Source organism: Megalops cyprinoides, chromosome 15 (genome assembly GCF_013368585.1).
Source record: "Megalops cyprinoides isolate fMegCyp1 chromosome 15, fMegCyp1.pri, whole genome shotgun sequence".
Taxonomy (NCBI): Eukaryota; Metazoa; Chordata; class Actinopteri; order Elopiformes; family Megalopidae; genus Megalops; species Megalops cyprinoides.
In genome coordinates, this window is record NC_050597.1 from 18,350,775 (window position 1) to 18,494,953 (window position 144,179).

Consider the following 144,179-nt stretch of genomic DNA (forward strand, 5'->3'; position numbering starts at 1 on the left):
GCTCATTGTTACATTAATTAACATTGGTAATCCCTCAAATGATTGTTGATGTGGTGACATGGCATTTTTAATGCAGTGGAACTGGCTTTGTGAAAAGGAGCATGAAGATGAAACTTATTCATGTGTCGATTTTAGTAAAGTGGTGGTTTCCAAGTCCTTTTCCAATAACTGACAAACTGTTGAACTGTAATTTCTTCCCGAGTCTTCCCACAGTCACCTCCTGAAATTGGTGATCGTGAACACTTGAAATATGAGGAGCAGTGCTGTAACTTAGTACATGGCCTGCAGGTGTTGTTCTCTTCATAAACAGGTGGGTCCTTTCTTTCGTTTTCGTTCCCGATTTCCTGATTTCCTGATTTCCTGACCAGGCTTGACATTCAGCTGATTAAATGACCTCAACGCTTGTGCCCAATCACAACTCACAACACTGTGGTGAATATCTGAAATTGGTGTGCTTTAGATATACAATCTGCATGAAATTTGTAAACTGTGCATGCATACATACATGCCTATATCTAAGCTGATTCTATACATTTCCTTTGAGTGGACAACTATTGTGAACATTATGTTGTTGAATGTTAAAGGTAAATAGACATAGCAAAATAATTCTCTGGACATTTACTAAAAAATGTGTAGATCCATCAAACAAAATGAGTATCTGCTACATTCTTGTCATGTAGCAGATACTCTTATCAAACAGGACACCTCTAACACCACTTACATGAAACGCCTAAGTACACCTTCACATACATAATTACCCAGAAAAAGGGTGAAACATCATGGAAGAAAGCTTGTTCCATCACACAGAGGCCAAGACTATGAGAGGTTATCAGTCGAGGGGACAGCCAAGCACCCTGAGGTGGATGTGTGCAGTAGCCTGGCCGGTGTGTATGGTAGGACAGTTAGTTGAAGAAAAGAGGGAACCATTCCTCTCATTTCTCAGTAGTCTAACACCAGGGGTTTGAAGCAGACACAAGCTGTTTTGGGGACATTCGAAAACATGTTGATCCAGCAGTGTAACTATAACTCTTTGACTAGCGTGCTGGCACAAAGCAAGGATCACATGTAGATTGCTCAGGCTTAAATTGGGTTTTCGTTTATTCCAGAATGATTATTGACATTAGGTGAAATCTAATTATTACTCCATGTGAGTCTCTAAAACCACCCAGTCTACAGTGCCAAGGGAAATGTGTGTTTCCACTTTCCACTTTTATCAATATCACTTTTATCAATAGTGCTGTCGTAAATTGCTGTGCTTTTTAAATTGTTTCTTGTTGCTGCCTTTACCCTGACGCTCATTGCGCCATTTGAAGTTGTTGAAGTTTGCCGTTTGAAGGTGTATCGTATTAGTTGCCATATAGGCTGTAATTGTACAAATCTGATAGTACTGTGTCCTCAAACAGACCTTGCTCTCAGCTGAGAACTGTCTCATTGTGGAACTGTACACATCCTGCTCCCGTAGTGTCGCTATACTTGCTGTATGCACTTTTGTAAGTCGCTTTGGATAAAAGCGTCTGCTAAATAAATAAATGTAATGTAAATGTAAATCAATAGTATTTAATGAATTCTCCATGATGCTAGCAAAATGCTAAGTAATATATTAAGAAACTCATCACACATGTTTTATAGGTATCAATACTTTGAAATTAATTAATTTTGAACAGATAAATAATAGCCTTTATTAGCTTCTGTTCTGCATGTAGTATCCTACACATACTCATTCATATGGTTGCTGAACCACTCCAATGGAAAACGTAGTTTTGCAATTATGTTTATAATCGCCGCTAGATGGCACCAAACGCTCAGTTTAGTGCAAATATACTGGAAGAACTGAGCACAAAAGCTGTTCTCTGAGCCTAAGTACAGTAGTTTATTATTTATTAAACAAAGAATGTGCTCTAATGTTGTGCTTCCTCTGTCATAAGAGGGTCTTAAGAGCAGTAATGCCCTAAATTTTCACAACCATTTGGATTCCTGTCTCCAGACTCTTTTTGATGGTGATTTCAGATGAAAGACAGGTCTGTTCAAATATCTTCATCATTTATGGGATCTTTATCTGATGTAGAGGGAGGCTGAATTCTGATAATGCTCTTTCCATAAAATATTTCTTTATTTGTGTATTCAAACTTCTATAAAAGCAAAGCAAACATATCCACAAATTGTACATTTTCATATTACTAGTGTAATAGCACAGGTGAATAACATATTTTTTCTAACAAAATAGCCAACACTGCACAATACAAATTAAAAAAAGCAGGACGCATACTGTACAAACTGAAAATGCTACGATACCACACACAAAATCCCAATAACCAAGCATACTGTATACTGGACTTATTTTGGTTGATGGTTTTTATGGTTGGCAGTGGTCACCACTGGCAGCCAATATTGGCCCACTTTCAGGTACAAAACAATTTACCAACAAACATGCATTATCAGTACCTAATGATGGCAAACTTGATTAACTGGTCCTCCCTAATAATTTATCATCAGTAATTAATCTCTGAACCTGACCTACCTAAAGTTTTTTTTTTCTCCAACAACTGTCAGAACCAATGAAACCAAACTTGGTTGAAATTGTGTGCCATCTAGTGAGGTCATTTCTTAATGTGCGTGTTGGACGTGTTTAATCAGCCCAAAGGGACAGTGTTCCTGCAGTCGGGACAGCAGCTTCAGACAGAGTTGGAGACATTATCCGCTGATGTTTTCATTGTTTTCAGGCAGTTTCATCAGCCAGCATGTTGGTGGTTAGTCAAGATCAAGATCAGGTTAAAGGTGAATCTACGTGGCAGGAAAACGTGACCACATTGTTACCATTTATTACCACCTTATTCCAAGCTGTAAAGCGCCACCAACATGCAAAAAAAAAAAAAGCTCAGCCGAGATCAAATAAAAATTAATTTATATTTCTCTGTTCAATACACAATAATGTGCATATATTAATTTTCATATGATATTCAAGCATAAACACATTCAGAAATAAGGAGCGAAAATGTATATTTATGTATTACTTGCTTGAATACACATGGATAATTTAACTAAAGCTATTCAATACCTTGCTCAAGGATATGAGTTTACGTAAGCTCCCTATCTATACTATAACCCCTCCAGCCTGCATGCAATCAAACATTCATTACTTTGGACTAATAACCAGGATTATCAATCGCACAGAAGAGGCTGAAGCTTGACCCTCTCTCCCTCTGCAGCTGTTATTTTTTTGTGTTCTGCAATTGTGAGATTGCTGGGAAGGTCGGAGCAGATCTGGAGAAAATAAGTCAGGTTGAGAACAGTATTAAGGAGAAATCCATAGTGAGCTTCGCTGTGGGCTTGTGGGATTGAGAGAGCGAGGTGGCATGGCTGGTGGAAGGCTGCCAGCAGCTGAGGGAAAACATTGTTTTTGGATTGGCTCTCGGTTTGCCAATCTGCAGGAGGTGGGTACGGTGCCAGAGGACATTCCTGGACATGGCACGGGCACAGAAAATCAATCTGCGGGGATGGAGTGGATACAGGAGCATCAGCCACAGGAAATTTTACATGAACCTTACCTTATGAGCATGTTTTCTAAAAATAATAAAACATTACTGGACAGCATCTGGGTGTTTCTCCCAAAGGAAAGAGGGAGGGTAGACGGACCTGACATGTTTTTACAGACATAAACATCCTGTAATCAGTCTTTCACTTTCATAGTGCCGAGGCTTTATTCTTAAAATGAGTGCCGGAACTCTGCCAGTAAGAAGAGTACTGAGGTTTTGCTGTTTTCATGTTATGCCGTCTCATGAAATTTCAACTTGGAATTACAATATAAATGTACAGTATCATTTTCATCCATAACTTGGGCACCATCAACGGGGCATGCAGTTGTGACCATGTTGTCATAATATAAGCTGATGTCTTTTGTTTCATTTCGAAAGTGGCAAACAAATGGGTGTACGGACCGCCAAACCAGGTTCTGATGTGTCTGGGGTATTTCCTCCTTCTTCATAATCCTGTTGTGCTGGCAGTCTGTTTATGTTGTACCTGCTACTAAGGTTGAAAACTGTAAGCAGGGTGCTGTGATCCACATTAGAACTCTATGGAACAGTACTGAGAAAATAACTCATGAACCAGAGTTCATATCGGTCTGTCTACAATAATCTCTTTGCTATGGTATTCTAAAGGCGGCTATCCAGTACACAGTGTTGGTGGGGACATCTCAAATCTGCTGTGGACAGAGGGAGCAGAGTTCTAACATGGATCAATGCACTCTACTTACAGTTATTTTTAAAGAATGTGTCATTCTTTATCAAATGGTGGAAGTACCCCAAATATTAGTGAGCCTTGGCTAGTGGCCCTTACACCTATTAGCATGTTTACCCCTTTTAAACTGTAACAAAAGACAGCTTAGTGGTGGAAATAGTGGTGCTTAGGATGAGGAAGGCCAAATTTGGGGAGGAAAGACAACACTGCTTTGATGTATTCAGGCTGGATAACCCAGTAGGAAAAAAAACACAGAGTAATCCTTATGAAAATGTTTTCTGTCATACTGGATGAAGCCAAAATGACCACAGCCAGCTTCAAGCAGAGCTGTTGAAGAGGCAGGGGAACCAGTACTATGTCAGACAGATGCATGGATCTACTAGACGAGGTGAGAGAAGGCAAAAACAAAGCATGAAGAGGATGCTAACCAATGCTACTAACAAATGCAAAATGCTGAGTTCTGCGCTATGACTGGGTCTTTGTTTAACTCCATAATCTGCCAAGGACAGGGTGCATTCTGAGTTAGAACACTGGAATGGGGTGAACCCTTACTTCACCGTGCACTACATGGTACGCTTTAGAAATTAGAATTTTGTAATAAAATATATTTTTTGTTGAAAATGTTAATGTTCTAAAAAAAGCTGAGGTCCAGAGGATTCTAAAAGTTCACACATCTGTGATTTTTATGCAATTAATGCAGTGTCCTTTCTTAGTGCCCCACTTTTTAAAGTGGCAAATCGTTCAGTAGAACTAACTGCAGATTTGGGAGGGGACAGTCCAGGAAGAACGCTCCTTCAGGATGATGTAATCACCCACACAAAATTCCTGGGCAAAAAGGTCCCATTATGATTAAAGTTCCCTAGCAGATTATTGCCCAAACTGTCCTCCACAACATGGGTGTGTGTGTGTATGTGTGGGTGTGTGTATATGCGTGTGTGTGCATGCGTTTGTGCACATGCAGGTATGTATGTGTTTAGAGTATGTATGTGTGTACACCTGCATGCATGAGTTAGTTTATATATATCCATGCGTGCATGAATGTGAGTGCAGGAATGTGTGCATTAGTGTTTGTGTGACTTTGTGTTCCTATTTTACACTTCACGTTCTATGCTATCTCTGTCTTAGTGCTGTACAAACCAGTGTCATGAAGACCTCTCCAACTGTATTCCTGTATTCAGTATCTAAACATTTCTCTTTTTAATGTTTTTAACATTTCTGTTTTTAACTCTGTTTTATCTCTGATGTGCTTACTGTTCTCCACTCTCACTCCTCTCTCCGTTCATCTCTCCAGCGTGTCCTCACACTCTCCACAGTCCTCTCTCCACTCTCACTCCCAACAGTCCTCCTTCTACTCTCGCTCTCCACAGACACCCCCCCGCCCCCCGACAGGTGCTCATCTGTCCCGTTTGAGCGTGAATATAAATATTCCTGTTTTGACAGAATCCTCTCAAAGTAAACTGGGTGTTTTCTCTTTCATAGCACTGCGATTCAAAAACTCTTTCTCCCATGTTGATAAAAAGGTCAGTTTAATATGCAATTTCATTTCAAAACATATAATTAGTGCCAGAATGCTGTTGTTATTGTGGGTTTAATTAGTATGTTTATTCAGCTGCTATATCTAATGCCAATTGCAAAAAAATCCCCCTAATTTCACAAGCAGATAGGGATGTACGCTATATGGCCAAAAGTATGTGGACACACTTACCATCACACCTATATGAGCTTATTGGACATCCCATTCCAAAACCATGGGCATTAATATGGAGTTACCCCCCCCACTCTTGCAGCTATAACAGCCTCCACTCTTCTGGGAAGGCTTTCCACAAAATTGAGTGTGTCTGTGGGAATTTGTGTCCGTTCAGCCAAAAGAGCATGTGTGAGGTCAGGCACTGATGTTGGACGAGAATGCCTGGCTTGCAATCAGTGTTCTAATTCATCCCAAAGTTGTTCAGTGAGGTTGAGGTCAGGGCTCTGTGAAGACCACTGGAGTTCCTCCACACCAAGCTCATCAATCCATGTCTTTATAGACGTGGCTTTTTGTACAGGGGCACAGTCATGCTGGAACAGGAAAGGACCTTCCCCAACTGTTGCCACAAAGTTGGAAGCATACGATTGTCGAAAATGTCTTTGTATGCCATAGCATTAATGTTACTGGAACTAAGGGGCCTAGCCCAAACCTTGAAAAACAGCCCCAGACCATTATCCCTCCTCCACCAAGCTTTACAGTAGGCACTGTGGCATTGCGCATAGTGATGTTAGGCTTGTGTGCAGCTGCTCGGCCATGGAAACCCATTTCATGAAGCTCCCGATGCACAGTTCTTGTGCTGATGTTGCAGCCAGAGACAGCTGGAACTCTGTAGTGACTGATTCACCAGAGGATAGGCGGTTTTTATCTGTTACGCACTTCAGCACTCAGCGGCCCCGCTCTGTAAGTTTGCGTGGTCTACTGCTTCTTGGCTGAGCTGTTGTTCCTCCTAGATGCTTCCACTTGACAATAATAGCACTTACAGTTGACCGGGGCAGATCTAGCAGGGCAGGAATTTCGCGAACTGACTTGTGGCAAACATGGCATCCTATGACACATTTAAAGTCACAGAGCTTTCCAGTATGACCCATTCTACTTCCAAGGTTTGAAGATTGCATGCCTATGTGCTTGATTTTATGCACCTGTTAACAACTGGTGTCGCTGCAACACCTGAACTCAATAATTAGGAGGGGTGTCCACATACTTTTGGCCATATGGTGTATTTCAAAACAACAAATCCTAGTCACATCACCTCAAGGTCAGATCTGGAATTTTGCAAACACCCTTTGCACAGCACATATTTCTCTAATTTATATTAATTGGTTCCACCATATTAGGTTTTCACAATTTTGAATAATGAATATATTAGCAATACAGCATCTCCTGAAGAGCATATGTGCTCTGTATAATATCTTATTACAGGACATTACTGTAAAATATCACTTGAACCAGTTAAATGGAATATGATATGTGCAGCCCGCTGAGACAATTATTTTTTCAGGAGTACCATATACAACTGCATTTGATTGATTTACTTTGATTGCTGATTATAAATAAAGGCTTGAGTCCCATTGATAAATGATTGTGTAAGATGTTGCACTGATTATTGATTTGATTGATAGCCTGACAGGCTGTACCGGTTATTGACACCTTGTTAAAAAGTGTGTCATAACTAGATTTTATTTTTTTCTTGAAAGCAGCTGTGAAAAGTTGAGTTTCTACACCAAAAGATGCTCTCATTTTGTGGAGCTGAAACTCACATTTCAATGAGCATGAATCGTGGGTATGCTATGTAGTGAATTATGAATGAGATAACTCAAATGACATCTCTGATTTAATTAGCGCTTAAGGGGTTTTCCTACTGTAAAAAATAAGTGATGTCACACAAGTAATGGCAAATGAATAGAAGGGTTTTTTTTCTCCGCGATGTATCTTCGGAATACCTCTCCCTCGCGGATAGAGACGGACCGTACTGCGCGTGGCCTAGGCGCCGCGTTTCCAGCTTCACCCGAGGGTCGAGCCGCGTTGACTGTCCACCGCGCGATTAATATCGCTCATCATGGCATGGTGCACCTGTGGAGGAGCCGCTCCCAGAGACCATCTGTTGTTTAGTGTTGTAAAATGAAGATGTATTAGTCAAGATGGGAAGAAACCATCTGATTTGCCTTTTGGCACCAGCTTTAAACTTTTCGAAACTGGATCAAACAGCAAAATGTTCTGTGGCTGGCCACCTGTTTTCTGGGAGCCATTTAGGATACTTTTTAACATGGTCAATACTGTATATCAGTCGGTGCAAGTTTTTAAAGTAGTCTGAATGATGGTCAGATGGCATCATTCTATTATATCAGCATCTTCGGGTGGGTAAAATGGGAATCGTAAATTAAAGTGATTTGTCGGCTAGTACTATTGCCCACATTTAGCATGAAAAATATTCATTTATTTAAAGCTGTATATTAAACAAACTTTAATGAAGATGGATTACACTCACATTTCACTTTGAGCTAGTGGTTCACTCCAGCCTTAGCTGGGGTATTTTGCACAGGAATGCCATAGTTAATTGTATCACTTCCACTCATGAGGAATGCCCTGAATAGGTAAGACAGGAACTGTTTATCTAAAGCTGATTATATTTGTGGTACTCATGTAACTCTTCCATTGTTGCATTTCAATGATTCAAGAAAAAAGGAAATATTAATTTAGTTTTAAAAAGCACATTGATTTGTGCTGTTTTAAATTACTTTCTGGAGATTTACATATATACTTGCTTTTTAATTGTGAAAGGTCCTTGTGGACTTAACAGTGGCATCCCTGCAATGATGAAGGCAGAGTTCTACCATGAGGAATTTTCCAGATGGTGTCAAGGGTAGCATGACTGATGACCTGACCCAGGGGGTGACCTTTCGTCTTCCGCTGTAACAATAACAGTTTGTTGATTGAAGCATGGATGGATGTATTGTAGATCAAGAAACTCAGAATAATGTAACAGCCTCTCCCTCCTGAAATCATCCTGGCCTAATTGTGACTTCAATCAAAGAAAAATATTTGGGACAGCAAAAATTTTCCCCCATTCATGCTCGACTCTTTAAGTAAACCAGACACGCTGAATGGGGTACTGAGAACAGTGAACAGAGCACATGCAGACACCACCAGCACAACTGCATTAATGCTGAGGTGAAGTGCACTTACAGTACAATACGGTACAGTAATTACTAACAGATGAATGAGAAAGCCAGAGTGTTCTCTTCACAGCAGCGCTGGCTCTCTGGCCTGCATTATTGATTCCTGATGGTGCTTTACAGCCGTTAATTCCCTTCCTGATTACTGTCCAATCTGTGGGAACTCTTCTAGGAAAACCACATCTGTTGCATCCAGGACTTCTGCCTCAGCAGAGCATCGTCTGCATATTTGAAATGCCCATTTGAACATACTTTTCTGGCTCAAAGTGCGTGTGCGTGCATCGTGTGTGTGTGTGTGTGTGTGTGTGTGTGTGTGTGTGTGTGTGTGTGTGTGTGTGTGTGTGTGTGTGCGTGCGTGCATGCTCATGTATGTGTGTATGTATGTGTGTGTTTGTGGGTGCATCTTCTCTATCAGGGTTGATTAACCTGAACACTCCCACCTGATCCAGAGCAGGTGCTGAAGCCCACTGAATCCCACTTCCTTGCCTGCATTTGTGCTGCTGGCCATGAAACGGTAAAAGCTTACCCTTTCAAATGTTGCACTTTTGTTTTCTGGACAAATGGAATGAGGTGGGTGGCCATGGCAACTGAACCAAATGTGAACAGAAGGGCAGAGAGGACCCCAGCTCCACATGCTTCCCACAATCAGGCCATTACTAACATTTGAACAGCTCTTTCTTTTTATCACCTCGCCTCTGGAAATATGACTGTTGCAAATGGCTGTTCACAGACTTCATGGAAACAGGTACCAGGATGCATTTGTCCAATCACCCTACCATCTCCCCTCAACTGAATAAATTGTAAATAGCTTCAGCAGTGTTACTACCCACCCCAAATGGACTTACTGTTAATGATATTATTTAGATCTGTCATAAGCCCTTATTGAATCACTTTGACGAGTAATGTAAATTTCCAGCTGCCACTCTTCTTTCATAGGTAATTTTAGAATACTTTTAATAGCACACTCCTGTTTCCACCATGAATTGTGATTCGATTGCTAGCCAGTATTAGGGTAGAAGGATTTAGAATTTAATTTTCATGCTACACATTTGCAGCTTACATTAAGTAGCACCACATTAGACACATTTTCAAAACATCTAAAGGTCTCCCAGCCAAAGTCTGCAGTTTTCAAGTGTGTCTGCACTTGATGGCTTGATCTAACCATAATTTCAATGTGAGTTAGTTACAAATCTATGTAAATGTTTCCTCTTTTTGTTTCCCTCAGTGCCTGCTAAACCCTGATGCGCTCACTCCTGGGTAATATGTTATTATGCCATTACTGCCTTGTGTAGGCCCAGTTTGTGGAGAGCATGAATAAAAGCATGTGTTTGACACAGTCACCAATCACAAAATACAAACCAACACAAGTGAAAGAGCAGTTTGAACACACACACCAGCACTTTGTCTAGCTATAGTGGGGCAGAGGGCTGTTTCTGTAGTTGGCAGAGGGGAGTTTCACCCTGGTGAGCATGCAGCCAATGTAGTGTCTGGTTGTGTCAAGGAGACATAACATCTCATGCTGACCCTCAATTTTCTCATGTGGTGATTAGGTCTATCTTAACTATCCTTAATTACATGTTGATTACTGTTAATGTAAGAAAATGAGCTTATGTGAGGAATATGAAGATGAAAATGAATACATTCAGAGAGCATAAAGAAAAAAAGGCTTGATTTTGTCCTTAAAAGCTGTAATTAATGTAACCACAGAGGGACGATTGGAAGATGGACAACAGAATGAAACTGGGACAGTGTGCAGTGAATGAGAAATGTCTTTGGAACCGACTGCCTATGTCTACCTGTTAATTTGAATCCAAAATTCACACAGAACATGTTATTCATTTTGGCAGTACAGAGCTCTTTCATTTAATTCAAAAGGGGTCAGGTTAGCTCTTGATTTCATAACGAGTAGGTGGCCTCTTTTTGAAATAAACAGCAATATTCTCATACACTTATGTGTTCACATAAATTCATGGGCACACATTCATTCATATCCAAACATATACATAATACATACACATGTTGAGATACTTCACAAGTAAGCCAAAAACCCCAGTTGATCTCTGTATGTTTGAGATGATTGACAGCTATGCTCATTTACAAAGAGATCTGTGACAGGAAATGTAAAATTGGAGTACTTTTAATATAAACAACAGCACAGGCGGTGTGTGTCTTGGTGTTACTGTCATTGCTGCATCAACTGAAAGACTTGAAAAGGACGCTGTTCATTGACAGATAGTCATCTGAGCATCTGCCAAAGACATTGAATTTTTTTAATTTTCTTTACTCGGCAGGCAGGCATGTCAGAGCTAGTCTCCCCCCCTGTGCACATATCACATGGTAGAAGTAGACCCTGTTCACACTGCATTAACATGGTCCCACATGGGCAGGGACAGATGAAAACCATGCTAACATTACTGATCTCATTTATGATGAGTCAAAGGGGAAGAAAGCCACACCTGCCTAATTAAACCATTCATTATCCCACAGCTGGAAATTCATTTGATTTGGGGGTATTCAACTGACAGGTCAGACTAAGGACTCCATCTCAATGAACCTAATCAGCATCAATGGAAACAAGGTCGGGTAACAGCCAACGCCTGCAAATATAATCAGTACTTTTTTGTTTGTTTTCTTTTTAGTAATACAATTTTCCAATTACAAATATTGAATTTCAATGAACAGTAAGCTGGAAGAGAAAATTGTACTTGTTTTTTAATTGATCAAGACCAGAGCTAACTAAAAGTCAGAAATGTTTTGCTTTTAATAATTATGATAGAGTCTTTCGACTTCCTACAGTAATTACTGCACAGTAAAACTGTTGCCTTGAGTAGAATGGATTGGAACATTGCCCTTTTCTGTCTTTTTCAATACTCAGATATATTGATAAACCAGATTGATTAATACAATTGAGATTGATGCCACTTCTCTTCTCATGTGAGTTGCTGTTGTTATTAAACGGCAGTGCTAATCACACAAAGCAGCTGTACGAGTAGAAATGTTTTTAATATGAGGGAAAAAATGAATCTGAAATGAATCTGAAGAATCTGAGTACATCATTTGTGTACCTCAATGTGAACAAGGTGGAATTTATTCATCCAAAACCAGACTGCTCTGCTTGTTCTCTGACAAAATCTTCCTTCCTATCCATTACCTTTCCTGTGCATGGTACTGTGTGCTTCTGGTGCGAATGATAAAACTAGAGCCATTCCAACCGCCCGGTGTTCCTGAATCTGTCCTGTTGCTTATGTGTAATGCATTGACTATACTCAGCAGTTTGTACAGAACTAAATTACTTTTGATTTGACAGCTTGGGGTTCTCATTTTCCTGCCTGCCAGTAAGTGTGAAAGGGACAGTTAAAAAGAGAGCATGGCATTTCTACATCTTATACCTCAGCTAATTTTCACATACAAATGGTGGAGAGAAAGATTCTGAATCCATGTATTCTTACTTCAAGAGGTGCACTGCATGTTTTAAAACTAGTAATGGAACCCTGCTTTCTCTACCCAAGTTCCATACTCACGTTCTTCCAGATTTCCTAAAGGAACAGAATGTGCTATGCAGATTCAGGAGACAAGTTATCAGAAGCTAAAAACATAGTGGTTTCACTGTGTTCAGTGGTACTCCTTATATTGCTTTTTGCTTGTCTTGTACTCTGCCTCACTTCTAAGTCGCTTTGGATAAAAGTATCTACAAAATGAATAAATGTAAATGTAAATGTTTCACATACCTCCAAAAAGTTAACCTGCTGCACTTTATGATAACTGTAATTTCCACATTGTGTGTCCAGACCAGACTTTCCATGTGATTTTGGTATGGGCTTGTGGATTTGTCTGGCAATTTGAAAATACACAAAACTATGTGACCCCATATGATGGAGATTCAAAAGAAAGTGCCTTCTTTAACCTGCCCACACACAGTGAAAGATGCTGGAGGGTAAATTTGTTTGCCTTTCTGACGAAAATCTCTCATGTTTCTCTATATTCTGCTGCACAGCTGGGTCACTGCTGACTCACAGATTCTCTCTGTATTCAGTTAAGGTCACACTCATTTGGCAACTCTTTAATACATAGCCAAGTTGTGAATCCTGCACTGCCCCTCTCTTCCTCTGTATCTCTTCTTCCCTTTTCTCTGTTGCCATGTCTCTCTGTCTCCTTATCACCCTCTGTCTCCCTTTCTCCTTCCACATCTCTGTCCCTAACTGTCTCTAAACTCTCCCTCTCTGTCATAATCCCTTCTTCTCCTGCACGTGAAGTTGTCAGAGGTGTCTGCAGGAAAGGCTAGCCATTGACGTTCACCTTAAACTTCCCCCAATTCCATGTAAAAAACAAAGCAAGTGGTGCAAATGGAGAATTGACTAAGCTGCTTATCACTCATTTCCTGGGAAAAAGAACCCGTGACATTTTCTGTTGAGCTAAGCATGTCTGAGCTGTTAGCTCTTTGAAAGGTTAAGTCAAAGTGAATGTAATGCTCCCGTCCCTGTGGGTGGACAGGTTGTGTGATGACCATTGTGTCACGAACAAGGAGTTGTTTTTAGGTCTGTGGATTTCCAAGTCATTAAGGTATATATATACCTGACTAAAGAATACATAGTCCAGTTACAACAACATACTGTAGCCTTCATATTTATTAATACCCCTGATTAAACATGGACAAAACTGCTATAAAAGCTAAACATGTGCTTCTTAAACACTTCTTTAAATGTTGTAAGGGAGGGAAATGTTCATAGGATGGCCTAACCCTCATATCAGAGAACATGTGTAGATAAAAAATGCGACAGGCTTCAGAATATATTCATTATATTAACTTACATTACATTACATTACATTACATTACATTACATTATTCAATGCTTTCATTGCAGAAGTAGGTTTTACTGAAGAAGAAGGAACTGGCTGACATGCATGCAAATATCTCTCCTGCAAGCTAGCATGTGTCTGAATACCGCTCAATATGGGGGCACACATGCACAGATCTGGCAGATGACGTTTAGTGTATAATCCATTAGAAACAGCTTCCTACAACAAGATAGAAAAAAATCTTACAATGTTATACTTGAATCTTGTTAGCATTTCACAGAGCAAATTCAAATGCATTTCAATCTAGAAAGCATTAGGGTTATATTCACACCATTCACACCTTTCACACATTCACACATTCACACCTTTAGGTAATCCCACCAAACACCAATATTATATCTATATATAATATATCTACACCAACATTATTTTTATTAGATATTTAGTGGAAACGTCTTGAACTACACAGAGACATATTATGTAATGCAATTTTTAAGCAGAGAACATATCCAATATGTACATTTTTCTTTCCCAGGATGTCTTTATTCCTGTTTTGTCAGGGGTATGAATAAATATGGAGTGCATTTATATATGAGCTTCCACCTTTAATAAAAGAGAAAGATACTTCTATATTTCTGTTATGGAAAGGTACTAGTAGGTACCTTTCTGTTATCTAACTGTTCTTGGTACTGGATAAATACCAGATCTGACAATGAAGATGGATCATTGGCAGTAATGAAATAAAATCTTTGGACTCATGAGCTTAGACCAATGGATCTGGATATATGTAGGAACAAAACTGTATCTGTGTATGATTTTTTAAAAAGGAAAAATATTCAGGCACAAACTGAATGCTGAAGTTGTGCTTTCTGCTTCTTGGCAGCACGTCTCTTTCATCCCTCCAGGGGGTGCTAGCCTTTAACGTCCCTCTCCTCTGCCACCATCAGTGGTGGGGTGGAGGGTGGGGGTGGTAGGAACTTCTCTGGCCATCTCATGTGGTTATTAAGAGAGGAGTATTTCAATGGAACTGTTTTAACAATGACAAGATGGGAAAGGAGGTGTGTGTGTGTGTGTGTGTGTGAGTGCTGGGGGGAGGGCGGACATTAATACCAAAGACATCTGAATATGAAAGGGCCCTGCAGCAATGTATCAACAAAATGAGATGAAAATGAATAAGGTCATGAACCCCTTCCCCGCCCCTCCTTTTTATGCTTAAAAGGTCCAGGTAGTTGTAGGAAATTAATCCTGTGAATTTCCAGGTTGATATCTTGCATTCAGTGAGACATGAAGAATTTACTCACCTCTTTCATGTTTTCAGGTTCTATAAGATTGGCTACAATGATTTTCACTCAAATTACATTTCCTTGTTTGGTTTGTAAGATTAACCAGTTTGACTTGTAATTGTTAAGCTTTTTAATTTGTTCTTCAGTGGTACATCCCCCAGCCCGACCAAAAAAATCATAATTAGGGGTGGGCACAACATCTAAATGTAAAATGTATAAGGCTTTAGTTTTACTTGAATAGACAGTTAAGTTCCAGTAATTACATCAACACATAGCATGATTGCAGAATTAGATGACTGTAAATATACATGATTGTATACCTTTGCTTTGAAAATGAGGTTCACAGTGTGCTCATAACAGAGATGTGTTCACATCCTGAGAAGTGAACGCATGGAAAAAAAACAACAACACATGTTAAAGGTCACATCTGGCCAGTCTGTGGCAGATCAAAACTTGATTTCCCTCCAAGTTCCATTAATGATTTATATCCATTCATTTCATGACAAATGATATCATGCTTCATGACATACAGAATTCATTCTAATACATTGCTTCCACATATTTCTATAACTGGCAAGGCATGACTTTAAATGAATGACTGTCAAGCAACATCAGTCATTATGAAGGCATGGATTTTTGTAGTCGTCTTACAGAAGCAAGTCCTATGATGTTACCATGTTATTATACAAAAGATGCGAGGACAAGGTCAGGATGAAGTTGCTACATGCACCACTTTTGATGTGTTTTACAATACTGCTGAGAGGTACTTTATGCTTTAACTGCAGCAATCACAGTCATTTTATTGAAAAAAGGATAACTTCACTCAAATATGTGATGTATAATATATGTAAATAATGGTGCTACTTTTCTTCACTGCTTATCGAATCATTAATTCCTCCATTGTTGGAGTTGCGCTGTCTGGAATACACACAGTCAGTGTGTCCAGGATGGCCTACTGCCATTCACTGTCTTTAAAAGATTCACACTGTCCATGCCTACTTTACAGGTCTTCCCGGTCTGTGGTTTGAGTAATCCTGCGTATCCAAGCTGTCAGCAATTGGCTCGCTGTGTAATGATCTATGGCAGCGCTGAACTGGGGCGTTAAATAGCATTCTCATTAACTCCTGGGCAGGCATCCACCGGAGTGACTTTTTTCTCTGTACCGTTCCCTTGGTGAGATATTATATTTGCACAGGAAAGAAACTCATGCAGCCATGCTTATTACACACACCGTCTGAGATGCACATGGAGAGAGCTATCGACAAGGTTATCTCAGTTCAGTATTACATTTCATTTATCTGCCTCTGTCCCGCCGAATATTAATGTCATCTGGCCTGAAATTTCCATTGTGTGCTTAACTGGTGTTCTGCATTTTGCACACCTCACTCCATTAAGGTTTTACTGGACTATCTCTCTTAACGCTATAGGAATAACAGAAAGGAATTTCTCATGTCTCAAACTGTTTCCTATTAAACTATAAAAAAATGTAATCTAATGGATTAACACACTCATTATCTCTACCAGATAGCTTGTAGCTTGTCTGGCTAACCATTGAAACCTGGTCATGCAGTGCTTTTAATATTGTTGACACCTTATGGTTTTTTGCCTGTGTTGTACTCTGCCTCACTTTGGATAAATGCGTCTGCCAAATGAATTGATGTAAATGTAACTTTCTTTTCCTTATCAGTGAGTCTTTAAACTTGTCATTCAATTTCTGTGAAGCATGCTGCGGCTTGCTGTTAGTGTGAAGGGGTATGAGCAAGAAAAGTGTCACTGACTCTGCTGCCATATGTAACTTCCAGTGAAAAGCTGATTCTGTGTTTGACCTGAACAACAGAAGATGTGGACCATAAGAACAAACCCTTTGGAATTAAGCAGGGCACTATGGTAGGAGCACTCTTTGAGGAACCTGTATTCTGTGTCACATTTGGACCCTTCAGCCACTTAAATTCTTTGATTAAAGCTGACTGTCCTTGTGTGGTGCCAGTCTATTCATTGTGTGTACTGCTGTGTGAAACCAAACACTGGGAGTAGAACATGTCAAAGGTGTGAAAAGAATGGATAGCACTGTACAAACACCTCTGTAACTAAGAATCACAAGTAGATGGTTGTGGGAGAAAGATAAAGCGTTAATGTTTTTTTTTATGCTTTGCTTTTAAGAGTTTCCAAGATAACAACTTGAGAGCATCAAAAGATCTGCTCAGCTCATGGTGTTAACCTTTTCTGGAGTATAATGCAACATATATATGAATACAAACATACACACATACATACATATACGTATACATATATGTATGTATATGTATGTACATATATGTAAGCGATCTCTTGAGATCTCTTGTATGAAATAACAAAGGAGAAAGGGATATCTAACTCTGTTTCCAAATTCTAACAGAAAAAATGTTAACTCAGTAATAACAGAAAAATAATTGATGAAGCAGTGCACTGTGTTCTTGCCTTCTGTCTTGGAGTGTTCCTGCATTCCGTCTGTCATTTGCCTGCGTGTCATGAATTTCATTTTGCAATTTGATGAGGGAGAGAGTGTATGACCACCAGTGCAGTCCAAGAGCGGATAGGTCTGCTTAAAATACAGGACACCTGTGCAGTTGTGTCTGTACTCTCGATTCAGGCTAGTATTGTGGTGTGACTGTGCATAATTATGTCCAGGAGGCTCAATACATGATATCCACATCAAAATTTCTCCATACAGACTTCTTTCACGTGTGATCGGAAGGAATATAAGTCAGGATTCACGGCCTCTTTCTGATTGGAAGTGGCCCTGTTTCTGCATGGTGGAGGTGGTTTCATGAGTGCGCTCAAGGCGAGGCGCCCGTCGTCCTCCAAAGATATGATGCAGTGTCACAAAGGTCCTGCTTCACTCTGGTTCAAAAGAGATGCTGAAAACCTTGGAGACTTAGGAGAAGTTGACCTAAATAGAAAGCAGAACATAAACTGAAAAATGGAGCAAATACATTTACATCCAGTATTTCCTATGCAGTCAGTGGTGTGTGGTGCCATGCACATCATTCTAAGGGGGAGAACGAGAGTTGCACTTTTAAAAACGGAGATACCTGCACAATCTGTAGACAGAATGATATCCTCATATTCTGTTCAGGGCTGATGTTGGTCCATCCACTTGATTGGAATTTCCTTTGACATCCAGTCAAAGTCCTGAAGTTCAGCTTGTCCCAGACAGGATGCTCGTTTATTGAAGATCTCTGGGAAGAGAAGCATGAAAAATGCATACCGTATTCTCCCATGGGCCTCCTGAGAACAATGCTGGTTCTCATAGTCTCAGTCTGGCACCACTTAACAGTTGTTGAACTGCCACTGAACAGTTGACCGTACATCAGAAGGATTAAATGAAGCTATTGCAGGTGCATGTGTAATCCAGTCGTTTTGACCTTATAGTGGCAAACAAAGGCGATTCCAGAAGCTGGTCAGGGGCGCAGTCATGCTACTTAGGCCAATTCTCTTTCACTCTGATAATAATGTATACAGTAGTAAACACTAGCACAAAGCAGCACAAACTCCACTGACTATAAAAACTGCTCCACAAAAGCCGCTGTTAATTTAATACTGACAGTTAGAAAATATGTCCTTTGAAATGAATTCAGATACGTTTTTTCAAGGGTGGATGTCTTTTTCTTGAGAATCTGGTACTGCAACTGATTAACACTAATGGCAAAAGGTTGTCTGTCCTTCTCCATGCATTCTATCACCTCTGTATTACGCATTCCCTTCCAGTTCCAAGCGTTGGCTCAAAGGACTAAAACAGCAAATTTTACAGGTCACTGGCTCTGCTGGTGCCTCCAAACAAGCCTTCATGTCAGTCCAGTCCATCTCCTTCCCACAGCATCCCAGTTAGGCCCCACTAATCCTTCACCAACACTGCCAACCGAATGTGTTACACCAGTTTAATGGAACGAAACGAGAGAGGACAGGTGGAGTAAAAAGAAAAATTCTTTGAAATGAATCCCAGGCAAAGTTTTTGGCCAGACGTACTAATAGCAATAGCTCACATGAGCCTCACATGTTGAAAATAAATAATGATTGCTGAGTATATCCAACCAGAACACTTTCCCTGTGATATCATGATCATCACTATCAGTGATTAAGTCCACATAAATGGGAAGCAATAAGTAACTGGACACTCCTCAATGCTGCGCGCTTTGGCCAAAGATAAGCACAGATGACTTTCGCAGATTCACACAATTAAGCCAAAAGAGATTTGTTAATCAAAAATGAGGTAAAACACCTTAAGAATCCATGCAGCTCTTTAAAACCCTATCTACAGAAGGTAAGTGAAACATTTTAAAACTGTCACTAATATTTCAAAATAGTCTATTTGTTCAGACAACATTGTTTTGACATAAATGGCTTTAAAATTTCTTTACATTACCACAGGAGGGGAGTTAAGAATCTTGGCTTGTAAATGGAAGGTTGAAGGCAGAATTTGGCTTTTTTATTTCCTAGTATAAGCTACTTTATCTGAATTACTTAAATTTCAATATTTACCTGTATAAATTGATACATAAATGACTCTGGACAAATGTCTCTGCTATACTAATGAGTACAAAAGCAGATACAAATCTGAAGTGCACAGAGGATGACCAAAAAAGAAGTACAAATTAAGTGACCAATTTATTTTTCCTTCTAGTAGGGTAAGTTTAGCTTTTTAGTTTTGTGGAACTTCTATTAGTTTACTCCAATTTGATGTATTAATAACTCCTCAAACTTAATTTAGTCCTTACATGTATAAATCATGATGTGCACTCCTTTTTGGTAGCACAGATATATTACATACATTTATTCATGAGCAATATGGATATAATATTAAGATGTATTACTTGAAAAATAGATAACACTAATCAGCCTGACCTGTTTTTGACCAAAGGGAGAAAATGTTTCATTTCTTTGGGGATGTTTCAATGATCTAAATGGCTTTTTGATTGAAAGGCCAACACGGTCAAGATTTATGTGAGATCTGCAATTTGAAATTGGTCTTTATCTGATGTCAGGGCATTTTTATGGTTGTCATTCGGAACAGAGCTCAAGGAAAAATCAAACATCATTACTTCCTTACATTTAACCTACATTTCACTACAGAGGTCATAATTCATTTCTGATTTGCAGAGGAAACTGGCTGGAGACACGTAAGGAAATGGAACGTGAAGGACTGTACAGCCAATGAACTGCACAGGTCAATGGCACTGCAAGACTGGGAATGCTGATTCATTGTGTTGTTTTGTTTTTGTTACTATACCTCAGTGCTATTTCCATCTCAATGTTGTAAGGAGAGTGGGAACTTTTACTGACCAGAGTGAAAGAGATCTTGATTTACTTCTTGACAAAAAAAAAAAAAAAAAAAAAAAATACAAGCTGGGATCTCTTGCATCTCTGTATCCCTGCAACTGCTACAAAATGATTCCGTGAACCTAATCTTTGGTGTGCAGTGTTGGTACTGTGCTCTACAGAAGGGCGTTGCTGTTGTGCCTCTGAGTCAGGAGATTAAGGGTGCATTACACGTCAGGGTGTCTTGAACCAATCTGTAATGCTATCGTTCAAAATACCATTCTTATTCTCAGGGAGCTTAAAATCCATCGAGAAACGTAAATGAATAACCTGAGAGGTTAGTTTCAGTAAGGTCTGGTAATTTGAGTAATGCATAATGAGTAAGAATTTCACCCCTTTAAGTCCATTAGATCAGCAACCTTTTAAGCAGGAGACATCAGTCTGTCATTAGTGATGGGAAAATGCCCTCTGTTGTTATCACCAACACCAGGACCCCACAGGAATGTATTGTCAACTTCTTCATGTACATTCTAAATATAATAGTAACAGATAGTAAGCAGTAATAGTAGGCGTTCATAATAGTGAGCTGCTACTCTTGCACTTGCTGTTTACACAACCTCAGCCTCTCACTTTCAGAGTGGTATGGGCATGCATCTTTTATTTTAATAACATTTATTTTGCTTTTTAAATATTACTCCTTTTAGTATACTCTAACTAACTCCTGCAACCAAACAGTATCACAGAGATTCTGCTCACATAAGCCAATATCTACTATATTTCAGTAGATATTTCTAACCAAAACTAAAAATTTAATATATACTTGACTCCCAATATGGATGATGTCTGATCTTAAAGTCTGGGCTTTCCTGTGTAAAGTCTGTTGTATCTTTTCTGGTTTGGAGAACCCTATATACCCTAAATACCCTATAGCCTATATGTTTGGAAAGAAAACCTTCAGTGTTATATGTGAAGCTGCATCTGTAGCAAATATTTCTGCTTCTGCATACATTGTTCTATTCGTAAAAAACCTCATGAAAGAAAAGTGAAAGTGTTTTGTTTTTCTTTGTCTCACCAAGACCATAATAATGAATGATACTGTGGTACAGTAGGGTGTCCTATTGTAGTATCACCCTATTGTACTGTATGGCTGGCTTGCACATGTGCAGCAACCCACCATTAATTCATTACCTACACTATATCATTTCTCAACCAGCTGCAGAACAAAATCCTCATTCAAAGACAATAATGTAATGAATCTAGTACAATATTTCAGCAATGGCAATGATGGCTTGTTTACCAGTAGAGTAATTAGCTCTGTACTGTACAGTTCAGACTTTAACAGACATACTTGTAACAACATACACTTGAATGCAGCAAGTGGAACAGTGCCTCAGTAATGCTGTGTCTCACAGCTGTAGAACATGAGCTCTTTCAAACTTTTAAAGGTTGTGTCTAATACCAGCCAACAAGTCATAGAAGCCCAGAGAGCAATCTGAGGCAATAAATCTTCATTTTAGTTGTACCGTACAAAGGAGTGACAAGGCGGCTGGCACTAATTGCTGGATCAAAGAGTAAGCAGTGCTGATTTTTCATAGGTGGAGTGTAAACGTCACCCTGGAATGGGGAAAAAAAAGTCCAAATAGGACAGCATTTTCTCCTTCAGCTAAAAATACCAGTAATACATCATTTGGAGGGTGTCATTTTACAATACTACAGCATATACAGTTCCCCTAACATCTGTATAAGGGACAACACTGCTTCATACTGCCATGCTGGATAGGGCCATTTGAAATTCAACAAGGTATATGCAATACTTGTGTTTCACAGTTCTCTAATGGGCATTTAGTAGGCTACACAACACTGTAAAGCTATAGTATTCGGCTAGTGTGATAAAGATATTGTTTTAGTTTTTTTTTTTATTGTTGTTATAAAAAAAAATCTGAAGTTAACTTCAGTTAACTATTTTCAAGTCTCCGTTTATCTGCTTATTTATTTAGATGAGAGATGTTCTGCAGATGTTCACACACCTAAGAAAAAATCCTGCATGAATTTTACTTGTTTGGACATATACTTATGGTCCTATAATTACACATAATTTAACTGCATCTCTCTTCGAATCTGGTAAGCATGCGGTACACAGAGACTCAAACTGGCTGCTCTTTCATAACTGATACCAATGAAATTTATACTTCTCCCACTCGAAACAATCTAAACGCAAATCTAAGAGCAGTGTAAAACTGATATTGCTGTAAACCAACCCTAGTATTGCCAAGTTGCCACTGCTTGAAACGTCCATCAACAGATAAACAAAGAATACTGTGTACCTTATTTTATATATAAAATGCAAATAAATGAAAACGAGGGTGGGGCTTATGAAAAAGGATTGTTCATTGAAATAGATGTTTATTAAACTGTAATACCAGTGATTTAAATACGTTCGATTCAGAATGTGCGTTACAGCATTCGCTTTGTGCATTTTACTTCAAGAGCACCGTGGACTTGTAGCGAGGAAAAGGGTCCCCAAAGTTGTCACATTGGAGGATGAGCGTCTCTTGGCAGGGGCTGTAAGATGTTGATGTTCCTTATCTATGTGGAAATGGTCAAAACATCATATCAGAGTTCGCCCAACATGAATCAATGATCAAACTACAATTGCTACGAGATTTACCGTACCACCGGGCGCCAGACAATATAAATGACCTGATGTATATCACAAAGAAATTCACTTGGTTGCCCAGCTTTTCAGCACCTAAGCCATGCAGCAATCCTTTCGAAGTGACTACGGGAATATCGCGATCTCCAGTCGACTTTACTAGTCGCATACTGCTGTCCGAAACATTTTCGGAGTGATCGATAGGCTACAGCGAAGCCGCTGGGAACGGGAGATTCGGTACAGAATTACACGTGCACGCTCATACTTATGCGACTATTTTAACAAAGCGGTTTAGGCGCGGTAATTTCCTAAGAGAAGGCTGGCTCAGAGAGTTACAGCAAATGCAGCGGTCATATACACACACATCAGTCCGGGTTGTCCCACAGAAAAGTTATCTCACAAATATCTCACAACTGCAACACTGCTGGTATGGAAAAGCGCGCAAGGCTGCTGGTAACATTGCGGCTCGTCTGTGCAGCTGTCATGGACGTTGGAGATGCCACATGTTCTGCGCATGACACAGGTAGAAAATGAGAAGTCTACAGTTGACTGGTCCTCGAGGGCAGGACCACTGCTGGAGCAGTTACGTCCAGTGATATATAAAGCATCTCGCATGCAAAATGCTGCTCAGCAGTGGACCCTTTAGTAGCTTGGATGCGGCTACTGGCGGAAGGAGATGCGGAGACCGCGCGTTTACCACACCTCATATTTTCAAGATAAAATTGCGTCTTTCTAAGCCATGGATCATGAGCTGGTGTGTTTACAGAATTGGACCGTCTTCTTTTAAATTGACCAGAACAACTGGATTAAGAACTCCAATTTAGTAAAAACAATAATAAAAAAAACGGTTATAGATGAACAAGTTTGAACATTTTCAACGAAAATAGTAGTATTTTATGCAGTAAAAGTATTAGTATATCAGTTATGAATTCTGGTAAAGATGTTTGCGCATGCTGTCTTAGAGAAGAGTGGATTCTCGAGATATTAAGAATGGTGTCCTACGGGAACAGCGTAGTTCCTTTGAGCGGGTCGACTTAAGGAATGCTATAGCTTATCCGATTGAAATACGTGATAGTTTTTTGGAAGTATACACAAATTTTAGAACTTCTTAATTCCAGACCCTGTTTGAGGAATGGATTCGATTAGTCTGTCTGTGAATGGTGTTGCGTTCACCGAAGCTGCTGAGCTCCTGAAACCAGAAGATCCCTTCTCAGGTCCGCTCAAGTCCGTCGCTCCTTGGAACTATAAGATCTTGGCTGGTTTGATGTTCATTATAACGTCTTTGTCTCTGACTGAGAATTTCACTGTAATGCTGGTCACGTTTAAGTTCAAGCAGCTGAGACAGCCCCTGAACTACATCATTGTTAATTTGTCGATTGCTGACTTTCTTGTGTCACTTATCGGGGGAACAATAAGTTTTCTGACCAATGCCACTGGGTACTTCTTTTTGGGAAAGTGGGCGTGCGTTTTGGAGGGATTTGCAGTGACTTTTTTTGGTAAGTTTAAACGTTGACCGTTGAACATCTTGTCAATTTAGACGGGTTCACTTAAATGTGCTGTTTGAGGAAACATTGCTTTGAACTAACTCTACTGAGCTTTGTCAATAGGTTCCGCCATGTAGTTTAAGTAGAATCTACACGGACGATGTAGCCGATATAAAACTGTAAACAGTTTGATTATCGTACAACCGTAAGCGCACACGTGGTAAATGTACAAATCATATTTTCTGTGGTTTTCTTATTTTATTTCAGAAGCCTATCATGCACAATCAACCGTGACTTTTTTTCTTTTAAAGACAATGCAAATGTATAGACTACCTCTGACAGGTCCTCTGTACGTAGGCTAATAAACAGCACAGATAACCGTAATCAATGAGTCGTACTGAATCGAGTGTATGCGCTACACGTGTGCTACAACTTTAATAGAGAAAAAGTGAATTTCCAGTCTTTCGAGTCGTATCCTCAGGAGCAGCTCTTGGAAAGATCAGTTCAAAGCAAGTGCCATCCCATAACACTCCGCTGTGGATAGGAGGAAAACCTGTGCTCAGTATCAGAAAATAACAGTAAACCACCAATATCTCATAGCCTTTGACAGCAAAGGTGGATCCTGTTTCTTTTATGTTGGTTAATTAGTTCTGATTACCTTGGGAAAATGCTGGTGCTTCAAGATGCTGAGTGAATGAGAGTATCGATCCTCCTGTTTCTTTCCCTTTGTTTCTCACGACAAATACCTGCTTTGTTACTGAGTTTTTTTCTGGCAGCCTTAATAATCATTTACATAAACAGCAGGGTAAAAATAACCAGAATGCAGCACACAATTGTATGCAGTTAGTGTTTAAAGTGGAAAAGCTCACCAGGTGAATGTACATCAAAGTGTGTTAGCACATGCTGTCAACATCTCAGCTGTTCCCCTATTAAACCCCAAACTTAGTGTCCTTTAACGAATGACACTAAATTGTACAATAGGGTTAGTAGTGTGGTGTGGCTAGCTTGTCAGCAGCACTACCACTCTGAAGCCTTCAGTACCAAACAACCGAAGCTCAGTGGGCTCGATTAGTACTTTGATAAAAGACCTCCTAGGAAAACAAGGTTACTGCTTGAAGTGGTGTGAGTGGTCCACTCAGGGGTAGTTATTTCCTCCGATCCAAGTATATGTAGAGCCCCAGTGTGGCGCTATGCTGCTGTCCTTTGCATTAAACTAAGGTCTTGAATCACTGCTGTATTTTAGACCCTGTGGCAGGGGTGCAGGGGCATAAACAAATCTTTGGTCCATTTTCAGCAATCAGCACCTTTCACCTCTTATGCAGTCATCCTGAAGCCACTAGGGGAGGTTACAATTGTCGCAGGAAATTGTTTTGGAGGCCACGCGGTGATTTACAGTATCTTAATCTAAAGACCCCAATGTTCTGCTAATGACTGATACGCTGTACTCTCCCTACTAAAAATATGTACATGTACAATGAGGCTGGGAACACACAGACAGCTGGATGCAGGGAGGTACAGAGCAGGTGCTAAAATTTCAACTGTCCCAGTGCCACTTGCGCTCACCGCCTAGGACAGCCAATCAGATGAGAGTGAAAGATATTTAGCTTTAAAATGCTGGTAGATACCATGCATTAGGTACAGTGGGTACAGTAATATCTGTATGTTTTATGATTGATGTATGAGGCTTCCTCAAAAGTTGGTCCCTGATGAGTAACGTTTAATTTAGTGACAGAATTATTTCATCATTAGAGAGACCTGCATTTCTAAAGCTGATAGCTCTGCCTTCATTTCGGGGGTAATTAATGAGGTCCTGAAGATATTAGGGTTAGAAGAGTTATTGCTGTCATTATACCATACTTATAAACCAGCCATGGGAAGAGTGTAACACAGCTTCTAAAATCAAGGAAAAACGTATCTTAAAATAGTCAGTGAAGCTTGAACTCTACAGCCATGAAGGATTAAACCTTATTGCTAATATGTCCATATCTCTTTTAGCTAAGAGTGATTTATGGATATTATCTCTGCATAGTCCACAGGTAGTGCTGAGGCAGGTTGGTATGGTGAAGTTTTATAACTGAAGTCAGAAAGCAGTGGTTTGTTGTCATCTTCATGGCAACAGATTTGAAACCAGGACAGGACACCCCTATTGTATTTTTATGTGCAGTCCTTCACATGGATCGTCCTGGTTAAAATGTTCTGGGCTGTTTAGAATTGTAATGCTCTGTGTGAGTAGATCTGGGTGAAGGGATTCCCACATGTTCTTCCCTGGCAGGAATTGTGGCTCTGTGGTCCCTGGCTGTCCTGGCATTCGAGCGCTTCTTTGTAATCTGTCGCCCGCTGGGGAACGTTCGTTTGAGAGGGAAGCATGCCGCACTCGGCCTGGTGTTCGTCTGGACCTTCTCCTTCATCTGGACCATCCCTCCAGTGCTGGGCTGGAACAGCTACACCACCAGTAAAATCGGCACCACCTGTGAACCTAACTGGTGAGTTGCATCCACAACACATATTCACACATACACACACACACATACATACACATGCACACACACACGTGCATACATGCGCACACACACACACACACACACACACACACAGACATGGGACCAAATACATGCTGCGACAAATTTGCATTATTTCTATTTGACAGAGCGATACAGTAGCATGCTATGTCTTTATCTCAGGGATAGATAAGGGTAGACTGTAACTGTTTTTCTGTAGTCTCATAACCTGGCCCTTTGTTGTGCAGCATAATACAGGCTCAAGATTTAAAATTTGCATTTGAAAAGTATTCAATGAAATAAAATGATTGTTCTTCACTCAGTAATGGCCAATGCTGAAAGATTAGATGATTCATCATTACATTTAAGGTTTTAAAAAAAGATGCACTGTTGGGAGAATTGAGATTGGTGCTCAAATTGATCCTCCACACGTCAGTAATTCAGGGAGCAGTGGCCTCGCTCAGACCCTGACTTGGCTTTTCTGATGGCTCATTGTTTCTCACAGAACACACCCCCAGCCTCATCTGCTTTTCGGGTCCTGGGTAGAACAGTCTGGCTGTCGGAGCTGATATCATGCAGTATCTGGGTCCCAATGAGAATGAGACTGAAAGCAAAAACGAAAATGCAAACCAAGATCAGTGCAGAGTGTCCAGGAGAGAGGAGTGACGTATATGGGTTGACCTACTGAGCCTTAAAGCCCTACTCCTACCATGTGTTTGTGCAGGGGGAGGTGGTGGTAGTGAGCTGGGGGCAGAGATGGGGGGCATGCAGAGGAGACATCTGATTAAAGCAGCACAGGCAGGCTCGTGTCACTGTGACATCTAGGCTTGCTGCTTTCAAATAAATAGATTACATGTCATCAGCATAAAATTGGTTTACCTTTGTTTAAGGGTGCAGGGGTGTGAGTCTCACTGCCCAGCACTGTTGATTATTCTTCAATGACAGGCTATTGATCCAAGCAAGACAGCTATGAGCAGGCAGGCCTAGACACATTCACACTGTGTTTAGATACAGACAGTTTTCACAGACAGCTATCTGCAACTAATGCACATACAATGACATCTGTGAGTATTTATTACCATTTCTCACATTGTCATTACATTACAGCCCTTGGCCGTGTTTTGGTGTTATAGTGGAATGGCACACTGTTGTACTTTGCTCTGGATATGAGCGCCTACTAAGAGACAAAATGTAAATGTACGCACACACACAAACAAAAAAAACACAGACACACACATACACACACAAAGATGCATTCACATTTATTCTCAATCGTTAGGGGGCATTGTGTAACAGGTGCTATTGCTGCTTCCATGTCTCTTTACTCCAACTACTTCATAAAGTCTAAAAGACAGCACTGCGGCTCACTTAATGTGCTTGCAGTGCTTTTCTTGTCAGGGAAATATTGAGATGATAAAACAATGAGGGCTACCTCAGTCATGGCCAGGCATTTGAAAAGAAGTAACCCACTGGCAGAAAGTGACGTCGTTTAGCATTTATCTTTGTCCCTCCTTCTGTTGCAGGTATTCGGGAGCCTACTCCGACCACAGCTACATCATCACCTTCTTCTTCACCTGTTTCATTCTGCCGCTTGCCGTCATCATTGTGTCATACGGGAAGCTGATGAGGAAGCTCAGGAAGGTGAGTGTCAGCAGTGGTTGGCAATATTTGGGACTGGCTCCCGAATAGTTCCACAGGAAGGTGCCCGTCTTGAGTGTAGGACTCAAAACCGGTCGTATCACCTGCCAACAATGGCTGGGGGCCGGCAAATTGTCTTCATTCATCTGGAACTTGCGATTTTTGGGCACCTGCAAGGTGTCTAGATCCCAATGGAGTAGCGCCTATTCTGCAATTAGAAACAACTTCACTTTTGTGCACCGTTGTGGGAAAAAGAGTCATTTTGGTGTTCAGTTGTCTTGGAGGATGGCAATTACCTAACCCTGTACTCCTATGACTGCGTACGTTGTCATGGTGAGACTAAAGTAAATTAGCATGATTGGTGATCACAAAAAAGGTATGGGAGAAAATGGAAAAAATGCAAAAAAAAAAAAAGGGAATTAGTTGTGGCCACTGTTAAGCAGTATAATCACATTCTCAATGATGTTCTCAGATCTCTGCTACCTGTGGGTGAAGTGAAGTAGGTCTGCAGCACAGCAAATAAACATTAATGGGGACAAAGAAGAGGCTGAGGGCAGGCCTGCAGAACCGCAGTAACGATTCACAGATAAGCTGGGTGATTATAAACCAATCAAACCTAGCGCTGGAACAAAACACGGGGCGTCATTGAGCCAAGCTGGGAAGACAGTGATCAAAAACATAGATCACTTCTCCTTGTGGTGGTCCCTTCGAGAGCCTGTCCTATAAGGTGAACAGTTTTACCATAGGATCTTAATTTTCCTATGCTTTGTATTGTATTGAATTTTGCAATATTTGGTTTTAGACTAAAAAGGGTTAGTTAAGACACTGCACTTCTCTACAAACTACACTGTTTACAGAGCTATTATTGATGTATAATGCTATAGAAACAGAGAGTTAAGTTTGTTCGCGCAATTGATATTGGACCATTATAACTTTGACATGGTGAGCCGTTTAATTTAGGAGGAACGACTGGCCAGAGTTTACTTTCTATTTTCCATATAGGAATCTCCACTGAATGCCATTTACCCCTAAGCTGATTGTGAAACTGGGTGAATTATATGTTTATATACCTTTTTGTGAAGGTGTCCAACACGCACGGCCGCCTGGGTAATGCCAGGAAGCCGGACCGTCAGGTGACACGCATGGTCGTGGTCATGATCGTGGCCTACATGGTCGGCTGGACACCCTACGCAGCTTTCTCCATCACTGTCACGGCCTGTCCCACGATCCACCTGGACCCGCTGCTGGCTGCTATTCCTGCCTTCTTTGCCAAAACCGCCGCCGTTTACAACCCAGTGATCTACGTCTTCATGAACAAACAAGTAATTTAAAAACTGCTGCAACACACTCATATAAATCCTCATAACCACATCTCAAAACTGCTAGTGTGCACTGTTAAATTAGATACCACACAAGAAAAACAGGTCATCTCAAATCTGCCTGGTTTGTCTTTCAGGGCTCATCCCAGTTTAATCACTCAGATCTGCTTTGTTGTCACAAAAAGACCTTTATGTCCAGGTCAAGCAAACATTTAAAATGAAGAGTGATGTTAGACTGATGTTATGGTTACGTTTTCTGTCCCGGCGGGATCCCTTGAGTAGCATAAACAGTCAGAAAATGGTTTTTACCAATGATGTGGCAAACATCCATGAATGAATGACACACTTGGGCAATAAATACGATCCATACTTCACCATGAATTCCAAAGGTGTTTTATTACACGCAGTGTTTCTGAATTGATAAATACTTGTGTTAAAAGAGGAAAACAGTCAAGGAGAAGTTTATCTTACAGCGCCTTAGTATGTTGTGCTACAAGCTTTTATGTAATGCATTTCTGACAGTAACAGAATGGTATATTTGATTCCAGTCTTTGGTTATCTAGTTTCTGTAAAGATTAATTAGTGATCTGAAAATAGTCATAAGAAAATAGAAAATAATCATAAGATGTACTGTAAGCTTCACCTTGTATCGTGGCTGTTGATAGAAGGGATATGCCAAGTTTCATGTCCAGATCTTATTGAACTCCACTTGGTTAGTCTTTTGACCCCCCCCCCCCCCCTTTGTCAATCTCAGTGTTTAAGTGCTGGCAGGCAACAGAATGGCAGCTTCTGAGGAAACCTTTTCAGACAGAATTTGTTGTCGGGTGTTAGCTGTTTTTCAATTATGGTGTATGAATAAATAAAATGCACAGAAAGTGCCATAGTCCTAGCAGACATGTTTTAAAAATATATTGGCTCTCAACTGTGTGTTTTCTGTAATGAGATAGGCGTAAGCTCAGTGCTATTATATAGATATTGACCAAATTGATTTGACTTTCCTGTTTCTCACCATGTCAAATATGGACCTCAAGGGGAATGCTATGAACAGGTGTTTTATAACAGACCTCTGGATAGCCATACAAATAGAGCCACACATACTTGGATGATTACTTTTAAATTATGGCTTAACCACCAAGACGTGTGTGATTTATGGTGCCTTAAGCTTGGTGAGGTTTTATTTGACAGCTCTGAAAATGTGGTAATGCGTGGGTTTGTGTTGTATAAATAAAGCTCAGCATGCATAAATAAAGCTTGGCACACCCTAGCTGTAATTTTACTAATCACGCACCCAGTTGCACAAGGGGCAGTCCAGAGCATTGCTCAGCTGAAAATCATTAGCTTCATCATTGTTTGGGCAGTTTATCTTCAATTAGCATAGAGGATTACATTACACTGGAGCATAGAGTTCATTACAACTGAATTAATCTGGTCACTATTAAAAAGTACCAAATTAAATTCACATTTAAAATTAATTACATTTTTTTCACTTTACAACTGGAGGCATAACTGACTTTGCCGTGGTATGAAGTTGGGAGTTAACAAATGCAGTGTAATAAAAAGATTAAGGGAAAAATGATTTAAGGATCATTTCATGTCAAGGAATCACATAGTTCAGTAATATCCCAAAGAGAGGCAGAGCCTTAAAGCATTTCCTGTGAAATTGTTGAGCCATACCTAAAAAGCCACTAAACATCAGAAAACCAAAAAATGATTAAAATCAGAAAAAAGAGTGTTGAAAGCACAAAAAGGGTCAGTAACCTTGAACAGCATCGATGCTTTCTGCTAAAAAGCTGAAGTGTAAAAGAAAAAAAAGAAAGCGTATTTTCAAATATTCAATACTCTTTCAGCCTTTTCTAGAGCTGAAGGGGGTTTGTGCTATGATGCATGAGGTCTGATAAGGCTTGCTTGAGAATGACCGGCAGGAGTTCTAGGGTACGCTAGGGGAAAGCGTGTGGTTGAGTGTGTCACTGTGATCCTTACTTTGTTCACTTGACAGCTACTCCATTTTCACTGGTTACACTGACCAGAATCTCTCTACTATCAGATAAGCTCAGTGTGCCGCACAGCTGGGGCTAGAGTTTCAGAGGTTCTGCAGAACATTTTTGAATGTGCACCACTCCTCTTGTGTCATTTTGTGGGCGAGGTGGCTTGTTGTATTAGCAATCATTCTCTTCGAAGATCCCTCACTGCACAATTAGACTCTGTTGTCTGGAGGCTCCCGAGAGCTTGGCACTGATAAGCTGATGAGCTTTAGGCTTAAATTGGCTCTTTGTGCTGCTCTATTGCTGTTAGTCGAATTACATCTTAAATCAAATCTATAAAACTGCAACAGCTTTGCCTGTGGAAATACAAGTAATTCAAGATTGGATGCATTTTGTGTATCAATATTCCTCTACCTTTTTTCCCCAATAGTTTTTATTCCATAGATTTCTGAGGAGGTAGAGAGCTTTCTTGCCTGAGCTGGGAAGTGAACCCTGATCTCCCACTCCAGACTATGGCAACCTTACCACATTATCAACATACAAGGCCAGGCCTCAGAGAATGTGCTGCTACCAATCTATTCCTATTAATGCCACCCTGTCTGACAGGTGTGAGCACTACATTATCACCAATTATTTGCTTTGCAGGTGCCTATTTCTAAGAGGACTTATATAGTTTACATATTTAAACGTTACCCATTTGCACAGCTGAATGTTTACCAAAACAGTCTAGGTTAAGTACCTTGTGAAGGGGAACAGCCTAAGGGGTTCAAACCTATGACCCTTAGCTCATGGTCTCAAATCTGGAACACTAATTACAGTTCCATACAGTTCCATAACCAAAGTATTGTTGCCCTGTGCAGAGATAGATGTGAATGGATTCCCAGCACTCTGTGACAGTGTTGCAAAGGGCCATATACCAAATAAAAGTTGCTTGATTGATTGGGATTCAGGGCCCCTCTGCCAGCTGAGAGTGTTTGCAGAAATAGATGTAGCAGAAGGTGAGACACTCACATAGAGGACACCTCTCAGCAGTGCCAATGAATGCTGGAGGTTTGGAGTATCCAGGAGAAATGTGGTTTTCAATATGCCCCCCCCCTCCCAAAAAAACTTGATCCACTTGTTTAACTGGGTTACACTATGTGCATTTGTCAGCCCTGGATGGAAGAGTGAGTTACATTAGCTAATGACTGTAAAAAGGGGAGCTTGTGGGTCTCTTTTACTTTGAAAATGAACCAAAGGGTTGCTGGTTCAGTTCCCCGTACTGCTGTTATACCCTTGGGGAAGGTACTTAACCCAGAATTGCCTCAGTAACTATCTACTATAAATGGATAAAGATTGTGACCTGTGTAAGTCTCTCTGGATAAAAGTGTCTGCTAAATGCCAGTAATGTAATGTAATGAAAACAAACTGTGACGTAAGTAAGCCTACTGTGTGTTGCAGTGACAGAAATGTTGTGTGTCTTAGTGTAGTGTAGACAAAAACACTGCTGAAGAATGATTTTATATCAAAACACTTACATAATGTCAGCATGCTGGCAATGATTTAGGGTCAGCTTTTGAGACAGTTTTAGGTAGAGTTTTAGACTTCTTTTTGATGACCCTTTGATGAGAAGTTTTCCCTTTGATCTTTCAAAGTCACTTTGGGCTGAAACAAACTCGTGCAAGAGAATCTGAATGCAGGGCTTACTCAAGGACCAGAAATGTCTGAATCACTGAATCAATGATAGATTATGAAAAAGGAAGCCTTGTGCTGAGCATGGAACAGCTTAACATACCAGAAGCAGCTCATCTGAGAGTTCCTGTCTACATGCGGCTGAAAGGGGGAAAGAGTACCGATTGTTAGCTCACCGTGTTTATATGTCATGACACACCCCTGCTTTGGGAACATGTGCACTGCAGCATCAGTCTTTATTTATGTGTTATAGTGAAACAGATGTTGAGATTTCTCTCTGCATCTCATTTAGCAGGGCTGGTCAGGGATGGGTGCCATTACGTTGAAGCTGTTGTTCCTTACATTCTTAATGGGTGTGAAGTTGAATGGAGTGGTCTGGTGGGCAAAGCAATGATGCCGAATTTGACAGAAAAGTACGCATCATAGAAATGTCAATGTAATATTTTGATTGCAGAAATGTAGTTACTGTTGTAGACTTTCAGTTAACACAATATATTTTGTATAATACTGTCCATAAAGCATTCCTTATGTGATTGGAAGTATTCTTCTTGTCTCTCTTTCTCTCTCTCTCTCTCTCTCTCTCTCTCCTTGAGTACAGCTGGCCCACTCCTGCTGTGCAGGGCAGGTGGTGGTTACTGCATAGTTATATTTTAGAAAATCATTCTGCACAGATGCTGGCAGATTCTCATATCCCTATGTTGTGCGGCTGGGCTGAGGAGCTTTAAATAGGATGAGGGACCTGGGTGATTTAAAGATCAGTTAACCCACATAGTATGACACTCACTAACTCACCGTTGTGTGCAGTGTGGGGGTGTGGCACAGGGATATGATGCTTTGATGAGCAGGCTCTCAGAGGCAGCAGGCTTATGCCCAGTTCCACATCAGCTATAACAGCAATGCAGGACTGCCTCAGGTCAGATGGGTGGTGCTCTTCAGATCCAACTTCACCAACTGCCCCTCACAATGAGCTCCAAGCGCGGTCCATTTTCACTTTGCAAATAACAATGGAAGCGGTGTGTGTGCTGGGTTCATGTTTGCGTGTGTTCTCCTATGACACTCATGTGATTGAAATGGTGACCACAGGAATGGATATAAAAATGCAATGAAATGAGAAATTCAAATACTGTATCATTTTATCGTTTGAGTTCAGGGAGAAAAAAAATTGTGGGTAACTCTCAGTTGACAGAAAGTCTCTCACAGCTGGAAAGGGCTATAATGAGAGAGCATGTGTGGACGGTCTGGAGGGGCTGTGGAGATTGTGCTGTTTATAAACACAGTCTTTTTCTTGCTTGGAATACACTCAGGTAATGTAATGTGAAATTTTCAGCTGTGCGTCTTCAGTACATCTTCAGCACTGAGATGAAATGTCAGTAAGAAAAATTGCCTGTTCATTTCGATGGATCAGGGAAAGCCCGCTCAATCTTTGGTTTGCAAACCAAATAGAAAAACTGTGTGTGTGTGTGTGTGTATGTATGTATGTATGTGTTTTGGGGAGTCTAGTTATCATTTGGAAAAAAAGAGCAAAATGAATTAATGAAAGAGAAGCATGTTTCATTCCTGAAGTTGAAGGATAGAGAGAAAGGTGAATGCAAGTTGTGTGGTGCTGCCTTTTTGGGCCGCAGTAGTGGAAAATGGATAAGCAGGTCATTCATGCCATGCTTTGGGCCAGAGGGGAGCTGAATGATGTGGAAAGAATTGACGATTTTCTCAGCCCTTAATTAGTTCACTCTAATAAACAAGGTCCGCTCTGAAACAGGGGACACAGAAAGAGTGAGCTTTGGCACGCTTTCCTGAGTATGGTGGAACAAAGACCTTTTTTAACATTTGCCACATTTTATTTAATGTCCATGTCTCAGCAGAAATACCTTTCTGAAAACCAATATGATGCCTTTGGGTGTTTTTTTTTTTTGGTAAAGGAAAGAAAAAGTCTAGTGTGGTGGCAATTTCATTCCAAATAAAACAGAGTTCAAAGAAGTTTGAGTGTGTGCCAAAAACACCTGACTGAAAAACAGAGATGTAGCTATCCCTAGGTACAAGTAATTTCAGAAAAACATTTATAATATTTCATGAATGTGAAGTAAGTAAATCTAAGTAAATCTTTTTACCCAGGCCATAAATGAATTAAGTCATATCGAAGGACCGAGTAATAAAACATAGCATAGCGTATAACACGTCCTAAATCTGCCCCCTGAGTGCAGCATCAAAGAAAGAAAAGGATTGTGAGATCTTCCACAGAGCCATCTCTTGAGGAGGGTTGAACTTGTTTCTTCTTCGAACGTTTTAAAATCACTTTAAAATCATATTGGGCTGTAAAATTGAGTTACTTTTCTGTAGTGTCTTTGTGTCGAATTAGAATTTGAAGACCACGTATAACATTTTCACATGGTCTGTGAGTTTTGAATGCATGTTTATAATGGTGGTAATGCTTTGTAAGCAACTACAACTATATCAAAGTAAAGTAACTGTATTGAGGCTATACAACAGCTACTCAACCAAATCGACTGTGTTTGATTGTATATTGTTTGATGTAAGATAATGATGTAACTTAGGGTCATTTTTTGTTCCCTCTTGTGTTGATAATGGCTTTCTTCTCAGCACACGCTTATGCTTACACTTTGTTAGTAGGTACATGTTAAGTGAAAACATTTTTGAGTGACCTGTTTTTTTATTAGTTTATTAGTCTGATCAGAAAGTAAATGACCCACTGTTAGGACTTTATTGTTTGCATGCATATTGTTGTGTGCCCCACATGTTATCAACAGTCAAAATGTGTACCTCCTGTAAATACTGCTGTGTACTTTTTTGGAGTATAGGATAGTCAGTCACACCTGGCTGTTTCAAATGGTTTTGGGTCATTACTCAATCCCCTTTATGTAACATCCTGAAAATGTTAAGAAAATTAGCCTTATCCATAACATTTAACATTGTAATGATAGTGCAACAGTCCCTTTGTTTAACTGACTCCATGGCCCTCTTACCCCAGTTCAGGAAGTGCCTGATTCAGCTGTTCAGCTGCAACGGCGCTACCCTGGACTCCACCTTGAACCAGACCACAGACCGAGCTGGCGTGACCGCAGAGAGCAACACAGGCGAGATGTCGGCCATCGCGGCCCGGATCCCCGTCGCTGGGAACGCGGTGCAGACCCAGGAGGATGAGACCAGTGAGGGTAGCACCTTTGGTCAGCTGCCTATCCCTGAGAACAAAGTCTGTCCCATGTAATACAGCACTCTTCTCTCGAGCTCCTGCTTCCTTACCTTGGCCTACACCCACCTGGCCTTATCTGCCAGCACCCCCTCACTCCCCTATCCTCCATCCCTTGCCCCACACACACATGCATGCATGTACTACTGCTGCACTACCCCATTTAGAGAAACTCCACACTTCCTTGCATTCCTCCAAGAAAAAAGCAGCACCCTCTCACAAATGAAAAACTAATGGAAACAATATTGAGTATAAATATTATGTTCTTTATCCTTCAACCTTTTTTTTTTACCTTCAGTAAGCACTTGCCAACTTGTGAACATATACTTTGAATCCTCTCCACACAAAGACAACGGCAACGACAACAAAGTCCCTAAATGAGATTCACGGCCTGAGTGAAGTACGAACCTGAACATAGTAGGTTGGGGTGGGGCTGGGCAGGGTGGAGGATTTTTTCTAAGATTCCAAATGCACAGCTGTCAAATCCCTGGTCCTCGCTCTCTTTGAAGTCATGACACTGTGACGACTGAGGAGTATTTTTTTGTGTCGTTTCAGGAGACGTTCTCATGCACCATGTTTATTCATTTGCACACCTTTCAGGATGACCCTGCCTCAGATCCACCTCCTAGCAGGCTTGGAAGAGCAAGGACTGCACTGCAGGACAAATCCTTAGCACTAGATGGGCTGAGAGCTCCCCAGATTGCCTTCTATAAGACCATGGCATTGACTGTATATTCACAGTGATGGTCAAACTCATGTGACTCTGTCTATATGTCTGTCTATAGCTTTTTTTGTTGATAAACCAAGTCCTGAGTAGTTCCAGTGCGTTAAAATAACCAGATGTTCTGTGAGATGATTCATTCTGCTGTATAGCTACCAATACAGAGAAGGTCTGGGCCCTTTTTCATCAAGCATGCTTCAGAGTCCTGCTAAAAGCACTTGTAGTATTAAAAAACGTCCTAACCCAGAGTAGAAGATGGGAGTTATTTATGAAGCTTCCTACTGCTACTCTCAGAGTAAGACCATTTCCTACAAGCAGATCTCAGCTGATATTTACGACATATGAAGTTCTGCAAATGAACAAATGAACAGACATTTTTCATAGTTTTTCCCAGAGAAAACGCTCAATAAATGCAATCATTAAAAGCAGTAGTGTTATCATAGTGGTGCAGTACCAGCAAATCAGCATGGATGGTTTCCAGTCTTAACTTGAAAGCAACAAACATAATTAATTAAAATAGTTTTGTAATTATTCACAATAATAAAATATTTGTCAAGACTATTTCATTTTATCTTTTCATAATCGTTCATTTTTAATTTCCAGTTTCCCTTTATAATAATAAGCTAGAAATTGCAGACATGCCAAAATGTGTTTGCAGCTTGCAGATATTATGCAGAAATGTGCAAACTATTATTATGTAGCTGTCTTTTTCAATGTTATTGCTAGATTTATTCATGGATAATGTGAAATCTCCTGTTACAACTGTTTAGTTCCCATCTCCACAACACTACATATGATCTTTTGAACCCTATAAATGACATAAATGTTATGTCAAAGTCATTTATGGATTTTGGACATAGCCATCCCTTATCACGAAGTATGCAACATCCTAGCAACGCACAATTGTTTTCAGATAAAAACGTCTCTTTCAAACAAAGTTTAAATTGATTTCATTAAAGCACTTAGAGGAGATATTCCTCTCACAGAGTGAATTACAATGTCTCTGATGAGGGCAGTGACAAATAAAATACACTCCTTTTCTGATGGATATCTTTTTAACAGCTCTGTTTTGTCATATGTATGCAAAACAAAAAACGTGCATATTACCATGATGTAGCCAAACTGTTTAGGATAGCTTGCCAGGACTCAAAAACCCACTGATGTAGGAGCACTTCTAAGTCTAAAGAATCTTTATGAATCACTTTTACTCTCAGAAGTTAAAGTAGGACCAAACTGATATCACTCTCAGAATTTTCAAGCAAATTAGGACCTATTTTCTACTCTGAGATGCTTGTTGAATACAGGCCCAGATATCATAGCATTCAGCCTATTCTTAAATACAGGAAACGTGAAAAGCAAACAAACAACCAGCAATAGATGAACAGAATGACACTGTCTTGAATTGTTTGAGCTCAGCAGATGTGGCGCTTGTGTTTTGTGGTCCATCTCATAAGGATGTACACATTTATTTTTAGTAGAGAAACGGTTTTAACTGCAGAAATGAAGAACTAGTACTGAAGCCTTTGCCTGTCAGTCCCTAAACATTCATATGGTCTTTGTGCGAAAAACAGACTGTTATCTACTGATCATCATGCAGTCTTTCAACCATGTATAATGAGAAAGTCATGGCATGTGTTGCTGATGCCTGTTTAAATCATACCTCATTGCTTTTGTGCCACTGACAGCTTTTTTCCCCCCAAAACATTCAGCTCCCTCAGTAAAATTCTCAGGACACGCACCCCTAACCTCATCCTCAACACCCCATATTTTGTAGTTCTCGTCTGCGTCCCCCTTCCCATCATGCACTGCAGCAGTTCTTGCACATTTTGTTCAGGCCTAGGCTACATCTCAGTCTGCACTTTGGTTGACTTGCCCCAAGCACTAAAAATATTGTCGAGTCAAGTGGTCAAGGATGTACCGATCCACAACAGAAACTTTTGCTTGCCCTCAGTTGCTCAGGGTCTGAGATTACGAAGGTGTCTTTATGTAGATTTTGTGACAGTTCCATGTGACTACAGTGGCACCAAGAAACCCCCAATTTTAAATAAAATTAATCACAAATGGTGTTCAATTTTGTGGAGAGACTACATTTTTCACACGCATTCGCAAATCGTGGTAATATTGGGCCAAATAATTCCAGGGCTTGTAATGGAAGTAAACAGAAACTGTGGCATTTACATTTAAATTCATTTATTTAGTAGATGCATTTATCTTGAATGACTTCTTGTTATTCCTGCTGTCCCTCAATTTCCAAATAGTAAATAATGGGGAAGATCAGCGTGGGAAAGGACAGAATTTTTTTTTTTTTAAATGTCTTTAAACCCACTTTAAAATTTGTATTTGATCGGCATTGTTAGCATTATGATTCTGACTTTATTTCCAATGTCCATGATTTTGTATGGAGTCATGCTTTTTTTTTTTGAGCTACTCTTGATTTGTCATGAACCACGGCTCTGCAATGATGACAGTGGACTGAGTTCCAAATGCACTCCAAGGTAACACCATTCCCCTCTCTCCTTAAGCTTGCACCTGTATGACACTGGATGAAGTATGGACTCGTTCACTTGCCTCTCTCACTCACTGACTCAGATGATTAGGTGACGGTGCGAGCTCATTTTTCTGCTGTCATTTCTTTGTCAGTCTTTCTTTTCCTGCCTGGGCTATCATGTTGTAACAAGTGGGAATCCTACATGTCCATCATCAGTCCTGGGTGTTTCAGGCCGTGACGGGAGGAGTGGCCCTAGAAACTGTCTGGGAGTATGGTTCCCTCAACAGCTTTTTATCGCCAAAGGACAGGAAGGCCTGTGAAGTGGTCACAGCTGTTGAACTGTGTCATTTCATTTCTTGTTTTCAGGGCTGTGGCTGGACACTTACTTCACTCTTGTTGATGGGACAGCACCAGAGTTCAGCCTCTGGGCCAGACTGAGAGACTGAAGTTCTGTTTCAGCTTATATGCTGTACTGACATTTCTGAGCACAGCCTGTGGTTGGAGTTGGCAGAGGGAATACTCTAGTCATAGCAGGTATTACTTAATGACATCACAACAATAGCCAGATTGTGGTCATTGTGAATTTCTCCCACTGTTAAAAAGAAAGACTTAGAGGAAACCAAACTGCTTGAGTTCACAGAGAAGACTGTGCCACTTCCACATCTCTGTACTCAGATTGCCTAAAATGGGAGGGACTATCGCCCTGACTCCAAAAAAACTGATCTCTCCACTTTCCTGTCCTCAACACAACAGCCAATGTTTACTTATGAGATGCCATTGAGTGTATGTGAAATGTTTTTTTCTGTGTTCTTAGACAATCCCTGTATAAATGTGCAGGAACAGCAACTGTTTCTGTTGTCATTTGAAATAATAACTGCTCCCAGTTCTCTGGTCCTGTGGTGGAGTTCTGCTGAAAAGGGAGGCTCTTTGCTGTTCCGGCTCACCTTCAGATTGCCTGGGTATTCCATGGCATACTAATGGATAAGGGGTATGAGAGACTGTCAGAGTGGAAATTGTGACACAGATTTCAGACTCTTAAAGTTTGTGTCAGCGTGCAGCTCCTGGCACAGACTCAGACACTGAGAGACTGTGTGTTAAGAGTTCTACTCCTGGCAAAGACTCAGATATTGACAGACTGTGATATTACCATACCATACCCTTCTCTTACAAGGGCTTATGATAATGCAAAACAAACCAGTGCATGTCATTGTCTCATAGGTGTTGGCTTATCATTATCTGTTTGGCTGGGAGTTGTTAGCCTCGCTTAAGTGTTGTAACATTCAAAGAGACAGTGACCTGAAGCATTGTCAATACTCTTCTGCAATGCTATTTCTGTACAAAAAAATTAAGATACAGGTAAGTGAAACACTGAGTGTATGAAAGCCAATTGATGAACAAACAATGGATCAGGTGATAACAGCCTGTTCTGACGAGAAGTAATAAAGCAAAATCCTCTCCAACAGAATCAATCAGTCTGGATACACAGGAATATTTATCTGCAAGACCTTTCCTGAGTTGTTTGTGAGTAAATATAACAGGAGCACTGATGCTCATCATTATATAATGGGATTGGGAACATGTTTAGCATGCTGATTGGTTGGAACTGTATCAGTGTTTCATGTTTTAACTTAGATCATATGAGGACTTTCATTTTGCATCACACTGAGGTCCTTGTCTTGCCGCATTTGATTGGTCATGTCTGTACAGTATAACCGCTCTCTCACATGAATAACAGTGGATGGTATTTATTATTAGCATGTTAAATAACATTTTTGTCTTTTCTCTGCAGCTTTGTCTATTGTGTTTGGATTATTTATCTTGGGATTATGAAACAGACACCGGCTGGAAATAAAAGTCTGTATTTTCATGGAAATAAAATCTATTTTTAAAAGCAGAGTATGTCTGTGCAGATGTGGGATTTTTAACATGGGTGCAGATCACTGATGTTTCTATTTTTCATCTCCCATGAAAATGTAGTGTAAAATGACAGACTGTTGGCACCATACAGACTGCTAACTAGAGGAATTCTCTTTCCAGAACCTCCACAGAGTCCTGCAGAAGATACTGTCATAGGAAATGTCCTAGCAGCTTCAGGGCAAACTAATAAAACTTTCTGATGTGAAGCTGGTTTAATAGATTGTCAGGTTACTTATGTTGAATGCTGTCTCTGGGGCTAACAAGAGAACATAAAATATCTGTGCATGTTTTTCATATGCATTTGCTTACAGGGCAATTTCTAGAGTCATTTATGAAATTTATATCCTACCCATTCTTTAACCCATTATATTGCTGGATTTTATAGGAGCCATTTATTTAGATCTTTACCACACTGCTGAGGAATTGACCTTTTCAGAAGTGAAGCAGTTTGAGGTTGTTTTTATTTATGTTATTTCTGGACAGAGAAAAGCGCTGGTACAAAATGCACCAGCTTCTCTGGGGAGCATTAGTATCACCAGCTCTAATAACATTTGACGGTGGCGTCCATCATCCCTGTCTGATCTCTTTGTCTTTCTCCCTCTTTCTAGTCATCTTCTCTCCCTCTTCTAGCTCCGTTTTCTCACAGCCTCCTCTATACGCAAGAAGTTACTTAACACACCAAAGTCAAGCTTCTTGATCTCTCAGTTTGGTGGTCAGACTCTGAGATCAATGTTCTGGCTGGCTAGCTAGCTAATACGTCTTGCTTGAACAGATAAATGATTTGTAATTATCAACAATTTGTTGTAAATTAGGGTGTTACCACTCTTCTGGAAAAACAGATTATTTCAGCAGCAATCCACAGATAATGTGTGCTGTTAATTAACCAAGGAATTCTAAGATAAAAGTGAATGTTTTGACCAACACTGCACAAGCTTTCAACTAAGCAGCATTGAAGTATATGAAATATTCATTGCAATTACCCACACAAATGAAAATGTTACCATATTGTCAGATGGGTTGCATTGATAGATGCACACTAGTATTTTAGTTTCATCTTGAATTTGACAGGCAAAGTTTAAACAGGAAAGAAACAAATGTGGTAACCAAACAATACTAAAAAACATTTTTCATCACAGTGCTTTTGATTATAATCAATTCATGTGATATACCTTCATTTTTCACAATGCGCCTCAATTCACAATGCAGCTCTGCCTCCAACCCCCCCCCCCCCCCCCCCATCTCGGCCATCCCTACTTCCCCACAATGTGTAAAAGCCTGGCCATGCTAGGCCTTTGGCTTCCATTGTCATTTCTGTACTGTTCACATTGGGATGATTGTATTTAACACACTGTAATGTGAAGGAGGAAAATAGGGGTGGTATGAGACCAATAACTCAATCTCTATTGTTCCAGGCATAATAGGTAGAGTCCATGATCCAGCAAAACAGCACAGTGCCTTTTGTGCCGTTCAGTTTTAATAATTCACAAAGTGATCCTTGTTCACCTCTACATAAATCTTTCAGGACACTGGTGCTTCATTGACTCAAAACATGACAGCGGCAGTCCATCACTGGGCTCATTAATCGCTTCTGAGGGGAGAGCGAACTGCAAACTGGGCTTTGTGAAAAAAAAGTTTGTCGAATTACAAACCGACTCTGTAAGTGGCCATGAGAGAACAGCCCTCCCCAGCCCTCGTGGGTAACGCTTGGAAATGAGTGTCCCTGTATTGTGGGAGAGACTATGACACCCAGGTCCCCATAACCATATACTCCTGTCCTTTTAAAGATCCATTTGGGAAAACAACCACTACACTACATCACACCAACATGCTGGACAATCCTTTCGCCCCCCCATGCATTTTCCAAAACACCTGAACAGGTTTTCAATTCTTTAATACCAACCCAGTAGGTATGAATTTCAATACTATAAGAAGTGTTTCTGTTGGTAAGAGTATATGAATACTGATCTTTGGCTTGGAGTCCAAGGAATGGGTCACATCTGGGGCTGTGGGCTATAGTTATTTCACCCATTGTTTTGACATCATACACAGGAGTACAAAAAACTGAGGAGATGACATGGAGGAGGTATACCCTTAACAGCTGACACAAAGTGATGACTGGGTTTTTCATACTTTCATGGGGCGGGTTTGCTTATTGCGTAGGGATCATCTAAAAAACTTTGGAATCTTTGTTTTGAACTTCAGTGTGAATGTCATTTAGAATAGCGCCGCTCACCATAAATTGTTACAAAATGTTTTTGGGGAAAAAACTGAAGCTTGTCATTGAAATAAGTCACAGGAAATTGTAATTCATCTCTACAGCAGACAATTTTTAAAGGAAACATTCTTTTACCGGGATTGCTCCAGGAAAAATTGACTGGATCCAGGCAAACAGGTGACAGAATGTGTAAGATATAAAGCAGACTTGATTAAAGTATTGACTACACCAGATACCTCTTGGCTGTTACATAACATTTCAAATCAATCTTTGTATGCTTAAACAGAGAATATGATATGATATGTACTCAGAAAACACAGAAGAAGGAATATCAGGTGGGAAATGCAAACCCAAGAAAAACACATTCAACATAGGAGGAAACAGAACAGAGCTGAACATAAAATAGAAATATAAATACAAAATAGATTCTTGCATTCTGCCAGCTCATAATACAAATAAAAAATATCAGTGAATTGAACCTTACTCATCAATTCATGACAGACAGTGTTATTATCTGATTTTAAATTTCACTGTTCACTTACTGTCTTTCAAGGGCATTGTTGAAGAAGGACATTGTTCAGATCAATATGAGACAGCCGCAATGCACACACAAGAACAATAACAAGTATAAACAGGAGCAATTTCATGACAACAATGCCGTCTTTGCACATATTGGCCTCATTACTTAGCTCTCAAATGTAAGGTGTTGGAGGAGCAATGATTGTCAATGCTACAAGTTAAATCTTTAACAAAATATTGCAATTAGTGACAGAAGGAATAACAAATTGCAGTTAGTTAACAGGGATTCTGTTACGCTGTGGGAGAATAGAAGATACAGCTATGAATTTACTGAGAAACTAGGCAGCCTGCATAGTACATTGAGTCATTGCTGTGCATCTGTGGTTTAGCATTGTGCTGGCTAGAGGAGAATTCATTAATGACAGTCAACCTATACTATTGTAACGTTTCCACCGATAGCACCGATTTCCCATTTACATTTGATGGGCTGTACAGCTTTTACTAGATTTTTTTAGATAAATCTAAAAGCGCCTCAAATGTGCTGACTGTCAGGATACCTCTCTCTGTGAGATCTCTGTCTGCTCAACAAAAATGCACAAGGCACGTGATAAAACCTCACAAGAGGGTTTTGCACTTGAAGGTGTTATGCTGTGTTCACTTGTTGTTGTGGACATACATGCCATGTATGCTATGATTACCCATATTGTTGACTGGCTACAACAATCAAAGACAAATAGTTTTAAATAACAACTCTGCCACACCACCTAAACTCTTCCGTTACACAACATTTGAAATAGGACCTTGCTTTGTGAAAAAAGTTCGAAGTACAGTTCGTTTCTAATTAAAGCATGGTGTCTCGTGCAAGAAAAATACACCAGCCAATTTGATAGTAAGCGAAGGAGTTTATTATTGGAATTACCGTGGTGACATGATTTCCCCAATGATAAAGGCATAAGCAGCTTTCCTTGTGTTGAGCTACATTTGGCCTACTAATGAATGTGAACATATGATTACTTCTGAATCTCTGCTGGGTGCACCTTGTCTGAACAGAGGTGTCAGGACTCATTGTCAGACTGACCCATTTCCTTATCGTATCCTTGAACACGTCTTGTTTCTGGTTCTCTCAGGGGAAGAATTGCACAGGCCAATATTAATGTAGCTCCTCTCTCAACTGGATGCCCTTCCATGCCCAATACCTCTTGTATCAAATTTTGGTTGTTACACTGAGCTCAGGCGTAGACAGACAGAGTCTGGAGGAGAGGATGGGGAGGCTGCTTAAACTATAAGAGAATGCTAAATCTGCAGTAAAGAAACATCAGACAAACATGGAAACCACCCAAGGTACATATGACAGGAACTGGCTTTGAACACAGCATTCACGTATGCAGACATTACATCAAGAACACACACACACACACACACACACGCACACACACACACACAGACACACACACAAACACGCACACACACACACACACACACACACACACACACACACACACACACACACACACACACACACACACACACACACAGACACAGGCGTGCATACAGACAAATTAAACATTGTGACATTTTTGTAATGCTTTGTGTCTTCCTTGATTACCAGGCTCTTTTATGAAAAGAATGAAAGTGTTGTTTGCAGACACTGCACGTGTCATTAGGCTGTCAGAGGTAATGTGTCCTATCGTTAAATGGGTGAACAATGATGCGCGCACTGACAGCTTTGCATGTCGTGGGTGGAAATAAAGAGCGGGGCGTCCGCAGGTTGTCACAGTTAATCTCCAGACCCGTCATGAGTCACCTCGGTGTGTCTGGAAGCCGCCTTCTTCTCCCCTTTGGGTTCTGGGATGGCGGAATCGAGTGGGAGGCCCACAGATCATACAGTAGGCAGGACAGGAAGTGCCTAATGGGATGGGTCACTGGCATCTCATTTCTCTGCCTCCATTTGTCCTCAATTGACACTCTGAGGCTCTGTTCTAAATGCCTCTCCTCTACCTGGTTGATCTTGAGCTAATGCCCCACACAGGTTGTTCTTTATGTCCTCTTGTTGAGGTTGCTTTGAAGGACATCCTGGGGTCAGGCTATGGTTAAGGTCAGAGTTCAGAGGTCAGATAAAAATTTTAGAAAATACAATGTCTCCATTAATGATCTAATGGAGCTTATTTGATTGAGTTAATAATGTTCTCTGTGTGTTAAGGCAGAACATAACAGACTATAGATACTGTGGATACTTGAGGTGGGGTGTAGCTGATCATGATAGTAATGTATTACCTGGTTAATTCAGGGAGTACATAACTGTGTTAATAATTTACTCAGTGTTTAATGCAGGCCATAACTGAATATGATTTAGTAATGAATCCAAAGCAGGCTGTAAGCGAATGAATTTCCTCAGCCTTTGAAGCAGGGTGAAATTGGCTGTGTCAGTAATGTACTGAGTGTTTAAAACAGCAGATATCACTGTGTTAGAAATGCACTTGGTGATTAATGCAGGTCATAATAGACTGTGCCTGCACTGAACTTAACACAGTCTGTAACTGACTGCCAGTAGTGTACTGAGTCTTTAAACCCAGGTGCAATTTATTGTTATTAATGCACTCAGTGTTTGATATAGGGTGTAATTGACTGTGTTAGTAATGTCATGTAAGCGACTCTGTTTTGGTGCTGTTCCCAGTTTTTAGAGCACAGAGTCACCTGGCAGCCAGTGGCCTTGTTCTCTCTCTCTGGTTGTCATAAATCTCTGTCTGGGACAGTGAGAGCTTTCTCGCTGCTCCTCAAAAAGGTTCCTTTATTACACAAAACCACTAAAAAGCCAGAACATTGAAAGTAGAAATAATACACAGCAATAATGATAAACTGGATAAAATTAGATACAAATAATTTATGCGTATATCAGAATTAAATAGGAATCACCATCAGAAGAGCTGAATGTATTCAAGTGTGACTGAAATGCTGGATCAACCAGATGGAAAACCATCACGGACAATGGGGATGGATAATCATGGTGTCTGGTCTCAGGTCTCCCTCCCTCTGGAGATCACATTGCTTAACCTGTCCACCCCAGCTACTTTACTCTGAATCTGTTACAGTGAGAGAATGGAGGACATTGGTTCAACAAGACCCCAACACAACATGCTATACACACCAGTTCTAATGGGGGGCTGTGCTCAGCTGGTGTGAGCTGAGGTGCCTGTTACAGACAGTGGTAATACAACAAAACTACACTACAGTCTTTGTTTAGCAGAAGATGATGTCAATATATGTCATTTTGTTGGTGTGACTGCTGAAGATTGAACCCACTACTCACGACTAGGACATACACTCTTTTATATATATATATATATATCAGCAAGAGCTGATAAAAAGACTTTCTGTGCTTTTATTTCTTCATGTATGCCTTTGGGTAATATTATTTTACATTTATAAATGTCGTTATATCTGCTGGGGGAAAATGACAACCTTTGCCTCTTGTTAAAGGACTAAGGGGCATTAGTTCATAAGTTAGCCTTTAAAAATAGATCTCACTTCACTTTAAAAAGTGGGTCATGAAGATGTGGATATTCTTTGGGATGAAATGATGCCTGATGTCTAGTTTTCTCATAGGTGATAGTTCTAACATTTCTGTGAAATGTAATACTCAATTTGACAGCATGCATCTTCAAATTTAAATGTTTTCAAAAAGTCTGGAAAACAAATTAAAAAGTAACCTTAACTTAAGTACTTAACCTGTGCCCTAAAACTATCTGACTCATTAACACGGTACATTAATTACCTTAATTACACTTTTTGTTTATGGGATTTTTTGTGAGCATGTGGTTGTTGGGCCCTTCAGAAAAAATCTAGCAAGAGAGTAGCTTACCGATTTGGCAGCTCTCTGCTGCAGCTCCTCCATGGTGAGCGGCTTCAGTTCTTCCTCATCACACTCATCCTCACTGTCAAGAAGTGGGCTGAAAGAAAGAAGGGAGAATTAACGACGAGGAAATGCTGCTGGAGTCCGTGCGAGAGCTGACAACACAAGGAGAGGAACCACACTGAAGGGACTCAGAGTGAATAGCCAGCTCGTATCAGACATAGAGAAACCTTGTTAAGGGTGTCATTTCCTTTCATTTGCCATTTGCCACCTTTGAGGGGATAATGGATCTCTGATAGATGGACAACATACACTGATGTGCACTGGTGAACATGTACTATTGAACATGCACTGATGAAATGGCGTGAACAAGCCATAAAGGTTACACATTTCTCAGATAGGAGAAGGGGAAGGAGAAAATAGGTCCTTCTTTGTGTTCTGTGCTGCAGCTGCCCTGAGGCCAGCCCAGCCCCCACCACTGAGGAGGAAGCAGCCTGAAACTGTTAAACACTCTCACCCTCCACAAAAAAAACTATTGAGAGGAGAGTGAGGCTTCATGAACCACATAATGGGTGGGGCTACTGCATGATGTCAGTACTACAGAGGAAATATGTATTCTTTTATTATCACTGCTCAGTGTTTATCTGTGCCCTTGCCTCATTTGTACAGAATGATGTGAATATGAGCGTCCACAATATCTGGTAGAATGGAGCTGAACGGTTGCTTGCTTTCATCACCTGGTGTGTGTATGTCCAGGGGACGGTGGTGTGGGGCAGTGGACCATTACAGTGTGCCTGTCTATGTCACCTGGCATAGGGGAGCTGAGTCTTGAAGTCAGGGAGCTTCAGGGAGCTTTCCAGGATGGGATGAATTTGCATGATCTTCCCAGCAGTCCTGGCAGCGTCCTATGTGGAGATCATAAAGAGATGACCGGACATTCTGCCTCTCTACATCTCTCTCCTTCTATCTCTCTGTCCTTTCCCCTCCTTGTTTTCACCCTTTCCTCTGTTCCCTTCTCCTCCTCATCCTCGTCCTCCTCCTCCTCCTCCTCTTTCTCCCTTTCATCTCCTTTTCTCTCTTTGGTTCTCTATGGGCTGCATGAGTGTCTCTCAGTTTCTCACCTGGGATGCCAGATAGGAGCGCACAGCCAGCATGTCTGTGATTCTCTGCTCCATTTGTCCCAGGAGGGAGATGGTCATCCTGGTGGCAGCATCGTCCATCCAATCCACAGAGCCCTCATGCTGGGCGGGGTCGACGCCCAGCTGAACTGCCATGTCCTTAATGCCTGCATATTTAATGTGCCAATAATAGAGCTGGTAACTGGCACACTACCACGACAGCATGATTAAACACCTGTCACACCTGTCAGTAATTTCCTTCTGTTACAGTTTTTTTGTTGGCTCAGCTGGCATCAAGAACATTATCTTGCCTGGCGAGCTAAGCGTTGAATGTGTTCCAGCTGCCCGTTTAGTGGTCTTTACTGAACTTGCGTCAGACATTCAGCGGTTATTTCCGAAGACCTCATATATCTTTGCAGTACACTCAAACAGATGCACGGCTATCTATGTCTCCATAATGTACAGTAACAATTCCCCCAAAACAAGAAAAACTCAGAATGAAGAATGAAGAATGAAGAATGAATGTTGCAGTAAAAATAAATAAATGAATAAATCACATTTTCATGCTATGGTCTAAAGATTAAGAAGTGCAATCCCCTGCCACACTTACGCTCTTTAGCCAGCAACTATTTTTGCACAAGTCCCACAGTGCACCACAGGAGGGCAAACATCGAATGGAGATGTTTTGACATGTTTTATTTTGACAATGTTTTGACATCAATGAGTGCAACACTCACTGATGTCACCCGAAGAATTCACAGAAACTTGATGAGTCACTATTGACAGGTCACTATTTTATTGCATATAAGTGTTTTTACGTACTTCTGAACCAAGACATGCTTAATTGTAACTTACTTAAATAATGTATGTATTACATATTGGATAATTTTTTTCATACAACAGGTCTGGGTTTTACATCACTGTTAGATGTCAATTTCAAATCTAATTTCAATTATCAGGGAAAAGGCTGTAAGAGTCATGACAAAGTTTGCATAATTTATGTGACAAGATGCAGTGATATTGCAGATATATTGCAGTGTGTCCTAATGCCTCAATAAGGTCATAGATCATTTGCCCACAATCACTTGCTAATCAAAAGTAAGCAGTGCATGAGATGACTGCAAATAAAAAGGCCACATTTCTCTTTTGTGGAAGGAAATCTCGAATCACCTCTCTCCCATTGCAGCGTGAACGTACTGCACCTCACTACTCTGGGAGGGCCTGGGTTACCTTGCCTTATCCCTGTCTTGGTAACCAAAATGCCTAAGGGCATTTGGAATATATCCTCAAATTTGCACAAAAACACACATGCACACATATTCATGCGTACACAAACAAGCCCACACAAATATGCCTTTACACTCACACACACACACAACTGCACAATGTGAACATATACTAATTACGCAGTTTCCAGCCAACCAGAGGGAACCAGTGAGGCTTGTACGTGTAGTAATTAGGACATGATATGGTGTGTGGGCAGAAAAACTCAGGAGGAGAACCATGAGAGCAGGAGGACCATTGCGAGATACAGAAACAGCTCTGTTTGGCATGTAATATCACACCATAGATTTACCCAGAGCCCCAAGAGCACCCAGCCACTCTGCTCATTTGCAGCAGCTACAGATGAATGTTTTATGCAAAAGCTGCAATAAACATATTCATTGAACACTGGAGCAAAGGTGAACAGTAAGGTACAGAGTACAGGGAAAGATCATTGATATTATTTTCAGCAATGGCTGGCTATTGACCTTCATAATCCTTTCACTCCGAGCAATCAGTCTGTGCTTTCATTGTAAGCATTGAAGATCAATTCTAAACCTAGCAGTGGAACTGAATTCACTGATTTACCATTTATATGCCACGTGTAATATAATCACATTTAACCGTATTGCCTGGTGCAGGTTCGTAGACAGATTCGTATATAGCAGCTTCAAGGAACTCATGTGAGAGAGGCTGCGGGGAGGACTGGGGAGTTAATCTCCCCTCTTGGACTAGGATTTCTGTCAAGTGAATGGCTGGGACATGGAGATGGGGCAGGACCTCCTGCTGCAGGACTGGGGCTTATTTTTAAACTGTTTCTTCCGTCTACAAAGGGGATTGTGTTGCAATCACCCAGAGCCCCTCCTGTCATGCTCTCAATTCACACTCGCTTTTGGAAGCTTTTAAGTACCTCCTGGAAAATCCTGGGTCACAACCAGCTCAGCTAGCTGGGCCAACTCTGCCATAAACTCCAACAGACTGCTCAAAGCCGCTGACCTGGGATCGGGGAAGTGTGTTTACAGAGAGCTTTTATGGGCTGTAAAATCCTGGAATGAAACCTTTATGTTATTTGTTTTTTGTTTTTTTTTTGCTGTGATATTTTGTAAGCAGTGACATGTACCTTTTTTGATAAGGCTTAGTATCTTCTGTTGCTTTTCAGCATCTGTTTGTAATTTGCTGGATGCTTCAGCGACCTCTCTCCGGGTCTCCTCCAGTGCTCTCATCCTGTCCCCACGCTCCTGGGTCACCCTGGCATCCTGCTCCTCCAGCAGCTTCATACTGTACTTAAGCTGAAACAGGAAAGACGGGACACTTGGTTTAAGTATTTGTTACTGCAGTGCCCACACTGACAGAAATGGTAAGGTGATGAAACTTCTTATCACCCACAACACCTTTAAACTCCTGTGTCCTTCAGCCTGCTGTGCAGACAGTCACACAGGTCCTGGAGGAGCAGACACAGCCTTGACATAGATCTAAAAAGTCATTAGCCAAAATAACACCTCTCTGCACATGCTGATTTGAAACAAACACGTGGGTGATGGAACACCGGATACATCATACTGTTGATCGCTGAATATAGTGACTTCTTTAACCTTAATAACTACAAGTGTGCTTACACACACCCACATAAAGACACACACACAGAGTGTCCAGGATGTCCGGCTCTGATACATTAAGTTTGTTTAATATTATGTAGAGTTTCTTTATGTAAGATTTATGGTATCGATTTACACGGTGCTGTATAATGCTGACTCCACAGTATGTTTAGCTGGTACTATCTGAAATCCACTCAGCCATTTAATTGCATTAATTAAACATATGTCTCGACTGCAGCAGGGAGAAGAGATGTGGAGCGGTGATGAGCGAGACAGTGCAGCCAGGGGATAAGTGATTAATGAGCTCTGGAGGGGACAGAAATGGCCAGGTTTGTTTTCGATTGTTCCTGGCCCTGTCCCGTACCCGTTCGCCATTCAAATAAAATAAGATCATATTGAATTTACTGCATAATCTGCTGTTCTGACTCCATACATGCAAGCAAATCCAGCCACAGGCCAGTGGTATCTTGACATAAAGAAGCACATTTGTGTTTTTTTTTTGCTTGTGGAAACCCAGGTTCTGGGCCACACTCTCTTGTTTCGATCATCCGTCATGAATATTGCAACGGACCAATAAAACTGACATCCGAGAGGAGTGGACGTACAATGCGTCTCTCTCTGTCCTCCAAATACCTGCTGGATGTCTTTGGTAAGGTCCTCCATCTCGCTGGTCTGCTCACATACATAATTGAAGAGGGAAAAGTTCACATCTTCTCCTGCAGTGGGAGAAAACAAAACAATCCATGCTGCTGGACACCGAAGCACACCCTTGGCCAAACCAGAATGAGGCGGGAAGCCTTGAGCTGACATATCAACACATTAAAAATGTATAGCTCGAAAATGCCATGTCCTCAGAAAAAACAGACAGTATGTGAACAGCTGCATGTGGAAAAATACATTTAGTGTGAGGACAAATGCGCATAGTATGTGTTATTGTGTTTCGTTATTTTTGAATGTAACAAGCAAAAGGTGACTGAGGTTTCTGACGAATGAGGGCAACCTGCACCTGTCTAGAATTTCAACCAAACAACCAAAAGTCTGACAAACAGCACAGATAATGGTGCACTTATCGCTGCCCAAACAACCGAGGCTGGGGTCCTGAAGGGTGCTCACAGAGACTGAGCAGTCTGCAGTGTGGAGGTGTGCACGTACTCTCCATGTAGACATTATAGAAGAGCTCTGCATCGAACTCAGGGCTGCTTCCCTCCAGCAGCTGCTGCTGCTCCAGCGCTTTCCTTGCCAGCTCCTTCAGCCGCTCCTGCTCCTCCAGAGACGCCCCCAGCAGCAGGGTGGAGCGCCTCCGGTGCTCCGTCAGCCTGCGACCCCTCCGCTCTGCATCCCCATCCCCCGCCGCGGCCTCCCGGAACATCGGTAAAACCAGGGTGGATCGCCTCCTGCTGACTGGAGAACAGAATGCAAAAGAACTTATCAAGCGTGTTCCTCACTGCAAAAAGCCTCATGCCATTTCTAACAACATGTTAAAAACTGTCTCATGATCTTAGCATGATCTGGATGCATAGAAGACATTTGTTTGGAAAATGCATGGAAACAGGCATGAAGGACCATTGTACATTCACCAGCTCTAGCCATCAGCAGCAGCCCAATGGTAGAAATGCTCTTCCTGACACCGGCTGGTCATGGGTTCTTGGGTCCTTAACTGTGGTGTGCTAAAGATTGAACACCCTGTAATGGTGCCCATCTGCAGCTTCCCTACCAGAACTTTGTGTTGGACCTTTTCTGTTTATCACATTCAGGGGACTGGGATGCATTTTTTTATTTCTTGCACTGTGAAGCTGTAATGAGATGAGGCACGGAATGAGTTATAGGACAACCTGTAAAAGTAACACTGACTAATGGAATGATCATAAAAAAGGAATAAAGTGGCCAAACTACAGGGTGGGCAGAAGAAACAGTGCTTAACATCCTTAATTCAACTGCAGAAATGTGGGATACATACATACATACAAAGAGGAAAAAAGGTCAAACAGATGAATGTCACCCACCCAAAGAGAGAAGTGACCCACAGGAAACAGGAAGAAGGATGCAGGAAAGAGGGAGAGCACAGGAAGAGAAGGTTCCTTGAAATTATCTGTCTCATAAAGCTGATGCCTTTAATACTTTGCCAGGGTCTATTGCCACACTGAATTATGAACTCAAAGAGTTATTGTCATCATCATTCATATATAATTCACCAGTACTCTGTCTGAAATGGCTGTAGTTAGGGTTATTGCAGCTGAAAAAACTGAGGTGAAGACCTGTCCCAAACCCACAGAAACAGTGTTCCATCTGATATGTGAGTCCACAGAGTTCTACTCTTGAGCTCAAACCTCATTTCCCATAAACGCCACCCTCAACACCGCTTAAAATTCATGACAAGTCTACTAAAATATGGTCTGGTTTCCTGAAGGATGGCATAAGTAACTGTGTCACACAAAGGAGTGACAAAACCAGCTGTGAAACAGAACAGACCCTTAGCAGGAAATGTTGCATTCTGGGAGATCTGGTAGCACTGAGATTTCTCAGGCACAATTACTGTCCTGATGCAAATCCTCCAGGAAAAGAACCTGTCAAGTGCAATAAATCAAAATATTACAATACACAGTTGTATTGCTCTCTGCTGATTGACATATAGATGGAATCCAAATAACAATCCAAGGATGAGACTAACAAAAAGTATCTATCCCACCCCCCAAAACACATCATTATAGACTGGATGTATAACAGCATCTGTCTGTTTAATTGGCCCAGCTGCACTCCCCCTGTAATTGTCTACTGACTCGATGTGAGTGTATATATGTATGCACACATACACACACACACACACACACACACACACACGTACATACACACCCATATAGATATACATATACATATAATATTTCTGTTGAAATGTCCATTTCTTTTTTGCTTTTTGCTTTATAAGGTTTTGTCAAATAAGAGGCCCCCTATTCAACCTGTGCCTGATCTGGTTTTCCTGTCCTTAAGGCTATTTAATTACCATGCAAAGTGGATTTTGTCCAATCTTTCCTTTCATGGGAAAATCAGCCAAATCAATACTCCCTGCTCATGTCTCTCTGCAGTGGAGGGTTGTTGGGGTGGGGTGCACTGTAATGTCCTGAGGGGCCCATCAGGTCCCAGCTGTCCCTCTCATGAGCGCAAGGCAGGGGGCTCATCATACCAGACTCCCACAACGGGCGTTTCCGCTCCTCCTCGCTCGCAGCACTGGTGCGGTGGTCCGCTGCATGGCTCCGCCGGTGGCCGCCAAGGACGGGCCTCTTCGCGGTCCGGTCCAGGATCTCACTGATCTTCTCCACTGCCTCCTCATACTGATTCAACAGCACCTTCTGCTCCACTCTGTGCTCACGTTCCCGTGCCTCTGTGTCGACAAGAAAAAGGGGGAGGTGAACTGGCGCAATTAAACAGACAGGGGTTGTCAGAAAGGGCAGGGAGAATTCAGGAGGGGAAAACACAGATGAATAATTGGAGTTGAGAGCAGACACCACTTGCACACCACTTGCTGTAAAGTGGTAACAACACAGGTTTTTCCCTGAGGTTTCTATACCATTATAGTTCTGCTCAGGTGCCCCTCTAACACAATAATGCTCTAATGCTATCAGGACACTGTAGGATGTGCTAAATTTAATCTGTATATGCATGTACTATACGAGACTCTACCTTAGTAACTCATATGCAATCATTAAAGAGTGGTGGTAATGCCATGATATGATAGAGAAATATGAAAGGGGTGACAGAGTGGAGTCCTGGTTAGGGAACTTATTACCAGAAGGTTGTAGACTTGAATCCTGTGTGGGGCATTTTTGTAGCACAGTTCCAAGGTCCTTAGCCAGACTTTTTCAATAAATGTTCTGCTGCGTACATGGATTGTGTGAGAAACGTAATGTGGGGCAGTGAAATGCTGAAGACAGTACAACAGTACAACAGGAGACCTCTCTGTTCCCCAGCAGACTGACACAGATGCTCCAATTTGTTTCTGCCTCTCTGAGCACCAAAAAAGAAATTACCCTGGCCATACATGCCCACCCTCTTTGTTTGGGGTTAACAGGGAGCTCACTAGAAGGAGGCCCTGAGAATTGTACTATTTCAGCTGTGCTCCAATTTTTTTCACAGGGAGCTGTCCATCTGTCATTGGCAGTGTACAACTAGGCTGTCTCTAATCCAGCTGCCGAATGCTGAGAGCTGCACACCTGTGGAGATAGAGGAAGGGACAGAATGTGCTAACGAGAACCTTTACCTGTCCCCAAAGCAGCTTATTTTAGCTGTCTTTGTTTGTAACATGCTAATTCTATTTTCAACAGTGTTAACTGTTTCTGCGTATTGGAGGGTCTTCTGTGCTCATGACCTCCCATTTACTATTTCCAAATGATAGATCTACATTCCATCAATTCCATCTCTAGCAACTAGCTTGTACCTTGTATTGAAACTTGGTCATCCAGCACTTCTAATATTGCTGACTCTTTATATGGCTTTTTGTGTGTGTTGTACTCTGCCTCACTTGAAAGTCGCTTTGGATAAACACACCTGCCAAATAAATAAATGTAAATGTAAATTTTGTTTAAAACATGATACTTGTTCATGGTATGGTATGTGGGAGCCAGCCATTGGCTGTTGAGCACCACCTGCCTGATTGAAGGTGTATAGCTGGGAGGCTGGAAAGCAGGGTTGGTTTGGCTGCGCCTGCTCTGACTGGTTCCTGCGTTTTCCTGAATTTTAAAATAAACCGTTTGCTACTGTCAACATTTCTCCTCCTGCTGTTTCATGTGCGGTGCATCAGGCGGCACAGTGACAGGCTGATACACCCTGCACACAGCCAGCGCAAGCCTTACTGTGACAATCAAGTGAAAAACAAACCAGGGAACGGGAAGCAGATGGAGTCAGGGGCGGGTCGGAGAGGACCTCAGGTGTCAATGATGATGAATGCCAGCAATAGCCAAAAATGAATTGTTAAGGTAATAATGCAAAACAATTGCAAATAGAGGCAGGCAAGACTTGGGACAAAAGAAGAAACATGAATGTAAATGTTTTCTTTTGTTGTACTATGTAGCCACAATTTCTCTAAAATTGACATCCAAATCTTTAAAAACATAGAAATAACCTATAGTTTTATTTTTATGGGTGCAAAGTGAGATGACGTGACAATAAAATGACAAATTTGTGAGGCGAACAGGATAATGTTAAATTGGTGTATCCTGGTTAATCTCCTGTCTGCAATATTGTGTCCTACGCATTATCCTTCTTTTAAGTGTATGGCCTCAAAAGCAATACTGTGTATTCTGTTGAGAAATACATGACCTAAATTCACAGACATTGTGCCCCAACTAAAATATCAATGTGCAGTGTGTCAATGTGCCTCTGTCTAATTCCCAATATTAGAAAGGAGGTTAGAATTAACATAATATCCAGTTCAGGTTATGGGTTCTGGCTTCTCAGGCATACATCATATTTGCAGGCTTATGAAAAAATACATCTTGTTTTCTGGGAGCAGGGGTGGGTAGCTGAGGGGAGGATTCGCCATATCCCCACTGAATGTTTGACTGAGGGATGCAGTTTATCTGCTGCTGTGGAGTCCTTCGCCGTACAGAATTAGCACAATGAAGTCAGTAAAAACCTAGGCTGAGCGCCAGGGAAAGACGTGTCCTCAGGCCTGGCTTGTGCTGCGAATCGGGTGATATACCGCAGACAGCAGCGGGAGAATCACCTCTCTTCTCCTCGGCGCTGAGAAAATTCCGGTCACGCTCCCGTTCCTTGGTCTTCTCCTGCAGGAACTGCTCCACTTTCCCAGCGTGGCTCAGCTCCCTCTGAATCTCTCTCACTTCGCTGTTGTGATGCTCGGAGTCTTTTGCTTGCTGGTCATGAGCGCGGAGTGTTCTGGCCTGGGCCTCTTCCCTGACAAGGTGAAGCGTGATGTAGAGTCACCTTCAACATGAGTATTCATATGAGACCCCCTGTGCCAAGCTCGAAAAGTACGACAGCGGGTATAAGCGCAGTTTAACCTTAGTGGAATGTAAGCCTTGATAGGTACCCCATCCATTTTCATAGCAAGTGTGTGTGGAAGTGTACTTGTGTGTGTGTGTGTGTGTGTGTATGTGTGTGTGTGTGTGTGTGTGTGCGTGTGTGTGCGTGTGTGTGCGCATGTATGTGTGTATGTGTGTGTGTGTGTGTATGTGTGTGTATGTGTTTGTGTGTGTGCATGTGTGTGCATGTGTGCATACTTGCATGCATACTTGTATGAGGGGGTTGCTGAAAATGTTTGATTGCCACATACATTACAGCAGTAACCTGGACGGTGAACCAATGAAATACCTCATGTGAATACACTCATTAGCCTCATCCAGAACATTCCCCACCTCCTTCTGAACAGTCTGCAGCTCCTGTGAAGTTAGAAGTTAGTCTGTTAGAGTGTATTTGACAGACACTTGAAAGTCAACACATTTACTCACAATCCATCAACACATTGACAAAACATTAATATTTATTAATTATGTTTGACTTTTGATTTTTGAGACAGTTAATAACAGGTAATACGATTTACACTATGATTACCTCTGGAGACATGAGAACATTTTAAAAATGTATTTATAGTTCATTAGTTTATTTCTCATTTACAACCAGCTCACTATCTGTGTGATACCTGCTTAAAAAATAACTGATAATTGAGTGGTGATGTATTCATCAATTGTTATCTCAAGGTATAAATAAGCCCTTGAAATAAAGTGAATAAATATAAATATATATATATATGTTGAATGTGTTTTAATCTAAAAAAATATGTAAAAAACACAAGCCATTGGTGAAGACTGAGGGTGTGGTGTGAAGGCATAGCTCCAACCTTGTGCAGTTTGTTGCGTATTAGCAGAAACTTGTCTTTCTCTCCTCTCATGGTCTGAATTTCCTGGCGGAGTGTGGAGTTGGTGGACACTAAAGAGCCAAACTTGCCATTTGCCTAGAAGACTCAGAAAGAAAAGTCTGTAAGCAAAGTGATTTCTCTCTCATTCACATACAAGCCAATAAAAAACTGTGTGAGTACAACTGGGCTTTGTGCTGAGAAACAGAACAGATATCGATTTCGTTTCAAGATTAATAAATAAGGACGGAACGAAATGGACAAGTGAGCGGCTGATTGAGTGAAGGAAAGAATGAAAAAATAAATAAATGAAAGAAAGGGTGAACGTCTGCATGTACTACACAGGCAATTAGTAGATTTCAGACATTTTTTCTTCCAAAATGTCAGATCTCAATAATTCTATTTCTTGCCCGTTAGGCACAGGGGGAGCTGACCCCTAAGTGATCCTGAATAAAGCACAAGAGTCAGATTTTTTTCCACCAGGATATGCTAAGCGGTACCTGGTCTGAATTCATGCTCTTTGTGTGCTGCAACAAAATATCCTCCTGAACCACAGTGCTGTCTGTACCTGCATTGTTATGGGTTGCAGTGCTACCTGTGAAAACTTTACTGGCTTGGCCCAACAACAGAGAAGGTACATGACTGATCAGAAAGAGAGCCAGCAGCAGTACAGAATGGATGAAGCATTAAAGAGAGGGGAACCTGCACAGCGCATTGAACTACTGAACCTCCGGGCCTTTGGAGCAGTTTGACAGAAAGGTCCCCCCCTGGACACCAGTCAATGGAATGACTAATGAGTACTGAAACACTGTGGGTGGCTCTTAACGGAGGCAGTTACATTGTGACATCATCCCTGTGCACAGCATTGTGGCATAGTGAAGGGAACACACTACTAAATTTTGGGTACAGAGGTTATAAGTTTTAATCCTGAATATATCTGTATCCTGCAATTCTCTCCTCTCTGAGCACGACACTTTTCTTTGTTCCCAGCTGCTCCAAGCAAAATCTGGCTGTGCAAAGTATATGGGTTTTGGTATGTGTGATAAATAAAAGTGATAGCTCTATTTGTAGCTCTCGATAAAAACAAAATATAACAAGTGTAACACAGATCTAATTCAGCCTAGATCCCAGAGGGCCACAGTGTATTCAGACTTTTGTTCCAGCTGGACACTTTCCTTCAACACCACCTCATTCCACTTATCATTGTTTTGACTGACGTGGATTTTTTTGGTTAATTTATAAATGCTGGACTGCTGTGCTCCAGGACCAGGACAAAGTGATACTGACACAGAGCCTGCTGCTTTAACAGACCTCAGGGCAGGCCAGAGGTGCTGGAACTGGCAGCATTCCACTGAGGGAAAATACAAAAAGTCACCAGAAAGCCTTGTTTTGTTATAACAGAAAGACAGACATGGATCCCTTGGTTTCTACTCCATTCACATGTTCTCCGGCAAAGATTCGTAATAAAGGCAGAAGTCTATAATGACTGGAAAAGGTCAATTCGCAGTTGTTGACTGTGGGCTCCGATCAATGGGCTGTGTTTATTTGCAGGCCACTGTGGCTGACATTTGGCCTGTTGCTGATGGAGCTTGCCATGCTTCCAATGCATTCTGGGTCTGTGTAATATTCTAGAGGAGGAAGTTGATGCAAACATGTGAATATCACCATTTCTTGAACAAATAGAGAATGATCACATCTCAGAGAGAAATAAAGGACGCCTCCCCATGTCCCTGAAGGGTGGACGGGTTCCATGTAAATATGGAGGGTGAATGAGACATCTGTCTTCAATTCTATGCAGAATTCACGCCACTGCTTTCATTAACATAAGGAATTTGATGAGACGCTCAACAAACATTTAATTAGGTTGTGCAAAGGTAATTAACCTGTGAGTAATCTGCCATTTACAAACCCGGTCAAACCCCCTCCACTACGTGAAGATGACAATTTAAACCGCATTACCACACAGTAAGCAATAATGCACAGCACTACTCAGGATCAGGTCCTGAGAGCTGAGCTGCAAGGAATTTAAGAGGAGGATAAGGAAGAGCATGACAAAGAAGCACAGTGCAATACTGTCATTAGGGTTCTGATCTTGCAAAGTGATAAGTTGCAACATCAAATTTTGAGCAGGGCAAAGCTGTTGAACCCTTGAGTAAAGTAGTTAATATGAAATGTTTGCATAAATATCCAGACAGTGTGGAAAAAAGTAAGCTATATAAGTTCTGGAAGAAAGACAATATATAAGGACAAATAAATAAAAGATAGATAAATGAAAGGTCATGATGATGATGATGATGATGATGGTGATGATGATGGTAATGACAACAACGATAATATGAACCTGTGCGATTTGATTGGTCAGTCTCTGAATTTTCCTGGTGGGGTTTTCTTTGGAGGGCAAAGGTTTTCTTTCTTTGTCAATCTTTCTCTGAAGATCATGGATCTGCAAAGAGAGAATCAGAGTGCCTTCTTTTGTAGGATCAGATTATTATTTATTTCACTAACAGGCAACCCCATTCAAGATGCAAGATACACTTTATATAGTACTGTGTCCATCCGCATATTTAACTGATGCTGAGCACAATGTGGTTGTCTACTAATTCAATATTTTACGAGTGATACATCATGTGATGGCAACATGCTTGAATATCCTGTACAAGACTCAAACACAGTGGATAAAGCAATGAGTGAAGGTCAGAATTCTGCTAAATTGTGACCTTTTCCACAGGCGATTCCACAGTTTGGCTTTCTTCTGAGCTGAACCTGCCATAATCAATAATGCCTAAAGGGTAAACTTTTCAAAAATGCATTCTCTTTTAGAACTCTGAGGGGAAAATATAATGATTTATAACCTACAAAATTTCAATTAGAATTTGTAAACAGAATCCCGAGCCACTCTTGTGACAGAGTCTTTATATAGATTACAGCACAAAGTCACTCACACACCTGAGGAATACTAATACACTGCAATCAAACAGGCACGCACATCTGGCCGTGCGAGTTACTGTATGTGTTCAGTCATTAATGTTTTCAAACACACGCTGATTCAATTCTAGGTATATACAACTGCAAAATCCATCCAACTATGCATTAGTTGACATACCCTATAATCTTTAATTGTTGGCTTGTTGTTCTTTTTCTTTTTTCATGAATAAAAAAACTTGAATATTACTTTTTATGGGTTTATTGCTGCTATGATAACCTCTAATAATTTCTAAAAAACTTTGATCAGGACAATGAGATTAATAAATACCCCATTGATAAACTACAAATGGCAGACATTTTATCATTCACAACACAGAAAATAAGTAAATAATCTTAACTCTCCATCTCATCTAGTTTCTAATCTATGCTTTGAGATGGTACTCGGCCCCAACATCTCTCCTAGAAAGAAGAGAGGTGTCTCATTTGTGCCCTACAGTGAAGAAAGTCCATTCTCCCTCAAAGTAAGATGTTTCTGGGATGACTCTCAAAGGAACAGTTAGTCAGATAATGAAGAGAATAAGGGATTTGTCCCTTGAGAACATAACATTTCCCTTTCGCAGTAGATTCTGGCATTTAACGTTCCAGTTTAGGCACATTAAAGCATCTTGTAATTACATTTTTATCAGCATGAATAGTAGGATTATTGTTAGGGAATGTGATGCTAAAACCCATAAAATTCTGGCAGTCATGCTTTTAGGAATCTGAACCAAAAAATTTTTAATTTCGGATTTTCTGAAATAACGCTGATACCTTGAGAACAATCCCACAGGCACACAGAGGCACAGTCTTAAATCAAATTTTCAACTGGCCCAACCAAGGCAATTTCCCAGCTTTCCCTCTCTTCTGGTTTGCGTTGCTGTTTTTCACAAATTTTATTTTCCTTATTTCGCTAGGACATAATCATGAAGTAGAAGAAGAGTACATTTGTTAACCTCCATGCGGTAATTTGATAACATGCATAGGGTAAATTGTTCATTTTCAGTATCCATGGGTATAGAGTATGAAGTGCATTAGAGAGTGTAGCATCATTAGTTTTAGAACATGTCATTGAATACAGTTGAGTGCAGAAATATCTGAAGATACAGCTCTTCTGCACTCACCTGATCACCTGAATCGCCACCACCTAAAGAAATTTTTTGACCTAAACTCTGCTTTCCTTTAAAAAAACTATTGAAACTTGGTCATGCAAAGCTTCTAATATTGTGACTCCGTATATGACTTTCGCTTGTGTGGTAATCTGCCTCACTTCTAAATCGCTTTGGATAAAAGCATGTGCCAAACTAATACATGTGAATAAATACATGTATAGAATACTGAGTCTCTCTTAATACTCTTGGTCTAGCAACACACCTCTCTGTCAAGACTCAAAAGCTTGTCATTTTCCCTGGCAATGAGGTCATCGATGTCATTGCCTCTCTGAAGAAGAGTGTGAAAAGATTGGGTGACATGGGCCTCAGTGCCCCCTGTCCCCCTCAGACTGAGCAGCAGCCCCTCCCTCTCCTCTCTCAGGGATCCAATCAGCTGCCTGAAAAACACAGCAAAACACTTTGTTTCAATTAAAACAGGAAGTTCGCCACATCCACATCTGACCTTATGAGGAAGACTCAGATGGTGTCGCTGATATGAAGGTGGCCGTCCCTCAGAGAGACTGAGTGCAGAGGAAGTGCAGGCCGATCAATCTGAAAGTCAATGGAGGAGAAGCACACCATCACATGCCCGAGCGGGCCTCCTGGCCTTGAATCGCAAAACAGCCCAAAAAACAAGCAGCGTTTCAAAGGCAGCATAAATCAAGTGTGCCTGTCAGCTCCTCCACTCCTGCTGTGCTTACCCAAAACAGGGAGTGCCTTGAAGAAAACCGAAACACCATCGAGCTCTCCTGTAAAACTCTGGCACTGTCCTGTTAGCTGTTGTTAGTCCGTGTAACGTACTGTGTAGTAATCAGTGTTAACCTGTGTTCTTGTTGTGTTAGCTAGTGCTAGTCAGGGTAAGGTGTGAGTAAGTGCTAATGTGTGAGTCTGTGTTGCTGTAATGTGTATTAGCTGGTGTTAGGGCTATGTTCTAGTAATGTGTTAATTGGCTTAAGTTTATGTTAATTACTGTCTGTTATCTGATGTTTGTCTGTACTCTTGTAATGTGTTAGCTGGTTTTAGTCTATGTTCATGTGACAGCCCTTGGTAAACCTTTCCTTGCAGTATTCACATCTGTTGCTGTTCAGCTTCTTTAATTGAATCACTTCTACTTGTGAATTCTATGGGCTTTGCCTTCTTTGGTAACTTCCCAATTAGAAAGAATATCCAGACAATATTTCACTATCCATAATACCCTCATTTACCATGCTTATTACAAATATGGCCAGGCTTTGTATAATCAATGACTCCATGCTCTTCACCATTGGTCACTGGTAAAACTCAGAGAACAAACACTGCTACAACAGATATTTCCATCAACACTACTGCTGTCTCTATCGTGTAATGCAATGTAATAATGTGATACTTCAGCAAATATATATTTGGCTGATGTCTTAACCCAGGCCAATACAACAAGTGTGTCATTGCAAACCTGTACTGCTGCCTCTACTTTAGGAAACAAAACACAGAGATTACAGAAAAACTCTGGGAGACAGGACATTTCAATGCTGCAAACAGCAAATACCGTTCCCTTAAGTGACTAAGAGACCAGCAGGAGAGTATGAAAGCAGCCTGTGGGAGAGCAGGGCTTTTCTGAGCTTACAAATCCCCACAGTTCTGGGAAAGGCACTGTGAGGAATGTTGATGTTACCATGTTATTCCATGCCGGAGAACCCTGCTGCATATACTTAAATGAGCAGCAGAGATTAATTCAGCCCACGTGTTACAGTAGATTTACTCAGCCAGCAATCTAACAGAGTTGAGGTTATAAAGGAGGCAATGGAGAAATCTTCCTAGGGGAAAATGACTTGGAGTTATAAATTCAGGTGATAAAAGGCTGTGATTACCCATGACACAGTGATCACAACTGGCCACTATAAGAAAAAAAAGCTATATTTACTGATACTCAGAAAAGTGTGTGAGTGGGCTGCAAAAGGTAAAATCATCCTAACCTCAAGACAAGAGTAGGCCTGGCTTCCTGAGCTAGGAACCTGGGTGTTAAAACCTGGGTGTTAAAACTGTACCCTATGTTAAGTCACTCTGAATAAGAGTATCTGCTAAATGATAATAATGTAAATGACAATAATGCAATGTTTAAGTCATCCAGCCAATCGTATAGCATTCAACAGGATGATCGCCAGGCCAAACCTCTGTCTGCGGATGGTCTCCTGGGCCTCTCGCTCCTGTGTTCGCCTCGCCCTGTCCAGCTGGAAGCAGGCACGCTGCAGGGTGAGCACTTCAGTCTCACCTGTGTGGAGAGCAGAGAAACCGCATGACATCAGCTCCTGTCCTACAGGGCTACGGTTACACCGGTATGTCTCTTAAGGAACCTGTATGAGCTCAGGTTGTTACAAGACGTGTACACCTGGAACGAATATCTCAAGGACAGCATGGTGCTCCTGTCGCACACCTAAATAATACTGTTTTTTAATCGCTTGCAAATAAAGCACAAATATCTCAGGTCCTCATTTATTTTTAATGAGGAGTTAATTAATAAGCTGTGGGACACATGAGGAGTTTGCCAGCTCCAATTACTGTTTCAATGATTGGATGAGGGATGCCTTTTGTCCAAAACTAGCAAAAAAAAAAACCCAATCCAAACCAAACCTAAACAAACAAACAACATACACTCCACAAATAGCATGTAAGCCCAGAGCTTATTTGTGTCTAACTAGCACCAGCAAACGGGATCTCTTGCACATGCCTTAAGGATGTGATAGATTTTGGTGCAGTTTAAAAACCAAAGGTAAAGAGGGTTGTGTTGTTCACATTGCTTATGAATCTGTGGCATTTCTAGGACTCTTCTTAAGTGGGTTTCTTTTCATAATAAAAGCTAAAAATAAGAAGGCCGAGTCCACCCGAGTAGAATAAACATAATTAGTCTTTCAGGAATTCAAAAGGGCAATTTATAAATAAGCCAATAAATAAAATACTGCAACAAAACCATCACTAATAACCATACAACTGCATAAATGCATAAAACCTTTTTCTTCTTACAGTGCACTCAGTCATTATGGAATGACCAGCTGAAAAAGGCTAAGCTCAATACAGTCAATGTCTGTCTTACACGTAATAAGGCAACAAGACATCTCGATACATGCTGGTATATCTACTGTACATCTAAGCAGACATCAGCGCATAAGAATAATGTTACTGTGTTTATTGTGACTGGATTCTCATTAGCAGTTGACTTTCACAGGAAGTTGATTTACACAAGTGGTATATTCTTTTAAGCAACAAATTATCAACAGCAGGACATCCCTACAAGCGATAAGTATAGTATTTTGTCTTGGTCGTATTAGCTTGAAGTGATCATAAAAGTGATTGATTATTTTATTGATAGTTCCTTGGAGAGGGATGTGTTGTATTCAGTTCATGACATTTTGAAAGATCTCGCGTGTGTATTTGATAGGATTGTGGTGTGACTGTTCTTCGACTCTATTTTCAGATTGTGTGAGCTCTTCAGTGACAATGACAGAGACTGCACCAGGGATCCGCAGCCCAGATCTGCTTCCACAAGATGCCGCACAGACCATCTGTCCCGATGACGCCATCAATCAGAGTTAATCTTCCATACTCGATATCGGCCTTCATCAGCAATTGGCAGATTCACTTCAAAGTTCTATGCAAGCTAAGCTCACATCTGTGTATGTGTTGCAAGTTGTGTGATACTAAAATATGGAATATCCATTTAAATGTAAAGTGCAACATTTGGACTTCTCCTCAGAGCAAAGCAACGGAACAGATACAGTAAAACAGTAAACAATAAGAGGCAGTAAATAAATGATTAAAGCTTTTATCTGATGCCTCACAAACAGTGTAGGTGTTGCCTCAAAGTAAATAAGTACAGCATGCACCAGCCCTCTGTAAGACCACAGGAGCTGAGCATGGCTGGTCAGGACTTGAGTGGTGATCCTCTGAAGGAAACCAGCTTGTAACTGGAAGTGATACCAGTAGGGGTCAGTGTTCCATTAGAGTCAATTCTGTTAGTGTTGCCAAGTCAAAGTCGAAGGGGCAAGATCGTTACTCTTTATGATCATTCAAGATCCCTTCCTTCTATGGTCATTGAAGACCACAAAGCATTCCTCAGAGAAAGTGCATTTAGGTAGGAATGGAAAAGGGTGCCCTGCCAAAATATCAAATTCGTATCCCTTTGTCTGGTCACAAGGTAGAACTATCCCCCAGTCTAACCAACAAATCCTTAATTCTCCATGGGAATATATGTATTAGAACTATTCTGGTATGTACTAAATGCCACACACCAATTAGGTGGGAACTAAATTTGTCAGTGATCAGGGCAACATTGGGGGCTACATGTCAGTGAGGTGTACATGTTTGTGAAGGCTACACGTGAAAGGGGATATATCTCAGAGAGATATATGACATAAGTGGTGGGGCTAACTTATAGAGGCTACATATCAGTGAGGGCTATATAACAAAGGGGGTAAAATATCTCTTCACACACAAATAATAAAATAACTCCATATGCCTTCTGTTGACCCATCTACTTGTCTGAGACTATGTGTCTCCTAAATAAAGGTTAAATATGCAGTTTTGTCCCCTACAGTAAGATTTCAGACTAGAGTGAGAATAGCATGCATTCATAACTGGACTGTTTGGGGCTATTCTATGATATAAGAGGCTTTAGTGGGTGACTCTATATTTCCTAAAGTGCAGGCCCTGCTGCTAGCCACAATTTGCCAAGAGGGAATGTTGTTTATTTGAAAAGCAACCATCAAAAAAATATTTTACACATCTCAGTGCAAGAAAGAATGTTGTGTTTGTCCACAGAAATCTATCTTACTGTGCTCTTTAGAAGGATGACTGAGGCATTTTAGTGCTTGAGTAATTGCATCTATAAACACAGCTTAATTTTTTTTTTATTTTACTGCTGTTATACAACAACAGTGTCAGCTGACTTGTAATGGTTTGTTCCTGGCTATAGCTCCCAATAGCTCTGGTGAATGCACTGGGTGTATGGCCATGCAATGTACACGCTGGCCTGTACCTTCATTCTCGCTGTCCGCCTCATTAGCGCTCTGTCCTGTTTTGGGATGTGTTCGCTTCTTAGATGAGCCTTCAGTAAAAACAAACATTAAGTGTAAACAGTTAAACAAGCACTCGTTATTTAATACTAATGGATTTAACACAGTTTATACCTCCAGTTAGCCCTCCCTGAGTAGAAATATTATTCACACACCACAAGCCAAGAAGCCAAGAAGGAAATTATTTACCAATTAGAAATCCTATGATTAAAGGCAGCCAAATTTAACAGCAAACATTGGGATATTGAGGATTAACAGCTTAAATGCAAAATTCTCATTTCACTGCCTACCCTGTGATAACAAAGTGTCCAAATTAGAATTCACAAATTAGATACATGTACTTTTTTTAATTTACATAAAAGGAAAACTTAGACAGTAGCAACTGACATCTTAAGGTCAACTGCTGTCAGAAGTGCAGATATGATCAATCAAGCATAATTCGACCACCCCCAAAAATCAATAAAATAAATAATACTCTATAATTTGCATAAATACATACTTCATTGACATCTCCTGCAAGGGCAACACACAACTAGAAACAGCTTTCAATGTGTTTTGATAAGCAGATACATACATACATACATACATAACTACATTAATAAGGATAAACATGAGGACATACTGTACCTGCTTTTGGTGGAGAGGAGTCTCTCCGATTTTTAGATTTCACCATGGCTTTTGGTCAAGGTATATATTTCCTCTCTATGACAGACACCATTCACCCAACTCTTCTGTCAAGAGATGACTTCTAGCTGGGTATCCTAACAGATGACAGAGCTCATAGTCTAGACAGAAATGTATATGAACAACAGGTCTCCATGCAGCAATGCTGTCCTCACTCTGGTGAAAGATACGTCTTCTCTATGGCAAGAATCAAATGCTTGGAAACCAGATAAGCACTTAGCAAGCTACTGTAGCAAGCTAAATAAATACAGAAGCCTTAACAACCGTTATCAGCCAAACTGCACAAATACAATGCTAACACTGAAGATCTACAGAGAACACACACACACACACACACACACACACACACACACAAAACACTATGATGAAAAAAGACTGAAAAAGACTGTTTTTAAAAATAGATTTTAAAATGTTTTACTCAATTATTACGCTAATATAAAAGGAAAATGTTGAAATCAAGAAACATTTTCTAAATCTTGGCATTGAACACACCTCTTGCTCCAATAGATCTTTTTTGTGGTCTTGTACCATTCTGAGTCAGTACAGAGCAACAGAGGTTGTTCTCTGAGTGATAATACCATTGTGCTAATACCATTACCACATACCTCATGAGAGCTTAAGTGGAAAAAGTGATGTGAGCAATCGAAAACTAAACCCAGAGAAAGTGTTTCAGCATAAGAAGCACACAATGATTAGACATTTGCTACGAGGCTAATTTGTAAATGCTGGACAAGTCTAACCAAACACTGTCCCTGGATTTACTGTTTAGAAAACGACTCTGTGTTCCCCTTAACAAAACATAACCCCATCAGAGGAATGGAGTGGAGAGATGCACTGAGAGGGGCTTGAGGCACTTTTGAAGTACCCTCTGTAACACTACCATTTTAGTTGGTGTCTGATGAATTCACACCTGAAGCAGCTTTAACATGTAACTGTGCTGTGATAAAGTGTGTGTCGCTAGTGATGGATGAGGTGTGTGTTGTTTGGTGTGCCAGGCAACACACTGTGAGTCAACAGACAGACACGGCTAAAACCTTTTCCTCAGGATGGAATCAAAGCATCATGAGACTGCTGGACATTTCAGAACAACACAAGACTATTTCTAGCCGGGGGATTACTATTTTTATTGAGCATCATTAAGTTATTCGGTTTGATAGCTGTGAACTGGAGTGCAGTAAGAGACTGAACATTAGCCCTGAAACCCAGTGAGGTCCATCTTGTTGGAAAGCACTCCAGCCAGCCACGCCACATACTCTGGCGCCAGACGAATTAGGGAGCTTATTTCTGCAGAGGGCAATAAAACAAATGGAAAAAAAAATACACTGGAGCACAGAACAAAATATTATATTTAGTTTATTGAAACCAAATGCTGACAACTGTGAAATATTCTTAAGAAACAAATATTACAGTTGCACAACAGTTAAACTCCAAGAAAACTGGTTCGGTAATCAATTCTGCAGAAACATCGCATGTTCATTTCAGCATCTTCCTGATTGAACTATTAAAAGGTGAGTTAAAGCAGGTCATGTGATGACTAAATTGGGCAACCCGTAAATTACGTAGTTGAAAGCGGAGGGTGGAGTGACTCTTTTCTGTATCTCAGAGCACTTGTGTCCTTCTGTCACCTCAGGAGGCCTAGGAGGTACAGACCCTACAGAGACAGAAAGAGACCATGAAACATGTCACAGATGCACACACACACACAAACACACACACACACACCGGTGGTGGGAGACTGACCCCATACCTTTATGGCCGACCTCGCTGACCTGCCCCGCCCCGTCCTCTGACTCCGAGCTCTGGGCGCCGCCCCGCTGCAGTGCATGGACGGCCTGGCCAGACGTCATGCCCACCTTTAGGAGACCTGCGTTAAAACAGAGCCCCACAGTCACAGTACGTCCCCATGCCACACCTGCACAACTGGGTCTGCTGTGGCACAGTGAGCATGGTACAGAGGAGGGTGCAGTATGTACAGTCCATGGTGTCAGGAACACACTGAATTAAAAAAGCTGGGAAAACCATGCCACTGTGTTTCAGCCCCTGCCCTGTTGCTGGGCAGGCGGTGAATGTGAGGGATGTGTGTGTGATATGTGGAGCACCTACTCTCCAAGAGGGCATCCATGTTGCGGGTGTTCCTCTGGAGGGTGCTGTGCCACTGATTGAGCATGACGCAGCGGACTCCACTCAGACTCAGGAGTATGGCGGTTTCCAGGGGCCCCTCCAGAGCCAGCTGTCCCGCGCTGGAACAGGGGGGTGGAAGCACGGTTAGAAAGGATGGCCAAGAAGCCCCACGATTTTGACTCCATAACACAACACAAAGGCTACCCCAGGTTCATGTTTATCTATGCCATTGCCTCATGCACTAAATCCCCTAAAGGTAACAAACAAATACCGGCCCTGCACATGGATAACTTACTCTGCAGAACTCGGAATGTGTCTGTGGGGACGTCAGTGTGGAGGAGTGCTAACCTTCTGCTCTTATCCAGGAAACAGGAACCGAATTATTTACCTTTTCTGCACATCCAGCTTTGACTGCCTGAGTGCACTGACGCTGGTCTGAGCAAGGTCAAAGAGGATGACCATCTGGCATTCTGAAAGGGACAGCACACAACATGCTGGCAATGGGAGTCTTTTGGAAAGGCATATTATTGTCTTAAACTCGTTACACTATATTCTGTCCTTTACTGCTGCTAATAGTTAGGGTGGTCACATGACTGAGACAGATCGAGTAGTGACTTAACTGCACAAAGTATCACACAGGCTCATGCTAATGCTACCTGGGCTTGATGAAAACAGAATAGCAATCTCTGTCCGTTAGATATGTACCAAACAATATATGGTTATTTATCAACTAATAAGGAGTTGGACTTTGTGAAGCACATGACATAAAGGTTTTGTTGAGACTTGGTCAAAGTGGGGTAGAGTTAGTTTTTTTGGTAATTTTGAGGCTGCTGTTTTGTGGTTTTTAGAAACTATCCTGCTTAGTATATACCCATCCCTTTTGGTGAGGTTCAACTTGCAATAACGGTCCCTCTTTCCTGATGTATGACGGTTCCCCTTGACGCATTAAATAATTTTTGCTCTTTCTGTGACTGTTACAACTGCAATTTGGGCACAAACTATTTGACCTCTTTCAAAATCTATATATCTATAAATTTTCAGCTATATAACTTGAATACTGACCCACTTTCAGGTTCAGATGTATTTTTTATATGATCTACATATTACAACATAACAGCCCTACATCTATATATGAAATAACCTGCTTTCGGATCCCTGAAGAAACATGCCTAAATATAATTTTCAATGTCATTAATAATCAATGTGTTTAAAAAGCTAATGCCAGTTGCTCTCTCTTCAGCTTATACAGTAAGACAAGCAACCCTGTCTTTCTATCATGGGCACTTCTCTGGGGAAGTCTGTGAGCTACTCTGAAACATTCTCTCGTAGATGAAATAGAACATATCAGTGCGTAATAATGCTACTCTGCAGAACTCTGCCTTTCCACAACAATAAGCCGAACTCAGTGATAACTCGAAGTCTACCACTTCAACTGTAGTGCTCTATGAATAACTTTTAATATTCCAGGAAAAGATACAGTGCATGACATTATTTCCCTGGGTTAACAGGTAGATTTGTGGACTGAAGTAAATGTTTTCTGACAGGCAGGCTTACTTGGGGATTTGGTGCATTCTTGTGAGTTAATATATTTTCTCAGGTTGCAATAAAACAAGGTTTTTATTGACTAGGCATTCATATAAAATAGGTGTGTATTGATATGAAACAGGTTCAAAGGTACTGCTATTCCAATAATGCCGTTTTTGCAGTTGTACAAGGGCTTGGCTATTTTTACATCTTGTGCCCAACACAATGTCTGGAAAGACATTGTGCCCAACACCATGTTTCCAGTTTAAAAGATAAAACGTGTATAGTGTATGATCTGTTTTGTATTTGGTACTGTTTGTTTGCTATTCTCAGATATACTTTTTTGGAATGATACTCAGTGTAACTGCATGGGGGCAAAATGCAACACATTATCTACCTGAAAGTTTCAGAGAAGCTATCTTGGAGGGTGGGATGTTTCCCAGGAAACGCTCTGTTCCGTTGAAGATGAAAGCACTGCAGTTAGTCAACAGGTGCTCAAGTTCAGCCAGACTGAAAAACAAGGACCAGTCACATGCCTACAACACTGCATCACTGTCATGTCGAAATTGCTTCACACTATACCTATACTGGACCAATGCTGTGCCAATAATGATCCAATATTAAGTCAGCATTACTCCAAAACAGTATCAACATTGAGCCAAGACTAAACCAGCATGTGCACCAACTACAAGCCAAAATCGATTCAGCACTGTACTAGAGGGACACCAATAGCGAGGCAATATTACCCAAGCACTGCAAAACTGCACAGTAGAGCAACATCCTTAGAGGGGATTCATAAAATGCTGGATGCCCCAAATTTATCACTCCAAAAATAATGTCTAACACACACAAAAAGAATAATAAGAATTCCTCTTCCTGTAGAGCCAGAGCCAGCTCCTGTTTACATCCACATCCAGGTCATGTGGAGGGGAGCGTAACCCTGACCTGGGGATGTTCTCGGTGCCCAGGACCCCATCCCAGAAAGGGGTCATCTGCTGTCCATATGCCTCCAAGATTCGCCTCATTCCATCCACTGGACTGCCCCAACCTGATGCAGCGAAAAACACACAGTAACAGACAGCACATTCAGCCAATCTCAGCAGGACAGTAAAATTTCTGTTGAAAAATTTCTGTTGAAGCAAATGAACAGATTTTATTCATTTATTTATTTTCCAATGAGATTTTGTTTTAGTCTTGTCCATGTCACAGGGATGTGGCTGGGGCTTTCTCCCACTGTATCCTGGGATAGCAGGGAGTGCTCAAGACCCCCTGTTCACCTGTGTGGAGGCAGGATAAGCTGGCCACCATAACCATCCTATAGCTCACCATCCCATAACATCCTCTATCTTACTGTAACTGAATTACAGATGGGCTACACATGCAGGAAAACTGAAAAAGGAAATGCTAAAAGCAGACTAAAATAATAGATATTCTTGTCAAAGTGGACACTTGTTAAATGTGGGCGGGGTGAAGCGGGACAGTGCAGGCAGGGACACTCCGCACCCAGATGCAGTTTGGAAAACAGAACATTAATCACTGAGAAACTCTCCCTGCTCAACTCTCCAAGGTCCTCTCACAAAAAAAGAAAAACAACATTAAAAAACACCCCTCTGAGCTTTGCTTTCAGGCGTTTACAAAATGATATGAAGGTATTTCATTTCTATTCATAGTGATTTTTTTAAGTGAGAAAACAAACATACATAAAAATAGAGGAACCATAGCTGGTAGTCTGAAATACAATGGTTTTGTGTACCTAAATTTTATACATAAGATCAAAAGAGATTGCTTTGTGGTGTATATACTTGAATGTTGTAGTCTGGGAGGAAATAACCCAAGGTATCCACTGTAAGAGAACGGCAGCTGATTATATCTATATAACTGAGACCAGAGTGCGTCAAGAGCATGTTTTATCTAGGAGAGTGCTGCTGCTTATCTAGAGAGAGAGGACATGATAACAAACAGAAATTTTCTGAGCTTAAAAAAGCTGTGCAATGTGCAAGCACCAGCTTATTTTTTTGTGCATAAACCCAATTGAAATCACATAAAAGTTGTTTCCACAAGGCCACAACAAAAGTCATGTATATTTTAGGTGCTGATATAGTTACACATTTTCCTTCTGTTTACTTAAATAGCATGACATCATTAGACATACTCATTTAAGCAGACATATTGGTATCTTGTCTTTTACAGTAAAATGTAGCAATTGATCTAACCCACACATTGACTACAGTCCCATATATTGACCAGAACATAAAATCAGTTACTGGTCTCAGAGCCACCCCATTGTATGTATTTTACCATTTTCTCCTGCTTCATTGTAAGGGTCTATAACATCTGCAGAGCTGCATATAGGAATGTGTTTTGGATGAAAAATTACTGGCATTTCTTCCAAACCTTGCCCACTAGTTCCTGATTAGTTATTTACTTCATAAACCTGAAACTCACTGCTCTCAAAGACAGTGTGTCTCATGAGCCACAGAGTGACTTCCATTGCCCTGGCCTAGATTTACCAAGCAGTTTTAAGCTGTTCCTTATTTAGGATCTGCTTTTACACCTATCACAAGAACTTTAAAAAGGGTCTGTAAAATGTCAAAACACTGTCAGAAGTTACAGACTTAAGTACACTGAAAAGAGTTAAGCACGTTGAAAATACTGTACAACCTGCCACGGCAAAGCTAAGAGGATGTCTAATTTGTTTGAAAAGATAGTTGTAAATGTGTTATCTTCTGAATGAATGGTTGAAGGATACATCTGAAGCCGTGTGTGTCCACAGGGAGGGAGTCTGGAGGTAGCACACGGTTCACGGGGACCTGGGTAACCAAACAAAACAGAGTTAGTGAATCACTGCCATGCTAAAATACACACGGTACCTATGAACACACAGACACACCCGAAACAGAGTTATTGCATCTCTGCCACGCTAACACACACGGTACCTATAAACACACAGATGCGTCCAGGAACACATATACATGCATTAAAGAGCAGGGAGGGAGGGACAACAAAAAAGGAGAGAGAGAGAGGGCTCTGGCAGTAAATTTGAAAAAAGAAAAAGACAAAGTTTTACAAAATCCAAAATCTCAGGGAGTCAGATACTGCTTCAGTCCACAAAACACCATCCTAGAACACACACTGACATAACTTAGACTGAAAATCAGTGTGCCAAGGAGCTTTGGTCTGGCAGTGAATGCATTAAAACAAAAAGTCTGCAGAGCTTTCTATACAATAAAAAGATTATATAAAATATTTTGAATCAATAAAATAATTAAAATCAGTACTTAATCTCTATATGCTTTGGTTTAGATATAGTTGTTCTTTACATGTTATATTTTTCATTTCAATGTATATTGTGTAACATGCTTTGGCAATATTTGCAAAATGTATTTAATGCCAACAAAGCAAATTGAAATTGAACCGAATTGACAGAGAGAGAGAGAGAAAGCAGAAGAGAAACAGACAGAAGCAAAGAGAGAAAGCACAACAGAGAGTCAGAGAGCAAGCCAGAGGGAGAGATGTAAATATTATTTGAACTCCAAATGCAGAATAATTATGACCACAGATGATGTCAGTGATTGAAAAACTGCAGTTAAAAGGCTGGAAAGAGGAGTTAAATAATTGAGGTGCTATATCTCATAGGCCCAGATGAACATGCGGAACTTACCACTTTGAAGGCTTTGCTCTGATCTCCCCTCGCCCTCCCTCCTTTCGCTCCTCTGAGCTCTTTTCTGGTATCACTTTCAACTGGAACAAACAGGACCGACATTTTAACTGGAACCCAAGTTCTGGGATTTCAATGACACAGCAGAAATTAAAAAATAAAAACACATTAAAATATAATCTTCAGACTCACCTGCAAGCTCAATGACATTTGATGAATGTCCCAACTTAATTATACTGGATTAATTATATAACTTTCCAAATTTCAATCTGTCCTGCAAAATGTGCCACCCATTTGCAAACTTGGAAATGCCAAAGTTAAAAGAAAGACCCTGTGACATACACTGACCCATTCGATCTGAATGCACAAAAAGCCTTACCTTCAGGATAAACCATGGTGAAAGAGCTTAAATGAGAAACTAACAAAAACAAAGGCAAATACTCATTTCCTTCTTGCGGAAGAAAAAAAAATCACTATGTCCGGCTCATATTCATCCTATGCATGTTCCATGCAAAGTGCTGCTTAGAATAACAAATTGCACGTCTCCAGAAGGGCTGAGGCCCTAAATCTTCTTGACACAATGGTAAACTAGAGATGTCAAAATTATGCTAATGCAGGGTTTCAGGTGAGGAAAGTAAATGCAATTTCTGTGAATTCTGGGTAATTCTGTAAATTCTTCCTTCTTCTCTGACTGCTTCCCTTAGGAAGTGGGGGCCGTTCATTTGGCTTTAACCTTTATATATCTAAAGCGACACAAGAATGGGCTTAAGCTTTTTAAAGTTCTGTCTCAATAAGCAGTGTGAGAGATTCCCATATACTGCATATGCTTGTGTTGCTGGATGGTCCACAGCAAAGCTCCACAGTAAGTCCCACAGCCTTATACAACCCCAACTGTGAAATGCCTGAATAAACAGCTATTTGGTATCATTTGCACAAGCATTCAAACAAAGGCATTAACAGGAAAACCTCTGAAAGCACAGGGCGAGGTTACAGTTGCTGAAAAAATCCAATATTTGCTGAAAATCAAATACAACCTGAAAGCATCATCCTTTTAAAGGAGATAAAAAAGGGAGGCTCTCTTATTTGCTGTGGTTTAACCTTTGGGCCAGGCTCATGCACTGAAAATTTGACGACTGTTTCCAAATGTCAGTGATGACACAGAATGACACATTCGAGAGTGACACAGAAGCCATGGATGGCTAAGCTGAAGCAGGGCATTATTCTATTGATGCTGCTCTTTCCTGTATCTGCACTGGATTTCACAATAATTTCACTCTGATTCAATTATGTTTTTCCTCTTTCTGAGATGGCGTAGTCCACACTCTGAGCGAAGGGGACCCAGGTCCTAATCACTTTGGTTTGGCTTTGATCCAGAGACAATTTAACGGCCCGAGATGTGAATTTAAGAAGGATAGACAAATTATAGGGCTTATAATGTTCAAAAACATTAATCTCACGCTATAAATAAAAGCACTTAAGCAATCTGAATTTTAAAGAGATTAGGAGGAGGAATCAGGAGAACAGTTCTCCTCTTTATTTTATTATAAGACACCATTAGTATTCAAATTTTATCGTGTTTGGGTGGGGGGGGGGGGTGGCAAATATGATGGAAAAGTATAAAAAGATTAGCAAACCTTCCGGAAGGGTTTAAGCCTCACTAAAATACCACAAGACTTCCATGACCACATGCCAAGAGCTCAGTTCATTCAAGTTTAAAATGTATGCATGTTGCATCTAGTGTACAGTATATCAATATCACATTTTAAAAACTCATACAAAGCAAAGACGTTTCTCTTGCATTCAGTGAAATATATGGGATCAATGTGGATCAGCAATGTAGGACAGTGGTCAGGAAATCAGTGCAGAGTACTGGTCAGTGTGAAGCAGTATAAAGAAGTACCAATAAAGAAGGTACCAACCCAGTGACTCAGAATTACTTCACCTGGAAAGGTATGAACCTGGGCAGGCACTCTCTGGCACTCACCTGGGTCCTCCTTCTGCAGCCGTGAGTGGAGAAGCTGCAGAGAGAAATCCCGGGACACAGAGCTCACTCCCTCCTCCTGCAGGACACTGAGAGCCTCGAGAGGCAGCTCCATCAGCAGCCTGTCCACCAGCAAAACTACATTCGCACCTGAGTCCACCGGAGAGAGCTCTGCAGAGACACAGCACATACAGCAGACGGCTCCAATGCACAGCACACAGTCATTACAGCACTGCTGCTCTGATGCAGAATGCAGTTACTACAACACTGCTGCTCAGACAGCGCACACATGCACACAGTGTATGACATACACAGCCACTAGAGCACTCATCTTGCGCATTTTCATTTTTGATATGTAACATTTTTAATTAAGGTAGAACATTTCTGCCACATTCTCAGTCATAATTTCAAGCACTGGTTTTGGAATGTATTTTTTTCATTACAGATAATCATTTCTACCACATTCTCAGTCATCATTTCAAATGCTGGTTTCTGTATTTCTTGGCAATGTGCGAGTTTAACACTCAGTGGATATCAAACCATGAGTGTTTTTAAATAAATTCTCAGCAATTATATTTTAATGGGAAGAAGACTAAAAAAGTAATAACATGTTTATCAATACTATGCAGAATGTATGACATACAGCAATTTACTACCTAATAATACTGTATAAATAATAAACAGAATACATTTTCTGCAAGCTGTATTTGTGAATAAAACCATAATCAGCTGAAATGTAAACAGGAACATCTTTGGCATGGACATTGGAAAGCAGACATACTTCAGCTGTGAGCCAGTCTGCTGGTCTGCGCCTAATTCCTTCACACGGTCTGTGATTACTACTCAGCACTAGAGGAGTCAAGTAGGGCTTTGCTGACAATTCTGCTGTAACAAAACAAAGCCCTTCCAGTGATCTGGTTCATGTTGTGGTTTAAAGTCTCTCGGTATATCTGTGCTCTGATGTCGATGAGAAGGAGCAGACATAGGTATGGCTAAACTGAAATGAAATTGTTAAAAAAATCATCCTTATGAAAGATGAACCATCCTTAGGAAGGATTTACAATGTTGTCATGTCATCACTATTGTCCTAATTGCTTTAGTGTATTGATATGTTAAGTGGCCAATCGCACTGAAAATCTTAAATCTGTAAAACACGTGTCTTAAATACATGCACCAGAGGGTGTGCAGTCCTTTCCATCTACTTACAGCCACACACCAACAAGCCTTAATGGCACTGTGGCTATGTTGGGTGATGTCCTTTAATGCATCACTTGACATAGAAGTCAGGATTAGGGGCGTTCAGGTGGCCATTTTCATCTCTGACAGCAAACACCGAAGCGGCCGGAAAATCTCCTGGTATACACTGTTATGCACCACTAAACAACGGTATCTACCGTTCTATCAGGTTCTACACCTGTTTAAACTTCTATGCAAGTGTCATACTCTGTGCTGAAAGTGAAGTAAAGGAGTATTAAATGAAGACCTGAATCAGACCAAGCAGGCCTCATAGCCTGGTTACACTGGTAGAATGTCTGTGTGTTGGACCTGGAGCTGGGAGGCTGGGACCAAGCAGCTCTGGATCAGACCAGATTCAGTTCCTGGGTCCTGTTGAGTTAGTGCTCTATGGGGAACATTGGGTGAGGGAGTGGTACATACCTTTATCGCTCGCTGATCTCTCTTCCTTGTCTCTGGGCTTAGTGCACTCAGCTTGGGACAAGGTGGGGGACTGCAACCTGAATGACAGAGACAGACACTTGGATCGGCACGCTGCAACCCGGGCATTTCACAAATGGAGCCACTGACGGTGCCGTGCGATCGCTGAAAGAGAGATCGGATCTTTAGCCTGCGATGCTGTCTGACTGACAGCTGAATACTGCAAGTGGCAGCACGCTAAGCATCGTTCCTGATTGGTAAAGGTCAGACACCCTCCAGCCATTCAATCACACATACAAGGCAGAACTAATTTTCCCACACACCTCTCACAACCACTGTGACAGGGCTGGGCCCCCTCAGACACATTACAGATATTAATACAAGTCAAGGTAAAGCCCTGACTCCTGAGACTGCTGAAATATGTAGCTCCAAGCTGTGTTCTAAATTGCCTTTAAAGTCGGGCAGGGCACTTATGTGTGATTTTCATCTCTGAATGATTCTTGTGCGCAAAACCCAACATAATTTGAATTCTATTGTGGTCAGTGTCCTTGGTGTATCTCCTTCGTGTCATTTAAATCGTGTATGCAGTGTAGTGAAGTATCCCAGATTTCAAAAGGTGGAGTATCTCTAAGAACAATACGGGCCCTTAGATTAGTCTGGGGGGAGGTCAACATTGTCAACATAGTTAAAATCAAATTTCAAACCACCTTCTGCTCTGAAGCAGTTTGCCCCACTTCTTCTTTGAAGGAAACAGCAGCTATTCATGTATGCTAGAGTTTAAAGACGAGACCAGCTGAAGTTCCCTTTGAGGCCCACAACCTGAGAGAAGGTTAGCTGGGCGGCTGCAGCCTTATGCAGTGGGACGGAGTCCTGTCAGGAGACATTACAGCTGTTCACACCCTCAAAAGACTGAGGAGAATCTCAAGCCCGGCTTTTTAACCACAGTTATAAATGTGCCAGGTACCAAGCACAGCATTTCCCAGCCCTCGTCCTAGAGTGCCTCTGTGTATGCCAGCTTTTGTTCAACATAAACTCTATTTGACAGGCTTTGATGAGCCATTCATTGAATACTAATTAGTGTTAACAAATTACTCTTGAAATTCCTGGGCTTTCAAACCCTCTAAATAAAAATGTGCCGTTCAAAGTGTAATGGCACCAATAACTCGGAGTGCAGGGCTGGGAAATGCTGCCCAGGAACATAGGCTTTTGTTACATGAGTCATGGATGCATGCCTGTATCTTCCCAGCACTCGCCATGGCTAGAGGCCAAAAACTGGATCATCTTCAATTACAGTCCTAGTCTAGTCTGGTTTTCAGTGGTGAAAACATCGCACCGGACAAATCTGGCACTGCGTCAAGCTCCCCATTCACTCACCTTAAACTGGAAAGGGCAAACTGAGAAAGAAGGGGATGCAGGTACCCCTCCATCTCTTGCACAATAGCCTCAAAATGAGATGCAATTTCATTTTCTGCCCCGTTTTCCTTTGAATGAAAAAAAAAAACACAAAAACAAAGAAGATTACAAGGCATAAGACGTCATTCCGTGAAATAAAGCCATCTGTCAAGCTGAGTCTGGAATATAAATGAAAGATGCAATTTCCCCCATATATTTTCGGACATAGTTGGGTTTGCACAAAAAGTTGGGCTCTGTGGCAGATTGATACGGTATGTGATCCTCGTGCCAATCACAGTGTTCTGTCAGTCCGCTATTTAAGAGTTTACTGCAGTCCCTGGTGCTTCCTCCGGGGGTTTGCTGTTTGACAGGAACGGGGCTGGGGTGAAGCTGAACGGCAATGATTGCCGCTCTGCGCCAGCGAGCAGCATGGTGGTGGTAAATGGCTGTGCTGCATGAAAGGCACGGAATGTCACATGAAATTTATCTGCTTGTGACTGCTCACCGAGAGTGCCGCCGTAGCTCGTCCGCCAGGCGCGGGGTCGCCCCACGGCGCGCCCCCAGCGCCATCGCGTTTGATCTCGTCCCTGATCAGAGCCTGCATCGTCTCCCGTCCGAAGGAGCGGGCACGGTCCCGGAGGCTGGTGAGAGTTTCTGGGCAAACGCTGACCTTCGCAACCCTGCTGTTGACCAGCACACCTGTTGCACAGAAGGGCAGGTGTAATAGATCCCAGAGAAACCAGTCCCTTCATTGCCAGCATAGCTTATTAATTCGCTCCCTCCATATTGGCACCGGCCTCCTCACACGTGCTAGCCAGAGATCCAACAAGTCCCAGGAAAGGAAATTAAAAAGCATCATTATGCAGCCTGCTGCTTTGAGCTCCGGGTCTGAAAACGGGGCCTGTTTGTGTCAGAGAAGCTGCTTAACCTTGGTGTGGATGCAACGGAAAAACAGCCTTCCACAGCATGGCACCATGGGAAGTCTAATATCAATTTTAGTATGCTGCTCTTTCTCAGCATGGATCTCCTCACTGTAGATATTCAATTTACATGCACAGCATCATCTGAAGAGGCCAGCCAATGTTTATTTAACTTCTGTGAAATCATCAAGGTATTTGTTTGAAAGCATGAAGATGTCTGGCTGTGATTACAGCTTATCAACATCAACAAACACTGTTGTACAGGAATACATTGCAATTAATAATCAGTGTTAACAATTTAAAATCTCTTCACCTAATCACCTGAAAGACATCATACAGGTGAAAATAAAAACACTTTACCAGCGAGCTGAGTTCCCTTTCCTCTATGGCTCTCAGCTGGTTTCGCCTTCTCTATAAAGGCCCCATAGAGGACAGATCTGCAGGGAAATGTGCACATTTAGTCACACATCCAGATACATTTTGTATTACACATTTTGTATGACAGGCTCATTTAAGGAAAATAAAGCACCATTCATATCAGCCCAGGCACACAATGCAGCTAATTCGAAGGTAACAGAGGTTGCTGATCAACAGGATAACTTTTTTAATGACTGGGTACTGAGAGTGGTGCAACTTGTGATAAATTCTTCAAGTACAGTATAATGTGATGCTAATCTTGGTCAATTTGTCCACATAAAACAGAGGCAAAGTAGTACCATTACTCAGAGCTGTCAAGGTACAGCTGGGCAATAACTGACCCTCACAGTCAGAATGACTGAGCTTTTTCCTCAATGAGAAAGATCATTCCTGTGATCTTTTTTAAGCTACACTTTAGCCTGGTTCACTTAACACGGTTAAAGTCTGAGGAAACAGACAAATTGATATTTAATCATTATTCAGTTGTCTTTTATTGGTGTACTCGGATACACTAAAATCTTTACATAAAATCTTTACATGTGTCATCCATGTCCTGAACATGCCTTCATGCAAGGCTGATTCACAATGAAATGAAATGAAATGAAAAAAAAAATCAATAATAATAATGCCACAGAACAGTGGGCTGGGCAATTTTAGCTGCTTTACAAGAGAGGGGATCTGTGGATATGTTACACATGCAGGGTTGGGTCTGAGGTCCCAGCTGTGAGCGTCACCAAATGTTAACTTAGAAAATGGCATCCCTATAGCCTTGACAGTCACAGGAGAGTTCCTGGAAATGTGTCGGGCATTTAAAAAGGTGAAATGAGGCACAGTAAGTAGAATAAATGGGTACATTCTTTGACAGCTTTGCCTTGAATTTGCTGTGGTTCTAATTGTGCGAGCACATTTTTCAGTCGAATTTTGTCAGGAGGATTTCGTCGAATTTCTTCAAAAAACCAGTGCTCTGAGCAAAAACCGCGGTATTTATGGTTTCTATGGTTACTATGTAAAGTCTGTGTAGAGCAGAGCGGATGACGGACAGTTAAATCTAGAGCTTGAGGTTAAAGCTTATGTTCAACAGGCTATAGGCTTCTCCTCAGCAACTTTACTTTGTGCTTGTTATAATATCTCCTATGGTCATGCTTAGGTTCAGAAAAGCTAATCCAGCGTGTGCTGAAACATGGGAGATTCTCGCGGTGAGTGTGTGTGAGAGTGAGATAGTGTGTCAGCTCAGCGAACAAGACCTGACAGCAATATGTTACTGTAATAACACAGAACTGCTCTTGATAATCCTTCTGAAATGAATCCAGGTATGGATGGCTCCCTCTAGTGGGATATGCAGTGTATTTCAGGAATTAGTTGGGGATGCTATATGATCTTGTTTGAATAGAAAGGTGTATGCCACTCCCTGCTTTCCTAAAACACTTCACGCAGTTCTGCAAACACAAGCTCCACATACCCATCCTGAGAGTGCTGGAGCAGCAGAAGCTTGAAGCTGGACGGGAGCTCACTCAGAATGCTCAGGTGATTTGGATTAATGCTAAGGTGGGTGTAAGCCTGTTGAAAAACCAAGGAACAAAACGTAACTCGGGATGACTTGTATAGCTTACATCCAACATACTGGTGCTAATGCAGGATGGTTTGTATAGCTTACATCAAACATTAAGACAGCTGAATATTTACAGGTGCATCTCAAGTTAAGAACAACACTCAAGGTTACAACAAGGGCACGACTTTGTACAAGAGTTCTGGTTAAAGTACAAACCCATTTCTGTAAGACTATATCACACTGCTGCCCGTGTCAAACAAGTATGGTGAACAAGTGTGTATATCAATCATCATCAATAGGTGTTCTTGGGAAACATGAGAAGATGAAGAGAGTTATCACTGAGCCAAACCCTACGTGAGTCCATGACAGTGGCATAGGACACCAGTAGTGACGTATTAAGGACACACACAAGCTGAGGAAACACGCAGGCATTGTTACAGAGCTGAGGACACACAGGCGGCACTGCAGGGCCGTACCTTGGAGAGGTGAGCGAGTGTGTTCTCGGTAGCCTCCAGCAGGCTGCTGGCTCCCTCCCCTTCCTGCTTCGCAGCCAGCAGATTAGTGTGCAGGTTGAGCAGGGCGGAGAGCTGGGACACACTGCTGTCAGCGCTGGCTGCTCTCAGCACATCTCCCATCAGAGCGCAGCAGCGAGAGCTCTGAAAAACAACTGACCTACATCAGAGCCGGCTTCAAACAGAAACACAGGCACACACTTTCTCACAGATACACACACTCACACGCACATTCTTTTCCTCACACACACACACCCACACACACACACAAAACCATTATCACACATTTAGAAACACACATATATAAACTCTCACAAACGCACAACGCTGCATACAACCTCATGTATTCTCTTTCTTTTTCTCAATATCTCACACACACACACACACACACACACACACACACACACAAACACACACACACACACACACACACACACACACACAAACTCATCTAGTGTACCTGGTACAAGGCCAGATATTGACTGGCGGCTCTGGGGTCAAACTGGCCGTAACACTCAAGCATGTTGAGGCAGGCCTCTGTCAGGACAGGGGTTAACTTGTGCTGAAGACACAGGCCAACAGCCTGGGCCAGAGTCTCACTCGCCTGGGCCAACAGCTGCTGGGCTGTGCTCCGCCTTGCCTGGAGACAAAATCAGTTCAGCCACAGACAGACTGCTTTCCACCTCAGGGTAACTACAGCTAGCAATTAACTGCTTTACTCTGATAGGTACATGAGTATGGCTAGCTCATCATAAAAACACCCAGAATAACGCACTGCAGAGATACAGGCAATAATGAGACTCAACCAACACCAGCTCATGATAAAAACATCCCATGTTAAAGAACTAAAGATACCAGCAGCATGCTAGGATAGGAAAAAGCTCAGACAAGACACCTGCAACTCAGCAGACATGGATGGACTCTGTCGCTGTTCTGTAACTTTTGGCTCATTATTCTCCGCCGGCCTCTCCTCCTTTTCTCGTGAGCATTGTTTTTGCTCCATCTTGATTTCCTCCTGAAGAAAAAGACATTCTCAATTTGAGAAATATTGCATTTGCATTTTGACACTGTAGTTACAAAACCCTACAGAAAAGCTCAAATACAAAAAGCTAATGCTGTCGAAGCTCTCAGTTGTAAAAGAGCACAACCTTTTTAAAAGGTCATCTACGGCATATGTAATTAAACTTCAAAACACTGAAAACACTGCATAAAGTTCATTCTCAGTATTAGTCCATGACTAATGATCGTTAGCTTCAATCTCCAGCATCATCATCGTCATCATCACTATCACCAGTTTCACCATTATTGCCATCATCACCATCTCCATCTCCATCACCGCACTCACTGTTCCTGGATTAGCAGTGCATGGAGGTGTCATCACCCTGGCTCCAATATCCCACTGTGTGGAGAGGTGCAGGGGGTCCCTCTGTACGGCCAGCAGACGTAGGCACTTTCCCATCATGCACAGGGACATGGCTCTTGTCTCCGCGCATTCCGCACTGAGACTGAACACAGTCTGGAGCTGGGTCAGCACCACCTGGCCCAGGGTTCGGCCTGTGCTCAGCCACTCCTGGGGTATAAGCCAAAAAAAATGTGTCTGGATGTAATGCTGTGTTCCATTTACCTTGGAAGTTGGAAGTCGGAGCTAGGAATGACGTCGCACCCGAGTTGACCGCATTGGAAAACCAAGATGGACGCCTCCAGGAAAACCTTTGTTGTTATGTTAGCCATTGTTAGCCCCTGTTAGCAATACCAGTTGATAACGCATTACGCGGTATTTTACGCATACAGACACCGTAGCAACATGTCCACAGATAGACGTTAGACAGTACTGTGTGTACAACTGATTTAATGAGACACAAATGAGACAGAAGTGCTAATAAACAGTATAATACTACAGCTTTCAGTTCTGTTGATGCGCAGAGCAGCCATCTTGGATTTTGAGGTCGGGGTTGGTGAGGTTCTTCCGACTTTCTGAGCTGGAAATCCAACTTCAGGGGGTGTTCCAGTTGAAATTTCCGACTGGGAACTCGGAAATTCTGACTTCCCAGTTCAAATGGAACGCAGCAGAAGTCAAACATGGGTCTAAAATTTGTCCTGGCAAAAAAAAAAAGAAAAAAAGAAAAAAAAAACAGGACAGGACATGCTGCCTGTGTGCAGTATCTGGACTGTCTGGTAATTAAATTTGCTCAAGCTGTGACATGGCACCATAGGAGGGATCACTCTCCACTCACATCCTCCTCTCCCCCGCAACGATCATGTTTAGGGTTCAGACCCACGAGGAGGGGTCCTCCAGGGATAAGCAGTAAATTTGATCACTGACAGTATTGATTCGTTTCTGCAAGAGTTGAGCTTTCTCTCTGGAAAAAAGCCCATCACAACTGCAAAATTACAGCGTAATGGAAGACTGGGTGCAGAGCCACTGCAGTTAATGATGTTTTTGTCTGGAATGCAATCAGCCCGTATACCTCCCAGAGCGACACTCACCTGCCGCAGAGACGACGGGTCGGGTGTGCTCCGCACAAAGTCCTCCACCGTTTTCTCCACGGAGGCTTTCCTGTCCCGGGCCAGGGCCTGCTCCTTCTCCTCCACGCACACCTGCTCCAGCATGTCCAGTGCCAGACCCACCAGGGCCAGTCTGAAGCGGGCCAGCTTCCTCATGGCAGGCAGGCTGAGGGTTCGAGTCTTACAGAAAGTACACACACTCAATGAGCAATGTGCTGTAATTCATCTGCTCTCAGCTAAACTGCAGGAAACCAAATCTGGTTCATATGACATTTACAAAAACATTTTGGATATACAATGAATTCACTTTGATAAAATGAAGAGCAATGGTGAAAAAGACAGGCAAAATCACTATCGCTTTACATAGCGGTTTGAACACAGGGCAGAGAATGCCCTTGTACCTTCCCTTATTTGCACCCAGAAAACTCCAACTGCACTAACTTACAGAATGGTGACAATGACATATGGTATGCTGATTGAGTCTACTAAGTCAGTAAAGTCATGATTCAAAAAAAGCATGTGGAAAGCATGCAGAAGGTGTAACTGTGGACATAATAACTCAAGACATTAATCAGTGTGTATATTTAACTCCTGGATGAAAGTGTCATCCACTGTCATGTACAAGCACTTTTTTTCCTGTGTTATTGTGGATCTCCAGTGTGACTTATATAAACCCTGCTTAACTCACATCACATGCAAATGTGCTAGTGCACTAGTTTTCTGTTTTACAAACAGTGATACGAGCGCCATCTATTGTCAGGTCGAAGCTACATCAGAGCAAAAACTAAACCAAGTTATATTTATCTGCATTTTCTCTGGAAGCTTTCAGCTTCATTGTTGTGATGCAGGCTATTTTTAGAAGCATGTACTCGGATGAATGAAATGCACATCAATAAGTCACAGCACTAATAAAATTAAACAACTGTTTCATGCCTGGATTCTAGAATCTAGATGAAACCTTCCTGTTCAAAGTTGAGCCAAGATGCATCTTAAATTAGAACCTTATCCATTTGTGAATTACAAACTGAATTCTGTTCTGCTGCCAAGAGTGTAAAGCTCCACTGACCTGGACTAGGCCCGGATTTCTCAAACTAGCAGATGGACCCAGGGCCCATTATAAAACAAAATGAAGTAATAGTCGAAAGCACACAAACAAAGCATGCTTTCATTGCTTCACTCGTTCAGACCTGGGTTGCTTTTATACTGGAGTTCTCATTCTGAGCTCCATACCACAACACTCATTTTGGGAAATGAGGCTGTATGACGCAAAATTGGCTGAAAAGAATTAAACTGTTAAATTAGCAGTACCAGTGTGGCATGGCAATCTTGAGCCCTTCAACAATATGACTTGAAAAGTTTCTGACAAAATTGCACTACTCCTAGAGACACCTGAGCGTGTGGAATTTCATTGTGCTACTTCTGAACTGCATAAACATAACGTCAGTAGTTCACTTCATGTATAAAACATAGCAGAATATATTAAAACTAGTTTATCTAAGTTTCTGAATGATTTTTCTTTTGAAAAAGGGAAACGTCCTGCAAATAATCAGGATATATGGCTTCTTTGATGTTCCCCACAGCACACTATGTTTGGGTAGAAGATGGCAGCTCTCTCACAAATAGCTTTTTCGTGTATTTATTCGTGGATTTAGTGCATTCGTAGTTTGTTATAAGTGAGGTATAAAACAGAGAAGGCAGGCTAATTTTACCTCCTGAGGTGGCAGCAAACTCAGGGCCGTCAGCATCACCTCTTCCTCTATGTTAACAGCCTGATGCATCAGGAAGTACGAGTCCAGAAGGTGGCGCTGTTTAACCTCCTTGTTGTCAGTGTGTTTGGCGAGTATTCTACAGTGCAACATGACATAGGAACAAACATTAAAAACAATCCGTAAAGAATAGCAGAGGAGTGAATACAGACATGGATTGAGGGATGGAGAGATGGAGGGATGGACAGACGGGCAGGTGGAGGTGGGAAAAAGCACTCACCTAAGCACCTTGGCCTGCTCCAGTAAAGCCTCTGCCCCTTCCTCTTGGTATCCCAACTGGGAAAACTCGTTGGCAGTTTGTCTCAGTGTGTCACAGGCTGCCATCAGCGTCTTCACAGATTTGCTGTGCAACACTACTCCAGATGCAGGAAACTTTAGGGACTGCACCTGCAATACTGCTCTCCTGCAGCAGGTGGCAGCAAAGATTAGGAAAAGAATTGACATGTCAAACAAAGTTGCAGGTTTGAACTAAGGTATGTCAGTATTTGCTTGACCAAGGAATTTAAACTGATTTGGTATAGATAATGAATAATGTGTACAGTATAAGTCACAGAGGTTGCCTGGGAAAAGGAGTGTCTGCTAAGCAAATACATGATGTGATGTAATGTAAACCAATATGCATGTGTTTTCTTTGAAGCCACACCTGTTTGCTTGTATCAGTGTGGGAGGGAGGTAACCACGTGAAGTGACTCCCTCTTTCCACATGATCTTCATCGTGTCATTCTATGATTTTTATCAACAGTGACAGGACAGTGACCCAATGGATATATAACCCACAGACCTCTGCCAAACAAATGCTGGTTATGATGTCTGGAAATGTGCCTTGATGTGTAACATCAATACGGGTCTAACTCACCCGGTGTCCAGGGATGCTACCAAGAATCTCAGAACTGGACGTCTGTTTGGTTTCTCCTCCAGCGCTGATCTCAGAACAGCAGCAGTGTGCTCCAGCATCCGACATGCCTGTTAAGGACAAACACACTCACTCACACTGAACCGAGGTTTACTGAGGGAACAGAACTGCACTGATCCATGTTCTCTCAGGTCTATGGGTCTGTCCTTGCATGATCACACCTTAACAACACACCACAGTCTGTCCATATATGCCCATTTAATAGGCCTACTACAAAGAGAGGCAGGTTCACAGTACCTGTGCTTCCTTATCCTGGCCTGCCCCACCCATAGTGGCTTTCACCAGGCACAGGGTCACACGGTGCCAGAAGTCCTTGTCACCGCCGATGCTCTGGGCCTCCCCAAGCAGAGCCAGCGCCTGGTCGTGGTTCTGTTCCTTATTGGCCAGCACAGCGAGGAGAAGCAAGCTCTTTGCTTCAGCAAACCTGTCTCTCAGCTCCTATGGCATAAACCGCAGCAGGTACGTGAGACAAATGTAATACTCCGCACACATACAGTACCAGTCAAAAGTATTCTTTATTTTTACTATTTTCCACATTTTAGAATAATAGGGTTAGGGTTAGACATCACAACTACAAAATAACACACATGGAATTATGCAGTGACCAAAAAAGTGTTAAACAAATCTTTAGATTCTTCAAAGTAGCCAAAAAATATTTTTTAGAATGTAAATTTTTTTATTTTTGTAAAGAAATTCATACATAGGCATCAACGTCACTATTTATATTTGTCTAAGAAACAAATTTCAAGAATTTAACCATAAGTCTTTAGATCAAAATGTCTTTTAAGATAATGAGAAACATGCATTCAATGAGGTGTGTTCAAATTTTTGAACGGTTCTGTATACCACACAAATCTTGTATAAATCTACAACACACCCCATAAAATCATCACACACATCTTACACATACACACCACACACTTTATGCACAAACATTTGCTCAGTGAGCCAGAACTTCGCTAACAATTGTTATGTAATCCAGTCATACAGCTGGATGTTTTATTGAGTCACTTCAGGTTAAGGACATCGGCCAAGAGTGCAACAGAAGTTGTAATTCAATTCAAACTCACAAATACACTGAAATTAAAAAGAAGCAAAATGACTAAAAGTAAGGTACTATGGCCTTCACTCACCTTGGCAACCAAGTGGGCCTCTGCTAGCAAAACTCTGGCTGGCTGGTACTGACCCATATCGAGTAATATTTCAGCCTTTCCAAGCCAGATGTCCTGCGCACAAGGTCCACTCAGCTTCCTGCCAGCCTGACTGATGCTGTCCATTACAGCCTGGAGGGAGGAAGACAAAGGAAACAATGTTTGCATTTACAAATTTTCAAACTAACCACAGCAGTCCATTCCACATACAGTACCAGTCAAAAGATTGGACACAACTGATTAAGACAATCAGAAACATGAATTCAAAGACATTTTGATCTAAAGACTTATGCTTAATTGCTTGAAATTTGTTTCTCAGACAAATATAAACAGTTATGTTTAGTTGATGCCTATATATGAATTGAAGTGATGCCTATGTATGAATATGAAAACTATGAAATAACACAAAGGAATTAGGCAATGACCTAAAAAGTGTTAAATGAACCAAAGCTTAAAAATCCTATAGTTTAGATTCTTCAAAGTAGCCAAAAATATTCTTTAGTCATGGCATAATTCCCTTTGTGTTATTTCATAGTTTTGATGTCTTTACAATTATTCTAAAATGTGGACAACAATATAAAGAAACAAAAACCCTTCTATAAGTAGGTGCGTCAAAACCTTTGACTGGTACTGTATAAAAGTACTACATGCGGTGTGGAGCTGAGTCAATCCAATCTGTACCCCAGTGTGGCCTCCAACTTTGTCCAACTGCTGTCAGGGCTCATCTCAGATAAACACTCCCACATACAGTACAAAAGCAGTACATGCAGTGTAGAGCTGAGTCAACCCCATCTATACCTCAGTGCAGTCTCTAGTTCCATCTGTCCAACCGCTGTCACGGCTCATCTCAGAGCGGCCCTTCTGCTTCAGCAAAGCAATGGCTTTCCGACACCTTCAAACAAATCAGGTTCGCTTTAGGGAACTCCACATCTCACAAGCAATAAAGTCACAAAACTAAAAAGCCTAATGCCATAGTAAAGACTTCAGATAACTGTACATCTAAGCAAACTGAAAAACACAAACCATGTACACTATCCATGTCGCCCTGGATAGTGATATCTGTGTAGCCAATAAATAATGACATGACCGATTCGTGTTTACAATAGCTAATTATGGTAGGCAGACCATTATTACATTATTGTCATTTAGTAGACACTCTTATCCAGAGCGACTTACATAGGTTACAACTTTATCCCTTTATACAACTGGATATTTACAGAGGCAATTGGGGGTTAGGTACCTTGCATAAGGGTACAACAGCAGTGCCCCATCGGGGAATCAAACCAGCAACCTTTCAGTTACCGGTCATACTCCTTACTACTACACCAGACTGCTGCTACTTTTGCCCTTTGTTGATGAGCATAGCTATAGAATTTGGATTTTGTATTGACTGAGCTTTGGATGATCACATAGGCTTGAATGATTTTTTAGGCAGCGCCCAGTCACTGTGTCCCCACTGCCTTTCCGGTCATCACACATTCTTACCCTGACTTCATTACATTACATAACTGGCATTTAGCAGATGTTCTTATGCTGATCAACGTACATAGTTTACTTTTTTTTTGGTTACATGTTATCCATTTATACAGCTGGATATTTACTGAGCCGATTATGGGTTAAGTACCTTGCCCAAGAGTACAACAGCACTGCCCCAGTGGGGAATCAAACCGGCAACCTTTTGGTTACGAGCCCGGCTCCTTACCACTATGCTACTCTGCCGCCCCTACTTCGGCCTATCCTATCAAAGCAGGATGTAAAACTACAGCTGGCACGTACATCATCCGCTCCTCTTCGTAGACGAACGCTGGGCCAACGCGTTTCTCGTGGTATGACGCAGGCGCGTTCAAACCCAGCTGGGAGCAGGTCCTTGAAATCCTGTGGGAAACGAGCCAGAATACAGGGTGAATTAATTTGTATCAAAAAAATAACAAGACCAAAGCACTACCGGAAGAGTGAGTGTTTGATCTCTGATGTATTTAAACCTTCTGACCCTTCTCTGTGCACTCAACAATACAGAGTGGGAACAGGGAACTGACACTTATTATGGGGGACAATACTGCATAGACTATGGAGACTGCTGAGCTAATGCAGAGTTTGAAGAGGCGTCAGAAGGACACTGAGGAAGGCTGGGTGTGAAAGAGATGCTTACTTGAGAGAGTAGAGGTCAGAGAGACTCGTGCTGTCCATCAGGTCGTGGGCGACAACTTCAGCGAGGTGAAGGACGGGTAGCGTCAGGTGGGTCAGACCCGATGACCTCATCTCCTTCACAAGCAGGTCCAGGAAGTAAAGCGTCTGAGTCTGACAGTGTCAAACAGCAACGACACAACATCAGCGTCGATCAGGGCAAGGCAACAAGGTGACAGGGTGATGAGGTGACAGGGCGGCAGAGCGGGCCAGGGCACCATGACTGTCAGTGGGGGTGAGGAGTGTGTTGCCAGACTTGCCTGACAGGGTCTGTTTGAACAGAATAATCTGAGACTCGCCTGCCTGCTGAAGCTCTGCTGGTTAATGCAATAAGGGCTTCTGTCACGCTTGAAGGCCTGCCGGACCTCCTGGGGGCAGTCATAGAGGGCCCACTCCTCTGGGCTGGTGGGCAGGACGTCCACTGGAACCTTACTTTTGGGCTTCTCCTCAGCTGAAGGGAGAAGGGGAGGCTGGACCAGGACAGGAGATGATGACTGTATTATGCATAACTATAACTTCCATTAATCAGCAGTTAAAGTAGACTTTATGAATCAACTAAAACTTAAGTACCCCTCTCAGCAAGAACAGCAGTTACAGTTAGGAGCAGTTTCCCACACTGTCCTGCTTGACATTCTTTTGGCTCCTGTACGTAGCAAGCATCTGAGGCTTTTTGACAGTCTGGAAGGGGATGACTCTGAAGTGAACCATACATTTATTAGGCTTGAAAGCCCATGAAGAAAGGCCCCTGATTCAAACCTCTTTAGATTTCTTCCCTCTCTCTTTCTTTGATGTTGCTGATGGTGGAGCCTGAGCAAGGAGGAGAGGCACACTCTCTGCCACTTCCCTGATCACTTCACCCGCTGTCACCAAAGACACCTGCAGGGAAAGTACAACACAAGAATATGAAGAAGTTCACACACACACACAGACGGATGTGCACACACATACACTCACTCACACACATGCATGCATGCAGACACAGATACACACAGACACACGCACAAGCACACACACACACACACACACACCTCTCCACTTCTTTCCTGTGTTTCATTATTTGTCTGCTCACAGACGGGTGGTGTTTACCTGCCAGATGCGCAGGACGCAGCTGTAGGCCAGCAGGCAGTGCTGCCGGTGCTGGGGGCCGGCCCCGCCCAGCATGGTGGCCAGCAGGGTGTGGGCTCTGACCAGCCCCTCCAGCCGCCTCACGTCCCTCAGCTCACACAGTGACGGGGTGGAAACTGCACCCCGCACACCAATCTGGGGCTCACACTTCACAGGGATCAACTCCGCTTCCACTACCAAGGGAAAACACACACACATATAAACATACCCGCACACACATACACACACACATATACAAACAAAAGCAATTAAACTGCTTGTGACACATTATGTATAGGTAAAGAGAGGCAGTGAAGGGTATAGAGGGAATGTGATAGTGTAGTGAAAGTAAACAGGTGTATGAGGAAGAGTATGGTTATATAGGGCTTGTGTGGGTATAGAGAGGAGTGTGCACATATATAATGGAGTGTGTGGGTATTTAGGGAAGTGTGGGGGTACAGACAGAGTATTTGGGTATAGAGGGACTAAGGGCCATAGACGGGAGTGTGCGGGAAAACAGGGAAGGGTTTGGGTATAGAGAGAGTGTGTATGGGTATATGAGAAGTATGTGGGTATAGAGAGATTATGTGGGTCCAGAGAGGGAGTGTGTATGCATATAGAGGAGCATATGGGTACAGTACTCTGGCCCTGCTGATCCCCAGCCTCCATGTGCAGCAGCATATCCTCTGCCCAGTGGATCTGGTGCAGGGCGTCCGCCATGGGGAAGTGGGTACAGTACAGCCACTGACCGAACTCCAGCAGGTACTCAATCTTCTGCCACAGGCTGCTGGGACTCTAGGAGTGAGCAGTCTACATTACACACTAACTTTGCTTCAGTCCTAAAAGAAAACCAATCTCATAAGAAAAAAATGCAAACAGTTTTCTGAAGTGTTTTCTAAAGAAATTCTACACAGAGACTTTACATGAAAATACTTTAAATATAGTTAGTTTAATAACAGTTAGTTGGAAAGTTTTTTTTTCCTTACAGTATGTAATCCCTGTCTTTCCCCAGACTCAAAACTGATATGTTTGGTACACCAAGCAGGACTTGTGTGTTATTTATAGCCACTGTTCAATTGTACAATATATGTCCGACTCAGCACTGCTGTTTAGTTCCTCGATAATAAATTCCCTTTAGGAATGAGATTCCATTACTATTTCATTATCATCCATATACATAACAGACTTGGCTCCCCAGAGTAACTTCCACTGCTACAGCAGCCTCAGAAAAGTGCAACTATATTAATATATTAACAGCATAAGGACAAGTCCATTGGCAATGCAGCAGTGTAAATACAACTATTTCTTAAAATGCTAATCTGACGCATGATGCAAAGGATACATACACAGAATCTGAATCACCATGAAAAATCTATGAACTACATCTCACAGGGGGATGCGAGTTTCCTTTCAGAGGGAGTGTTGCATGCATTATGAATAATGAATAATGAAGCCCTGACGATGCGAATGTTCCCTCTGCGCTGCAGATTCACGAAGGTCGTCGACAAGGTCCTGCCTGGATGAGGCGGCTGGGCGCAATTTATTAGTCAAATAAAAGAGCCCCTCAATCAAAATGTCCAGTGTGTGAGTAAAGATCCCTTTGTGACAGGCACCTGTGGGGGCCTCTGTACAGTCTTTTTAGGACCCTTATGAAAAAGTGATATATAAAAATGACAAGAGCATAAAATATAATGAGGAAAACAAGCCATTCAGCCCATCTTGGCTCCTCATTTCCTTGTATCACAGTGGCCAACAGATAAGGAATGCAGTTCTTTATACGTCAGAATACATTATATATACACTGCAGAGTAAGCATTACTGAAAGAGAAATCAACTGCATGTAGTAATGAAAACCACTGGGAGAGAATTTCTCCTGTATTAATACTGTTGTGGTTTCTTTTGCAAGAATCAAGCACAACGTGTAATATGAAACTTGCTCAAGAGCAAGGGTGCATCATAAGTGGAAAAACAAATTCTGTTTAGAATGTCAATGCCGTGAATCTTGTACCGTGTCTTCAACACTATGCCAAATGTTTTGAGGAGAAAAGGAATGCTCAGTTTAGCATAGTACCTGGATACCAGCTGACACAACAGGAAAAAAATAAAGATTAGTGCTGACAAACATGCCACTTTCTTGAATCTTATGATAGTCTTGTTATGACCAACCAAAGAGAGCTGAGAAATTGCGCATTCTTCAGCCTATGCTGTGTGAGATTCGAAAAGACAGGGAGAACATCATGAGGAACAAGAGAGACAGAGAAAGAATGCTAAGCAGCAAGACGCTTATGATTGAACATGTGCTTGTCACTCTTGTGATCAAACGGTGATTGTGCCATAGCAATGTACCCTACACGGCACCAACCTGAATGCCATAGAGATGCTCAAAATAACGTGAGTGAAATGATTACGCTATGTGTTATCTGAGGACATTGTAAGCTGATTTTCACGGTGGAATGCTTTCTCTGTTTCGGATTTTAGCACCCTGGCGGGTCACCCGAGCACCTGTGCTGACCTGCAGGGATGTGATGGCGTTCTGGTAGCAGGCCAGCTTCTGGGCTGGATCTGTGGAGCCCTGTGCCACGCGGTGCCACATGCGGGACAAACACTCCTCGCCCTCCTCCCCAAACTTCTGCATGTCCATCAGGATGTTCTCCCCCAGCCTGGCTCTCGCCACCACGCGCTGTTTAAACAGGAGCCTGGGGGGACAGGCAGGGCAGACAGTGCTTACATGTAGCGGATGCCACTGTAGGGCATAGTGCTGACAGAATACCCACGTAGAGAAGAGTGGCAACAGGACCAGAACACAGCTGCCATTATAGGCATAGACCTGTTTCTGGGAATCAGAACTGGTAGTTGGAGATTCAAATCCTAAATGGACCTCTTTTACCATACCCCAAAGAAGCTCTTCACCCTGATTGGTTCCCTGTAAGGCATGTGTAAGTCAGGCACCCAGCTGGTAATTCTGGACACCACTGTCTGCTTGTGATTACAACAAAGCCACTACAACTCCCCTCCCTCTGCGTTACTCCACACCCTCAGTATCGTCATGGCAATGCGTCTGATGTCCGGTAGTGTGGCTCTGATTAATGCTACAACAAAGCAGAGCACTGGGCATATAGATATACAAACCTGCTCATTCATAAGTGTTAAGTACCATCCTTTCCCCTCTCCTTCAATCAATGCTGGGGAGCTTGCGTTCCTGGAGGGATTGCTGGGTTTCCTTGTATCTTAGTGTAAGATTTAAATCTTTAATTGAGCAGAGTCCCCTCATTTCCTGCTGCAGGTGTAAATGCTGACTCAGTTACAATGCATGTAGCTGTTCGTTTACATCCAGGAAACCAGCTGAGGTCACTTTTCATCCGATCACCTTTTCATACAATAGATTTAAGTTAAAATATTAAGGGCTAAGGCAACACAGAAAGCAGTAAACCCTGTGGGCCTTCAGGAATACAACTTCCCCTTGAGAGGCCAACCCTGGTCTCTGTTTCAGCCACAAAGCTGAAGGTGTTTGGACTAGGGCTGTGTAAACTGAGCCAAGATCAGTTTTCAGGGGACTTGATTCTGAGCACTCACAGCCTGTGCCTGGTCCGTGGCATCTCCCTGACCGCCTGGTCTAGCACCCGCAGCCCGGTCCGCCAGTCACCTCTGTCGGCATGGATACTGAAGAGGAGGCCATAGAAGGCGGCCCTCAGGGTAAGGTCATCCTCGGGGCCCCCTTCACCTGTAGACAGAAATTCCATTAAAGGACTGCAGGTAACACTGTGCTGGAAACGTGATCTTGGTATCATTCTACCTGACATCTTAATTAGTTAGATTTGATAGAGCTGTTAATTGGATACTGATTTGGGTTTGTTATCACAGTGATATCAAAATTATATTGGAATGAAATGAATCCATACACACAAACAACACTGACCACTAATTAGGTATTTGCATACTGTTTGGGTTTGATGAAAGTAAGGTGAAACTGGGAATAATTGCCCCACAGTAAGATAAATGTTCAAATTAGTAATAATCTGTCAGGAAAGCCATGTGTTTTATTTAAAACAACATACCACAATGTTATAGGTCTAAAAAAGTAATACTGGAAAAAACATAAATGAAAAAATTTTGAAAATAACTCACTTTATTACTTGCACACAAATGAGAGCACACTACATGAGTGTATTTTTGAAACTGATCGATCTGAAATGAAATTCTAAATTGTAATTGTCCCAGGACGAGACCCCCATTACTGAATGGGACATGGAGAGATTGGCTTCAAACTGTTTCTGGGGCGTGTCTCACGCAAACTGACCTACAGCCTCCTGGCCTGTCATCAATGCGCCCAGAGAACGGTCAGTCGCCAGTGTCGTCTTTGTAGGTCTTTTCTTCCCTTCATCCTGGAGAATAAGAGGTCACAGAGGTGCTATAACGACACTGGTAACTAGAGCTGTGCCTGATGCACAGTACCCTCAACATGAAGGCAGCTGCGGAGTGAGGAAAACTGCTAGAGAACTGTGAGAGAGCAGCAGAAACTCAGAGAGGTCTCACCTTTCTGTCTTTAGCGCTGGTATTCGTCATGGCTCTCAGGATCTTCTCCACAGAGTCCTGGAGCTGCTCTCTTTCTTGGGGGTGTTCCAGCAAGGGCAGGCAGGTGTTCCAGTAGTGCCGGGCCCCCACCAAACAGAGAGTGTAGCTTCCGGCCTTTTCTGCATAGCTGAAAACAATTCCCAGACCCACATGCTACCTCACTACATTTTATGGTACTCTACATAATGCATAATGCCTCGTGACACTTCATCTGTTCCTGTCCTAGAAAATCGGTGCCTACCAAGCCATGGAGAATTGCTTTCATGACTCTAAAGTCAAACATCTTTTTTCCCCGCTCAGACTGTTCTACAGCGTACAGAGTAACAGTAGCAGTTCCAAAGGTATAGTACACTAAAATAATAGCAGCATAAAAACATAATAAATCCAACTGAGTCACATTTGAGAGGCAGGGCAGCTTTACTGTCTTTTCTTGTTGTGGCTTACCTGACACTGGACTGCAGAGTATGGAGGGCCTTTGTGTAGTGGTCAGGGTGGCCAAGGGAGGTCTGGACCAAAGTCAGACCCCTCAAACATGCAACAGCACTCAGCATCTCCTGGACCTGCTCATAGCTGTACCTTTAAAATGAATGAATACAGACGATTGGAACTAAAGTGAATCTTAAAACTGAAATCATTCGTTGGTTATATAGGACCTCACATGGATTTCGTTGATGGACTTCACCATGACAAATTTATGGTCAATTAATGTAAATACAAAAATGAAAATTATGATTTTGAATATGGCTCTCCTGTCTCTATCCCTGTCTTACATGTAGTGTAATGCTCCTGAGTAGTCACTAGAGGTCCTTTCTACTCCATGCTGATCTGCAAAACTGCAGCTCATTTCCTAGAGGAACACAAAGTAAATCCAGCACAGTAAATATTGCCACCAGGATATACAGATATCATCACAGATAGAGATATCATGTGTATTGTGGAAACTATTAAATATAACTTTCAATGCATTCTCTCTGTTGAGAGATGCGTTGGACTATGGGGGTTCTCTGGAAGTAAGCAGAGAAAGAAACAAAGTTTGTTTCAGTTTTGGAAGTCTGAGCTCTTTGTGGAAGCAAACCAAAGAGAGCTGGGGACCACAGTCTCAGCTCTCAGCTCTGTCTTCTGCAGTTCTGTAATGAACTGAAAACTATGTCAAAATGAGCTTCCCATGGTGTCAAAAGAGGGCTGAAAAAAAAGACTTCAGATTGAAAATGGTGTTAAAGGTGCCTCAATGACATCCCTCTTGTACAGTTATCAGAGTAGTCATGTTTTGTCAGTGGTGCAGGGGGTGTTTCCAGTATCAAGGACACTCACAGAGTGCAGGATGTGACTTTCACCCTATTGAGAGCAACAGCCTCCAACTGCAGTGCCTTCTGGGAGCAGGTCATCACCAGCTGCTGTTCCTGGGCCAGGTGGGCAAAGTGTGCCAGGTATGTCCACACCTGCAGCTCCACCAGGGGGTCTGTCCACCTGCAGTCTGATGCCATTCTGACCAGCTGGGGAGAATCATAATGGTCAGAGTAGTGTGCAGCAGTAGCCATGAATACTGTTCCAACTATAAAACCTGACTAACAGGATGTCTCAGACCCCTTAATGTCTACATAGATGAGAGCAGTCACTATGTAAGTAAATCAAGTCACTTAATGAGAGTGGGCAAGCTGATCACAGAACATACTGCTTCTACCAGCACAAAGATCTTTCAGTTTTTGTAATGGGACAATTAGATCTATGCTGGAACTAGATAAGGCTAGGATGATACATACCTTTGTGCTAAGAAATGGATCTAATGTTATCTAAATATACAGTATATCTACCTTTAATAAATGTTGATACTTAATTAAGCTTGTAGGAGTTGTAATTAAGCTTGTAGGAGTGTAATTCAATTTGTGCATTTAATACAAATTAAACTATACATACATCCCCGGTTCTTTATTAAATGAAGTTCAACATCCAATCTTAAAGGGACCTCTGACCTGAAACAGTTACAGTGTAATTTGCAAAGCTCATCTGTCTAACTGAGCATGAAAAACACTGTGCAAATAACTTTTTCCAAAGTCACATAAATCCAGCAATGCTTATGCATTTTGAGCTTTAAAAAATCTCTATTTAAATCTCTTTAAAAAGAAGTCTATTATTAACAAGCTAAAGTCAAAAGGCCCAATATGAATGTAAATTAACTTCAGGATCTGTGTTCATGTGAAAAAAGCTGATGGTGAGAATGAGTCACAAATGCAACCTTTGCTTTGTTCAGGAATAGAAGCGCACCCACTCTTTTGTTTAGACACAACCTTACTTTGCCGAAAATCTTCCCCGCCTTATTAAGCACCCTTCTGCTCAGGACCGATGTTTGCCGAATACTTAAAACACCCCTGCCAAGTGAGCGGGCCTCGGAAAGCGCTCTGCATTGCCTTTACACCACGTCAGCAGATGCTGTTGCATGCTGAGAGGTAGGAGTATTCTGCAGAACACTCACAACAACACATCTAATGTCGTCAGCCTGGGAGCTGATAGTTTTCTCAAACACAGTGGTTCTCCGACAACACAGTCATTCAAAAACCTCCCCTTCGCTGTTTTCCACCTATCCCTGTTGTCCTGTTAGAGGCAGCATTAACAGGACATTCACATGCTCTCACAGCGAACTGAGCTGACTGTCCTGGTTATTAATCACTACATGCTTCCGAAAACATGTTATAAAGACATTTTATAGACCACAAAGGGTTATTGATAATTATCACTAATATGTTGTCCCAGCTTTGGACATAAGTCCTTTCAACTGAATGGAGCAGAGCTGCTTTGAAAGATGACCAGGGGAGAGCTCTTACCACAGCCACACTGGGAGCAGAGAACTCCATTAACCTGGAGCTGCTGTTACACAGGAGCATCTCGATTCCAACCAAAACACGAGTCATGGCCGTCACCTCTTCACTCTTACTCTAGAAAAATGAGCGCAGTTAGCATACCCACAAGCACACACAAGAAAAATAAATACATGTGCCACACAGACACACAAACACACAGGCAAGCGCACACACACTCTCACAGGCAGGGACACACGAACACGTGTGCATACAACCACACAACTCCTGTCTGTGCTGGTCCCTCAGTGGTGGAATGAACTCCCCATGCAGGTCAGCACAGCAGAATCACTGGTCATTTTCCAACAAAGACTGAAGACCCACCTCTTCAGACTGCATCTCGGTTCCACATCAATCTCCACCCCCTAACACCTCATTCTTGTTACTCATTACTGGCTGTTTATTTTAACGTGTATTATCGCAATGCATTTTGTATTCTGTGATCTAGTGGCTGATGTATGGTAGTATACTTGGCTTCCCTTGTCTAGACAGGTGGCACAAATTAACCTAGGGTACGGCTTGAATGGTATTATGCTCACACTCATTGGTCCGGGGGTGTTGTTAGCCTGATCTGACAGTGTTGCTCATTCAACTTGAATGGATACACTTCTGTTCTTTTGTGCTGGAAGTCACTCTGGATAAGAGCGTCTGCTAAATGAATGGAATGTAATGTAGTGTAACCATGTGTACATGCACTCATATGCACCACACTGGTACAAACACAGAGGACAGGTGCATGTGGGCTGTTCAGGTGAAGGTTTCTCAGGCTGGGGCAGCTTGAAGTTCACACCGCTGCTGTATGTGAAATGCTACATTCTGCAATCCTGTATTCTGGGAGTTATGACACATTTTGGCGCAAAATGCCCTTTTTTGTCAGGGACCAAGCTGTTTTGTTCAGAGTACAGTTTTGTTGTTTTTCCTTGCATCCATTGACCTGAAAGCAACACTGGTACCAGAGTCTGTTGCCAGGCTATTTTACCTAACCCTTCAGCTACTTAAATCAATGTTGAGCTCTCAAAATGTAAAGCTAATTTTCACCTACAGTAGTGTAGTTTTTTTAAGTTTGAAAATACCTGAAAATGTAAAAAATTACATCTTTGACTGCAATCTTTAGACAAATGGTTTTATACAGTGCACAGAAAACATTTTGCAGATTTGAGGAGAGAAAGAATCCCTGCTTTGGGCATAGAGATCAGAAGACACAGAAACCAAAGACAGGGTGTCACCTCGTCCTCAACATCCAGCTTCTGCCCGACTTGCTGCTGGAGGAGCTGCTTGGTCCGAACCCACGTGGCGACGACCTGTTTCCGCGCTGCGATCGGCACAGCGTCCGTCGACGCGTTGCCATTGGTCAGCCGCAGCGCATATTCGCACAGCTGCGCTCAAATAAGAGAACAACAAGCGCGATCACACAGATGCAGCCGCAAGGCAATACTCAAGAGCATGCTATTGAATCTATACCTGCAAAACAGGATTCGGCCTAAACAACACTTGCCAAACCTACACCCACACTACACCCACAGAATAAGATTTAACTGTGAGAGCACCACATCACCATGCAGAAATTTAACTGCACACCACTGTTCTCTATCTAGTTCAAGAGACAAGGCATGTCAGTATAAGGGAGCATCTCAGCACTGTATTGATTTGAATCAGCAATCATCTCCCCATAAATGTCCTACAAGAATTCATTTAAAGTTGATAAAAGGAGTGCAGTTTCAGCTGTTACACAGTGAAAAAGAGGAGCATTAAGAAAACTTGAAGTTAATAATTTACAGATAAGATGCCTTTCATGCAGTGATGAGGAACTTGGGAGACTGAATGAATTCAAAGTGGAAGAAGGTAATTGAATCTGATCAGGAAAAAAAAGGAAAAAGGCTTTTATTTGCATGAAGCAGTAACTTATGATGCTGATAAGTAAGGGAGGAGAAGCAGAACGAGGTTACACATTTCATAATTTACAGCACAAAAGCAGCACTGCTCCCTCCCAGAGGCTAAGACAATCCAGGCCTTGATATGTTCAAATAGCAGGGGATTGACAAAGAAACTACAACTTCTACAGTAGATTTTAAGACGAAACAATAAGGAATCTTAAAGGAAGACCAGCATGCATTGCTGTGGAGCTTCAGGAACTGTCCAGACAGGTCTAACTCAGCGAGCCCCTACAGGAACACAGCTCTCCAGGTGTGATGTCACTTATTTCTCTGTCAAGGAACTCCTTAGGTCTGTGCCTGCCATCCTGTCTGTTTCAATACAGTCTATGTGTGCGCGGTTGTGTGTGTGTGTGTGTGCTTGCATGTGCGTATGTGTGTGTGGGCGTATGTTTGCGTACGTGTCTGAGTGATGTGTGTGTGGCCTCATTTAAACCGCGTTGCCTCCGGGGGACCTGCAGACCTCATTAGCGTTGGCAGAACAGAGCCAGACTGCGCGGCACATTGGCACCAACAGCTCCCCTCCCAGGCACAGCCGTCCAGCTTCTCCCGACTGCAGCAGTGTAGTGCGGCCCCCGGCTCCACCCACTGGTCCAGCAGTGCTGCTCCACCCACACCAGCTCACACTGCTGCAGCAGAACCGCGCTCACCTCGAGAGCCTTCCTCACGTCCTCGACTGCTCCTGGCTCCACCAGGGGCCCGTGAGCGCCGCCTGGTTTCTCCGCCCCCTTCCTGGCCCTGCTGGGAGGCTGGCCCCTCTCGCCTTCCTGCCTCTCTGGACCGGGCCTGCTGGGCGGCTGGGCCCTCTCAATGTCCGGGGTCCAGGGCTGGATCAGACCCTGGGCCACCGCATTACACAGCAGAACCAGCAGCTGCACCTCCCTGCAGACACACATGCATCTCAGCACACTGTGGTCTGTGCACTATGTACTGTACACATATCCACACATCTCTAAGTGCACCCTATGTACAAACTCATTCTGTAAATACACATACACAATATATCCTGAATTCTCATACAAGTCATCAGAAGTCTCCAGATTAAAAAAAATATATATCTTTCAAAATACAGAATGAAGTGTGAGAACAGTGGCTCCGCCCACCCAGCATGTCCTGTCTGCTTCAGCAGGTCTACGAGCGTCTGAAAGGTGGCCAGCAGGCGCCGCTGTCCCCCAGAGGCCAGGATGTGGCTGTTGTAGTTCCACAGGTACACTGCTGCGTTGGAGATGATCCAGGGCTCGCCTAGCTCTGCCCCTAGCTCTGCAGCACGCAGGAAGTTGGAGGTGGCGTACGCGGAGAGATTCTGCACCCAGTCTCTGAGAGAGGGAGAAAAGAAGAGGAGAGAAGGAAGAGTGCTTGCTCACACCACAATACCAACACAAAAACATGCACCTGGGCAGCCTGGCCATGACACTGGACTGATTTACACATATGATTACTTCCACAGGCAGGGAAAACTGGCTCTCCCACCAAATGACAACATCCACTTTATCATGCTGGAAAGGTTTTGTATGGACAAGTTCGTTAGTACGTTCTGTATACATCAGGGCTCTTGCTTGGTTTCATAGCTTCTAGACATCATTACCTGACCTGTAAAGCCCCAGTAAACGTCTGGATAAAGGGTGTATGTGTGTGTGTGTGTGTGTGTGTGCGTGTGTGTGTGTATGTGTCTACACACATCAATCTGCACACCTGTATATGACCCACAGTGGGCTCTCCTCCAGCTGTGTGGAGACGCCCCCTGCTGGCTGTTTCCCTCGGCGCGGGGGCGGCACAGCGGCGTCGTTGAGCTGCACGCCTTCTGAGCGCAACTTGTGCACGGTGGCCTGGCGAGAGGTCAGCAGAGAGCAGGGCTGAGGGACACAGCTCTGCGGGAAGCCTTCCTGTCACCACAACTCAGCAGCCACTGAACAGCTGCCACAATTCTGGGCATCATAGTAGAGCAGCATAATCTTAAAACTCTGAGTTCCCTTTCATAAGCTTCATTCATTTTTTGTGACAATTACACTGTTATAATCTGCTTATGTGATAACATCTAGTGTACAGAACTAAAGGAGTTCTGTGGAATATGGTACATGCAGGAATCCTCACAATTATGCTACTATTAATGACTGGTGCCCTGCATGACTCCACTCTCCTGCCAAAGACAAGCCTTTGTGTCATTACTGATATACACTGGCCACCTGAACCATTTAGTTTTCAAGGGATGATCAGAGGAGAGCAACTTCCACTCTCAAGAGTGGAAGCTCAGAGCTAAGAATTCACACTCAACTCATTCAAACTGTTCCCGTATAACTAAGGTGCCAAACCGGCAGCATTCATATGAGACAAAACTTTGTTAAAATCTAGTACTCTAACAAAGAGCACTTTGTCTTTGTGATCAAAGAGAAGTTTGGTTTGAAGAGGTGCCTCAAGGATAGGGGGCTTGTTTTCCTCGAGGTCATCTCTTTGCATGCAAGCTTGTTAAACTTTTTATGAAAGAAGTAAAAAAGCACAAAAAACACAGTGGGTGAAGCAGAGAGCAGAGCACAAGAGTGGTGGTGGGGGTGGGGCTACAGATAATAAATAGAGATATTTCCCTTCTAGTCCAGTAGGGGTTAACCACACCAAAATGAATTCTGTTCAAGGCTTTTGAGTGGATGTTGTTCCCTTACTTTAGCGCATAATTTACTCAAGTGGGGCATTCAAACCAATTCCAAACTACTTTTTGTGGTTGACTGCCAATTGGCCTGTTTTCTATGTTCTTTAACTGCTCTAGCTCACAAGAAAATAATTGAGTTTTCTGTTGCCCAGGACTGTGCTCCTCAGTTAAAATGAGCTGGCATTTAGTTGAGATATTTCAACTCGGTAATAAAAGCTCTGAAAGGACCAGGCACTATTCCCTCTAATGTTACAACCAGGGCTCCTTTATTATAACAGCAGCGATAACAGCTCTAACGTGTGAAGAGTGGAAAATTTGCCTCTTTGAGAAGCCGTAGAGGCCTGAGAGCAGAAAGGGGAGCGGGAGGGGCTGGAAGCAGAGGAAGAGAGACGACCCCAGAGCCGTTACCTCCGCGTTGATGAAGCGGACCTCGGCCAGCAGGCGGAGCAGATCGCGCTCTGTGCTGTAGCTCTGCCTCCCTGCGGAAGGACGCCTCTTTCTTTGGTGCCCCTCCGCCGCGCTCTCGTCCTCCTTCTTCTCACCTGAGGACGCAGAGACAGGAGCTTCAGTGGAGGAACATAGGGGCGGCTGGTTAGCATAGTAGCTAAGGACTTATAACCAAAAGGTTGCTGGTTCAGTTCCCCACTGGGGCACTGCTGCTGTACCCTTGGGCAAGGTACTTTACCCACAATTGCCTCAGTAAATATCCACCTATGTAAATGGATAACATTGTGAAAAACTGTAACCGATATAAGTAGCTCTGGATAAGAGCGTCTGCTAAATGCCAATAATGTAATGTAATAATGCAATGAACATCTACAGTCACACTCATTCCACGAGGCATCATGACAGTTTCATAATTTGTGAATGAACTCAGGGATAGAGGCAGAGAAAAGGAAAAAATATTGAATTGAACTGAGGCTGACAGGGTTAGGCTGAAATCTCCGATCTAGCAGCCCTTTCGGTATTACTCACGGTCGGCGTTCGATGCTTTCCAGCGCCCGTCATCGTGGAGGACGCAGAAGCGGCAGGCCGCACGGCACACGGCCCAGGCCTCCAGCCTCCGGGCTGTCTTCACCAACTCAGCCCAAAGCCTCACACTGGAGAGAAGAGGTCTATTTTTACTCACAGCCCATTCCCAAAAAGCAACACACATTCCTTCTAGTGCCAGAGAGCAAAACAATAAAAGAACTTTTACTTGTTTGCATTATTAAAAATGAATGATTCCTTTGGTAAAGTCTCCAGTCCCTACTGTCTGGGTGTTCTTCTGAATTCTTTGTTTCATTCTTCAGGGTAAAGCTAAAGCCTTGAATCTAACTCGGTCTAGCACATCACCCACTACACAAATCCACAGGCTGAACCTAAAAAGTTTCACTCCACTTTTGGAGAGCGTCAGAAAAATATAATTAAAGCAATGACTTGCTACTAAAACACAGGGTCCATTTGGGTTCACTCCAAAAGGTGTGGTCACAGGCTGTACCCCTAACAAAGTGTCCTGTCAGCCATCTGCAGTGATTCGTCCTCAAGAATCTCAGAGTGCACTGTTGTACCTTTAAAGCTCCAGGCCATACAAGACTACCAACTGAATTTAGCATATGAATAGCAAAGGTACTGAGTGTAATTTCGATGGAGCCCAACATTTCAAGACAAATTTTTTCACGAATGGAGCACTGCTTTAACCTGACATGCCAATAAAGCAATGAATGAGTGCCTCAGTCTCAGCTGTGTTGCCCATTGTGAGGGAGCACATTACATTACATTCTATTACATTACATACATTTAGCAGACACTCTTATCCAGAACGACTTCCAGCACAACACATGCAAGCACACGCATCCACGTATGTACACACACACGCACCCACGTGCACACACACAGGAGTACACATGCTGAGATGTACAGATGCACACGGTAACACTTGCACATGTACACACATAAATGTGTGCAAACACACACCCACACACCAAAGTATGCAGACATGCGCGCACACACACATACACACACACACACACACACACACACACACACACACACACCTCTCTCGGTCGTTTTTGACCCCCTGTCTCTTCAGGTGTCCGTCTGCCTTCTGGACACACATGATGTGGTGTTGAGCCCTTGCAGCGAGCTGGTCGACCACACCCTGTCCACTGTTGTCTGGAGGGGCTGGACATATTATAAATGTTTAAAAACACATGATTGCACTGTACATCATACTGTGCTGAGCTTGCAGGCACTAGTTGAAGTCCATTAGATCAAATTACAGTCATAAGTGCCCACTGGCCCGAAAAGGATTAAATGTTACTTTGTTTAAATGCTTTGCCTCTCTAATTGTAGAATGAAACAACTGACTTGATGAGTGAAGACATACACACACCCACACACCAAATACTACCAAATAATACTAGCAGAACTACACAGAGCAACAGCAAACAGTATCTTTAAAATGTGAATATATATGCACATGTACACGCACACACAGTCACAAATGCTAAACATGCTGTTGCTCTATGCAGAGTATACACACACATAATACATAAACATATAAAACACAGACATATACATATTTATATATATATATATATACACATGGAAAACAGAAGAAGTTGGAAGGTCTGTGTCTCACAGCAGGGGTCCCTTTAGGCCCGCTGATGGAGCTGAAGGCTTCAACACAGCACTACATTATTTACACAGTCATTTACTACTCTCAGCTGACAGCATTTTCCACTTTAAACTCTTACTATTTTCACATTAACCTCAAATGGATTTTCGCTGGAACATCAAAGGTGAGGTGCCTCACTTTGGAGCACACCGGGGACTCGAACCAACAAACCGCACGGCAAACATTCCATTCATTTGATGGGCTCTGGGCTCATGCTTGTGAGGGTGACGTCAAAGACCACGCTGTTAGTGTAAGGATTATTCCTTTGATCTCATGGTTCAAAGAGCAAGAGAACTATCAAAGCAGCGAATCCAAAGAGGTCCAATGGCTCGGGCTCCGCAGTTTACAGTGCTACGGAGAGACAAAAGCAAACAGCTTCCCTGCCGACATTCAGAGCGACAACAAGTCAATACAATTAATTGCGCTGAGTTATCGTTGCAGTCAGAGTTGTCAGGGCGATTTTGGGCTGTGCATCCAGTGGCCCAAAAGTTTTCACATCGCACACCCCCACCCCCTTCCAGTCACTCTTTTTATCGCTTTCAAACGTTGCCCTGGAAACAGCTGGTGTCAGCCTCAGTGGTGAAAACAAATTTCATGTTCCTGGCGAGCCTCAGTCTACAGTGACACATAAGTGATACTCCAACAATACAATGGAGATACTACTGTATAAGACCAAGAAAACCTGTGTTTACCTTTGGCTGTGTTGTCTGCATCAAGGACCACCTGAAATGCATCAGGTGCCAGAGCTAGACCAGCCTTCACCAGCATGGGGTGCGCCTTCCTCATGTCAGACTTTGAGTTCACCGTCTTAGCCTTCAGAAATGGAGATGTGAAGCGTTAACTTTTTACCTGCATGGGTCTCCTTTTCACCATTAGTCCTGTACAGGTGATCCCCCAGGTATGTACTGAGGAAGCTAACAGTATTGAGGTAGTGTAAATACCAAGATTATGAAATTCTATCTTATGTAAAAAACAAAAAAAAATACAGCTTTGTGATGCAAAGATTTTATTGAAACTAAAAACAAGTAGAAATCCAACCTACTATACAATCTGCAGCAACTGTACATGCCATGTGCAATTATGTTAATTATGACACTTGATCTGTGATTAACCTGTACCCAACAGACTGAGCTATATAAAACTGACAGAACTGTATTCAACAGGCAAACCTGTGTTCAACAGATGAAGCTGCGTTCAATAGGCAAAGCTGTGTTCAACAGATAGAGCTGTGTTTAACACACAGAACTGTACTCAACAGAATGAGCTGTGCTCTTCAAGCCGTGCTATGCTATGCCATAGCTGTTTTAATTAGGGATTAATTTCCAGAGATCCAGTTCCTGCTGCCAGCTGAGCTGTGGCTGTGGTTGTGGTTTGTGTTCATGGGCATGTTTATAATTCTAGCTGCGATTGTGGTCATGCTGAGCACGTATGAGGGCGCTGGCAGACCTGCTCGATGAGGAGTGCAGCCTGGTCCTCACTGCGCTGCGGAGCCTCGTACAGCAGGCCGCGCAGTTCCAGGAGGTGCAGGGCGGTGGAGAGGCGCTCCCGGTACACCCCCCTCTCGTCCAGACGCAGCGCCTTCTGCACGTGCTCCGTGGCTGACTCCAGACGGTCTTCCTCTGCCTCTATCACACTCACCTCACTGTGGACCTGACACCGCAGCTCCAGCAACGTGCTGCAACATATAACCCACCCACACACACACACAGTATACACAGACGCCCATATTGTGAGTACAGATGCGTACACGCACACACACACAAACACATGCAGGAGCACAGACGTACAGTCATACTGCATACAAACACGCGCACTGTACACTCTGTACTGTACACAAACGCACACATATTCACACATTCATACTTTCACACCAGCAGACAGGCTTTAAAACATGCACACAGGGCATGTTTCCTTCACACAGACCATGCTGGGTACCCAGAGCATGAGCTATTTCTGGATCACCTGTTTGTGTCCTCCAGGGCCTGGGCCAGTCGGAGCAGAGGCTTCCTGACACTTTTCCTCAGGTTGTGCTGGAGGAGGGGCAGACAGGCGTTCCACTGCGTGGCGCACACCCCCTGCACAGCACCTGCCCCGCCCCCCTGCAGCGCATTCTGCAGCAACTGGTCCAGCTTCCAGACCACCTTCAGCTGTGACTAAAATTGGGTACAAGAAGATACCCCATTCGGTTTTACCAAAAAAGGTACACACAATCAAACAGTTAAACCCTGTGAGAGAACAAACCAATGTATACATATATATTTTAACTAACAGGACAGTGAAGGTGGACACTGGAATGCAGGAGAGTCGAAAGGATGTCATTTTGATGATTAGGGTTGAACATTCCCGGTCCCTCTGGATTCATTACACTGACTGTCTGCATCTGATAAATGACCAAAATGCTCAAAATCGATGAAAAAAAAAAACTGTTGCAGGCACCTCCACATCACTTTTCTTGTACTCCGTGATTTTCGCCGCTCGTTTGTGTAGGTCTAGCTCACACTTCAGACATTCCACCAAAGTGAAGTGTCCAACATCCTGACAAGCCGGGACAGAAATAAACTGCACTCAGGGGCAAAGAAGCGGCACACAGATTCAGAGATTACTCTATAGGCAGTATATGCAAAAGGTTGTCAGAAATGCAAGATGTTATCATATTCTTCTGTCAACAATTAACATAATTACAACTTTTATGATCCTGCACACACATACACATGCACAAAGAATTGCTTGTGCATGAGTGTTTGCATTCATCCCAGCAACCAGGACGAATATGACACCTTCTATCTGTGCACAGAAAGCAGCACTTAGTAACTGGGTCTTACAGTGACTCCCACTCTCTTTAGCTCCCTCAAACAATCAGCTGTCGTCTGGTGTTGATTTAATTGCAGGGCCAGGTGAGCCAACTCAAGTAGAAATGCGACCCTAAAATAAGGAAGAAGAAAGAAAGATAAAGTGTGTGATGTTATGACAAGAGGGAATCCATGACCTTTCTGTGAGACTCCATAATCATAATTTCACAGTTGATGAAAGAACGAAATTGACATATTAAGCCAGGTAGTCTCACTTCATCTGAAACAGGAGTTATTTGAACAGGAAGCAACACTACAGACAGTATTAGAAATAGATTGCCACAAGAGACATAAAACTTATTTCTAAATGTAGAGAAGATCTAATTCTGTATTTTTAAATGAAAGACTCAAATGTTGACAAGTTATTTAAATATATTTATTTAACTGTGAGATGAGGAGAACACAGACAGAGTGGAGACAGAGTGGAGACAGCTGGCTACTGAAGCTCCCTGGCAACCACTAATCTCTGATGCAGAGGAAGGATCTGAAGAGAAGTGATGAGATGATGAAGATTAGGAATACGATGGTGGAGCCGGGATACAGGAGATGACGAGGGATATTAACCTCTCTGCTGGTGTCATGGGAGAGTCTCTCTGTGCCAGACCAGGGCTCGAACCCTGCGCCTTGCTGGGGGGTTGGGGTGCAGCAGGATTTATCAGAAGGAGGAAGATCTCTCTCAGCTTTGTACCATCATCTCTTCTGGCCTCCCCAGTCTCCACCTGGCTGCAGTAAATATAGCGCACAAGCCTTACACATAATGAATATAATGACCCATAACGAAAACGTGGCCATCAGAGCAAGTATTTGTCACTATGTAGAAAGTTAAACTGAAGCTGATTTTCTTGTGAAATTATGATAACTGTACCTGAACCACACACGAGGGGCACACCATACTGTTAATGTGGTGCGCAGTCATACAACCTGAATGTGTGACCCTTGACCAGAAATGTTACTGCATCCTGCCTAGACACAGACCTTACATAAAGCATACAGTTCACTGCTCAATGAGAGTGATGAAGTCTGAAACTCTAGTGTAAATGTCTATTATGTAAAGAATGAATCACCTACTATTTGAGTTTCTGCATTTTGTAAATCACTGATAACGCTACGCTCTCCTCAGTTTTCTTGGGAATTTTGGAAAAGTCCAGAAGTTTGTGCCGCACCTGTGGGAAACAGAGACACAATTAGCAAGGTAAACATGCAGTATGTGTGTGTGTGAGGTTGTGCAGCTGTGTGCTATCCTGAATCAGGTTGAAGTTATGCAATAGTAAGACAAACCAATGATCATGAACCCATTAAATCTGAGACACAAAGAGGTTTATTTTATTGAAAACGAGTGAATTCAACAATCACCCTTGCCAAAAAAATTGCCAAAAATTCCCTGACAATTAGTCAAAGGGGGAAAAATATGGGGGACAAAATCCTTCACAGTTATGGACAATGCCATTTCTCCCCGCAGTAAACGTGACGGAAGCCAGCCCACTCACTGCAAAACATACTGATACCCATGGAAAGTGTTGTATAAATGCAGTCCATTATCATTTTCCATGAGTGCACAAAGGGACAGCAGTGAGGGAGTGTGTGTGTGTGTGTGTCTGTGTGTGTGTGTGTGTCTGTGTGTGTGTGTGTGTGTGTGTGTCTGTGAAGAGCAAACTTCACCTGTAAGTAGAAAATCCTGGGAAAGAGCTCAGGTGTGTGTGCTTCTATAAAGTCTGACGTGACTTTGGCCAAACTGGCGGCCTCTTTCACTTTTCCAGCTTCCACAAGGCATTCCACAAGGTGTCTGCAAATAAAGAAGAGGTAATTACTGTAAAAACCGATCCTGGGGAAACATGAGCCTCCTCACATAAAACCGCACACCGCACAGTTCTCTCATATTTCAAGTTTCAGCAATAATCACCCATCTGCAGAAAAGCATTGATCTCCAAGGATATAATAAAATGCAAGAAGGATCAAATTTACTGAGACTTTCCTGTGCCAGGGGCTCTAAAACAGCTGATGTGAATTTTCTTAGGAAGTCGTGACTGAATGCATGCACAATGCATGCAAAAGAATGCCCACACACACGCCTGCGCAAACACACATGCACTTTAACTTCAACATGCTTATACACAAACGCAAACACAAAAAAACGCCTTCCGTCGAAGCTGTACACGCGGTAGAATATGCCGGCTCATGTTTTGGTTGTGAGCTCGGGGTACGGGGAGGATGCTCCGGAAGAACCTGTGCCATCAGTCAGCTTGTTGGCTCCTTGCTGCTGTTTGCACACCTGAAGGGTCAAAAATGAAACAGAGCCTGCATGACTCACAGCATGAGCTCCGCCCTCCAGCTGTAGTCGGTGTCTCCCACCTCCTCCAGGGCCTTCACCACCTGCGTCAATGCTGGCACGAGCCAAGGACGCAGGCCCGGCCGGAGGAAAGGTCGGATCAGTTGGAAATAGAGCACAGAGGCGTTGAATACCAAAAAGTAGTATCTGTATTGATGAAAACAAAAAAAAAAAGAAGAACATTAAAAGTCAGATGAATTATTTACACTTACACGCACGCATGGGGGAAATGTATCTGCCTTGTACAACTCAATTTAGGGCACGTATCAACCGTGGATTCAGATTCTGATGAATTGCAAATTAACGTACACTAAAGCTCATTCAATGAGCCACCGGAGACCAGATCTGGGTTTAATCTCTCCTATTGAAAGACAGCAATTATTTTGTTATGTGAGCAAGAGGGAACGGATCAACGCAAACAGGGTGATCTGTCTATTTGAGACTTGCTAATTTACCCTCGGGGGACTGCCTCCTACATTAGCAAGGACTCGAGAAAAACTGCATTCCCTTTGGTCTGAGCTGAGGTCTTTGGAGCAGAGATGAAACAGCATGTGGTAATTATCAGTTCTCTATTGACAGATGAGGAGTTAATCAGACCATCATCTGGTCTCAGTGTAGCCTCAATGCTCTGTGCTTATGGCCTGTTCTCAGCCTGGCTCGTCTGCCGTCTTTCAACACATCTGAGGCATTTTGTGACCTGTTTTTGGGCTGTTTATGGCCTGTTTGCTGTCTGCCTGGTGGCATACACAACACAGTGCTGTTTTTAAGCCTGTCTCTGGTCTATTTTCTTTTACATTTGCCCTGTTACTTGCTGGATCATGGCCTGTTTTGGCCTGTTTGTAGCATGCTTATGTACTGTTTCCTTGCTCCACTCTTAGTCGGCAGTTTCAGCACAAAACCGCGTGCAAACCGCACTTGGACCAGCTTAACCACAGTTTAGGCTCTCCTGCACAGTAAATATGGTACTTACAGTCTCATTTCTGGCTGGGACTCAAAGCCCACACCAGGGGTGTGCAGTCACAGAATGAGACTAATTATAAGAGGTAACAAGCGAGGAGTTGTTTCTTAACCAGTTCTTCAACTGTAACTGACATTATACTGCTTTGTGTTACAGAACGGAGCAGAACAAGAACAACTCAAATAAATTATTCATCTCTTTTCTGTCAAGTCAGAGAATGATAACCGGAGCTCACTTTGGTTAAGAGGAAATCTATGAAAAATGAGAAAAAAAGGAGAAAAGATGTGAGAGCAGGAGAAATCTGTTTCCCCTCAGATAACATACCTGGGCTGCTCTTTTGAAATCTCAATAGCCTTCAGAAAATGCATCACTGCCTTTTCAATGTCTTCCTGAGGGTAAAATAATGAGTGCGAGAAGTGTGAAATGGTTACCACAGAATCTAGCAGTCAGACATAAAAATAACAATCATACCAGAGAAAAGTAGTATTGTTAACAGTCAAATTCTTCCTGGGAAGGAATGACACAGAAATTGAAATATTCTGCATGTCTCTAAATGAAATGAAATGTTGGATCTATATGTTCATTCGATATATAATACTGACAATGCTTTTGTTCATTCCAGGGTAAAATCGAACGCAGAGTTGAGAACTTATGCTGCAATGAGCATAGCTAATTGTTCTTACCACTCTTTCGAAAGTCTGTGGAGAGCTGAGCTGACCCTGGCATAGGTATGCTCGGCAGAGGAATTGATTGGCTGGAGGTTTTGCTTTAAAGTACATCATTAGACAGTTTTCACTGATCTCAGCGCACCCCAGCTGAAACAGAAAACAGCAGATCCAAATATAGCCTCATATTTCAACCTGTGAAACAAGTGTACACAATCTTCACTTACTTTGTAATGTATAATTAAATATGTTGGGGGAATTACTAAGTGTACAAGCTTAAAATACACTCAAGGCCCTTCATTTGCTGTGGCTTCTTGTCCAAAAGGGCATACATTTCCCAATGAAAGTTTGACATATATTTATGATGAGCAATAGGTACCTTGTAAATCAGAACATACATGTTGGATGTATTAAATATAGGCCTATTACTTTTATAGTGGGTTTAGAAATAAAAAATACAGTTTTAACACAGCCCATTTTGAATAATTCAAGCATGTCAAGGAGAGATGCAGTATGATAAACTATACATGGTCTTTTCCTCCACACATTCACCCTGTAGGTTAGTCTGTTCTTTAAAACATCGGAATAACGTTCTTTAATGATGCTCATGACCCATATTCTCTCTGGGCAGTGGGAAACCAGGATGATATTTATGCACAATGACTCAGGATGTGGCCCTGCTGCCATCCCCCTCCCACCCCCCCACCCCTGAGTAAGCTAGCAGCTCATCCACAATAGCCCTTATCATATCTTATTTAATGTGTCTAAACAGGAATAGGTCATCTGTAAACTTTTTTAATGCATTGCTTTTTAAGGTCTTAATACAGTTTTAGGAAATAACTCTGAAACTTCAGGATGGCTGTTCTCTATATTGCCCATGTTGAAGCAGCATTAAGACATAAAAACATAAAGAAACTGACAAGTAGAGAAAACATATAATACCAGAGGTGTTTTACCAAATGTACAAAGAAACATTTAATCCAAAGCAATGAACTAGAACAACTGAAATGGCTTTCTCAATAGGGTTAGTCCAAGAAGGGTTGAGAGATCGATGAAAAAAAATGAATTCCTACTGCAAAATTACACCTCCTCAGGCACATCTCCTCCCGCACTGAACGCATACTTCTGCCCACTGTGCTGTGGTCAGCAGTTGGTCTGTTGGAGACCCATTGCCCTCAGAGCATTTTTTGCCTCCTACGTTCTTCCATCCCAGAATTCACTCATTCACTCAAATCACTCGCTCCACTTGAAAACTCTGAATGCCTTTTATAAGGCCTTATAGTTCTTCAGGCAAGACAGTGTAACACCTTTTTTCTTTCAAACCTTGAAATATAACAACCAGGCCTGGTGCTATGGGGGTGCTTAGGGGTGCATTGCACCCCCAGACAGACCTCAGTGCACTCCCAATTGTCTTCTTATATAGCAATGTCTACATAATATGACTTTTTGTGCACCCCCGTGAATGGCAATTGCATCCCTCTGTATTTTTTCTTGGTGCCAAGTCTGACAACAACACACCTGTCCATTTCATTCACTCCTTCCATCTTTGGATAATTCAGCATTTGGTGGCCAAACCAGTCATATTTTAATGTGGCAACACATTTGATGATTGCCAAGCTGGTCATTTTAAGATAAGCTCACCCTGTGCCAATCCACAACATGCATTCATATCCCCAGAAGTCAATGGCTGTGGCATTAGTTCCCGAAATTGTTATATGGAACAGCTGATATCTTATGACTGCTAGTTATCCCTGTCTACCGTGGCCAGTACTATGTATGCACGTGCTCTCCGGCTGGAATGCATTTTCTACGCCAACGAACCACCTGCTGGGCCGACATCTGTTTCATGAGAGAATTAGATGGTGCATTTAGCCAGAACGTGGAAGTCAATTCTGCAAAGTCGCATTCGTGTGGGAGCGACGCTCCAGGATACGGCTTTATCCCATATTTGAGAGGTTTCTTAAACCTTGCCTTATAGACGGGAACTGCAGGAGCCTTTTACGCCAATAATATTTGCTTTGTGGTTTAGGTCTCTCACACACGCATACTGGACACGTGACGCACATTTGGTACTCCGTTAAAGAATGGCATTGCGAGCTTACGTCTGATTTGAAAGGCTTTTAAATGAATATGTTAAAATCCTCTCAGCATATAATGTACTTAAATTATAATATATGCGCCAGTAAGACATTAAACAAAGGATTCTTTATATTTATGTGTATATTTATAACAACTTGCCTACCTCTTCTTTTCTTTTTTGGAGCCACGTTGGGTAATTTACATCCATTATACAGTAATGTACACACTACATGTGGCAGCTGCAATAATTAACAGATAGTGTATGGCTTTATGCTTAAGAATATTTTTCTTATTTATGTACCTATCAACGTTGTCATTTGAACAGAATCTTGAGGTTGCACGTTGCTGGCTTCTAAAGAAGAAATAGGGATAAATAATTGAGTCTTTCCAGGTTCTCTGAGGAAACAACAATTGATAATTGATAGGTTATAGATGCGTTAGTTTTACCTGGAAGGCTTGCTCTGCACAGAGGACATACAAGTCAGGGCAGAAACAACTGCTGTCTACTTTTTCCTTGGTGCCGTCTTTGATCATGTCGTATGCTTTCCTCAAAGCATCCGTATCTACAAAAAAGCAAACATAGATATAAGATCTGACAAATGCATGGAAACATGCATTTAGTATGAGTGTAATAGTTAAGCGTGAATAGTCACTACAAGTGAATGCAGAAAAGACAACTACAGTTACAATAATGTTAGCTAACATAATTAATATTAGCTAACCAAGTGATGTTAACATTAGCTACCTTTCTGTGACGCCGCTCTGGTCAGATACTGCCGAATGTGAAAGTCCATGGTCTTTCGAAGATCTATCCTCTGAAAACAAACTAGCACACGCTCCTTTAGACAGAATTAAATTACCCAAGAAGACAGCCAACAAATGTTGGATAGCCAACTAATGTTACCGTTAATGTTATCTAAAACCTAGCCAAAAACGTCAGCTAAAGTTAGTTAAAACTGCCACATTTTTAAGTAAGGTCACTTCTATGAAACTTTCCCTGGGTCTGACAGCAAGTGTGTACCAATTAAACAATAAACTCATTCAAAATGTTGTAAGCATTTTCTTCACGTTTATGAAAGAAATTTTGTGTGTATTTGCATCTCTGAGCACTTTTGGTTTGTAGCTACCTGTTTGTATCTTAGCAACTGGGACGCTCAGGGACGACGGTGACCGATGAGGGTCAAACTTGTTTGAAATCATGTCGCACAAACAGCATCTCAACCATTGCCGGTGTTATGACAGTATAGCATTATTATTCGTCTATCTAAAAACGAAACACTACAAGTAACACACCGCCCTCTCTTATTCTATTTTTATTAAATACGAACACATGAATTTAATAAATTTTCGACGGCTATGTAAGGTTAAGAGAGTACGCTGAAAAAGTCCACCTTTTCTCCCACGTGACAGCTATGCATTCGCTTTCCTAGCTGTTTAATTTATACACTTATCAGACACCCTTATCTCAAGAAAAATTGTATCTGATATTTTATCCATTCTAACAGTGGGATTTCAACAAGATATTCAAATTAAGTGCCTTCCTTAAACAGACATCTCTTCTGCATCACAAATAGGAGAGTGATTCTGAAACATATTCCTCCTCCTCTGGTGTTCATATGTTCACTTCCTCCTTCCTCTTTGCAGTTCACCTCCCCTAGGAGCTGAGCAGGCCATGAAAAGCCTTCTCTTAAATCCGTTGGGATTTATGGGACGAGGATGTTACTGTCTGTATTACTGACGACATGTCCATTTCTCCCTGGATCTTTGAATCCATGACATGCTCCAGTTCGCTTGGTACTTTGACAAAGCTGCATGAGACAGCCGTGGCAATACCTTCACTGTATTATGCCCATCTCCATGCCATAAATCACTGTGAGGCTTACTAATGATGACATTTTAATACTATAAAGATAATAACCTCTTTTTTGTCACCAAACTTACAGAAATATTCTAGAAGCAAAACAAAAGTCACAAACCCAGACAGAGTAACAATCCGTTTTTAGGATGCTGTGTTCTCAATGGAAAGATAATCATTATGCACAATGATGTTCGGTTACAGCACACTTGCCACATTGAGAGGGGGCAAAGTAAGAGTTGTCACTCAAGGTGTTGGTTACACGCATCTGGCCTGGCATCCAGAATGATGCTCACACACACTCAACATGTGTATGCAGTTCTCCCTTCATTCATGTATGATAGCCCAAGGAACAAATAAATAAGAGAGTGGGTGTACCAAGAAATATTGTGCTGGCCCTCCTCATTCTACTTCTACATGGCAGCCTAGTTAGCCAGCTGACTATTCCGCTAGATACCAAGCAAAGCATGTTACAATAGGTTGCAGCATTTTGTGAAGTGAGAGACACCACTTTAGGCTTTTTCAATAAACCAGGTGACTTCCTCTGTCGAAGACCTCTGATGATTGTTGTTATCTGATAATGAACTCAAATACAAATACGTATTACATGTCTACATTCCAAAAATGGATGGATCCAATTACATTTTCCTTGACTGGACCCTTACCATCAATGAGAGACAGAAAAGCAGGTCAGTATAGGGATTCATTTTACAACAGCTGAGCTATGTCTTCTTTTCTTTTACTTTTTCTATTTATCTTTTAATAAAACATTCCCAACAAATATTCATGAACTATGATCTGGTTGATATCCATATCCAAGATAATAATTGAAAATAAAGCTTCATTTGACTATTTTAAAAAATTCCACTGATGGCCTTATCAGTCCATCAGTGAAATTTCCCTGGAATACTGTCAGAGTATTTAAATACCATCCACTTTCTGTGGTGCCATGCTTTTATTCTAATAAAATGAAAATATTCTGTAAAGTGATTTCACACTGACTCTTCCAATACAATTAAAACTGCCACCCATCTAGAATAGATACAAAATTGATTTTGATGGAACTATTTCTCTGAGCGCAAGACATAATTGCATTGTCAATCAATGCTAAATTGCATGAAAGAGTTAATTTATAATTTCCGTGAAATTCATTTTAATGAGTCTGTGCTAATCATAACTATAATCTTAATTTTGCTCTAATGTTCTCATACTCCTGACTGTGAGAGAAGAAAAAAAACATTCATAAATATAGAAAACATACAGTCAGAGGTTTGATTAACTTTCCATTTTTAACTTTTTTTATTACCTTAATTTTTTAAATTTTATAGCCGTAATTTGCTGTGCCATTAATTTTTCACCATATGCTGTACATCCTGTGGAGCTAAATTAAATTCTAAAGCAGATTCTCCATGTGCTTCTGTAGCTACCAGTGTATCAAATCCCCCTCCAGCTAGAACAACATCACACTGTCTTCCTTGTTCCAAGGAAGGATTGTTCTGTGGGAAATGTATGCTGAGAAGCGCAGCTCTAGGGGAAGGTATATCATGCTGCACAGCTCTCTGGAAATGAGGTCGTATGGGAAGGGTTAAGGGCTCGACACAGAAACAGCTGCTCTTCAGGACATTTTTACAGGCACAATTCTTGAACAATAGAGCTTCTAACACTGAGAAACATCACAATCTTTCTATAACAACTATTTTCCTTAGACTGTGAATGCAGAATTCCAATGTTAATATTACACATAGACACAGCTCTGCAGATTGTAATAAAAATAACATGATTTTTTAATGAAATATTGCTCACAAAACATTCACTCACACAGACTTTCAAAAGACTGATCAGATAGTCAGCTTGGTTACCTTCGCACTGATTACCATCTCTGCCATTACTTATGCTAATTGTGTTCTGATTTACTGGCTTGCGTGAACATTCTTGAAAGGATGTGATTAACCTTTTAAACTCAATGCCTTTTTGGGAAGAAACACTTCACTTTGTGGACGTGCAAATGAATGAATTGTGCATTTATGTCCCACGTTTCTATTCTTCCAACCACCTCTTCATTTACTACAAAGATGTGATGTGGAAGATGAACTGAGACTTGGGCTTGGATATGAAAGTGAGTAATGTGTTTATTATTTCAATGGCTACATCATAGCTCCAAAGGAAAAAAAATCATTAGAACCTGTTACTATGATCACAAGAGACATTTTTAATGCAACATAATGCATGTTCTGCCTCTGCAAAGATGTTAGCTAGTAACCTCATTTTGTTCATGTGGGCTTCAATATCTTCTCCCCTAGAGGGCATTGTTCATGTCAGATTCTACGTAATCTGGCCGCTGAACATTGACATTTCTCAAGGCTGCATGCATCCATTCTAAGTTTTGTCAAATTCACATTAAGGTCACATATGTGTTCTTCTGCGTTAAATAACTGTCGTCCAACCTTGGAAAAAAGTTGCAGGCACGTATATTCATAAAATAATTATGCCAACATCTTTTTATGTTGCAAGTCTTTCTCTGGACACTCACCACATTGCCAATAATTCAGATCTGTTTGAATTTGTCTAGGTTGGAGCCAGGATTGGGGGTACTGAGTAGGCTATAGTAATGATAACTAAGACCCTGGGTTTACAACTACATAATGAAATAATTACACATGATAACATCTGTCACCTCTAAAACTATGTCTATATTTTAGGTTTATCAGCTTATTAAGTAACTATGACATTCATAGTTCACAGTCATCAGCAGATACATTTCGGTACCCATGGTTTGAGCACAGGATCCACGGCCTTGATTTAGACTGTTTATCATGCCAGTGTGGAGACACCAGCCCTGACCTTGGGAATGGGTGCTTGCAGTCATTTCCCCTCCTCTTTGTTCTTGGAGTGTAATCCAGTTTTGTGCTCCTCTCTCCTGTGGCCTCCACTGAGCCCCGCTGGCTGGTAGCAGGTCCTGTTTATCGGGCCGTGCGGGGAATTAGGCGCTGCATGGGAAATGCTGCCAGACAGATAAGCACAGCAGTGGGAAACAAGTCACACCTGAAGCAGAGACCGGGTGGTCAGGGTCTCCATGGGGTGGAGGGGGTTGGTGGGTTGTTTGACGGGAGGAGATATTTCAGCCTTCTCAGCCATTCCAGAAGCTATTCAGCTGTGACCCAGTTTGACTGACATGTTCGACAGGAGCATTAAGCTGCGTTTGAATAACTTAGAATCTATTAAATATTGAGGTCACCTGAGCATAAATTAGCTATGATATCGCTAACTGCAGAACGCTTAAGAACAAGACCAGCAGAACACACTACAGAATTCACTTTGAAGAGGTATGGGTTTTTTTGGGGGCGTTGGTCTGACAGGCATCCCCGTCATTGGGTACTGATGTGCTGTGTTTGTTTGTGTTGCAGTCCTCAGATGAGAAGACAAATGAAGTGAGCTGCTTTCAGTTCGGCTGAATAATGTCGTCGCTACGGGAGACGACACTGCTAACAAGCTTAGCTTGCCGGTTCGTTTCAGTCAGCTGCTCTGCTCGCAAGCTGTGAAATTAGCTCAGCTGTGACCCAAAAATATAAACTCATACCACAGAAATGAGGAGAAAAGCCCTGACCTCACAAGCTGTCCAGGCTGAACATACGTTCACTCTGTCCCAAAAGAGAAGGAATGCTCATTATTTATGGAATTATTTTTGAAATGTATGTTGTAATACAAGCCATACAATACCATGCACAAAGGGTGCTGACTCTGCTGACCCACATGAATGAATAATAACAATAACAATCACCATGATTGTCATCATCATTATCATCATCATCATCATCATTAAAAATTAAAAGCACATTTGGCTTCACACCTTCAAGGAAGAGCTGCCAGTGGCATAATATACATACAGTGACAGTATTTAGAATGAAGTGACGCTACTCACAGTGGTCCAGGTCACATACAGTGAATGCTTTTGACAGATTAGTCTGAGAGGACTGCAAGTCCATTTAAAATCAGCCGTAAGATTTGTTTGGATGGACAGTAGGGTTCACATTCGCTTTGTGGGTGGCGGGAAAGAACAGCGCTGAGATCTCATTAAAGCCGAGGTGCTGCAGTCAGGTCCTCTCTCTAACAGCGCTGTGACACTGGGGACAGCGTGCGTGGCGTCGTGCGGAAATATCTTTCACTTCCATCCCCAGGTGGATATAATGTTACCGGACCTCAATTAAACCTGGTGTCTATCTCTGCTGTGCAGCAGCAGGAGCTGGCACACTCCATCACTCCACTACCAGCTCTTCACCCTCAGCCCACAACTTTTTCAAAGCATCTGTGTGGTGCAGGCAGGAAACTGCTTTTTGGTTTTTTAGCTTTTATAGTAAGGAAAGTGTGCGGGAGATTGTTGTGAACTGTGGAGTGCTCGGCCACAGAGGCATCCCTCTCCAGCACAAGCCCCTATGAGGCTTTTCTAATGTTACATGGAAAAGTGTGTTTTGGGCTCCATCATTTCCCACAAACAGTAATTTGGCCGGAAGAAAGCGAAGTGCTCGCGGGCTGAGAATGCACTGGGGGAAATATATTTGCAGCACAGCACCACAGGATTAAAAACACAAAAACTTCAGCCATTAAAACAATGAAATGTGTTTCAGGAGCTCGTCCAACAATGAAGCTAACTAAAACAAATTGTTGGAACATGACTGTGGAATAAACCATCTGCCTTAGCTTTCAGGTTTAAATGCACAAATGAATGACAATATCCTTTCAAAGATACAACACAATCTTTAACCCTCTCTACCATTCTATTCTGGAGAAAAAATGGCAGCTGTTTCAGAATAATGGTATCCAACACAACCACTCTAGATGGATACAGTTTTTTTCATTTGCCTAATTTCTTTCAAAGAGGGTTCAATTATTTCCAGATCCTGAAGGATACTTTCTCTTAAACAAATGACACCCACTCTGTCCCTCTTAATGCCAATCAGAAAAGTGCATTATGGGTAATGATCCTGGGACAACCTTATCATACAGCCCAGGAGACAGATTTGAACACATTGCTTTGCGTCAGGAAATCTCAACAAGCAGTGACACACGCAAGCCCCTACATGTTTTTTTATTTGTTAAAGTGAATAATTGAGATACTAAGGTAATTTGGGATTGGGGGATAATCTCACATCGACACAGGATCTGTGGGGGATCTTGGAACCAGAAAGGTCGTAGACTTTATCCTCAGAGGAGATCAAATCATCAGTCACCCTTCCCCTATCACTTAGTGTTTTGATGAAGATTAGAGGATCGCACTCACAGGAGAGTGAAACTGAGCTTTAGAATTCATGTTGAAGACTTTCCATGAAGGATATAGATGTGAGATGAGTGCCAGGTGAGTTCGGCAGTGGCTTGCATTTTTGCACCACTTCCTCTCAATGTGTTCCCCTCCGGAGTGCTCCGCTCACATGACAGAATGAGCCCAGAGCAGAGCGCTGAGAGGAGAAAGGGTCTATTTCTCTCTTCAATTAGTTCTGTTGGTAATTAGTATTTTAGTGGATTAAATTTGACTAATTCTTCACATTTAAAAATCAATTATATCTTTTTTTCTTCTTTCAATGATTGCAACAGAAGAGCAGCCTGGTGCAGCAGTAAGACAGCTAAACTCTGAGGTAAGTGGATTCATATCTCATGTGGGAAAACCCTTTGTACTATTACTAGAGGTACTTGGTCCCAGTTGCTATTAAGTGTTGTGAAGTGCTTTAAGTCATCAAAGGCACAGTGGCTAAAGCAAATAGTGTTGTAATCAACATACTGAAAAAAACCCCACCAAAAACAACAGCATATTTTATGTATTATTATTTATTTTAAAAAAAGTTAATAAATTAATATTCAGTTAAGCTCCACCTTACCTAGGGAAAACAGTACCTCAAGCATTCCTCACATCTGCATCGCTGGAGAATGCAGGAAAACAATGCACGCAGATTACTCCTATTATCACAAAATGGATCATCGGTGCCCATAATAGGAGGAATAACCCATAACAACATCTGCAAATCCCTAGGATGCTCAGAACGGTATTATGTGAGAGGATTATGAAAATTGAAATTCAGATAAAACAGTGCAAAAAAAAAAGAAAAAAAAAACAAAGCTATTTTGAAATTTTAATTATGTAGCTCAGAAGCATGACAAAAACACTGAGCTGGGAAATCTGGTAATCAGAAGGGCACTCTGCCGGGAAAGTTAATCCCATTAACAGCCTGTGACTCAAGGGTGTCGGCACGTCTCTGCGTGTGGAGGGGATGGGACTTTCTGACAGGCTCTTTTTTTTCTGGGAAATGCTAGATAAACTTCACTCCAGGCCAGCGCAAACTTTATCTCTGCGTCTGATGGAAGTGGCAGCTGCCGTGGAATCCGTGCCATGGAGTCATTGCCGTGGCCCGCAGCACCACACTGGCTGAGACAACCGCTCACAAAGACCCATCCACAATGTAGACCCCTGCTGAAGTTCATTTTGGTATCTATTCACCAGTCTGAAAAATTGACACGTACTAAACAGACATAATGTGGCAGTATATGTAGATGTGGGTAGATGTTTGGCCTCAGAAGGGTAGCCGTTGTAAAAACCAAAAACAGTCTCCTCGGGAGTTTCTGCGTCTTTTCAGCATGTTTTCCTCCTGAAAATGAATTTGTTCATTACCCATGTCTTTGATGACAATGGAACTGTTCACAGCATGAAGCTATTTATGAATACAGCTGTGTTCATCTCTAGTGCAAAAGATTAGAATGGTTTTGTCAAATAAATACAAATAGCTGTAGTACCAGATAAGTCAGTGGTGTAGGTTTCTTTGTCACAAAATATAAAATACAAATGCAAAAAAAATAATAATACAGTTTACTAGGCTGTCTGAATTGCAGCAGTCTTATTATGAGAAATGCCATCACAGGGGTTATTTTGTAAATAATGAGTCATTACAAAGGAAAATAAGTCTAAATGTCTATTGATGGTTTACATCCAGTTTGTATCCTGGTAATGCACTCCATGGATGTGACTTTTCCTGCCTTATTTCAGAAGTTGTTGACACACAGCTGCTACTGGTTCCTTTGGTGTCAACGGGGGAAGGCAGCTAATGATGAAGACTTGTAGGAAGAAGTGCTGGCTGTTCTCCCATCACAGGATCAACTCACCTCACATCCATTATGGATCAAACGTTTTGAAAGTAATACACTGTTTCAGTCTTCAGCCTCCAGCTGAGATCACTCGCAACCTCTCAGGAACATTCTCAGGACAGAACACATTCCTGAGATATTAAATAAAGATTAAATACATTTTTGACAAGTCCCTTTGAATGAGCGTTAATTATTCAATATTGTGCTGCACATGAGAGTGGCATGCACCCAAAACTAGCTACACACAAACAAGTGCACAGATGCACAAGGTTACCACCTAGAGCAATGCCATCTTAAAATGTGTCAGGTTAAAGTGTCCTTGTTTTTCTCCCCAAAGCATGAATAAATGGCCAATCGGGGCCTTCAGGGAGACGAATTGGAACCCAATCCAGCCCCTAGCCCCCAGCACCCAGTTAGCGCCTCTGCAATTCTCCATGGATGGTTGCAAATATTGTCTGTGTGTTTATGCTGAGGAGTCCTTAATGCCTTGACACCTGCTGCACTATATGAGTTGATAAACATTTTCATGGTGACAGAATGTCCATATTCATAAAGGCAGTGTGTCTTTGCTAGGTGCTGGGGAGGTGGTCGTCACTGCAGAGCAAACAGATAAATGCTACACTCTGCATTACTGTGAATGACAAGACAATGCTGCGCACTTAGTCAAGCCTGGTCAGGAGTCTTCATTGCAGCAATCATTTTCTTGATCCATCAAAAGCAGAGCAGCGACTGGGCTGGTTAAACACGATACCCTGCTAAACATATCGGACCCTTGGGAACGGGCAACTGCTGGACTGCCTTTGTTGATCTCATATTAGACTGACATGGGAACAGGAGGCTGATTGGAGTTGATTATGTTCAATCAAAGGCATGGGCCTGCTGATTGGAGCATTAGTATGACTGGCATGTAGCAGGAGCGCTCTGACAGAGACTAATGCAGGCTGTCATTCTCAATGACCCTGCACTTCATCACGGTTGTCATTCTGCGCATGGGGGCAGGGTGGGGGTTGCGAGCGCGTGAACAGTTTTCCAGGGCCGTCCACTGCTATGTGTTCATTCGTATTAAAATACGAAAACCTAAACATTGTGTTGAACATGCATTAATTACAACCCACTGTGTTTACACTTCTAATTTACTGTTGTTCACATTTTAAGTGGTTAGTATGATTTGATATAAGAAGCAGAAATAATACATACTCAACTACCAACCTAGCAACACCTGCTCCAATGGTGCCAGTGTATGCAAATGGATTGTCTCACCTTCAGGTAATGTTTTAAAGATTTGGGCATCATTATCCTCGGAAAATAATATTGCCAGCTATCTCAGCACCTGAGTCACTAGAACAAACCCAAATGAATTTGTAGGCTGTAGTGACACATTAACATTTTTCTATTATGTTGAGATCCATTTGTATAAGTTAGGCTCACTGATTTTTCTTACAGTAATGATCAAAGTAAACATTTTATCATCACTGGTGTTTAATATGCTTTCTTAAATGAATTTAAATTCTCTAAAAGTGAAAGAATGCAACCATTTTTTGGAACTATTTTTTTTTTTTTTTACTTTTTTAAGGATTCTCAAGGTTTGTTCAAGGATTATCAGGGTTTTTGACATTTATTGAATGTGGGCACAACACATTTCATAGCAAATGATCAGATTTGATATGACGTTATGAAGAAAACTCCAGCACTCTGGGGGCCTCTATGTGTCAGCTGGCCAGAAAGAAGTGGGCATTTATCTAGCAGCCCATAGCAAATTCTCAATCACATTGTGACAAATATTGTATCTTCACATTGCTGTGAGTGTGAATTTTGGGTACATTTAGGTTTCATATATCCTCAAAGAAGACCACCAATGGATTTTTCCCAGTTATGCAGCAGAAGTGTGGAATACATCAGGGCCCAATCCAGTGAAAGTCACGTCTCAGCTCCTCTCTGCTTTATTGACCTGCAAATGTGCCATCAGGCAGATAGTTTATACTGTTCTCCGTTATTCATCATCTACATTTATGTGCAAACACAGATCATCAGTGATGACAAAATATGACACATATGTGGCAGAGAGAAGAAAAAAAAGGAAATTTGAATGCACAAAGACAATTCCCAAGATAATGAACCATGATGAGATTGAGGTTAAGGTTGTGTTCACATACTGAATGCATGTTTGCTTTGAAAGGAACTTCAACTGGTGTCTTCTCTCTGTGGCATGTGTGAGGAAGATCCATGGTTTGCTTTGAAGGGGAAAGGAAGCAAATTGATCCAAAGCTTAGAAAGGTTTCCAATCTGATCACAACAGTGTTTTCTCTCCCTTTGCTCCCAGGCAGAAGATTCATCTTACATCTAATTTTTTTGTTCTCATTTTACATCAGGGAAGTACTTGAGCTTTGCAGTTACTTCTGTACCCAGAAGAATCATTCCATATTGAATATTTCCATATGCTGTTGAAAGCACTAAAATATGTAAAAAAATCACCTTCAGCTTATACTTCTTCCCAGTGGACTGCATATTACATTGTCTAACGCAATAAATAAATAAATAAAATTGATGGATGGATCTTGTTTGTTCTAACTCATCCAGAGTGACTCATCCTGTTTGCCATCTGGATTCTGAGCATATTTTGGCAAGTTTTTGTGCACTGCATGCATGACATAAAATATGTATAAGCATACATCACCATCACTGGTTGCAATCAAAATCACTCATATTCTGTACACCAGCATAATTTGAAGATAAAAATCACACCCACAGTAAGTGCTACCTCTGAGTTTGAAGTCAAAAGGCAAAAATGTAGCTTCAAACTGTGTGTGAGCACATCTTTACATCCTGGGAGAAGCGATTAGTGGTGTGAGAACACTCTTTGGCAAATTGAGCAGACTCTCAGAGAAAGAACCTCTATCCTGCACTGAAGGGTCTGTGGCTGCCTCTTGCTTTCCTATGTCAAACTCAACTAACACAATAAGTTGCCATGCATTTCTATTGATCTTCTGTATGATGTTTGTCATTTTTCAGTATTTTCTCTGTGATGTACCCTCTTGCAGTGCCAAGGGTAAAAACAAGCTAAATTTTATTGATTGACAGACTGATCGATTTATTAATTGACTGATTGATTTACAGTCTTGGGAGAAGGGGCAGGAATAATTTTTCATTATAGGTATGGTATGAGCAGCAGTGGATTGTGAGAGATTGCATAGAAGCCAGTGTTCACTAAAGGTAACAGGGTTCGGCATGACTGTACAAGAGAACATTCACATGGAGTGTTTGTGTTTGTGTGCGTCTGTATGCATGTACATGCCTGCATGCTTTCAAATGAGGTGTATATTTACATGATGTTACATTATTGGCATACTTATCCAGACCAACTTACATAGGTTATAATTGTTGCGTTTTATCCATGTATATAGCTGGATATTACTGATGCAATTCTGGGTTAAATACCTTGCCCAAGGGTACAGCAACAGTGCCCCAGCAGGGAATCGAACCAGCAAGCTTTCAGTTACATGCCCTACTCCTTACCGCTATGCTACAATGCAAATAGCAACAGAGAGGACAAAAGTGGAGTTTAAATACTTCTGTGTTAATCCTTCATTGCATTCAGGACAATCATCACAAAACCAATTAGTAAAAGTGGTTACTACAGCAAAACTAGATGCTCATTTTAAAAATCCAGTGGTGACTTCTTTCTGTTCACATGGAGGTAAAGATTACATTTCACTTGGTATTCGATATTGCATTAAAGCATTTTTACTTCTTTTAATATTTAGTTTTTTTTTAGCTCATCACACTTTTTCATTTTTTTCCATGTAGGGCTCAAGGACAATATCCAATTACTTTTCAGAGCTGATTATGTTTGCCTCTATTTTAGGCATAAGCCAGCATTGCCTAATGAGGCAGGAAACGTGCAGATATAAAAATTCAGCACATCCAATTAATTCCTCCAAGTACTTTAGAAATATGAATAACACATGGCTTAACAAAAGGTATTTTTGCAAAGATCCACCATGTAGAAAGATTTGGTGAATCCAGGTGAATCCTGAAAACATTTCCTTATATCCAAAGAATGGTATAGCTAAATTGCACTCCACTTATAAGCATCACATCCATCCACGGTAATTTGATTTTAATAAGTGGTTCTTTAAAATGAAAATATAAGATGTATAAAATGTTTTGTTTCTTACATTAAGAAATGTTATTTGCAAAAGATTGTCATACATTACATAACAATTAAAATAAAAATATGACCCATCTTTATTATCTTGCATATGCATATTGCTGATGTTGTGTGGTCTACAGTGCCGTAGGACAATGTCCTCAGCTAAATTATTTCAGAAATAATACAATTTGACTGATGCTAACTAATTTTGAACATCCCTGTGATAATTTGAAATTTTAAGGCCACAACACTGTACACAGTAACAGTATTGATCACAAACTTGTTCAGTGTGATAAGCACCATCTCAGTAATAGGTGCACTGCTGGATTACTTTGTTCTTGTCTCCTTGGTTCTTCACAATGCTGTCTGTCATTCTAAATATAAGACAGTATAGACTTCAGAGGACCACATTTCTTAGCTGAATCTCTTTGGTTGGCCTTCTTAGGACTAACCAAAGTCTCAAAAAGCTAACATTTTTTGTCAGCAGTAAGCATTTTTTTCCGGCTATGTCAACTGGCACACTGCAAAACTATTTTTCATGCTAGGTTCTGCAGTAATTAAGCAAGGTGTGAGATTTAAACAAGGTGAATCTCATACTTCACATTTTTTACTTATACACCACTACACTCAAATGAGTATCACATCTCATGTTGGGAGTGAGTCCAAATGATTCTTGCAAATCAATTGCTACATTTTTTGATGTAGAATTGTCAAAACAGAATTGAAACAACATTAGAATATGAAGACCTCTGTTCTACTGTCTCTGATCACAGTACATGTTTAATTCTATTATTAGCACTACTGCATAAGGCAATGCCCAGACTTTCTACTTGCGCTTCCACAAACACTCAGTGTCTTGGGTGAACAGGTTCCTCAAGTGACACACCAGTCTTAACCCTAATGGAGACCCAGAGTGACAGATCAGTGCAGATCAGCCAATCATCTAGCAGCATGAGGGGATGGCTCATGAAGCCTCATTTTGGCCATCACAGCTGCCAACACTGTGACACACTGTCAACTGACACTGCAGCATCCACCCACCTGTGTCATTTCCACGTCCAAAACGATAAACATCAGATGGCTTCAGGTGCACGTTCATTATCTGCTGAGAGCCTCTGTTGACTGGACATGGAGCTTGAACACTGGACCCTATTAAAAATACACACTGCATTCAGCAATATCATGCTAGGCCATTAACAAATTGATTTTATTTCAAAGTTCAAGACATACACTCAAAGTTTCAATACCTCAGAGACATTATACAAGATAGAACAAATGCTCATTACAACAGTCAGAGATTAAACATCTTGAATGTGTACAGAAACAGTACAAAAGGGAAAGAATGAAAGAAATGTCATTCATTGCTCATATTTACCATTCAAGTTCTCCAGTGTATAAAAAAATATATTTCTAATCAGTATATCTAGTCATTCCCAGCATTAATATTCCTTTATATAAATATCTTTCTATTTATACATATGTATGTTGTTGGACTTTTTTTGAACATTTCCATATCCACAAAGGATTTAAATCATATCAAACCATATTTTTTTATTCATAAGAAACACATATGTTGAATTCATAAAAGAAATTTATATTAATCTTTTTTTTTCATTGTTCCACTGAGCCCCCTTTCCTCAGTACTTTAAAATACAGATCTTTTTTACTTACAAAGGTACCCCTTTTCCAATCATATTAGACAATGTCCTTGTGACAATACAACAGTATCTGATTACATTTTGACTCTTCAAAATGAATTAGCCCGTTTCTTTGCTACAGAGAGCCATGATAAATCAGAGTCTGTGGATTGCATTCATTTTAATTTACTACGAGTAAGGCATACTCTATGTATAAATTTTAAGTGAATCAGTTATTCCAAACTGAAGTAGAAAATGTCTGCATATTTTTTCAAATATTATCTCATGATTCAGAATTGAGATGGTCTCCTAGGCCTCTCTCCAAGGTACATTGCACTACATGGCCATATTTTGATTTACAGTTAAGAATTGTATTGTTTTTGCTGTCTTTATAGGTTTCTTAAACTACAAACTATGATTTTTCATTACTAAGATGTCTTCTTCTATGACCTCCCATATCAACAAATCACTGTACATGTGTGTAGGCCCACCTGTAGGGATATTTTTAATATTTGGGGACACCTGGAATGTCTAAGCCCCCTTACTGCTATCCAACAATAACTAAAGATGGCTAATTATTTTCCTTCCAGATGAATTTATTAAACTTAAAGTTATTTTTAAAACCATTCGTTTTGGATGTGGAGGGGATATGAGTGGTGACGGCTGATAAGATATATTACATGGAGAAGAATATCCATTTTTATTATGTCAATTCTGCCCCATAGTGAGAGGGGTAGGTCTTGCCACCTCTTCAAATCTTGTGTTAATTCTTTAATCATCTTAGACATGTTGAAGGGAGCAATTTCTATGATTTGTCCTCTCAAGCTCTCTGCCAGGTACTTTAGTCCTTTTGGCAATAACTTAAAAGTGCAGGATACTATAGTGTCCTTTCAATAAAGTACATTTATTGCCATTGCTTCAGAGTTTCATCGGTTCATCTTAGTAGTCTAAAAGTTTCCCCAGCGTTTGTAATGATCTTATGTACATATTGCAAAGAGGTCTGTCATTATTGTAGCATTAACAGTATATCATCTGTATATAAACCTTGTTATATAATGGTTAATATGTTGGATCCATGAATCCTCTTCTCTGATAAGACAAGTTGAAGGCTCTAAGGAGTGAACAAAAATTAGTGAGGAATGGGGCCAACCTTGTCAACCTCTTACATATAATGGGAAGGCATCTAGCATTCCATACCTGCTAAAGTTTGATTTTGTAGAATTGTAAAGTACAGAAACATGTTCCATAAAATTAGTGCCACATCCAAATTCAGATTCTGAATCACTTCTGGTGGAACCGTACCCAACATTTCTGGCAAAATTTTGCTGAATATCTTGTTGTCTACATTTAATACTTGTATTGGTCTCCAAAATACATACTCCATTGCATCTTTCATTTGTTCATTAATGAGGTTATTTTTGAGGTCCATATTTGATTTTGAGAATAGACATTCCTCCTCAGGTTCAAGGTCTTTAAAATTTGTCTGGCAACCTTCCACTTTTTTAAGGTGCTAACTTCTTGATGTAAACTAATTTCTGCATTCAGGCTGTCATTCTTCTGCATTCTTCCTGTAATAATTTGACAAGTTTCATTACAAAAAGTGAAATATGTCACATTTGGATCATTTCCAGGTATATTAAAGCCTACATAATATTTCTTAAATCATTCATTGATTAAATGCGACTTTTTATCTGCTGTTGATATTGCTTGCATCAGCCTATATGTTGTTTTTTTGTCTGCTTAATGGTAGCAATGTACCTACTTTGTCTTGAGTATCATAGTTTTACTGCAAACTCAAGTTTTGTTTTTGTTTTAATAAGTCATCCAGTTCAGTTTGTGCCTTACCTAAATCTAAATATGTCTGTGTTTCTTACTGATAGGCTTAATGTTTCTCCTCTTTCTCTGACAGTTACTTGGTTAGCCCTTCATTTGTTTCAGCCTTGTATCTTTTTTGTTGTGTGGCATAAAGTATGCGATTACAGAAAATTATATGACAGTACCTATGTATCTCCAAAAAGAAATGAATAAGAAAATAAATAATTATTACTCCTTTTTTCTATGAAATCTGAGTTAATTAGTATGAAGTTGTTAAGTTTCTAACTTTGGCTTGTGGGAGTATGGTTCCAAAGTGAGTGATTGGAGCATGATCAGAGTGGATAGATGTTTTTATTTGTGCTTTTAAGTCCCAAATATTGCTCAAAATATCTTTTGTAACCCAGAGTGAACCAATTATTGAGGGTTTGAAAAGAGAGTTTAGCCTTCTCTTGGGTTTGCTAGCCTCCTTACATTTGGTAGCATTACATTACACAGATCCTACAGTGCTGTAGAAATTTATTCCATCTGAAGGGGAAGTTATACTATATTTATCTACCTTGAGGCTCAGAGAATCATTAAAATAACCTTCCATTAAAACTGGGGATTGAGAAAGCTAGCAAGGTGCCCAGGCACTGTATCATGATTCACTGTGGCCAGATTTAAAACAGACACATCCTATCACTGATAAGTTACTAAAACAATCAAATCAGGCAGACCACACACAGCCCACGGAGCTGGGGAATCTTCAAGGTGAAAAGTAGACTTCATCATGTTGACCTTTTTGACTACCTCTTTCATAAACTGCTCATACCAGTAATAATAATTTTTATTCTCGTTATTAATTTGCGTTGCATATGGTCTCACACAGGGGGATTCACATGATGTTACATATCCATTTGAACAACAGGATATTTACTGAAGCAATTCCATTTAATACCTTGTTCAAGAGTAACAGTACCCCTCCACTTGAGATTCATACTAAATTTACTTTTCCTTTAACAGCTTGGAGCCAGCTGCTACCCATAACAATAGGTATATCAAAAATGCATGAACACACACATCACACACATACACACACAGAATTCTTCAGAAGCAATTTATTTCTGACAAAAAAGAGGCTTTCTTTGTTGAGTTTTCTTTGAATAAAGCACACATTATGCGTTCATGGCTGCATTTGAAAGAAAATGCTTTCAAATGCAAGTGATTCTTCTCAGTATCAATGAAGCCTCCTGGCAGCCCTCTGCACTTACTGGAGCCCTTCAAACATGGCATTATTTAGGGGGTTAATGTTCCTCAAGTTAATCATTGGTTTCAGCCATTTCCTGCTATGTGCTGTGCTGCCATGTATGTGATGCACAATACCCTGTGAAACCCTGAACCCGTTACCATGAGGTTGATAATGAATATATTTCTCTTCTTATTGCTCTGAGGCATTGTCCCCCCACTGTCCTTCGCAAAGACAGCTGACCAATGAGGGTGACACTGACATCTTCCACCTGGACTGGAGGAATGAACCATGACTGTCACTCAATGAACAAGAGGCTCAAGGGATTCCCGAAGAGGCTAGCAGGACAGTGCCATGCCTTTCTGTTTCCTGTCATGTTGAGGTCACAGGGGCAGGCAGCTGGATGGGTTGAATCGGCCTTCGCTTCCACGCGTGGAAAGCTCTCGAACCTTTGTGCTCTCAAATTCACCCTTCACTGTACCTGTGGATAAGTCATCGGTCCTAGCCCTGGAATCTAAAGTTTAATGAATGGGTGCAATGTCCTGACATACGTGTTTCCTAATTTGAAAAGCTAGCCAAAATAAATGAGGCAATCCTGCATTACCATGCAACAGATGAAGAGGCAGGCCTCTGTCTGATGCAGGGTTTAATTATATTTAGCTAATCACGACATTGGAGGGAGGGCACATATGCTGTGTCTCAGAGTGTTCACATAACCATGATAAAAGCAATGAAAAGTAAAGGCTACTTTAAATTCCACATCAGTTGCAGCAGTAAACCAAGTAGCTGCGGAACACATACAGCACAAGTAAATTTGGGGAAGAAATGTTTTTCTGTGTTGGAGTGTTGCCAGATATGGAGTGTGTTTACTTCAGCGTTGTGCTTCTCCAACAGGCGGTGGAGGAGGAGCCAGCGCTGTGGAGAGAAGCTGGATCAAACAGATGAAGATTCACAATGATTTATGCTCCATCAGCGCTTCCACCGGGGTAATGAGGGAGAGAACCTCTGATCCTGTTCCTTTACTTCCTCATGGTTTTACACTTAGATTCTATCTATTTTTTAAAACAGCCTTATAATAAAGCTAAAGGCAATTCACATCCCCTATGTGATGTGGAGGCTGTGCTGCGTTTCTCTTTAATTGTCTTTGATTGTATCAGAAAATAAACATGTTACAAAGTAATGGCAGGAGTCAACGCAAGGTTCACCCATCGGTCAAATTATCAAAGCAAATTTATGCAGGTCTGCTTGCTTCTTTTTTCCCTGTTTCTCTTTGATTACATGGGAAGTAACATGTCCACATGAAATACATGAATCATGTTCAACATATCATTATGCTCAGATATGCTACTATAAAATATTATAGTACACTGGATAAATGTAGAGAAAAGATGTCTACCATTCACAAGGACTATTTAAGATAAGATAATCCTTTATTTGTCCCACGCAGGGAAATTTGCAAGTATATGGAGTATTTTTGAAAGATTGACATAAAGTTTTTGTGAAGTTAATGTGCTTAGACATATCATGTGGCCATAGGTTTATTACAAAATAACTAAGAACTCATATCACTATACTGTTCTCTGACAATGTTGTATAAAGTTTTGGTTATTGAATGAAAACACATATAATGCTAACACGTCACAAAATCGGGTTTTGCCAGATTTCATTTTCAATTGAAAGAAACCAGGAAATTATAATAATGCACAGCCAATGGAGGGGGCAAGGGGTGCCATGAGAGCTACAGAGGAAGTGGTAACATGGTGTGATCACTAAACTGTCAGAAGGGCAGGCTTGCTGTAGGGTTCTCACTGCCTTTTGTTCTGGTAGCCCTGTGTGAAAGTTCCTGTCTCCAATCTTGCACTTCACTAAGACATCAGGCTGCTACTGTTATCATGGGAATTTTACTCCCACTCAGTATACATGATGGTGATGTTTTAACCCAAAAAGCCCAGAGTGGTTATAATTGTGCTTTAGTCCTGTTTCAACCTTGTTATCTAAAAAATGAGATGAGATTGTTTTATTGTCTTTAAATAAATCCTCTGACATTAAAGGTGACTTGGTACAGTAGTTGGGAAGCTATTGCCAGACCTTTGCTATGTTCTTCAACTGTCATTTTGGATGCAGGTAAGTGAGGATCACACCATGATCCAAAGTGCTCTGTGAGATCAGTTTCCACATTCTACCATCGACATTGTCACATTGTTGACGTTGTCACATCCACAGTGCATCTACTATGGATGAGACCAAAAGACGTTAAGAAAAGGCATCCAGCAGAAGGCTGAAGGACAGCCACTCTAGAGAGAGATATCACATTGCTCCTTTACTGATTGTGAGAGCATTTCTTCAGATGCCAGCCAATCGCGTCTGTGTCTCAGTTATCTAGGCTTGTCTCAGCGAAGTGTGTACTTCATCCAGAGATCCATCAAAGCTTAAATGGATTGTGGAATCCCTACGGGGTCTAACGATCTGTCAGACCAAAATGTATGGAGGAGCCTTTGAAAAGAAGCAGACAGTTTGTGTCCATTTGAATGATGGTCATTTGAATAATTGAGAGCTGAGGCTTCCCTGCATATTAGAGCTGTTTGATTCTTCTAAAGTTGCCACAGACTTTGAAGTGTGGGCTCTGTTCTTAGCAGCATGTCCAGGATTTTACAAATAGAGGGCCAGAGATTGGGCAAAGCTTCATTTTGGGGTGGGGCAAGGGAGGCGGGCAGCAAAGATTCAGCATCAGTTATCTGATTATTTATATAATTTACCACATTTACTGCATTTAACGCAAAAGCACTGCAGTACTTCGTTATACTGTTTGGTTCACAACATGTGTTTCTGGTGAAACGTTTCAGTGCTCCCACTCCTTTTTTTTTAAGATTTGAAGATGTTCAGTGTTTCTATTAGTTCATCCCTTTTAAAAAAAACATCATATCATTTATGCCCCTGTTGGGACACTGAAAATCACATTTATTATGCTTAAATGCTGCTCAATTTGACAGATTCATGCGCAATTGATTAAAACTTTAAAATTCAACTTAAAATTCCAAGGGCAATTAGCAGAGCATACAGAATCATTGACCTGTTTCTGATATAATCAGTCTTACTGGGGGAATAGTAACATGTCAGATGCAAATGAAATAATACTAGGATATTTTTCAAAGTAACACTCACTTTAAGAAACACAAAGCACAAATGTTCACTGTTCATTCATTGTATTTATATACGTTGGCTTTTTTAATGGCAAAGCCAGCATTATACCAACTAGACAATTGGTTAGTATTACATTATGTCTTGAAAAGACAAAAAAAGCGAAACTGCAGGTTATGGAACATGATAAGCCTGTAAACAATATTGTATTGTACAGTAATAAAAGAGTCAATAAAAGAGTCAAATTTGCCCTTGACAAAATGGGCTTGTATCATGGCCCTTCAGTTATGTAGGTAGCAAGGTAGCATTCACATTACTGAAGGAAAGTAAATTAAATTGAAGATGCTGAAACCAATTTCATATCTGAGCAATGTACAGTAAGAAGTGGTTATTGCTTCATTACAGAGGCAAAAGATGAGAACAACAGGTTTATGAAGGTTGGATATGCAGAGAGGGAGAGAATGAGAGAGAAAGGAAGAGATACAGAGGCAGAGGGATTCTGTCTGTCATATTTCAGCCTTCAGAAGGACCTTGCTGCTTCATGCTTCACTTGGCACTATTGCTTGCCTTTCCACAGCCTGCCTGTAAAGTGCAGTAAGATTACAGTATTCCTAGTTTTTAGTACATAATCCCACAAAAAGAAAAAAAAAACTGTTTATGTAAGTGTACAGATGGAGCAGCAGTTATTGGAAACCTGTTTCCCTGGAATAACAATAGCAGGTTTCCGTCCTAGGATTTTTGGATTTTTGCTGTACAGTCTATTATCTCCCTCTTATTACTGCTAAACATTTACTTTTGGATAATGACTTGTCTGAAAGAGAGAAAGGAATATAAAGAGGGAGGGGAAGAGACTAAAGGAGAGAGAGGATATTATGAACGCTGAGTGTTTTCATTATGGGTCATGTAGTGAAGCTTCTGTCTCCTTGAAGACTGTGGGTGTTAGGATTTGCTGTGAAGTGACAAATAACAGTACATAATGCCTAAAGGGTCCCGCACTCTTGCTCTCTGACCCACTGTCTTTGTCAATGTGCAATTTCATGCAATAGCTGTACTGTTTCTCTCTCTCTCTCTCTCTCTCTCTCTCTCTCTCTCTCTCTCTCTCTCTCTCTCTCTCTCTCTCTCACACACACACACACACACAGACACACACACACACACACACACACAAAAAAAAAAAAACATGGGCACACACTGATGCACACACACAAACATACATGCCCACAGACACACACGGGCATGTATGTATACACACACATAAAAATGCAAATTAACATACAAACACATGTGTACATACATCAGCATACACATGCATGTGCACATCCAGACACACACAAATGAGCACATACACACGAAAGTACCTGTGGAGATGGGTGATTTCTGATTTGTCAAAACCTGAACCCTATGAATCAGAAATACAGTATAATGCACATGATACCATTAAACAACAACATTAAATAATGTACATGATAACATTAGACCAAATTGTGCTTTAATAATATAAGAAGAACAATGGATGCACCTACTTTAGGATAGACATGGTAACACAATGGATTAATGCTAATAATATTAATACATATTAATAATGTTTTAAGAATGACTAAATAAATGATTAATTAATAGGGCTTTAATACATAATGATGCTAGATGTAGTTTGTGGGACCTGAGGCGTTTGGCCTGTCAGATGGGGGGGGGCTGGTGTGCTGGTGTGAGTGATGGTTCTCTGTCTCTTAACTGTAGATTTGTTAAAGGATTTCACAGCTTGTGGGAATGTTCAGTTTGATCACTCGCTTGTCACTCAGGCTGTAATTCAGGAAAGCAGAGAGAGGGCAGACGCAAGCAGACAGAGAGAGGATCGGTGCGTATCATCTTCTCTCTGTTGATTTGTCCTTTGAAATAACGAAAATGTTTTGTTCACCATCTCCCCAAACAGGAGCAGAATGTAGGTCAGGAGACATTACTGAGAATAATGTAAAGTAAAGGTTTGGGATTTAAGCTCTGGCAGGTCGCGGGGTCAGAGGTTGTCCTGATACCCGTGAAGCGGCAGCCAGATGTACAGTACCAGTCAAAAGTTTCAACACACCTGATTAAGATAACGGGAAACATGCATTCAAAAACATTTTGCTTAAATGGTTGAAATTCAATTCTTAGACAAATATAAATAGCTAAGTTGATGCCTATGTATGAATTTCTTCCCAAAAAACCCCAGTTTTTTATATATTTTTGGCTACTTTGTCAAATGGCTACTTTGAAGAATCTAAAATATGAGATAGTGAAATAGTTTTAATCTGTTTAACACAGTTTTGGTCACTGCATAATTCCAACTATTGTTGTCACCTTCTGTGACAACATTTGATGTGACATGTGACATAAGTAGCTACTAACGAGCACACGCTAACGAAGGCAAGGTGGCATGGAGTGTAACAGGCGAAGAAACAAAGGTGGCAACACTCTGCCTCCTGTTCAATCATTTACTCCCAGCAGGAAACAAGCATGCTTAATTAATCCCGGTCACACTTCTGAAGGGCGGACAGAACGACAGACATTAATTGTACACATACAGATGCCTGAACTGCTGGGGAGGGTGGAGACAGGGAACTGGAGTGAGGGGGGTGGGAGTCATGTCTCCGCTGGCTTTGGTCCACCTGTCAGAGTGGCGAATGGTTCAGAATAAGCAGGAGATGTGTACAGGGGATTGGGGTCCCATGTGGGAATCTCACTGAGAGAGAGATGGAATTACAATTATTCCAAAAAAAAAAATCAACAGAAACCAGTACTTTTCTCTTTTTCTATCTCTTTCTTCACATGTGTGTCTTTCTTTCCATCTCTCTCCTCCATTCCTCACTCTCTCTTTACCCCCTCCCTCCATCATCACACTGAAGGCACTCTTTGTGTGGTGTTCTGAAATTAGTCTTCTGTGTTCTCTTCACTTTTAGTGGTGCTTTCACCCTTTTGCAGAAAACAAAGAGATGCATTCTCTTCTCCTCAGTAGTCATTACATAAAAAGTGTGTATTGTGGAAATGCTTAAGATGAAATACAATTAAAAATGTTTTTATAACGGTTTATGAGACAATTACACCTACACGAATTGTAATACATGTAGGCTTTGGTGGGTTTTCTATCTAGACTTTGTTGAAAAAAAAATCTGCAAAAGGTGTCTTTGAAGGTGCCTCCACACCAAAACATCAACACCTTGTACAGAAGTAACAGAATTAAAGGCAACCATGAGGCATAGCTCGCAGGAACATCTTCCCTGTTCTAAGAATAAACCTCCTCGACATTCAGTCAAGGAACGCTTTGATATTAATGGGTGTCAATTCACATGTTTCCAGGACCTGGCAGAGAGATATTGTTCCTGAAAATTGCTGTGAGTCTCCAACTCTGAGGCAGAACATTGTCTGATTGGTGCCACTGCTGAATATGGCTGGGCAATTATTCAGGGGCGAGAGACCCTAATATGTTCCCTTCTTATTGAATGCAACTCAATTGAAGAAGAAGGGGGAATCAACTTAAAATCCAGAACAGTTCCAGAAACAGCTTCCTGTCCCAAATGTACCAGGGAGAGCAAAAATGCAGACGCGTGTATCATGAGTCATTCAGATGTCGATACGCCACTCATTTCTCCATGGTGCTCATCCAGCTTTCACTGCGTACACTCACATGTTCACGATGTCACCACTGTCACATGATCATGATAAGCTTTTCATAAAATCAATCTACTCAAGCCCCAAGGTGCTGTGCTGTGGCCCCTCTCAACCAAGGGCTGCCTGTAGAAGGGCTCACTTGTTAATGAATGCTTTGGTCTACATCACTTTTTTGATCTCACCTTCCCTTGTCATTGCTGTGCATATATGTGTGTGTGTGTGTGTGTGTTAGTATATTTATGTGTTATTACAGTTTTCACATTATGTTTCAGGTTTTCATGTGGGTGTGTTGGTGAACCTCAAGACAGCAGCAGTTTTGGGAGTGCATGAAGATCCCCGCAGTGCCCCCTGCCCTCCATTATTAAAAGCCTGGAGCAAACTGGGGATAAGGCCTTGCATCACTCTCTGTGTTCCTTTCTTCTCTTTTCTGCAACCCTCTACTGCTTCTGTATAAAATGAACTGCAGGGCAGGATTTAGGTCGACTTGCTCAACCTGCATGCTTATGAATTTATGAAATGTGACTTAAGTACTTCTGGTACAAAATGCAGGGGTAAAAATTAGCTGGAAAACAAGTGGAGACAGTGGAGGAGATGTAAGGGGTAGTGTGATTATACAGTTCAAACGACAATAATTTTGACAGAGGGGTGGAGCCACTGTGCCTCTTTCCCTCCGGGGCTGTCGCACTCTTTGATGTCATGCCTAGAAAATGTCTTACACTAATCACTTGCCCCTGACCAATCCAGGTCCTGAGATAGGTTTGCTCTTCCTGAATCAAGTCAGTCTATAAAACCAAGGGGGATGGGCAGATTCTTAAATACCCCTGCTCAACTGTGGTATTCAGCCCTGGAAGGCCATTGCATATAGTTCCATTCAGTTAAACTGCAATTATACAGTTGATTTGAAAAAAGTCTGAATATGGAAGCTAACCCAGGTTTCACTTCTGCTGCCAGTTACCCAATGTTTATCTTTTTTTAAATAAGTGTGTTCTCTGAGCCATGTTTAAGCTAATTAAAGCAAGAGACACAAACATTATGTTCAAGTAAATATTATTATTCTTAATTTGGGGCAGCTGTCTCAGTCAAGTCTAATGATTTGGCAATTAATCATTAGGTCATAAAATTAATGGAAAAATGATCTTGTTTATTTGTTAATTATTTAATTAATTATTTGCATTACATAAATTAATAGTAAACTTGCTGAAGAGTTACAAATGAATAAGCATGTATCTTTATCATTAATTTTACATGTCCCTTACATATTTCCTTTGCAAGAGGAAATTGTAGCAGTTGTTGGGAATGGTATTAAGTGAAGACCTGTATTCAAGAAACAATTCAGTCCAGCCCAATTATTTATGCTTTAGAGATAAAAAAGCATGGACTGTAGCCCACTGGGGCCAATGTAGGCAAACACTACAAAATGCTTTTCATTCATAACTCCAATACAATACAGATTCTTCTTAAATTCAGGTAGTGGCTTCACACCTAGAAATAAAAGAATATGTGCCTTCTGTAGATTAGAATAAGGTGTAAAATCTTTTGTTTTTGAATTACCATTCATCGAT

At 41.5% G+C, this 144,179-nt stretch overlaps 2 protein-coding genes across 2 annotated transcripts; one reads left to right on the forward strand and one right to left on the reverse strand.

The window, feature by feature from the left end:
- Window positions 1-24,097: 24,097 nt before the first annotated feature.
- On the forward strand, window positions 24,098-37,104 carry valopa (vertebrate ancient long opsin a). Its single transcript, XM_036546447.1, has 5 exons — window positions 24,098-24,461; window positions 26,722-26,932; window positions 28,471-28,588; window positions 29,668-29,907; window positions 36,541-37,104. The coding sequence occupies exons 1-5, from the start codon at window positions 24,098-24,100 to the stop codon at window positions 36,775-36,777; spliced, it is 1,170 nt and encodes a 389-aa protein (XP_036402340.1). The 3' UTR covers window positions 36,778-37,104.
- An 8,744-nt stretch (window positions 37,105-45,848) lies between these two features.
- Window positions 45,849-118,824, reverse strand: LOC118790344 (cilia- and flagella-associated protein 46). The gene is given in 69 exon segments (XM_036547253.1): window positions 45,849-45,869; window positions 48,479-48,566; window positions 49,277-49,374; window positions 49,591-49,797; window positions 52,044-52,139; window positions 53,079-53,161; window positions 53,598-53,846; window positions 55,624-55,821; window positions 58,162-58,349; window positions 65,568-65,667; window positions 70,896-71,012; window positions 71,252-71,388; window positions 71,658-71,739; window positions 73,191-73,303; window positions 73,739-73,841; window positions 75,092-75,127; window positions 75,543-75,603; window positions 76,455-76,534; window positions 78,436-78,603; window positions 80,089-80,165; window positions 81,460-81,566; window positions 81,983-82,176; window positions 82,758-82,834; window positions 84,274-84,371; window positions 84,840-85,019; window positions 85,336-85,515; window positions 85,771-85,890; window positions 86,221-86,445; window positions 87,363-87,560; window positions 89,090-89,225; window positions 89,367-89,549; window positions 90,003-90,109; window positions 90,297-90,497; window positions 91,193-91,342; window positions 92,009-92,102; window positions 92,987-93,085; window positions 93,360-93,508; window positions 93,694-93,864; window positions 94,151-94,270; window positions 94,481-94,692; window positions 95,140-95,293; window positions 97,011-97,194; window positions 98,072-98,219; window positions 98,796-98,880; window positions 99,032-99,197; window positions 99,515-99,646; window positions 100,382-100,563; window positions 101,890-102,000; window positions 103,149-103,298; window positions 104,504-104,735; window positions 104,957-105,169; window positions 105,546-105,679; window positions 106,903-107,036; window positions 107,449-107,594; window positions 108,531-108,657; window positions 109,501-109,504; window positions 109,817-109,966; window positions 110,600-110,828; window positions 111,116-111,306; window positions 111,590-111,688; window positions 111,976-112,075; window positions 112,567-112,725; window positions 113,071-113,165; window positions 113,662-113,785; window positions 114,311-114,475; window positions 115,611-115,675; window positions 115,970-116,101; window positions 118,478-118,593; window positions 118,776-118,824. Coding segments are annotated over 69 exon segments (9,279 nt in total).
- Window positions 118,825-144,179: the final 25,355 nt, after the last annotated feature.

Coding starts and splice junctions, on each gene's coding strand:
- valopa (XM_036546447.1), top strand. CDS start 24,098: ATGGATTCGATTAGTCTGTCTGTGAATGGTGTTGCGTTCACCGAAGCT. Junction 24,462..26,721: donor ATTTGCAGTGACTTTTTTTG/GTAAGTTTAAAC, acceptor CTTCCCTGGCAG/GAATTGTGGCTCTGTGGTCC. Junction 29,908..36,540: donor ACGTCTTCATGAACAAACAA/GTAATTTAAAAA, acceptor CTCTTACCCCAG/TTCAGGAAGTGCCTGATTCA.